The 114,444-nt window shown below is 38.2% G+C and overlaps 3 protein-coding genes and 2 long non-coding RNA genes across 9 annotated transcripts; 2 read left to right on the top strand and 3 right to left on the bottom strand.

The window, feature by feature from the left end:
* The first annotated feature begins 5,255 nt into the window (after positions 1–5,255).
* Positions 5,256–14,943, top strand: LOC124407494 (mitogen-activated protein kinase kinase kinase 4). Of its 3 annotated transcripts, none has more exons than XM_046883678.1 (18): positions 5,256–5,391; positions 7,182–7,320; positions 7,492–7,768; positions 7,928–8,116; positions 8,977–9,173; positions 9,261–9,674; positions 9,989–10,231; positions 10,301–10,525; positions 10,594–11,010; positions 11,557–11,664; positions 11,906–12,062; positions 12,203–12,656; positions 12,844–13,212; positions 13,323–13,510; positions 13,636–13,804; positions 13,922–14,044; positions 14,142–14,293; positions 14,537–14,943. In XM_046883678.1, the coding sequence occupies exons 2-18, from the start codon at positions 7,247–7,249 to the stop codon at positions 14,690–14,692; spliced, it is 3,912 nt and encodes a 1,303-aa protein (XP_046739634.1). In that variant the 5' UTR covers positions 5,256–5,391; positions 7,182–7,246; the 3' UTR covers positions 14,693–14,943. The 3 variants fall into 3 exon arrangements, with proteins under 3 accessions (XP_046739634.1, XP_046739633.1, XP_046739632.1); XM_046883677.1 differs by having other exon boundaries at positions 5,262–5,391; positions 7,182–7,316; XM_046883676.1 differs by lacking the exon at positions 5,256–5,391 and adding an exon at positions 5,538–5,799 and having other exon boundaries at positions 7,182–7,316.
* A 6,701-nt stretch (positions 14,944–21,644) lies between these two features.
* Positions 21,645–77,875, bottom strand: LOC124406446 (choline O-acetyltransferase). 2 transcript variants are annotated; one of them, XM_046881855.1, is made up of 12 exons: positions 77,665–77,875; positions 65,230–65,318; positions 54,766–54,954; positions 31,437–31,609; positions 28,911–29,091; positions 27,934–28,108; positions 26,154–26,392; positions 25,386–25,597; positions 25,179–25,301; positions 24,920–25,103; positions 23,593–23,793; positions 21,645–21,970 (listed from the first exon to the last, which is right to left on the bottom strand). In XM_046881855.1, exons 1-12 carry the CDS (start codon positions 77,771–77,773, stop codon positions 21,764–21,766), a joined length of 2,082 nt encoding a protein of 693 aa, XP_046737811.1. In that variant the 5' UTR covers positions 77,774–77,875; the 3' UTR covers positions 21,645–21,763. The 2 variants fall into 2 exon arrangements, with proteins under 2 accessions (XP_046737811.1, XP_046737810.1); XM_046881854.1 differs by having other exon boundaries at positions 24,899–25,103; positions 77,665–77,874.
* A 16,898-nt stretch (positions 77,876–94,773) lies between these two features.
* LOC124406448 lies at positions 94,774–96,063 on the top strand. Its single transcript, XR_006929237.1, has 2 exons — positions 94,774–94,959; positions 95,568–96,063. It is a non-coding gene; the product is annotated as an uncharacterized LOC124406448 (long non-coding RNA).
* On the bottom strand, positions 95,144–113,438 carry LOC124406449. The gene is made up of 3 exons (XR_006929238.1): positions 113,428–113,438; positions 112,272–112,277; positions 95,144–95,231 (listed from the first exon to the last, which is right to left on the bottom strand). It is a non-coding gene; the product is annotated as an uncharacterized LOC124406449 (long non-coding RNA).
* Positions 97,922–104,085, bottom strand: LOC124406447 (vesicular acetylcholine transporter). 2 transcript variants are annotated; one of them, XM_046881857.1, is made up of 3 exons: positions 103,959–104,085; positions 102,831–103,019; positions 97,922–100,262 (listed from the first exon to the last, which is right to left on the bottom strand). In XM_046881857.1, exon 3 carries the CDS (start codon positions 100,116–100,118, stop codon positions 98,295–98,297), a length of 1,824 nt encoding a protein of 607 aa, XP_046737813.1. In that variant the 5' UTR covers positions 100,119–100,262; positions 102,831–103,019; positions 103,959–104,085; the 3' UTR covers positions 97,922–98,294. The 2 variants fall into 2 exon arrangements, with proteins under 2 accessions (XP_046737813.1, XP_046737814.1); XM_046881858.1 differs by lacking the exon at positions 102,831–103,019 and having other exon boundaries at positions 103,959–104,048.
* Positions 113,439–114,444: the final 1,006 nt, after the last annotated feature.

Here is a 114,444-nt window from a genome sequence, read left to right as displayed (position 1 = left end):
TTAAAATCTCATATGAATATATTTCTAACGGCAATATAAACTTTATTCGCAAAAAAGTGTGCAACATTTGTATTGTTTTTATACTGCGTTAAAAAATTGCACGGTGTTCGTAAGTCTGAACTTCAAAACTTTTATGGTAAGCGATTCGGAGATTTTTCGTGTCAGATATTTGTTTTCTAACTTTTCAAACAAAATAAAAACAGAAAAATTCAACTAAAAATTTAAAAATCTTCAAATAATCTCTGCAGATTTCTATTCAACTTGAATGAAATTGGATATTCTTAACATAAACGACTGAAAATCCGATGAACCATTATTATTCAATGTGTAATATTATTAGTATTGTCTCTACTACCACTATTCCTATTAGTATTACCATTGCCACACCACAAAAAAAAAAAGAAAAAGAAAACCGAAAAAGATCACCAACACCACCACTGTTGCTACAAACAATAAGGCATAATTGAATAATTATAGATATTTTTGGAATATATTTAATATTACTATTTACAATTTCAGTAGCGTTATTATTATTATTAATATTATTATTATTACTATTACTATTATTATTATGAGGTAATATTAGAAAGATAATAAAGCAACGCATTTTATAGTTGTCTTTTTCTATTTGAAATGAGAAGCAAGATGGTATATTAGAAATAATTTATGCAAAACTATGTATAAAAATAAACGAAGCAAGTTAATATATATTTTTTTTTTTTTTTATCATCAACAATTGCTTCAGCTTTTATCCATGGCGCAAAATTTAATAGCAATATTAATGCAAGACATTCCACAAAAATTTGACGAAAATAGTCGTTCATGAAGTTCATCCGTCATTAAATCGGATTAATTATGGAAATTAAAATATATCATTTTACTGGAGACATAAATTTGCATTTTTTATAAAGCTTAAGTTAAATTTTCCACTCTTGCTTTTCTTAAAACTCACATGGAGTATGTAACCACAATTACTTTAATCGACTGCCTTTTAGTTCACGTAGGAATTCGAGTACGTCGATCTGAAGAGTAATCGAAATTTTATTCATTATTATGCCAAGCTCTCCAGTAAAATAATTCGATATTTACCAGTAGACTTGCTTGCTCATCACTATTTTAGTCAAATTTTCAGAATATTAAAAACTTGACAGAACACATGAAATTCCAAGTTCATTTAATAATCTTTTCAGTTTATCATTTGAAGAGATACGAGAACAAATAAAACACACAAAAATAGAATATAAACGAGAAAATCTTATATCATAAGGCGTAAATCAATTGGATTGTAAGGCAATTAGGTCTTGGCAATTGTGTATAAAGTAGATGATTATAAAGATAATAAGTTTCTATTTTTCTTTGCGATTAAATAAAAATTGAAGCAAACATAAAATCAATAAATTTCTGATGCATGTAACGCTTGCAATTGTCTTTTATGTAACACCAATGAAAAATTGGAACTAATTAGTTTAAAATTATCTTCTTTATACACATATCAAAATTGGACATTATTTTCGATGCACAGTGCCCGGGACCGATACGCACAGGGAAAACCGAAAAACCAGGGAACTTTGAGAATCCTGGATTCGAAAAAGCGTATCAATCCTGAAAGACCCAAATTAGTTCTGTCCGGAGTTTTAAATGTTTTCTCAATTTTGCGGTCTTAGCTAAATTTAGAAAACACAAACGTTTTACGTGTTATTGTATTTTAGTTGACTTCAACCATGTCCTTGCGCTGCTCTTACCCACACGGTCCTATGAACACCTTGCGAGCAAAAAAACAAAAAATTGAATGTTAACGTATTTCGGTGAAGAGAGGCCTTTGAGCCTCGCAATTTTTCATTTAGATAAAGTATAATGTATTTCTAAGTACGCTGTAATCACGAAATCATAATGAAAATTTACACAGCTATAGAAGTTGAATGAATGTTTCAAATTCAATATGCAAAAAAAAAAAACAAAAAAAAAACGAATATTTAGTGTAATAAGGTAGAATTTCTTATGCTCGTAAGCTAAATTATTCGAAAGGCTGATGAGAATTGTGAATACCATGTTTATGCAAACGCAAGCGAAGAACTATACCTTCTATATTGTTATTAATTTTTTAAACGCAGCCATAGGTCTCCCGATCCCCCTTAGCAATGATCTGCTTAATATAATCAAGGGCTCTGTAGAAACAATAATACATCTAGGTATATATTCAATAATTATTATCCCTTTACAGAAAAAGTTTGTCTTTGTTCTTACTGCATTGATTATGAATCAAGGTGCTCGAACTCTTGAGTTTTACAATTTTTACACTGAAAAAAAAAAACATGAAAAAGTAAAGAAAAAACAAAAAAACGAGAATTAACAATACGATAGTAATTCACGTGCAAGCATTGCACCGGCGTCCAGTATATAACTATTATAAATAACAGATACTTATCTATGGAAAAATACCTGTATAATCTTTGTTTACTGAGTTTGTTTGATTATTTTATTTTTTTATTTTTTTCCTTTTTTTTTCTACCAGACAATGGTTTCCAGCAGTATTAAAATATGGAAATGTGAAATTTTGTGTAAATCATTGAATATGATATACATATACATGGGTATTGTATATCGAAAGATAGAATTTGTTGGTGCAAGGATATATGGAAACTACTGTACTTGCTAAAAAAAAAAAAAAAAAAAAAAAAAAAATAGAGATTGTTTAAATAAAATTCGTATCTTACAGAAAAGAAGAAATTTTCGTTTCTGTTACGTGTTATTTCCTACACCTGTGCATGTAACATATTATCTCTGTTCTTTATAAGCTTCTACAATCATGTACCTCAACTTGCTCAATAGCCATCACCTGAGTGATTACACCGGTATTCAGAAAAAAAGTGGTCTGTATCAAAGACTAATTTCACCATGGCGTGATCTATCTCTATAAGTCTATGGATACTCCGAAACACATAAATATCCGTGAAAGAAATAGGTTATACGGATATTTCTAAAAGCTTTTGAATGAGAGAAATTCGCATTTAATTACACATCAATTTTCGACCGAAATGTAAAATAACTTTGTAACAATACTCAATTGTCTTCAGACATCTCAGGCACGACAAAAAATTTATTTTCAACAAACTTCCGGTTATTTTGAATCAGTAAAAACAGTTTTTAATTGCGTTCGAAATCGTCATCTGAAGTTACTTTGAATGATTCGAAATTATGGAAAATTATTAGGTGGAATTTTACAACATGATTCGTGATGTTATTATTGCTATATCTTGACTTGAAATTGTTAGTCATGCGGTAAATCGTAACTTACGGGATAAAAGAAATTTGTAGACTCATCTTTCCCTATAGAATCATTGCAAAAGCATAAATGATTTCTTTTTCATATCCCTGGTGAAAATGATTTCTACGATTTTCTATAATTTTTTGTAGATATTGGGACATTTAGTACAATTTTTTTGGACAGAATTGTATGTTTCTCAAGAAATTTTGTGTCTTTCAGTAAAAAAAAAAAATCGACAAGTCACTACAATTTTTAAAGAAAATCAACAATTCTTTATGAAAAATTATGCATAATTTTGTACGAAATAATACGAAATGTCCGAATATCTGTAAAAATTCGTAGTGGTAGAAATTTTACCAAGGATGTTTCGTTAGGTTTACGCTGTGAAATTAAACTTCGTGCACAATCGGTAAAATACATTTAAAACTGAATTATACGATTTTATTGTAAATAATTGGGGGGTACAAATCTCGTAAAATTGGATTAACAGTAAATCAAGCGGAAAGTTTGTGGAATCATGTGGCATCGTTTTCACACGTTGACCTTCCAGCAAACTGCCTGAACTCACATTTTGAACTGTACGATCCGCGAATGTTGTCAAGGCGCATGAGTCATTAATTTTATTAATTTACCCAAGACTCGTCAGAGTTTTCGCATGTCATTGATTACAAAATCTACAGCCTGTTTGAGGTTTTCCTTAAGATTTCCACCGAGTTTAGTTTAAAGGATTCGATGATTCAATAACTCCATTTTATGTATTGTTTTATTCATGTTTCTACTAATTACAAAGCTCTACAAAATAAAAACTTTTTTTTGTTGTCTTGATTTTTTTTGTGAACTCTGGTATTTGCAAACATAGAATTTACGAATGTAATTATGATTATTTTAGATTGGCTTGAGTTTTTATGTTATTTTAGAATCGTATTCAACATGACTCAATGTTTAAGGGCAAAAATCTCTTGATCGGTTAGAGTTACGAAAATTCTATCTTAGTACTTATTTATAGAATTGGAAATCTGTATTCAGTTTATAGGTCAAGCCGTTAAGGAGAAAAAAAAATCCAAAAATTTCTTTTACCTGTTATTTCAATGAAAAATGAAAAAAATAAATATAAAGAACTGAAATTTCGCTGAGATGTTCTATTTAAGATGCTCTACCGGAATTTCAATGCGTGATTGAAATTTTTTTTTTCCCTCACCGTTTTCATGGCCGAAATAACAAAGTATTATATTTTCTATATCTTGTTCACTTTTGTCTCAATAAAGTTCCTAAGTATAACTAAAGCTATTGATAGTATTTTTTGCGATAAACTTTAGACGTTAGAAAAAGAAATCAAATTATTCATTAAAAAATTGCTTTCCTAAGTGATATATGAAAATTTCGATAAAATAAAAAACTAGAACCAATTTCGAAAAACTGCATATATACTTCTACGAACGTCGACATTGAATCTTTCAAAGACGACCCAAATATCAAGGGCAACAAAACCACTGTTGACCAGTGTTATCTACTATTAAAGTATTTCATTCGATATTTCGTTAATTTGCCACTTTTATTTTCGGTGTAATCATCGCAGATGAAAGAATTACACATAATATGTATACACGATAAACCGTAACTCTTCTTTCAACAAACATCGTGAAATTCTTTGTTAAATTAAACTACTCTGCGGGGAAAACCACGCAATTCATATCCGACGAGCTCTTTTTTAAATGGAAATATAGAAATCCACCGTGCGCCATGCGTTCATCCAAGAAGAGAATCAACAGAATCTTGACTTCGCAGAAGCGACTCGGTTAATTGCCGCCACCAATCGTCGAAGTTGGAATTTTCACTGCCGAAGAGGATACTTATGTCAGTGTCGCAGTGTAATGTAATGTGTATTCGCTTCGCGTGCGAGAACGTATCGTAGTCGGGTTAAAACTCCATCGCGCCGAGGAGTAAGTGGGGAACAACAGCAATCGGACAGTCGGCATTCGGCATATCTATAGTTCAGACGGTGGTCGGGTTTGTTTTGCCTGCTTTGGACGTGGGAAAAAGATGTCACTTGAAGAGGAATTAATAATGTATTTCAATGGTACTATAACAGGCGCCGAGAGTTTCGACGGGGATGATTCTGACGACAGGTGGGTTGAGTTTCGTTCCTTCGGATAGCCGAGTAATAATATAATTACGCGATCGTTAGACCTTCGTTATAAATAGAACTGGAAGAATGTAGCAATTCACACGTCGAGAATTTTTCTGTTTACCTATCAGCAAACTCTTGCTTGCGCCTATAGTAAGTACGTCACGCTAGTTTCTCATCTACCTTCGGGTATCCGGCTAATGTCGCCTAACCTAACTGTACCGCTGCAGTTAATTCACCTCTCGAAGTATTTTTCAACGGGTAAACTGCGCGAGATATTCAAACTGCTGTACTTCACTTGTGTGCTTGTGTTTCACGGTACGCTTCGCAAGTGCGATTGTCTCTTGAAAAGTACGCCAAGTTCAAACAAACAGCTGAACTCTGGTCTAACAGAGGCGCAAGTCGGCGGGTAATGATAATGCCGTTTTATTTTTTACACGCTGATGATATGTGAATATCTATATTCTGTCATTAAATTTTCAAGATTAAAATTACAGAAATTGATTGTCTTGATTCGGTATTAAATGTTTTAATTTACGACTTTTAACCCTATAGATTGAAACAAGTTTTAGACACATGACTGGGAAATTGAATATTTTATTTTGCCAAAGTTGTAGCAAAGAATTCTTGTAATCTATTTCATTATATATTAATTAAAACATTAGTTAATGTTTCAACAGTCAAGTGTTACGTATAGAGTAATTGTTACAAAAAATTTACGTTATATAATTGGGTGTACCAAATCTTTATTTTCTAACGTTTCATTTGTATCTCAGAACTCTTGACTGTATAGTGTGAGATAAAATTTTGGCTACATTAAACCTTTAATTCAGTAGGATATGTATGAATTGAATATTTATTATATTTAATTTAAATAACCTTCATGAAACGATTAGTTTTTTCATTCTTAATGCACCTTTAAATTTTAAGGCAAAAAGATCATATGCCCATGATTAAAAAAATTATCTACCACTCTCTTAAATGCATGTCAAAAAACTGTGTACAGTAAAAAAGCTGTTAGTTAAGTCACTCGTAAACAATTCAACGAATATTTTGTGATTACTTTCAAAGAATTCACATGAAATGAAATGTCAACTTTTTCTACAAATCTCATCACAATTTATGGAATGCGTGTACATAACGCCATTACTTTCCTTCTGCATAACGACTGTAATTATTGATTTTTTTACTGTATTTATATTCCTGATCTTTTTTTAAATGAATTGAGGCGGACACAATTTGCGTAACTAACTTGACGACTATTTCCTAAATTTATTACAGTCTTTTATTTTATAGCATCGCAACGCACGCTAAACACCAGGAGTGAATCATTTACGTTACTCTTTTAGCGTTATCTTGGCTCGTTCATATCACACGGAGCTCTGATATATGAGTGATAAGGCAATGTATATCAGTTGAATGCATTATTAAGTCTATGTTGTCTCAATCGGCAGAGTGTTCAGTTTTTCTAATGAACTATTATCAGAAATATTGAATGTCGCTGCAGCCAATAACTGACCATAAAAAATTTTTCAAGATGAAATACACGTGTTTTAACTTCAAAGTGTAGAATTTTCTTCTTGTTATTACATAATACTAATAACTGATTAGTCACATGCGGTAGATCTGTGAAATAGCAGTATTATATTCAATGTGAAAGTTGGAACAGAATTGTGTTGCTTGTCGAACAGCATCAATTGATCTGTTGTTTTTAGTCAGAAAGCAATAAATTTTAACCAGAATTATTAAAAAATTGATCTACATGATGAAAAAAAGATTCTTTTTCTGCAGTAAAAAAAAGGACCTCAGCCCGGATGCTACATTTGAAAACACGCTTAACGACATGACTGATCTTTATGGACAAACACCTCCCAGAACACGCTTCAACAGACGGCAAAAGGAAAAGAAGCAGAAAGATAGTCAATCGTAAGTATAACATGTGTAATAAAGTAAGCTTAAAATATTAAGTACTATTTTATCATGTAAAGTAGTGACGCTGGTTTTATCTTTTCCAACAACTCTTTTTGGGTGATCTCCTCTTATCCCACTTTCTAACTAAATTGCTCATCCATACTCAATTATGTCTTTTTTTCTGTTGTAGAGAGCTCAAGTCTACTTCAAAGTCACCCCACATCCCACAACAAATAAGTAGACGTAACACATTCGACACTATGTTGTTTAATGAAATGTGTGATAAAGCTGACAAAGATAGGGATAAAGAAACCGAGGGCGAAGTAGTCAAAGAGGGAAATCGTAGAAACAAAAGAAATTTGAAGCTGTTACGAGGTTCAGAAAGAGATCTAAAATTGGATGTCTCAGCTGCTTTAAGTTACGGCGAAAAAGCAGAGAAACCACTAGTTAAAACACCTATTATTAGGGTATGATACTAAAAATGTTTAATGACCGTATTTTATCCATTGTTAGTTAGATTTCAAACAGATTCATATAAAACCACACTATCTTTATATCATTCGATTCATCGGTGTTTGCTATTGTTTCTGCTAGTAAATTTTTGTACAAGAACTTTTTATTTATAGATTGAAACTAGGAACCGATTTCGTAGTTTGCGTTCAAAACCAGTGGATGTTGAGGGAACAAAGAGTGAAACTGAGACGCTTGAATTAACTCTTAAAGAAAGAGATGCAATATCTGCTAGGACTCCAAAATCTCTGAGTTTGAAAGAAAGAGAAATTTTTCACGATACCTTCTCGTTTTTAATCAAACTGGTAAGTAGATTGCACTTCGTTTTCAATTATAAGTCATCAGTAAAATCTTGTTTCATTCTAAGTATATGCGAAGGATATGTATGGACTGATCCGCAAACCTTCGACCCGCTTTTTAAAGTCAAATTTTTTATTTGGCTGAAATTGAGATATTTTTTACTACACACCGAGATGTAAAAATCCTCCAATTTTCACGTCTCCAACCCTCACCGTTATTGGTGAAAACAAAAAACGTTGATTAATTTTATCACTTTTTCGAATTGTACTTTTATCTTCGAATTCTCAGCATTTCCTCTCATCGTAAAAAAAATATGACCTAATGCGTTTTTCATGCAAAAAAACTGATCCTTCTGAATATGAAATCCATTTTGAGCTAGATCCTCAGGAAGTGCACAAAAAACACTTTTTCATTTTGAGTCATGTATATGCAAAGGCTCCAAAAATAAATAGTTTTTATTTTATTGTTTCAAAAAGTAGATAATTTGAGGTACATTGTGAAATTTACAGAGCGAGATGAAAATAGGATTTTGAATAAATTTGTATAATTGATTTGAGATCTCAAATTTTTGTAACAATTTTTGAGGACAAAAGTCCAATTGGCATAAATAATGAACCTGATCAAGGTGTTTCTCAGTAACAGTCGAGGCTAGAGATCTTAAAATTCGACGGTTTTCATATCTCAGTAACTTTATGATGAAATCAATAAATCATATTCTCGAGATCGAGAGTGTTGACTTTCTCTTCCAACAAACAGTAATACTTTTTTATTGGGACTCTAACTATTTATAAACGCAGGAAATTTCATAGTTTTACTGCCTTACATTATAAACGCAACTCAATATCCAAGTATTTTTACTAAATAGGGCAGTAACGACAAAGAACGAAATTGTAGACGTCAAATGAGCCACGAGGAGACGTTGTGGCAAAATGAATTGAAAGACTTGATATGGCTTGAATTGCAAGCTCATCACGCAGACCGTAGTCCAACAGCACAAGATGAATACCTGTGCAGGCAGCGTGAAGCTGTCGGATCATTATTGACTGAAATTATGAAATACAGGTCATTGGAGTAATAATTGCTAACTACAATTCGTATTAGGACGTAAGATTTTTGGTTCTTTAAATGACGATGGTTTATTCTTGACAGATTTGATCCGACTAGTCATTCCGATACTGGATCATCGTCCATAATTTCAGGTGACAGCAGAATTAAAGATGCTGTAAATCCTGTTTTGACTGCAAATTCTGACATGAGTTTGTGCTCTGGTTGCTTGTCCATGTATTGTCGTGCCTGCACACGTGCTCAAGCCGAGGCGTTAAAGCAAGTAGAAAATCTTTTGGGAAGATTAGAAGCAGCTGAAGCTCTTTATCCGTCATCCCATGCATTGGCTGTTCAGTATCCTATGTACAAAAGTCAAGAATTTATGGGTAGAGTTAAGGCACTTTGCCTCTGGTACAATATGATGAAGCATCAAAGACTGAAATTGTTGATCCTAGGCAAACTTCTCACTCTTTTAAATACAAAAAAGAGACAGGAAGAATCTGTTGATTCAGGCACAAGGTAATTGATTTAGTTTATGCCAGTTGATGAAAAGTTTGTTGAACCTCATGGTTTAATTCGTTTAGAATTCTTATATGTGTACGTAAGAAATTCACTTGATGCTGCTCAAATGCTGTATGTAATTGAAAAGTTTCCGCAGGGTAAAGAATTATCACATTTTCTCATGTTCAATAATAGAAATTTATCGACTCAGATAAAAAGTTCTTAAAACCTAGTTTATGAGTGCAACAATTCTTTACTTTGTAGATTGTTGTAGATTGGAAAAACGGGATGGGAAGAAATATAGTGTTTCGACGTTAATATGTGGTTTACAGTTCGAGGTCATCAGATACAATAGACTCTGTAGATGCACGTCAAACTTTGGTTCGCTTTAATTTATCGCAAACGGAAGAGAGTACAAGTCCCAGCGACAGTAACAACAGCACGTCATCTATAGAAACGTCATCACTTCATCGTTTTTGGCCGTCCACCCCTGAATCAGGAACTTTTACACATACAGATGACGACAAAAACCATTTCGACTCCTATCTAATGGAATTAGACCGACATGCTTACAGGTAGGTGAAAGAGACGAACAAATGTCAAGAAACCTTTGTATGTAACACAAAAAATCACGTCTGTTTCAGAAAGTATATTGAAGATGTATTAAAAATTCGAGGCCTTCGAAAAAGTCTCCAGTTCTTAGAACGTCTACATACATCAGTCTTGCGCAAAGTCAGATTGACTTTGGAAAAATATGACGTCAAAGATATGGATAGCAGTGCTACTGAAGAATACGAAGGTGATACAGAACTAAAACGATATGGAGCTTGGAGTCCCGAATCAAAAGAGCTGAATCTCCCATCTTACAGGTATCCAATCACGTGAACTGATACTGTGACCACATAAACGTCTTTTATTATGGGGATTTGGATTTCAGGGCAGCATTTGTATTTCTTTCTCGTGTACCGCTGGATGTGATACATGAATTTCTGAGAATGAGACTAGAACAGAAGCCTGAGCAACCTAGTGCCCTATCCGTTCGGCAATTGATGCGAGAACTACGTGAAGGTTTAAAAATCGCATGCGTACATCGACAGAGATTCGAAGAGCACTCTCTGGCTGCTGTTGCTGCTGATAAAAATACTTGCAAAATACTTTTTTATGACGAAATCCAAGAATTCGACAAAAGTTTAAAGGCGGTATTTGAACTGTACTTAAATTACTTGCAACAATGGGTTGATATGGTGCAGCACGAAAGTTTTCAAAAGAATTTTATTGAAGAAGAATGGTCGTTCATCACATCTGTTGCTGGTAATATCTCTGATGGGGTCAATATAGCCAGCGTGAAATTTTGGTATGTTATCTTTTTTAAGTTGAAAGCATTTATCAATGCCATGCAAATATTCGTTTCAGTAAATTACTGCAATGAAATATTATATTAATATATCCACCGATAATCCAAATCTGATCTATAAACGTTTTTCTCTTTCATTCAACAGTTATTTAATCACTCAGCAACCAAAATAAAAAAGTTTTAGTTATAAAAATTGCATCTTATTATATAACTAAGATTCTGGCCAGAACATGAAATTCTTATTTTCAGACTGGCTTGAAAAAAGTATTCAAGTTTGATCTTTCATTAATTTTCTTGTACGTTAATTATGACTGTTTGTCGTATTTGGTCACATTATGCATAACTTGTCTGAAACACGTGTATTTTAAACGGGGAAATCCACTCTATTGGCGGGAGGGATTAGAGTTGAGAGAAAAATCTGAAAACATTAGTTAATTGCTTTTTAATTATTTGAAATTGATTTTGGGGGTAGGCCAGAAAAAATTCGTTAACAACCTAAATATTCAAAGTTTCACTCTATTCAATGTATCGTTATTTACATTTTAGTGAAATGGCATGTACCATGATAGAACAAGCGAAAGAATTCTTAATCAGTCGGCCAACCGAAATTTGGGAAGAAGCTACAGCAGAGGACGACGAAGACAATTGGTCGAAGTAAGAAAAAAACTCATTTGGCTATTGTAATTTTATAACACTATAGAAAATACAAGTATATTTTCTTTAGACCGTTTGATCGCTTTATTACATTTAAAGATTGGATATCCAAATCTCACAAATTTTATGGAAGAATATATCAATGGAAAAAGATAAGAAAGTAAAGACGTTTCTTTTTAAGCCTTACGAAGATCTTAATGCCTCAAGAAATATTATAATAATTTTTCATTCACTCGTACAGAAACCAAATCATGACTGTAGCTAGAGAAGTGCAGGGGATGTTTGTTATTGCTAAGGACAGAGTGATAAGAAATATTACATTCATCAAATGCTTGAGGCGGGATATCCAAAAATTTTCAAATAGCCCTGAAACTGCAGAGTCGATCGATAAGTTGAAAGTAAGTATACATATTCTTGAAGTATTTAGTATTTTGAGTAAGAACGTAATTCTAGGGGGCAGAATATAATATTATTAGTAATAAAAATTGCCAGGCACATACGACATTATAGCATCGATTAAAGAATTGTTTCCAAATAGATCGCAGTGATGGACCTGAGACACCAAATAACATCGACAATTGAACATTTCCAAATGGAAGTAAATGAAGCGGAAAAACCAAAATTAGAATCTGAACGTATGGCTTTGAGATCCAGAGTCAGGGAAGTCTTACATCAAGCCTATAAGATGGGATTTGAATACCATAAAGAACTTTGCAAGCTATTCTTACCCGAGGAAAGATCGGTGCTAGCTCGCGGCTTGGTTAGCTTTGCACTTTTATGGATGGACTTTGTTAGGTCTTGCTGCGACCGAGGTCGTGGCCTGAGACCGAGGTGGGCCAATCAAGGATTGGACTTTCTTATGACAGTCTGCGAACCATTAAACACAAAACATTTGACGGACCAAGAATTTGAGGAGCTGAAAACTCTAATGGACCGCTGTATCTCACACGTTATTGGAACTGCTACTCCCACTTCGCCTTCTGATGTCGAAAGTAAGATTAGACATGATTACTGTTAATTAAATCTATGCCTTGACAGTTTTATTTTTCGAGTATTATTTCAGTCCCTTGTAGTTCAAGACAGATTAAAATACATTTTTTTTTTGTGGCACAAATGTTTTTAAGTCATCGAGGTGTTCGTAAAGTTTTATCAATATGATTCAAACATTATTGAATATAGATTTGAGGAAACTGCCGCGTTCAAGAACAGTTTCTCCAGCTCGTCCGAAAAGTAGAACACCAAACAGCAGCAGCACGCAAAAATATCGAGAGAATCTAGAATTTCCAGACTCGGCAATAGTTTCACAAAAGAATACTTCGTTGAGTTTGACAGATGGAGTATCAGATGTAACATTAATAGTACCGGAACAGAAATTATTAGCCAGACATCAGCGGGTTGCTCTTGCTGTAAAAAGATTGGAACAAGAACTGGAAGAGGACTTGATAAAGAAACAAGTTATTGGTCACGTGACGGAGAGGCGGCCTGCTGATAGAGTTCATGTTAAATCGAGATGCGTTACCTTTACCTGGCAGCGTGGTATAAAAATTGGTGAGTAACAACTAATTGTTAAAATTAACGTTTTAAGTGATATTTTGATACCTAAATCTGAAATTTAGAAAATTTTTATCAAAGTATTTGCAGTAAAAACTTTCTTTCAGGTCAGGGTCGATTTGGCAAAGTTTACACTGTTGTAAATAATATAACTGGTGAGCTTCTTGCCATGAAAGAAATACAGCTCCAACCAGGCGATCGCAGGGCAATTAGAAGGGTCGCCGAAGAATTACAAATATTTGAAGGAATCCAGCATAAGCATTTGGTCCGCTACCACGGTATTGAAATTCATAGGGTACGTTGCGAGTCCGCCTTATGTAACCTGAGTAACTTTTGTTTGTTAATCAAGGATATTTAACATATATTTTAAGCGCAAATTTTTCACAACTTTAAATTTCAATCATCTTGTGAATCCAACAGGAGGAAATGCTAATTTTTATGGAATTTTGTGCCGAAGGCACGCTTGAAAGCTTGGTGGCTGGCAGTGGAAATGGACTGCCTGAACCACTGGTCAGAAAATATACCCATCAACTCTTATTGGCTGTTTCGGTACTACATGCGCATGGTGTTGTGCATAGAGATATCAAAAGTGAGTTCATGCATGCTAATAATCTTGGTATGAAATTCCGTTATAAAAAACATTGCGTCTTTCAGAAATGGCTTAAAGTCTTACCTCTCGCCCCTTAATGTTGCTTCTCAATTACAGCTGCAAACATATTTTTGACCGATGAAGAGAATTGCCTGAAACTAGGTGATTTCGGATCAGCAGTCAAAATAAAGGCACACACGACAATGCCCGGTGAACTACAGGGATTTGTTGGAACTCAAGGTACCTGTTCGTCAATAAGCTTCTACAATTTCAGCTTAGAATAAATCATTTTCTCGCCTGTTGCATCTCACGGAAATTAACTATTTCATTTTTTCAGCTTATATGGCTCCAGAAGTGTTCATGAAAACTGAATCTGAAGGACATGGACGAGCTGCTGATATCTGGTCGGTTGGCTGCTGTGTAGTAGAAATGTCCAGTGGGAAAAGGCCTTGGGCAGAATATGACTCAAATTACCAAATTATGTTCAAAGTAAGTCACGTCATTCAGTCATTTCAAACAAGATAAACCGTTTTCCAAAGACTCTCATAATCAGTTTGTTGGTTTCACTTGACACCTCATTTTTACTAAAAAATTGAACATCCATATAAACTATCCTAACAAATACTTTTACACCATAAGTCTGTTTTTGGAAAAATTTTTGATTAGTGCAAGGTTCGTGATAAATTTACATGAAGACTTTAACCACCATAAAAACCCTTTCTTTTTTTTCAGGTTGGGATGGGCGAAAGTCCAACACCGCCTAAACATCTGTCAGTGGAAGGTCATGAGTTTATCGCTAAATGCTTACAGCATGACTCAAAGCAGCGGCCAACCGCAGCTGAATTGCTCACAGATACGTTTGCTCGTTTAAGCGACGACGATAGGTGAATACAGAAAGAATCCACTGACTAAAGTGTTTGCCACGATAGGCTTCGTTAGTGTTTCTATTATTTTACCAGTGCTAAGTATTTTGAATCACTTCATTAGAACTCACTATCAGTCATCTTATTGACGATCCATCAAATGATCTATTAGCGAGGAAGGGTTCTACTTAGCATACAATCTTGTACTTATGATGTATCTTTATGTTCGTATGTGTTACATATACACTACTGATTATATATTTTTTAACTGTCCAATATCATTATGATTTCGTTGTGAAAGTACAAAGAATGAAATTGTCACATATATATATATATATATATATATATATATATATATATGTATAATGCGCTCAGGCATTTTTTAGCAAACTGTTTGGCTAAGGTGCTATGACAGGGAACTTGGTTTACTACTGTCATTCGCTGGGTAATGAATAAGATTATTTAAATTATGTTCGACATACACTTATAATTTGTTGAACGAAACTCAAGGTTTAGATGTTGTTTCAAAGCGCCTGATAGATAATAGAAATTGGCATAATAGTTTCATTTGAAATGATGTTGCTATCGTTTGAGGACTTGGTGTGTAGAGTATTAATTATAGAATATTTAGGTAAATAGAAAGCAATAACGGCAGGAAGTTGATATGTTATATCATCACATTATGTAGTATAATATAATATAATTTCAACAAAATTACAAGCTTCGAAAACAAATATGCAATAAGAAGAAGTTCTGTCTGATCAAATTAACAAAAGAACAAATTCCAAAAGAGCAAGAATTGAACGCGTCTTATTATTTGAATAACACATTCAGTTCTACATTACTGTTGTTTATTTGTGTCACTTATTTTAGAATTCGAATCTATGGATTTTCATTTTATTGTAAATCATCGTGTGTATTTATGATTCACATTTCATTTATCAGAAATTACTTTGTGGAAAAAATATCATTCACTCATCATACATGTTGTTCTTCGAATATTAGTTTTGAAAAATCTTCCGCATATTTTAGCCATAAAACAAGTTTTTTTAATTTCGAGATTTGTGATTAATTACTTCGTAAAATGAAGTGAAGCAGCTTATAAAATTGATTGATAAATAATGTTACAACATATGGAATGGATAGCTGCTAAATTTGATGATCTTGAATGATTAGAATGTGCAATACGAGTTAGATAATATCAGCGGTCAACGATTTAATCCGTTCAGACTGTTTTACGTAGCCAACTTACGTTCCTGTTATTCTAAGTTCAGATAACACTAAACAATGGACAGCTAAAAATTGGACATGATTGTACTTACATTATAGTTATTCCCGTTTTAGGCAATGTACATGTTACAGTAAATACGTAAAAACTTATATTTTAAATAATATTCTTGTTGAATATAAAAACAATTTTCATCAAGCGTCGTTTTCAATTCCTCCTTTCTCTAACTTTTCCACCTTTTCTCCGTGATGTAAACAATTATTTATCTCTACTCGCATTAAATATTGCAACAGACTTTATTCACATTTATAGGCATACATTCATGTATATGTAGATATCATATAGTTTACTTCTTAGAGGTATGATTTGTATACTTTCTGTACAAACAGGAAGTGGTTACGTGTGAGTTACATTTCAGTGAGAATACAGTACAGATACTCATCACAAGGTGAGGTTGCATTGGGTTCGCACAAAAGAATGACAAATCTTGCAAATCTCTTTTTCCAATTTCACAAATTCTGTTCAACGCAATATTTTTCGTACAATAGGGCAATGATCATTTAATATTACGTTTGAGTGTGATCTGAAAATATTTTGCATAGCTCCAATTATAACGAAAATATTGATACTCCCGTGTGTAAATGAAAAGTTTGCCATTTAGAAAAACTGTAAAAGCAAAAAACATAAAATAAAAATAATTAAATGGGGAACCCTGTATTTACTATGACCCTTAATCCTAGAACGGTAAAGTGGGGTGATAAAACACCCCACGCGAACGTAAATCCCCCGCCGCAAGAGAATAACGTACGTTTTCGTTTTTCGTTTACTGATTTGTCACGACTTTACTGGAAAAATTCGAATTTGGGATCGAATAGAATGAAAAGAAAAAGAAAAATATTTCTATAAAGTTGGTAAAAAAATGTAATTTAAAAAGCCTTTGAGTACGGTTAAAGAATAATAATAATAATAGTAAATAATAATAATAATGCGCATTTAGAGAATTGCAAGAGGAACAAAAATGCTCATTGAAACATTTCTCCTAGGGTTATAGTTTAAGGTGTACTGCGACCCAAAGTGTTAAAATTGCAATAAAACCCGTTAAATTGAGAAAAAAGTTTTTTTTTTTGGAAAAATACGTATCTCTAGAATCTAATAACGTGGAAAAAAATTACTTGGACATTTTTGTCTCGGAGCTATAGTTCGCACGTTACCGCTGAGTAAAAGTTTAAAAAACGTGCAGATGCAGAAGTCTTAATAAAGGGTCAAGCATGTACTGCATTCCAGTGAGTTGCGGATTTTCCACATGCAACAAATGCCACACTTGAAGTGTAGTTCAAAGTTCTTATTTTCAATTCACTTGAATATTAATTTCACACTTCCTTTCATCACAATAATAGACTAGTGTATACTCTAATTGATAATTGGTATAATCTAGGCATTAGAATTTTTCACTGATACAAAATGGCTTTTTGCCTGATATGTATGTGATATTCCTGGCCGCATCGAAGCGATTACAATAACAATTAGCGATATGTATTTGGTATTTATTTTAAAGATTATTCTCATGTACTTTGTCTATCGTTTTATCTGGCCTCATGATCTTAGCTATTATAGATATCTAGGTATATGGATTGGATATAGACCATTTTCGTAATACGTTACGGAATTTCAGTTACGATTGCAATGTAGCGCTGCAGCTTTTCAATTCACCTGATCCAACAGAATCCCAGTTAAAAAAAAAACTATATTCCACGTATCTGTAGGAAATACGCAATGAGTTTCAAGACTTCAGATACGTCGCAGAAGAACGTAAATCAGCGGCAGATGACTAATTTTATTATTGCGTTATAAAATTTGAGCGAATACTTTGTTCCAAATTTTGTGAATTTCTGTATATATATATAAAAAAAAAAAAAAAAACACCGAGCTTGATAAAAAAAAAAACTTTCCAAACATCATAATGATCTTGAGATAATTTTCTTCATCAAATTGATAAAATTAGTTATCATTGTAAAATTTTTTTAAAGTGTGGTGTGTTTTTTAACCGGGTGATCAAATACAGGTTCCGTACAAATATTTCTCACTAATAATAAATGTCAAATCAGTGCGGCCATGCAGGGTGAAACTAGTGCATGATCGCACATATTAGACCTTATCGCTTAGGCATATGATTCATTTTGAGTTGGGTCACGTGAATTGATACTCAAAACGTAACAGAATTTGTAAGAGACACACTAGACTTATACATATCTCGTACGACAACGACAGTATAGCTAAATCGGTGTTTCAAACACATAGCGCTGTGGAGAGTTTGTAATATATATTTATTCAACAATCGGAAATGTGTATTGAATTCATAACGCAATGTGTTAATTCATAACCGCCAAGCTGCAGTCTGGTTGTGAGAAGTAGGTGTTTAGAAAATGGGGTTCAATTATTAACGATAGAATGAATGCTTTTCATTTTCACGATCTTGATTCGGATTTATAGCATTTTTCACCGTGACTAGAAGCAACAAATTACTGCAGCCAGGTGAAATTTAGAATTCACAAAGATGAATGGCTTGTATAGACTGCTCATAAATTATGTACGTGTGTAAAAAGCTGGGTAATATTTGAACATCGATTATTTAACCGTCACGACAATACATATGATTTCTAGCCTTCATTACGATCTACACAATGTAATTTAATTACACGTTTTTACACTCTTCGTCTGAGACTTTAAGAGCTTTTGCATTATTATCCTACTAATATAATACCGCATACACCGTGTAATAGTGTATATTATATTATAATTCATATGCACAACTATTATATAGCCATGATATACAAGCAAATCGTTAATAGTTAGATTTTCTGAGGAACATTTGTCGTATATATATTTTTTTTCCTAGATAGATATATCTAATAAATATAACAGTCGAATAAATTAATATTTAAGAATAAATTCAAACATAACTATATCATTTTACGTTATAACGCGCAGTTTTGCTGTGCGATAACGGTATTCAACAAAATTTCACAGCAATCTTGATAGAATCACAATCTAATAAAAACTATTTAAATTATCTCGCTTCTGTCTGTCGCAAATCTTAACAGATACATAGATAACGTATATTACTTACATCTTTGGTAGCTGAGGGTAGATTCGTATTATTTAATCGCTCACTAAATCCCCTGTATACGATTAATTCTTTCAAACAAATCGAGACTTTGAATATATATAATACATTAAAATAGATAAAAACTGTAATTTTAACCCTCAAGCTGAAAGCAATTAAAATGTACAATGTAAGTATCGAATTGAAGATAAATAATACAATTTGCAAAATTTTAAATCTGCATTAAAAGAATGTTTTTTTTTTTCACCTACATAACAAATTAACAATATATGTAATATAATGTATAATTAAACTATACTATAACCATATAAACTATATATGCTTAAATAAATATTATACAATCGATAACATAATTAATAGGTAAACATTGTACAAAGTTTCTAAATACGACGTAATTCGTCCACAGTTTAAAACAAGCCTGTATAATATAATTTCCAATATTATGCAACCTATTCTAATTGAAAAATTCCGCAGCACCTATATACGTATACGAGACACGAATTTTCCGGCTAAATAATAACTTTTTATAATCGAACCGATTCGTCTTAATTGCAGTTGATATACAGGCTTGAGTAGTGAGTAAAAATTCGTATAATTTTATAAGGACAGTGATACTCGACATACGTTTACGCTTATACAGTGTGATAGACAGAGAATAGTGCTACCGTCGGAGATCGCGATCTCGGATAAGATTCGATCTGCCAACCTACCTAAGAATTGGACAAGAGTTTACTGTGCGGGCGCCAATCAAGTTAATTGGCTACACTTAACGCTGCTGCGATAGAGAAGATCTTTTGGAGCTCTTGAAATTACGACCAAACCATTAGCATGTGAACGAAATTTCTTTCTTGATTTGTATTTTTTTTTTTTTTCCATACCTGTTGTGACATTTCGATTCTAGGTAATTTTATTATGTCTACATGGAATATCATTGTTCGTTTCGATGGAATGACGTATCTTTTTTCTCGGAAGTTGCAATAGATCGTTGAATTTCGAGAGCTCGAAAGTTTTTTTGAAAGACTAGATAACAGCTAAAATAACAATCAATCTATATTGCCTGCTACACGCTGCGACTACTATATTAAGTTGCATCGCCCATAATGTAATGTATGTATATATTATATATATATATATATATATATATACATATATATGGGGCATTCCAAGTGAAATCGAGGAGTCATTTGCCTCATGTCATCTGACCCTTGCTGAATTTTTTAAAAGAATTTTCCCGCTACTCCTTCATGTGGCGCGACGACATTTTTGTGTAAAAAAAGAATAACCAAAAAACGCCATTTTTTAAATTCTCAATTTTTTCCATAGATTCTGGGTTGATTCACTTGGAATGTCCCATATAATAGATATTATATACATATATATATATAATATATATATATTATATCTGTATATTTACTATTATTTCTATATAATTATAAACATTTGTTCCAACAACAATCTTTACGTAAGAAATAAATAAATAATATATTATAGTTGCGTTAATACTTATTCAGTTCTATTAGGATTAAATACTTTCATTGATATGTGTCAGGTTACAATAATATTGGTCTAACAATAAGCTTGTTCTTGTTGTTCTGTTTTTTGTTTATCCATTCTTTGTATATATACACACCACTTTTTAGTTCGGTAGATATACGTATTGTCATATACCTACCCTCGAAATTTTACCAAATATACTCTGCTTTCGCCAATGATCGTGGAAGGAACTTCTGTTAATTAACGATCGACTTGATACGGCAGATCAGCTGATCAGATGTAACCGCGTTCCTCACACAATTATGCGATCAGTCAACCATGGACGTAGACCGTGCAACATTTACTTTTTGTTCCCTACAACTCGACGCGTGAATATAAATAGAATATCGTTGATTGGCTATAAATTACATTAATTGACGTTCCGTTATACATTAATTTTGCACGCACCTTTTAATCCAAGGATAAGGAGATACTCGTACTTACGTCGAGGAATGACGACGCGCGTTAATATTGAACTAAAATGAAAAAACTCAGCCAACCAAGAAAATTGGGCTTCATCGACTTTTATTGATGAAATTGCCACGAATACGAGGTCCAATTTCATAGCTGCATTATCAGGGTGGCCACACATGTGAAAAATCTGGAAAACCTGGAAATGTCTGGGAATTTAAAAGGGATCATGAAAAACTTGGAATTGTCAAAGGATTTTTAATTTGGTCATGAAAAAAACTCAAAATTTACCACTTTTCTATCATGGGAATTAGAAGTGATGTTTTGAGGTAATAAGTTTACATTCCTTCATCGAGAAAACAAATTTTCACAAAGTGATTTTTTTGTACGTCATATTTTTCCTCAATTCGAATTGAATTTTAACCAAATATTGAACTAGTAAGCTCAACGATTTAGGTTTTAGTAACTTACTAGAACTTGGAAAATGTCAAGGAAAACGAAGTATTATGTCCTAGAAAAACTAGAAATGTCATGTAATTTTTTTCCCAAAAATTTGTGGTCACCCTGATTATACATATCTGTATTCGTACTCCTTCTTGTATTCGAAATTTCATAATCTAAAAAATAAAGCTAAAACTTGAATTCAAATTATCCGTGTTTTCTTGTATACAGATAGTTCTTCAGGTTCGGTAATTATTTCCAACCGATCCGCAACCGCGTAACATACTCCGTGAGATGAATGAGCCTGGAAATCGTTGCATGAATTTTTTTGCTCGTGAAAATTATTGAAGTACCTCCAGTTACTTGGGGGAATCCTGCAACATGGCGGCTGTTGCTCGCAGGCTAGATTCAAGAGCCTTGGCGAATCGAGAGGTGCTTGTACTGCCGTCGCTGTGAAAAGCGGAGATATAAAATAATACGCCATTTTTCCGGAAGTTGTAGGCGCAGCCGTATCCCTCTGGAACTACCGGTCCATATCCGGCCATTACGTCATCCAGCGTGGTTATCTGAAAGCAAACAAGAGGGCGTTGAGTCGTAAGAAAGTCTGTTCGCAAAAGATTGTTGCGATGTTCGAAGCGCGAGTTTTCCGCCATATACGAATTACGAAATTTGGAAAAATATATGCTAGAGAGATCTCGTTTATATTTTATACAATTAGGTTTCATTTTACGCGCGTAATCATTCACTGGCTCTTGAATTTCGTCTGGCTTTCATCTCTGCCGGGTGAAATGACTTCCGCTCTTCCCCTCGGGAACTCACCGGAATTCCCCGGGAACCCGAGCGGTGGAACCCCCGGAACAATTGCATCCGGTTCTCTAACGCACCGGGAAACTGAAGCAATTGCCTTTGTTGCCAAATTGAAATGGATTGAGGGTGCAGTTTGACGGCAAGCTGATACTTAGCACGGCGCGATTGTCTCGGGCTTGATTACCTTCTCGCTGACTTTGATAATTGAGTGTGTAAAATAGTTACATATATGTGTATATATGTGCCAAAATATCAGAGAGTTTATTTTGAGTTTATATTTGAATAACTAAATTTTGATTCTAATCATCGAATAGTAACCAAAATCTTCATTTATTACTTAATTATGAAGTTTGCGTTTGTCTATTTACGTTCATAAATAAGTACTCAAGTTTTTGGTTTTCGGCTATAATATGGGTGCCTATTCAGAACAACAAGGAAAACGTTTTCACCGAGATGTGATGGACTTTGAACGAGGTTATCATGTGCAGTACAATGAGAGCATTATGAGAGATTACGTTTAGGTTTCGATACGAGAAAGTTTAAACAAACATAGAAGAAGTAAGAAGAATATTAATTTTTGTACTTTGTCTATCAATTTTTTTACATTTGTAGTTTATTATTAATAATATTATTTTTGAATAAAACTGATTTAAATGCGAAACTAAAGTTTGTTTAATTGTTATTTACAATAAATGTTTGAAAAAATAGGTAAATTTTCTTAAAACTAGAAAGATATTTCTTCTACAAAGGCAAACTTTACCTATTAAGACAATTTTTTCTCTCATTAGTTACGTGGGAGAAATCAAAATGTGACATTTAGAATCCAGACTGAAAATTCGTGTTGACCGGTATTATCACAAAAATTTATTTTTGGCAAAAAGTAAAAAGAAGCAAAGCCATAGCCGTCGCTCATTTTTCCGAAAACAAGAATCATCGGAGATTAATTTCTGATGCAAACAGAAAATATAAAATTTTGAGTCAACGCTTCTCAACTATCTCAAATTTTTTAGTGAATTCCTTTTGACATTCAAGAAAGTAAAAATACGATATTTGTTTAACAATGTGTAGAAGAATGTATATTTAGAATCAGATTTTCCAAAATCGACCCGCACATTAGTCATAAACTCCGAACAAGACATCTCAAATTTTGCCAATATAATCAACAGCCTTCTGTTTTGGGATAGATGCAAATTCATCATTATTTCATACAATTATTATTCAGGCAATTTCTATCAAATACACATGATGGGAGAGATACGAGGAAGACTTTTGAAGCCATTAAGTGTGATTGCGAAGCCAAGGAGCGTGAGAATGTATGACAGTGTCTGCAAGTTCTAAAATTTACTCAAAGTGTTTATGATTTATGGCGTCGAACACTCACTTGTGACGTGGACAGTGCAAAACGGTTGATTCTTCGGTAAGCCTCGTCTGTAAACAACTCCGGAATCGGATCACCGGCTTCTTTTGCTGACTCTCGGAGCCCCAGAAGATGGTTGTCAATTCCCTGACCGGAAACATTATCGTTCATTTCTTTGGTCTGGCGTTTCACAGCGAGTTCGAACAGCTGTCGTATTTTTTGGTCCTAAAATTAATTAAAATCAGCCAATTAATTCCGATCGATTGTACCTATATCTCGATCAAAAGCATCAGACGATGCATTTTGAGTCTTATCGTTAAGCGAAAATTTTACGAATTACTGCGTGTTTTGCATCATTAATTGCGATGAATCATTGAACCAAACGCTATCGAGGAGCGGTGTAACCGGATTCTTGATTGTTATTGTTAAGCTCGGGGTAGAATGAAGGCGGAAAAATATATAGACGGAGTATTAACGAGCCATGGTGCCTTGTTTTTGAAGGACATAGATAGGCAGAAAAGTAGTGTGCTGAAACAACAGAATGGTAATCAAGAAACAACAGATCCTTAAGGGATGGGCGCAGGGCGGTTAAGGCAGAAAATAAGAAAACAAGAAAATAAATGGGAAACCATCGTCTTCCGTCTCCCCTCGTATACCCGTCCACCTTGTTCACCCCAGTATTTACCAACGGCTAGGAAAAGATACATCGTCAAGCATTCTGTAAACATTTCTGTCATAATACCACAGAGTAATTGGTTGGTCTTTTCAGACTGCAGGATCTTGCCTACTTCGTTTAAAGATTCTTCAAATCTCAAGACGAGGACCATTTCTCAACCGTGAACCTTTTCCAACCATTTCGTCGACCTCCTCGGATGAATTTTTATTTTACACCTTATACTTCATTAATCAATCAGACGCTTCAAACAAACGACGTATTCTTTTCCGAAAAATCTTTGTCTTCTTTTTTGACTCCATGTGCAATCAATATCCGCTAAACACACCGGCATAAATAAATACGCAAGGAATTTTCTATTCTTATACGATCACGATTATATTTATATGGATACTTGGAGGGGGGTTAGGGAGCCAGAAACATTAACGGTGACGTTAACTCAACCATAAGATTCTTGGTTAATGATTGTATGAGTGACACCGAAGATGTGAAAATATTCACGCAATAACGATGAACAAAAATACAATTGATTTAAGTTAGTTATTCGCCCAAAAGTGGACCAAAAAACGAAGCTGAAGTTGGGAAAAAAGTGATTTTCATCATGCGGTAAGCTATCGTTGCCGTTTTTGTCACTGCCTCGCATGAACCAATAGTTACACTGTAAATGGTGAACTGTACTCTTTTGGCGCCTTCCTCTTGCTGCATGGCGGATAATGGCGGCTGGTCGCCAGGATCACCTTGACACATGGCTTTGGCCCAAGCTAGTGCTTCGACACTGGCCGATCGGATGCAATCGACCCTCCCCAAGGCAAATCGGCGAAGCCCAGCGCTCTCGTAAGTAGCCACCGAAGAACCATGCAGTCTAAAAATTGGTCCAATTGCATAATTGCTATTGAAATATTGGTCTGTTCAGTCACAGGACTCGGTGTTTACATACCTGAAGTAAGTAAGTTGCAAAACTAGCTGGATATAGACGTCCGGACTGACTTTGCAAGACTTTATGAAGTCCTTGTTGTACTCGGTAAAGTGAAAGACGCAGAGGTCAAGGTCTTCGACCATTCTGTTAGAAGCAAATCAAAGAGACCATGTGATTACACACGGGCAGGTAAATTCAGGATAACTATTTTCAAGAATTCGGACTTACGCGTCGAACGAAGTCATCGCATCTCTAATGTCGTTCAAACTTTGCTCGGACAGCCGCCATTCTAGCTTCTCCGGAGCCGGAAGATGACTGGGAATCGTGTTTTCATCTGACGGCGGCATCGCGGCTATCTGGCTCTCGATGTTTTCGATTATTCCAAATACAGCCGGTGCCTCAGCTGCCGAGTGTTCGTAATTCACTCCCCACGCTCCATCCTGACAATGTCAAATTGGGAAGATCGCTATTATAGTTTAGATGACATGTAACGCGTACACACAGTTTTGCGTTCATTGATTCGTTCAGATCGAAAATAACTCAATAATTAATTAGATTTCGAAATTATTTTGAAATTTTTTTTTGTTTTAGGTCTACTTGCGTTGCCTCGATCTGCAGAAGATCGCGACGAGTGGACTTCAACAAAACCGTACGGATTGGATTACGTGAGTATATTACACATCGAGCGATTCACATTTGGAGGAATTCATTAGTCTATACAGTCCCTAATTATTTTCAGGTTTCACCATGATTGAAAAATACAATTGCTGACGGCTATTTATGTATTACAGCAAAAAGTTCTGCGGTAACTCAGTATTCGTGTCTGCATGCATGGTACAGTTAAGCCCGAGGGCTTCTCTTTGTCTACTCATGTCTGCAGGCCAAATTGCAAGGGCTTGGCAAGTTTTTTTTTAAATATACGCGTCATTCGTGTCAAGGTAACCATTATATATATACTTGCCTGATAGGTTAAGCGGTAAAAAACTATCTACTCACCTTCCCCAAGAAGAATTGTAGCGTTTTGTCGTACCAACGATTGGCCCCCAGGTGTCTTGAGCCTCCGCCATGCAATGCGTGATGGAATAGGTTCGTTTCATCTCTGTCACCGATCCAGTGTCCGACCTCTCTTTTTTTACCAATTGAGTCATTGAACGTGGTGGGAAGCACGTCATCGTCGAGACAAATGATGCACAAGCAGCGCTCCAGCAGCTCCAGATTATGTCTGTTTGTATCGTCTGCGAAAATATTTCAATTTGAACTCAATTAATCATATAAGTTAAACAAAACAGTCTGTCTCAATTCCGAAACAGATTTGCTCGCTATGTTATTCCTGGATTTGATCGATTCGGATGATATTTTGTTGAAAAATTAAGTACCGGGTGAAAAAAAAGAAAGAATACGTGAAGATGTGGCAAATACGTAATTTTATCAATTTCCGTGACGTTTGGTAAGCAACGTTTTATGGTAGCTAATAACTATGTGTTTTACATCTTTCTGCGATTACATTTATAGGCAGGTCTCACAAATTGAAACCACTTGAAAATCATTAAATTCAAATACCGTTCGGTTGAGAAATAAATTAGTAGATATTATTAGCTGATAAATTAGTCGTGGTAAAAAAATTTCGACTTCAAAATTGCAATCTACCGAGTTTGGAGAAAGTATAATACAGCTAATGCCGTGTAAAAAGTAATATTAATCACACTTATATAACCATATACTACGTAAAGAAATTATAATAATTTTTGAAACTTTTCAAAATCAAATTAGAAATTATTATATATATGTACACACATATAGGTATACTAATTCCCGCACATGTATTCGAAAAGGGTCGTCAACGCTAACTTGTTATTGCATTAGTGATTCGATTTAACCAATGGTCTAGGATTTCGTTAGGGTAGCTTGGGTTAGGTCGGGTTATGGGTGAGGGAGTTAATGAAAGTTATTACGAATATCGGTAGGAAAGAGGACGGAAAGATAATTATGAGACACGATGCAAGCGGGGGTTGCAGAAGCCACGTACCGGGTGAACAGCCTCGCAACGATAAAATCTACCAAATCGCAAGTTATTCAATGTACAGAAAAGAAGAAAAAACATTCCAGACCGATGGAGAAAATGACCTCCTCTAGACAACGAGAATTGCTATCTCAAAATGCGATTGGGAAAGACGCTATCTTAAGTATGAATTTTGGTATTTGAAATTAAGTTGGCAACATATATTAATTCAAAAATTAGCATTTACCATCGAGAAAATTTGACTAGTCGAATTGAAGAATCATTTTAGTTCAGGCTAAACTGCATTTACGTTATAGGCACGGAAAAGAGAAGAATGCGAACATCTTTGAAAAACTATTGTGAGACCATTAATATTGATTGAATTAACTGAAAATGGATTCTTTGTCAAGAAAGTTGTATGCAAAATATTTTGTTACTTTGAGAAAAATTTGCCTTGATTTTTTTTGTGACTTTCATTCGACGAAAAAACAGGACAAATTCGATACTTCGAAGTCCAAATGGACCAGAAAAATGCTTCGGATCACCGTGACTTAGCAGTAAGAAATATCCTAGAAACATTGGAATGGACTCCAATTATCGTTGGTTCGCATCGTCAAGGTTGTACCATTTATCCAAATTTTTGAATTCACGTTGAGTGCAGTGCAGTCTTGCCAACCTAATTTTTGTAAAAGTGAATGGATACTCCAGCCAGCATATTTTCCAATCACATTTTGAGACAGCATGTTACGTCTCTGATACGTCAAAAGAGATACCAACTTTTGGCCAATTCCTCCCTTGCGGCTGCCCAAACGGGCCTTCTTGCTGCTGTCAATACTCCAACCGGTGGCGTTCTTGGGTCAGCGGGTATTTCCATTATTTTCAAAATTTGTTGGGTCAATTCTGCCTCCGTAAGACGACCTCTGTCCGAAGCCCTTACTGGAACGCTGTAAAACTACGAGGAAGAAGCGTGGTGGTTGAAATACATAACGTACTAAATTTTAATGGAATGTTTTAGAATTGGCTCTTCGTTTGAAAACAAAAAATTCAATTTTTCTGTACCGCATAAAAAAGAGAAACACAAAACAGTCAGGTTACATTATTTTTCTTGTCCCGCAAAGAATATAATTGCGGTTATATACAAGTTACATTAATTGATGACGTCATTTTGTTGTATTTTTCCATTCTCTTAATATATGCTTCAATTCTTTTCACACAGACTCTGCAATTGACTTTTGATCTGTATAAATAACGTAGGCCGAAATATTTCGAGACGATTCAAATTCGACAATATCATGAGTGTTGATTAAATACATCCGATACTTTTCGTGTTTTCGGTTTATTCACATCACAGGTGAATATATACGAAAAAAGTTCTTTCAATTATGATAAAACGCAATTATTTTCCTCTCCAGCCACTGTCCAACTTATTATAGGCGAAACTTTATAGAACAGAGAAGCCAAGGTGATGTTGAGTTTCTTCACTATGCGCTGGATCGTGGAGAGATACTAAAAAAAAATACGGCTATTTAATTAGCTCGCGACTTGACTTGACTTCAACGAAACTATAAGACCGAGAATAGCTGGCGCGCTTAAGGCTTCAAACTTGGCTCTGATAATCTCGTATTTCATATTCCGCCGGCATTATTTCCTCTTAGGTACCCAAAGTGCTCAATATGCATTTACTTGTATTGCATCGAGCAAGGAGTTTCCAATTTTCTGTTTGAATTAATTAAACTTATTATCGGGTAACCTACCTGATTGTGATTTACAACGATGACGTGGTTACCGGATGATGTTCTGTCCAGTATCAACTGCTCATCCAATTCTTTTCCTGGACGGCGATATTTGCTGAAGAGTTTGTAATGCTGCACCATGCACAACGGTTGTCCGGGTTTTCCATCGGTTGATCTCAGTCGCTCTACCGGCAATTCGTCCCTATTCGTCGTTTCAGAAAAGCACAACGATTCATCAACGATTCGCAAAACTTAGTGATAATAAAATTCATATCGAGTGAATGCATTGTGAATAGAAAGATACGAGACATTAAGGTGCTTATAAAGACACGTTGTACACCTCGAAAACGCGGGGATGCAAAACTCCTACACCGCTTAAGCGATCAGAGTGAAACTTGGGCAATTAATGCCTTATTTTGGCAAAAAGTGGAGCGTTTTTTTGCTTTTTCAAAATTTGGAAAAAATTTTAAAGATTGGTTACCACCCACAGAAATTGGCCGAATTTTCACAGTTGCACTGAATGGGTCGAACTATCTGGTATGATGTCACTCGGCAGTGTTAAAACACACATTTTGAGCCCAGTCCCATGAGGTTTGATGGTGAAATGACGAAATGGCAGCTGATCTGCTTTTTGATTATGAAGAACACCGAAATCTCATTTTAGCGACATTTGTTACCGACCTTTCATACATGCCGGTAATTCTTTACTGACATTACACGCATACATTACCGGCATGCGCGTAAGGTCGGTAAAAAATGTCACCAAAATGAGATTTCAGTGTTCTTCATAATCGAAAACCAGATCACCTGCCATTTCGTCATTTCACCATCAAATCTCATGGGTCTGAGCTCAAAATGTGTGTTTCATCAACGCTGAGTGGTATCATACAGGATAGTTCGATCCATTCAATGCAACTGTGAAAATTCGGCCAATTTCTGTGGGTGGTAACCAATCTGTAAATTTTTTTTCAAAATTTTGAAAAAGTAAAAAGACGCTCCACTTTTTGCCAAAATAAGGCATTACCTGTCCAAGTTTCACTCTGATCGCTTGAGCGGTATAGGAATTCTGCATCCCCGCGTTTTCGAGGTGTACAACATGTCTTTATAAGCACCTTAAAGTCATCGCAAAAATTGTAGATTTCTATTTCGTAAGTATCGATTTCTTGATATTTGTTATGTACGCCGCACAGTTTAAACAACTTGAATTTGCACAGATTACACAGTGATTCGCAAACATTCTTTATCCACTGAACATGTTTTATTAGCATTTCAGTGACTCGAAAAATTAGCCGTCATTGCACTCGTTTTAAAGGTTCTTCAATTCTGCTGTCGTAACTACACATAATTCTCATTACAGGGATTAATCTTGAATTACGATATCCGCTTGTATAATATTGAAATCAGACAGTCGAAGTTAACGACTGGCTTCAAACTGCAGATTGCGTTAGATAGATGCTCGATTTTTTCCATTTTCTTCGGTTGCCCCTCCGGCGTAAGCTCGTCTCGTGTTTCTCCGCGCCAGTAATCGAAATCTTCGCGAGACGAGGGTGACGAGTTTCCGAATCCCACCTCGTCGTTTTTCTCACCCCACATACCAGCCACCGCCAAAAGATTCGAGAGTCTGTTCGTGAACTTTCACCGAATGCTAACAAGTTTTATCTCTTCGACAAGTGTTTATGAACGGCTCGGAATTTAAACTAGAAGTTCAAATTAGATCACACAATCCTACATTAAAAAAAAAAAACGAATTTGAAATTGTTCAATTCTTCGCCTCATCTTGTACTGCGTTGAATCTATCAAAGCATTACGTGATTCCGGACAAAGCAATTAAGGAGGCTTCTCGCAATTCTCGAGACTTGCTATTGCAGTACTTCTGTTCGAATCGGTGAGAACATAATTGTGTAATCTATCTTTCTGGGCCAGTAACTTCCTCGTACGAAGAATCTCTCCAACGAAGAATGAGAGGACAACTGATAGATACGGTAGTTGTACCTATCCATGGGATAAAATATCCCAGCATCATGGACGCAGACTGTAAATGTGGCGAGCATAGGATGAAGGCGATTTACTGCAGGGTACAGAGTATACAGTAAAATTTTACATGATTCTCTACCCGAGACACACGATCAGAGATGTTCCTTTCTCTTACGGCGCAGTTTAAGTCGTAAATTCCTTTACCAATTAACATCGGGTCAATGTGAAAGATTTCTTTATATCAACTTTATAGTCAAGTTCAAGTCATTCCAGTCTCTATAATGATATATGACATATATGTTGTACATCGCGAGTATAAGTCGTATAACTCATAATCCGATTCTCTCTTTCAGGTGACCAAGAAACACGTGTCATAAATTTAATCAAACTTCATCTCCCAAAGTATACGTAAGCAGGTATAAATTTCATGCACTTGTTCCGATACACAATCATACACATGATGAACTGACGTGAGCTTGAATGACAAGAAACAGGTTTTGCACATCAGCCAATGGAACGCTGGATACTTTTTTCTGCGAGAGAATTTCATTCCTTTAAAATCTGTAAACTTACCTGTCCGCTAGTTCTTGATAGTCGAATAGTCCGTTTAAAAATCTGGCTAAAAAGCAGGCAGCTTCTCTTTGGTTTGAGAATTTCTTCGGCTGAAGAACCAGTCCAGGGTTACTGTTGATGGGCAGTGGCAGAGGAACGGAGAGGTACATATCTTTGAGCCAGAAATCTGTTGCCTGCAATAAAATTAATGGATGAAAAAAACGGTGCAGTTTTACTACTTTTTTATTCATGAATTCATATCCACGTGACAACCGTTATTTTATACGACTACTGAGTGACGAAATCGGTCACCGAATACCTGTCGTCGGCTTGTTCGTCAAACGATGCTGCGATTCATCCGTACACATGAAAATATTCACGGTGTATGATTTCTCCGATTTGTGATTTTACGCATTGCGTGCGCGTAATGTGAGGCGAGTAATTCTCACTTTCACGTGTATCTTTCACTCGAGTGTGTCTTTCACATCGTGTCTCGTACAGTGAACAGGAAGTACGAAGCTTACGATTAGGGAAGAAGCATCAGCTTCGATTTTTTGTAAAAATTGACCCTACGATAGTGGAATTCCATTCAATATTGCTTTTTTTTTACTTTAATGCCTCTTGATTCATATTCTCTCTACTATTCGCCAGTCTGCTTATAATATTCCAGAAAGTTTTAATGTCTTATAAAAATAAGGAGGCAAATAATGGAATACCGATGTTTATTTGGGCTCATTGGAAGTCAGCGTGCAGTATTCTGGTTATAATTGTTAGGGTTTAAACCCTTTCAAAAGCATAAGATCTACTATATATAGACATGATAAAACATTGTTTTAACAAAGCAACGGAAGTAATTTTATCAAAAACAATATTCTCGATTGATAAGATTATAAAGACTTCCTTCCAGAAGAGTTATAAACACTAATAGGTGACATCGAATCAAAATAGTCTTCGAATTTTGCATATAATACATATGAAAGTCAAAATTTTGTACAAATATGCAATGATTTTCTTCAAGATGTTGAAAAACCGAGTTTTCAGAAAATAATCGTGGCTCGAATTTTCCCAAAATTCACGCACATCAGTCAACTGAAATATTATGGAATTGTGTTTATTTCCAGTTCGAAGTGTACAAGAACCGCCGAATACTGCAGGGTATCACTCTTGGCAATCGATAGTTATTACGTCCCAGCATTTGGGTCACCGTAAAGTTCTATACATATGTCGAACGACGTTATAACTCTCGTTAAAGAAGTTAAAATACCTCCGCGAATTTCCGTAAGCTAAGATGATATAAGTTTAATATATGCACATAATTAATACAGATAATTATAAGGTTATGTAATTATTAATGTTCGACGAGAAGCTCAATCGTAAGGAAATAGCCATAATTATTTTCGCACTTCTTTTAATTAATTTACTAATTTTAAGGATTAACATTAATCCTTACAGCGATCCTTTGGCGGAGAAATCATTGACAAAAAAAGACAAATTCTGAATCCATGAAATTTCTCTGTCGTCAGAGTTACGAAATTCAAAAAAAAAAAAAAAAAAAGAAAAGAAAATACGCTTCTGCCCCTAAGAACACACGACTAGAGTGTCGAGCTCTTTAACATAATTATTTATCGTCATTGCGTTTGGGTAAGCAGTTACATTATGGGTCGTTATAAACCGATTACACTTTCTCTGAGTTCAATAAGCAGACTCCGCAAAATCGGACAATTGTTATTCGACCAAATCTTCGACGACGCGATGCATATTCCTTTGATACTTGAAACATCAATTCTACATGGCTGATAAATTCTTGTCCCTAATTTTTGCGCCGTAGGAACGGAGATGTACAATTTACATCTGCAAACTGTGAATACATCTTCACGTACTTCGACGCTTAAATTTGTCCATACTCGTCAAAATCCCCGCGCTCTCTTTCTCTGTCCAAAGAAGGTAAGTAAAATTTGAGAACGAGCTTGAATTAAGGGGGGACTTGAGACAGGGTAGGCAATCGCAAGTTATTCTGGACGGCCTTTGATCCCCTCAAATCTACCAGCCATACCGTAATTGAGTTATTTCAGGGTCTCAGTTTGACAGCTGGTTCAAGGAAAGTGGCCACGTTTTCTCAGATTAAAATAGTTAAGAATATTTCTCAGTTAAAGCAACGAGGATGAAGGATTCGAGTAAGGGGCTCTCGAACATCCGCGAATGCAGTTAGAAGTTAAGGATTAAAGTTTTCAGACTTGAAGCCAGCAGAATTCTCTACACCTGTTCAGAGGATTCCGCATTCAATCCACGCTGCACTGTGCGAATGTGTAGGTCACACGGGAATCTGTAAAGGATCCGCGCATCACGTTGGCTGCATTAATAATACTTTGATTACAGGGTCATTAAGGTTCTCATGCAGGGTATAAGGGGTCGTTGGACGCGAAATTGCAGGCATTTCTTCACTTCATTGCACAGACTCACGTTCTCGTCCCTCTTACTTAAGAATTGTACGAGTATATATATGCTGAAATTTAATCTATTACGCCGAATTTACACGACTCGTGATAAAAGGATATAATCAATTGCGAACTGAATCCAGCGTGAATTCTGATAAATCGAAGTCCAGTATTTCATTCTATATTGCTATTAGAATTTCTGTCAATTATATGTTGCGTGCTTCTATTCATCTATACCGCTGTGTTGAGAATTTTATAACGTTTCATCATGCATTGCCGTTGTAATTTTGTATTTACCGCTGCAGCTAAAACTGAGATATTCAAAGGTCGAACCATTTCACGATGTGTTTCTAAGAAGTATTTTGACATTTGTGTCAGATTCCATCAGTGAACGGAGAACCGGATGGCATTTCTGACCAGATTTTTGAGGACCTAAGTAAAAAACCTTAGATAAACCTAGAATCATTTATTCGCACGTATGATATTGTCCCTGAGTACTGAGCCTATTTTTTATGCAGTCAGGCAATGATCGTGTTTATGCCAACACACGCTTCGCTGCTTGTACCGAAAGAAGTTTAATTACGACACGTTCTATCGGTAATTTTTACATCCTTCACACTCAGGATGTTAATTAATTGTGAAATCGTGTCGTAATCAATAAATTAAATTTCACGGTGTTTCGGATGTCTCTCATAAAATTTGGATTTTTTCATTTTGCTTACGTTGTCTTGACGTAATAATTCGATCTCAGAAGATAGAAAATATTTCTAAAGAATTTATGAATTTGTTTACTACAATGCATTTACCCTTGGCAACCCTTAACAAGCTTAACAAGTTTTTGGACAAAATATGAGCGTTCTACGTAACGTGAAAGATCGCGTCAGTTGATTTTTCCCTTTTTTACATTTGATTAAATTTTGTAAGTATCGTGAATATAATTTTTTTTATTGCTGACATTATTCGCAATATCAGTTCACGCACAACAAAGAACAAGCTTGTAATATTGAGTCTCCAGTTGATGTTTGAAAAGTGTATCTGACGACTTCTTCATTATTAATTCAATATGAATTTTTAATTTAGGAGAATAAGATTCTCGGTTTATATATTGTTGTATTATGGATCGTGATTTTTAGGTTGAATATAAATGTCGGGAGAGAAATAATAATTGACGTGCCACAACGTGTTTCTTCACAAATTCGAAAAAAAAATGTGAAAGAAAGTGAAAAATCAAATGAACGCGATCTTCCACATAACGTAAAACGCTCATCTCTTGAGAGAATATCTCCTTTAACGTAAACAAACTTTTTAGGGGGTTCGACGGTGCAAAATCGTAATTCTTTTTTTTTTTAACACCCTAGTTTTTACGTTTCCTAATTTAATTGTCGGGTTAATCAGAGCGCAGCTTGTACGACATTCTTCGCGTAATCTTGCCCATCGCGATTTGCTAAATGACAACCTCTTGTTCACGTAAATCAAGGAAATAAAAAAAAGAAGGTGATTAAATTATAATGTCAACAAATTTCCGATGTAAAATATTTTCCGAGACATTCTTCATTACGATTTAAAATAAATATAAAATGAAATCGATGACTGTTACACTTTTTGAAATAACGAATTAAATATGTAGTTACGAAAATTGAAACAGTTCTACATCGAGCAGGATTATTCAGAGCGCAATTCGCGGTATGCAAGAGAAGAGATTAATGTTACAGTTAAGTGGGAGAAACGGGAGTCCTTGTCGAGGATCAGAGGGGATCCTTGGGAAAGGAATATGAAACGGAATCGGGAGGCAAGTTGTGGGTGGTTTGACAGAAACGCGTTGCAAATCGGGTCTTAACATTCGTGTACATAACAGATATGGCGGACATGCTGATCGTTTCGTGTGAAATACGAGAGTAGAATTTCCAATTGTGCTTACTCTACAGTCCTTAACTAATTTAATTTTTTTACCGTAACCAAAAAATACAGCTCTCGGTACAAAATGAAATTTAGTTTTGAAGCTCTAACCAGAAAGTCTAGGAATGTTATTATTCTTTTCAGTTATGGTAACCCATGTAATATTTTTATGTAATTTATAATAAATTGATACTCAGGCATTATTTAAAAGGAAAAATGTGGGGAACGGTACAAACAGAATCAACGTTGCAATAACTATAGAAAAAGTAGAACATATTGACAGTTATTATTAGATTAGGGGAGGGTGGGGTAAAGTGGCCCGCTTAAGAAAATATATAATGCCTAAGATCAGAATAAAATGTTTAGTTTTTATATGAACAATTGTATTAAATTATTATCTAGCTTTCTCAAAAAAAATTAATCATAAATTCAAGTTCAGAAAATTATTTGACTTTGACGAGTTGAGAGTGAAGCACAACTTCAAACGTTTCGCGTTATGAGGTCTGCAATTACTCGAGTAAGTGATTTCCGAATATTTTATATTTAATAAAAAGTTGAGTTGGTTAATTTTATCTCTTGTTATTTAAAAAATATCAGAGGGCCCAATATTTCAGATATCAAAAATTTTAAGGTTGCCACTTTGCCCCACCCTCCCCTATATCATATTTTCCTGTAACTTCAACAATATTTAAACCGTTATTGTAATAATACTCATTTAACTATATTTTTATGAGAACTTTAAGAAATTACATTTTTCTCGGTGTGTTTTTTTTTTTTTTTTTTAGCTTATTGCCTATCGATGCGAGTGCTTCCAGTCAACGTCGAGAGAGAAAGAAAAAGTTTGTATCACGTAAAGCGATCGCCGATCGTCCGCCTGTCGGAAAGTTTCATCCGAAGCCTGGCGCAGAGTAATTTTCGTTTTAACTGCCGCAAACGCGTCGTAACGACCCTGGTCATGAATGGTTTCTCTGCAAACTCGCGTAAAAATAGTACATGGCCTAGGTGCTAAGGAAAGTGTGTACAGACAGTCGCTCAGCACTGGCTTGAAATTTTTAGGGAACAGTTGCAACAAATACATGGATTTGAATTCACATTTCTTTGGAATTTATAAGACGCGTTTAATTGGTTTAAATAATAATATCATTAGATGGATGGCTGGATCATAAAGTTGGATCATAAAAAGAACTTTCTGTTCGATAAAAACAGCGAGTTTGGTGAAAGAAACGTTTTTTTTTTCAATTTAAATAAATGCGGTTTCTCGTGATTAAATAGGATATTGAATATTGTTCCGACCACTTTTTTGTTGAATCAAATGACATTTCTTCGAATAACAAAGAATATTTCATTCGTCATGTTTGATCGTTGCATTTGATAAATTGAAGAAATTCTTTCCAAATGGGTATAATAGAGTAAAACATAAAACGGCGAACACACGTCAAAAGAACTGAGTTTTATAGATATACTAGCAATCCCGACTACATGATGCTGTGGCTCTGCTGAAAATAATGGTCTGCGCAAAAACGTAAACACTGTGGAACACGTGTGAAGTGGAATCATTGAAACGTTTGAAATTGAAACACGGCCCGATCTATTTAATACTTACATAACCTAGATAAAAAGCGATGTTCAAGGGTGGTGCTAGATGCTTAATACAGATGTCAATCGATTGACTCACACCGCCATCTACTGAAAACTTATGGAACTTGTAAATGAATTACATCCCTTTGTCCAATAAAAACTCCTTTTTGCAATAAAAAATATCGAGGGTCACTTATCGGGATAAAAACTATGCTATCTCTCAAGTTGGACCAAACAATACACATTTACAAAATTTCATTGAAATCGGTCGAGCGGTTTCGGATATTAGCGTGGACAAACATCGACATATAAAGATGCGAAGGTAGAGATGAAGAGAATATACAACCCTCTTCAATAAGCATATATTTTTTAACGCCAGATGGCGTCGTGTGATATTTTGACTTCCTGCAGCTAAGTGTGATTGGCTGCAAAGCCAAGTACGAGGGGTAATCATTTATCGGTTACACGATTAAACGTCTCTCGGGACATGCGGGGCGTCGCGTCGGTGGAATCGCGTTTCTGAAAGACCGCAGAAGTCCGTGTACCGTATCGATCGGGTTGAGGTAATCGGATCGTTTGCCAGAATTTGGATTTCAAACGTGACAGTCAATGTCGACACTCGCGAGTGCGACTGGCTGTACGTTTCGACGATTTATTATCATTCTCTGGGACAGGATGACGCTAACGAAGGTAAATTTAAACACTGCCACAGCTTCTTTGTTCGCACACCAAAATCCTCCGCCATATTGGAACCGATAGGTTGTCCTCAGCAAAAAAATGTTGACACAATTTTCGGCCATAATAATGAGACCCGCGTTTCGGTGTTTCACGAAACAGGCATTAGTTAGCGAGAAAAAAATTTCAAATTTAGAACGCTTTTCAGTAAATATCGGAAACAAGTTTTGTATATTTTCTTCCTCACCAGCAGGTTTCCGTGCAGTGAAACACCGAAACACGAGTCTCTTTATATTGGCCCAAAAGTGTGTTAAGAACTTAATTCTGGTTGAAATCAGCTTGTCTTATTGCTTGGCCTCTCCTTTTAAGTTACTAGTTTTTTTATACGTTTTTGATTAATCTTTTCTACACGTCTCCTTGTTAGTCTGAAACTATTGCAGGATCGAAGATTCAGGGCCGGTTGTCGAACGTCACCTTTAAGGTTCTTTCTGTTGGTCGAAGTTTTGCCGTGCAGCCAGGAACGCGTCGTGAAATATTTAGCAGTCTGGTTTCACGCCCTTCCCTGTGCTCAAGGAAAGGTCAAAGTGTTCCTACGTAGGCTTTATTTAGACTGCTGGGGGTGCGTGGAACGCCGGTTTAAGGCCTTCGACGTAATGCTCCTGGCGCGATTTTATCTCGATTCTCAAATTTCTAATATTATTAATTAAAATCAGGTAGCTTGTAGTTATTTTACAAGAAACAACAACGTATCGATCACGTAGACACGTCTTTCTGAAACTCATCTTATTCTATTCATTTTGTTATAATCTTTGCTCTATATTCATGAATAATTACATATACCAAGTTTCATTTTATAGAGCAAGGAATCCTAGCAGGTAAAATTTAAAATGATTATCAATTTTTAATCTTATGAAATTGAGTTGTTTTGCCCAGAAACTATCGTTTGGTTATTGCTATCGAATTTTCAACAAGTGCTGATAATCGATACATTAAAACGGAATTTGGAGAGTCCGAACGTGAATTCACATATTATCATATTCTTGAATTAGTTTCACAATTCGAAGCTTTTCTGAAACCAACGTGAATGATTTCAATATTTACCTTATTTTGCGAAGTTAACTCATAAGTTTAAAAGTCTCTTGCCGCATGCGACTTGAATACGAAGAAGAATATGCAAATACAAATTTGTCAAATAAAAATGAACATCTGAAAACTTGGCACGTGTGGCTTAATTCAATCATAAGCCAACCTGATAATCACTTCGAGGTAAGATCATGGAAAGTAATTTTAATTCACCAGTTTTTATTTGGAGCAATAAACATTCCAGTGTAATTACTCGTGCAATCAACTTGCGGTCGTAAAAAAGAAGATAAGAACAAGAGAGACAAAAAAGCGTTACAGCAGAGCGACAAAGTTCAAAGAAGAAAAAAAAAATGGAGACATAATTTTGGAGCATTTCTTCGATCCTACAAGCCCAAGGGCCGTAAATATCCTAGGAAACATCAGAATAGGGGCAAAAACGTATAAATAACAGAAACTAAAAGGCTTGCAATACCCAATTTTCAAGATGGAAGAATCTATTTCATAGAATTTCAAAATGTAGAAACTAAAATTCTGACGGTTCAATATTTCGGCTGCCTGTATACGTACTCCGAATCTTCTACATGTCGACTTTCATTTCTCCAAAATTTTCGTATCGCAACACTTCCGATTTCTAATCCTTCTACATCTCCATCCCCACCCGGAGACATCAACCGCAGCCAAGTCAAAGCGAGTTGGCATCGAAACGGTAATAGAGCCGTGTCGAGTTACGGAGATTTCAACAGAGAACCTACAACACAATGCCGGATCGCGCCAGCGAGATCTTGCAGCTTGCCCTACAGTTTTGGCGCAAACTCCGGCGTATCGACCACGCGACCCCCGCTGCAGATCCCCGCGCCCCAAGGGCTTAACCGTTTCGCGTGTCGAATGCAGTATTTGACGTTGCTCCGATAGATCGAACCTCCGATTACCTGCGGGAAACGCACCTCCGTAACAACCGAATTTCCATTTCCCCCTGCGGCCTTCGTCAGGGGTTGTTCGGTTTGGAGTTGCTCAAATTTTCACTCATTAACCGGGCTTCCGCTGCACTCCGAATAATTTTGCACTATTCAGCCAGACCGTTTTGAAAAAGTTGAAAAAGTACTTCGGCTCGGATTTCTCAAAACGGAAAATCGAGTTATACATTTTGAGGGAATGGACGGAAATTTATAGTTCTCCGAGGAGGATCCCCTCAGGGCCGAAACGTCGATTTTTACTTTTTTTTCATTCGACCTCGACACCGAGAACCATACACACGTTTTGGCAGAAAGTATTCATTCATAAAAAAAAATTCATGTACGGTCAGTATATACCATATTGCATTGTAAAAAAAAAATTTTCACAATTTTCCATTCTGTGCGAGAATTGTTATGGTCAAAGTACCAAAACACGATGTATAGTTTGATTTCGCAGGTCCTGCATACAATTCGAAGACATAAAAAAACCTTAATTTGTGAATATAATTAACTGAAAAACTGTGTGAAATGTTAAATAAATCAGAAAGAAAAATTTCATTGCGTAATACCTCGAAGTATTAATTTAGGAAGCCCATTTCGAAGGTTAGTTTAAAAATATTACATTATGTATCCTCGGAGAAAACTATAATTTCATAAAACTTGCTTTCTATGTATGATAAAATTGTAACATCAACCTCACATTACGCAAATTAGCCAACAGCAGGTGATGGTGTCTTATTTATCTGGAGGACCAGAGCCCCATCAATTACGATGCTGATGGAATGTGCGGTAAGTCCATCAGTAAGTTTCACAGCTTGTTAAATTCTACTTATCATCTTTGGTGCTTTGAAATGAAAATAAATACACAAATCCTAAGTATCGATTGAATAAGAGCGTGCAATTTTTCTTAAGAGTTGTTTTAGAAGTCGAATGATAATTACTGCCTCTGAATTTTTCTTTACTATGTAACCTAATTCGCCGGTGCTAAGTTGGAGCGACGCTTATAATCCGAGAAAAAAGTGACACAGAGGCGTTCTAATCTGAACAAAAGTTGTCCTGAACGCGGACGGCTTAATTAACGCATTCGCTGGATAAATGGACGGAAACTGCCGGCCCTGCAACCACATCGCCGTAGGATGAAAATTAAAGGAGTGGCTTATCACGCGAAATTGGGGGTGTATTTTCTAGCAAAATTGAGTTTACGAGTACCGCAAATTTTTTTGCCCAAAATAACGAATACGGAAACCTCGAGTTTATACGTCGTTACTGACACCGTAAGTTAAACTTTGATCAGATTTAGGTCGTAGATACACGTGCTCGTGCATATAACACACATTAATGCAACGCTGGTACCTACGAAGCGCTTCTGGCGGTGCAGAATTGGATGTGCGGTTAGTTAGACCCGATGATGTGACCTGCGCACGAAATGAGGCATTTCCTGACTGATTTTACGCATCACTGACTCCTGAGATTTCAGGTCGCTCTGCAGTATCGTAGCAAGGGATGGAAAATAACGACTAGCTCCATTTCCGGTGCCTCGGTGCAGTCGCACACTAACAGGTAACAAGTCGTAACTGAAACTTGAGTCGAGTACACGATCGCTGTTAATTGGTTACAATTCGAGAGACGAACGTTCTCAGGTCGGTAAGTCACTTTGTAATTCGTCACTCACGTCTCTCAAGTCTGTAGTTTCATTTTTTTTCTCTTCTGTATTGTGCAAGTGGTTGGACACCTCAAACAGCTGTCATCTTCTCGCGAATGAGATTATTGGTACGATTACTTGACGTTTTTCTTGTCATGAGATGTCATAAACGGTAATAAATCACGTAGCTCAAAGTAATATATAAGTATAAATACTATATATATATGCAAATTATCCTAGGTTAAAGCTTAAAGTTAAAGATTAGAGGATGTAACTGCTTTTGAACAATAACGTTAACTGTGAAAAAATACAGTTTAAACACTATGATGCAGCACATGTTCGCTGGTCAATCTATCCGATTATTTATAGACGATTGAGTATTCTGAACGAGAGTTCTTCGTTATAGAGGGAGGGTTAAACAGACCAGGAAGTCGTCCTCAGATATACAAGATAATTCTCAGCGATTGCACAAGACAGTATTGTGCATGTTCTGCAGTTCATTGGACGGGCGTTTCCATTATCGTTATTCCCATTTATTCTTTTTATTATTCGTGTACTTGTCTCGCATGAAATCCTTTGGTTTCAAGCTACTTGAAGTGTGTAGGCATGTACGTAATGCATCTCCTTATTCAGAGTTTCTTATTGGACCAGATGTTGTGTAAATTTGAAAAGAACTATTACGCTTTTCGATATTGCAATGATGTGTAATTCAATGAAAGTTGCGAATAACCGTGTGTAAATTAAAACAGTTAATAACCGTAGCAGCTGCGTTTACTTTACATAAACCAAAAGTGCTAAGATTGAGTCGGGGATCGACGGTGTTAAACCCACTTCGTTATCTTAACATTTCATCAATTCGCTTTATCTTAGAGATTCTTGTCGAGTTTTCAATACCACCGAAATTCAGTGTCGGAATGATACTGAGGAGCTCCTAGCTTTGAAGTTGACACTTGTTAGAAAAGCGGGTGTCGTCAAGTCCATTTTGAATCCTGAATACCGGAAACTTTGTAATCCGACCTGCACCCTCGCCGATTGTTGAAGCGACGAGCAGAGGCTGAGGAATCGCAATTTATTTATCGTTTCAAACGCGGCCTCATATTTCACTCGATGCGTAAATTGAGTATTCTGGAGTGTCAGAATTGCTCGACAGAATTTTAGCAAGAATTACCTTCGTTACAGTTGCGAATATAACGTTTTTAAATCCATTCTACAAGACAGCGTGAAATGCGAGAAAGACGTGCAAGTATGACGAGAATCGCCTTAATCAACCAACAATAAGGTCATAGCCGCTGGGAACGATAAATTCTGAAATTATCTTTGAAATTTAAATTGCCCTCCAGAGAGTCTCAAGACAGGGAAAGACTGGAAGTCGGTCTTCTCTCGCCTCAGACTGAAATGACAGAAAAATGGCTGTGCCGGAGATATTTTATGTCTCTCGGAATTTGCATTCTTTAATGAAAAATGTGACAATTTCTCATGATATATCGAAAACCCTGTGACAGGTTTCAGCGATAGCGGTTTGAAGGGAATTGTTTTACTTGTCTCTTATTATTTTTATTTCCATATTCAGGGTGTAAAAATAACAACGATAATCACATTAACAAATCGCGTGTCAAGTGCATCAATTTACTGAAACATGACCCGGTTTCTAATCGCTCTAGGTTAATGAACACAACGCGTGACACTGTACAACAGTCACGAACACTATAGGCAGGTCCACTTGGATGGTTTTTTCCACCTGAATCCAGGTAAGCCTGTGTAACTGTCAAGTGACAGTGGAAATCGGGACAAAACGATCATACATAACTTGAATAAAACAGGCCTTTGCGTTCCAACATCGTTGCGGTGAATAAGTCGACAAGAAATTAACTCACAAAATTCTGGTGAAATATCGAGGATAAGAATCAATGGAAGGACAATCACGCAATGATCTATTTCGAAACGTGAGTACAAAGTACCTATCTGTCAAGTCCATAAGTATCCGTGTTGGGTTCTAATTCGATCTGCACTTTGAAAGGCGTTTTCAAAGAGGACAAGGTACACCTGCAATGGCGAGATAATTGCCTAGATGGACGATTAATAAAATGTCAGGAAGAGGCGCGGAACAATAATCGCACATTCCAATCGGCTGAACCTCTAAGACGGTCTCATGATAATTAACAATCCCTCGATCCATGGATGGGACAACCGCGTGACCCAAATCGGCGAGGCGTTTGGATGGAGGCAGGGTGTAGGTACCTGCTGGGTTGCCCATCTTCTCCTCACCGCCTCACCTGCCGTACGAACCAGCCTTGGAATCGTTAGCTCAGAGCCTGCGCACCAGGTGTCTCGACTTGGCTTCGTCCCACTGCCCTCCCGAACTTTGGCTTATTTCTAAAAACTTTTCCACCCTGCCTTTGTGGGTCGTTTTTTACCTACCACTCCGTCCTGCGCTGGGGAATTTTGTTGAACTCTCCGTAGCCTCAAGATTGTGGTGTACCCGGCGGCGGACGGCCTGCGACGACTCTGTTGAGGGCCACTCTTCATCGTTTGGGACTCGTGCTTCCTCTGAGCGAGGAATTATACACTTGAGGACTATTCGACGGTGTAATAAGAGAAAAAGATTCAGGTTTCTCGGAAAACAAATAGTCTGGATCACGTCTTTGTTGCGCAGAGGAAAGTTCATCGATACATCTTTTGTGGTTTAATTTATGATATTCATTTTAAAATACCGGTTATCAGAAAGGGTACAATTCAAATTATAGATAACTAGGATTTGATAGAGTGTTCACATTTAACTCTGAAAGAAAAATATACGTATGGTCTGAACTGACATCGACCGGGTAGGGGTGAGAGACTAGAATTGCCGATCGATAGAAGAATCAGTATATTGAATTTTCGTAGACGAAGAATTTTAAAATGCAGAATATCTAAGTGGAGAAAATTGAAAATATTCAGTCGAAATGCAGGAAGACAGAATAAAGAAAGGGCGAAAAATAGAACGGCAAAATCGATAATCTGTAGACGGTGCTATATTATCAAAAGGAATTCTGATGTTTCTAGAACAAAATTTCTAGACAAATTAATTATTTCGTCTGTCTACATTGGTGGTCTGAAGTAAGACTGGTTTTGAAATATTCATTTAACATGAGGCTCCGATATTTATATTTCATGTCCCGGAGCCTCATATATATATATATATATATATATACAATTCGATAATTTATAATATTAAAATCGATAAATTTTGTGTGAATTTCAATGAGTTCACCCCCAATATACCTGACCCTAAATTTTCTCCTATAGACTGCCAGCCATTTGTCTGGTTTCAGTGACGTAACGTGGCTCATCAAATTTCAGTTCACATCAAGTCCTAGTAATAGACAAGATAGCATTTACCTCTAGGTGATCGATTTCTGTCTAATAATAGCTCTGGTGCAGCTGATATTACAAGCTGCAAGATGGTGTCGCTTATGTTCAAGAAAACCGTCTTCTGTAAGAAGATGGGAACCTTTTACCCCCGGTGAAAACCATTCGGTGTAAAATTTTTTTTATTGTATATTCTATTCATCGAACACAAAAAACCATTTTAAATTTAAATATCCACATCTTTTCATGATTTTCAAATGCCGGGATCTACGTTATCAAAACACTGTATGAACTAGTGGAGCGGACAACACAACTTCAAAAATAGGTGCATATTCGGCACTACATTCTTTTCGCGTTCCACTTAAAAAAAAATGCCATTAAAGCCGCTAAAATTACCTATTTGTTGTGCTCTTGGCGATTGCTCACACGATTTGCAAAACGGCGTTTTTTTTCTTACAAAAATCACAAAGGGATGGCCACTTTATATTCAAATTTAAAACGGTTTTTAAAATTTGCAAAATACAACGCGTAAAATTAATTCGTATACCGAATAGTTCGAAAAAGCTTCTTATTCTTCTTTAAGCAGTTTTCCCGGGTAAGATCAGTAGAAAATGATAATTTTATTTTATTGTTTATTGTGACTAGACTAATGGACGACACATAGTGAACCAAAACGCATTTGAAAGCTGCGAGTCCTTACTCTGACACACGAAAAAGTTTTTTTGAACTATAGACCATAAAAAGTCTTAATTTATGTAGTTAAAAAAAAATTCTACTTCCAAAGCGGAAATCTGTATCTTTCGAATGCATTTTATTTCGTTCTATTCCCTCCTTTAGTCTAGCCAGAATGAAACAATGAAATAATCATTTTCTACTGCTCTTACGTGGGAAACCCCCTTAAACTCTAATAACCCAAGGTAGGCACGAGAGCACCTTTTTCATAAAACTGGCGTATCCGCGGTTGCACCCATTGATCCACTTGACCCGGGCACGAGGTTCGCACTTCTACCCGCCCTACACGGCACTCATCCGTTTCTCTTTTGTGTCTGAATTTGCTTACGTAGATACAGTTTTCGTCCCGTGTTTCGACGCCGATGTTGATTCAATTCAAAGGCTAATTCTGCTATTTTCATCCCTCCGAGGCCAGAGCTTTGGGCATAAAAGCGGGCAGAAATCAGGTTACCAATTTGCTACGATGCCGTGTTATTGGTTCGAGCACACCTGGTCTTCCTTTCGCGGTTTCTCTAGCTCCGTGACTGTTGCAGCCGTCGGATATGACGTAAGAAACGTTTATAGATTTATAATATTTTCGTTTATATCCTTAGGATGGATGAAATTTCAATGAAAGCTGATAATTATTCAACGGGATAAATGGGAATCCGTAAACTCTATTTTCAGCGCATCGTATGTTGGAGTTACGTAATTTTATTTGTTTTCGGTCATGTACTTCTGACATACGTTTACATAGGAACAGAGTGAACACCTTGTTACGAATATCTTTTCCAGCAGGAAATAGATTGTCTAATTTTAAATTATACGACATTATGTTGGTTATTTCTTTTGTACCGTCTAATTTTCTTCATATAATAAGCTAATTATTGCTTTACACCGACATTTTTTCTCATTCATAATTATCATCGTCACAGAAATAGCGTAGATTAAAATTATGTGTAACCTTGAAACTGGGAAGTGTGAAAACATTAACCTTCGACGTACGTATGAACATATGATAAAATTTGCACATCAGGTCACGATATTTTTTCTTTTTCGTTAAAACGTAAACAACGCGGTACAATACATTCAGAATTTACTCAGAGCCAGGACTAAATGGATTACGTAAGCATGAGAAAGAAAGCAGGAATATAATACAAATAAGCAGGAACAATTCCTCCGGCATCTTGCTGCGCTGCTCTTTTCCAACACCTTCAAACCGAGGGGTTTCTTGCTCGAGGGATCACGAGGAATATAAGAGGGTGCGGATAAAATTAAAGGTTAATCCTTCGGAGCGCGGAGAAGGTAACTTTTCCGTCCAAGACAGTCGAGCATGGTTTTAGTATATAATTTCCACTTTTCATGAAAGCAGAGCCTGAATTGAACGACAAGTACCGTAAATATTTGCTCCTCTAAGTGCGGCTAAGACGCCATGGACTGTTATATAGTGAGCGGACTATTCTGGTCTCGAACCATATTGCCTCTGGCTATTCATGATCCCGAAATACGATTTTATGTATTTCCACGTGTTTCCGATTCCCACAGAGATCTCAGATGTATAAATACAGGCTCGTCCTTTCGGTGTGTAGGAAATTTCAGTTCCCTCCACGCTGAACGGGCTCACTTTGAACCGTTGAGTAGCCAATTGCAATTAAAGCATCCGAAGGTAAACTTTGATCAAAGAGAGACATCTTCCCTCCAATTATGATAACCGATTAATCACACCCGAGTCCCTCTGTATCGGGGGTGCCATTGATCCGTTGCTGTTACTGCAGTGTCTTCGCCGAAATTAAATTCTCGGATAAGCACACCAGGTAGATTTTGACATTTGGAAGATGAGCATGAGCCGGAAGATTGAGATAGCGTAATGGACATGATATATTGTATGAGAAAACCTGAAACCTTCCTCGAATCCCGACGAGAGAGTCGCGTTTTAGTCGCAACTCGCCCCCCTCCCCCCGCCCCTTTTTCACGCTTATTTGCCTCCCCTGGGTGTAATTCGCTGGGTGTCTCAAAGCGAGCAGCGGATGCTGTACAGGCCATTCCACGTGAGTTTGGCTTGTAACAACGAAAACCACCGTGAGAGTGAAAATCCTTGTCTTCTGTCATCGTATACCATGAAGTTGGCTTGTAACGGGGTCCAAGAGTCAAGGATGAAACGCACCAGCGACTGTGCATGCATAGTGTCTCTTGTGCGTTCCCGACGTAATCTTAGTAATTTAAATGTTTGTCCCCAAGGGCGAGGTCGCAGGGGTAGAACGGCATATCGCGTAGCATAATCCCCTGTTGAAACAGACTTAAGCCTTCTGGATTGTCTGCTGGATTGGTCGCTGATACGCAAAACAACCGAAGGGTTGCAGTAAGCCTATCTATTCGAGTCGTTCGTCTGCAAGCCCCTGGTTATCGAATGCAATCTACCTACTCGGTTATACCGTGTCGTGAGATTATTCCTGATGGAAACCACAGCAGAGATGCAGATAATACGAGACAAGAATGTCAATGCATTTTTTGTATGCACAAATATATGCACACTGAATTCTCTACAGTTATTAGAAGTTCGGTTGACAGTGAATAACTATTTATGTGGCATGCCCGTTAACCGCCTGTTTTTTTGGCAAGGATAAAGATTTCAGGACGAGCTGAAGGCGAGCCGGAAGCGAGCCGGAAGCGATACTGAAATTATCCGAGCCAAAAAACGGTTTACGGGCATGCCACATACAATATTTTTTACGGTATGGGCATTGAAAAGCAAAACTAAGAGTGAGGTTATGTCGCGATCTGTTCGACGAAGCTACTTTATTCGGCAGTTTGGGATGCGCACTTCGAACTGCGCATCAAAACTGCGGAATAAAGACTTTATTCCGCAACTTTGTTCGCTGCCGTATAAAGCGACACTTTACGGAACGAAAAATGCCACAAAAAGTTGACTATTATATTACAGCTACTCTAGCTTCACTTTGTTTGGCCTTAAATCACAGTTGATATTTCAACATCTGTGTGTGTTACAAGTGTGTCCAACAGCGGCCATGTTGATTTTGTATCAACACAATATTTTCCCTCGATATTGTAAACCTGTGATTGTCGAATATTAGTAATTTCACACCATATAAAATCCGTTAACCCACATCGAAGATATTATCATTTTTATTTATTTTTAATGAACACCTTTTATGTATACACACACGCACACAAAATCCTTCAAACCTCTGCTTCCTTCCACGAAATTCATGTTGGCTAGTTCTGAAAAAATTTCCTTAAGAGAAGAAAGATCCCTGAACCTTGACAACTCGACAAACAATACGGCGGTAATTAAAAAAAATGTAACAATGATATGATCTTTACATAGAACAACTAAATATTTTAACTTCCTTTGTTTGAATTGGATATTTTTGATTTTCTTTCCAGGGAAAAATAATTTTCTTTCAGTATAGTGTAACTCGGCCAACGTCCATTTCGCTTTTCAACAGTTAGTGCTACTATATGTATTTGCGTTGATTAAGCGCCCTCTAGACTCTATAAGTATAAGGTACACTTGCACCGTCTGATTCTTAAATCAAAAATGAGAATATAAGCTGTGTTCGATTAGTTGAAAATGACTGTTACTTCTACTTGTAGAACCTATATTATGAACATCTCGCAGCACTCGCATAAAAAAAAAATTTTTAGTATATAAATTGAAGGAGACAGGATGGAAGAGGTGAGATATGATCTGGGATTAAAGGCATCGGTGCGTGACTTGACGTATTTTTTCATCCGACATTCCCCATCACATGTCACATTCTACTGTCACTTCGACGCTACGGTATATCCTCTCGGTTATCTTCAAGTTCATGATATTGTCACAAGACATCTCTGTAATGAAAGTTGGAAGTATAATATACGTGCAATTTATTTTGACATAAAAAATACACGGATCTCACGTGAATTATGCAGTGTGACCAGTATGTGCAAAAACACAGGCGTCAATGCCAGTCGGTCGTGTACGAATTAAAAGTTAAAGCAACGGCACAAAAGTAGGTTGAAAAATCTCCATCGACATTATTTGAGTCAAAACTCAATAATAGTAAACGCAAATGAAAGATCTTCCTATCAACATTCATTTGCAAAGCTCTGGTCAGCGAGCAAAATGGACCTAAAAATCACAGAATCATATCAAAAACGGTCAGAGTTTAAGAATATTTAACGTTCTACTAATAAAATTTTTTCAAATTGTTGATATTTTATTTTGTATTATTAGAATTTATTCAAATTATGTATTACAATAATAGTAATGTAGTTTCTCTCATATTCACTATCATTGATGGAGATTTTTTCTTTTCCTAACTTTTGCTTCGGACGCGCATTCCAAAGGTAGAATTGAATTGCTTTTAACCCCAGACTAGCTTCAGCCAGGAAATTGTTTCGAAAATTCGTAATAATTATCTGAGTTCTACTTTACGGTGTACCTAAATGTAATTTTTACTTTCAATTTGTGATCAATAATCTTTCTCGCGGTTAAGAGATCCACGTTTGCTACGCTCCAAGGTTAGCCCCATATGATCCTCTATTTCTGATCCGCATGAATTCTTTATCAGTGCGTGATTAATTTCTTCTCTGGGTCTTAAAGCTTCTTTTATTTCGGTGGCAATGTTTGCTCCTTCAGTCGCCACATTTTTCTAATCTGTGCCCTGTCGCATTTGGTATTTGGATCATTGCTTGCAAAATGCCACTGCCTAATACTCCATCAACTGATGAGATCCAAGAATTGATTAGATTTCGGTTACACGTTTTTTGTACAGCAAAATATAGCGTTCGCCATTAAAAAAACTACCCATATAAAAATATATGACTGAAAATTATAATTGTTGTACTCATAGGCTAAACAAAGAGAAAGACGAAGTTTATTATTATTTTGTTATCACTTCTCTTCTCTCTTTTTCTTTTTCTCTTGAGTTTCGGAGTTTTCTTTGCCGCCCTCCGGTTCTCTGAAAATTGCTTTGACTGCCTTTCGAAGCCAAGAGGGGTTCTATGCGTCGGGAATTCGCCTCGCAAGCAATTCGAGCCAGTCTAACGAAATAGCAGCGTTAAAAAGAGCTGCTTCGACAACAAAGCGGAAAGCTCTTGAAGAAAAGCCCGTGCAAAATAGGATAGAATAAAGCTCTTTTCACACATCGGACAAGGGTATCGATTCACTGCATGGGGAAGCTAAGCGTGTAGTTATGGCTTTCCACCTGGAAGAAAGTGGAGGAAATGAAAACAAAGAGAATAGACACGCCTTGTGGGTCAAGGTTTATAATCGATTAACGCCTTATGAGTTACCCATAGGCAACACGTGTTTCAAAGACCGCTGAATGTTGCTAGTTGAATTTTTAGTTTTCGGGCATTTATAAAAGGTGCAATCCTTGATATAAACTATTCTTGCCATCATTTTCTTTGGCCTGGAGTACCGATCAAAAATTGTTTAGCACGCGAATGGCAGACACGGCGTGAATTAAATCGCAAGTGTGTCAATTTCCGCCATTTTTATTTTGTGAATGTGATAAATTTAACCAAAAAACATATTCTGAACAACGTATTTAAAAAATCAATTTTTCTTATCTTTTTCGGACCAACTCAATCGTTTTCTCATTTTCACTGTACAAGATCGTGCGGTGGCGTTTAAAATTGTATTTCGAAATCAAAATTAGTGTCCGAGGTAAGCCTCAGTTATCACACATCCAAAGACACACCCAAGGAGCTCTTCTTGGTGAGATTGTACGTATGCATACATCTACGCATATTTACTTATACTATATACACAATACATTATTTGAGTAGAGACTGTACCCTAACGGAAATTTCGCCGCTGAACAAATAAAGGTTAGTCAATACTACGTAGGTACATCCATGGAGGTATACGTAACTGGTTAAGCAGGCTAGATTGACGGTTGAATAACGATGGAATCGTTCATAATCAGATTCAACCCAGATAAACGGATGTATTTTGGACCGTGAGTCCCGGTATCTGTAAAATTCCGTTCTTTCGGGTTCAGGTTCATCGTCAAAGGGCTGCGTTTTCATTAAAAAAGAAAAAAGCCACGTCGTGCTTTCGTGACACCTCCAATTCCGTCCCGCAGTCCTCGCAGGAGCGTCCTCGAAGGAGCAAAGAGAGTTAGAAGAGGGACAGGATGGAAGAGTCGTCGGGGGAACCGTCAGGAAAGTTTGGCAACGCGTTATGGAGTTACCCACGGCCCTATCGCTCCGGCAAATGAACTTGAGTCCAAGGAGTAAATTCCCAGAGGAATGGCTCTATTGGGTTTGTCGCTTGGGTCCTAGTCCTGGACCGATCCTCGGCTCCAACGAGGAGGACTCCAATTCGTTATTGGATCGCCTTGCGTTCCGGAATCACGTTAGGCCTTGGTTCATGGCGGTAGTAATGTTGGGTGCAGCGGACTCTGCAGGATCATCCCTTAGACCACTGACTAACCAGGAGAGGTCACGCGATAGGACACACCGATTTCCACAAAAAAAAAAAAACCGAAACGATAAATGCTCTGACTTCGTTGAAATAATTTAACGGAAAGTGCATCGAGCTATTTTTAAGTCCACTTTCTTCGACACGAGCTGTTGGGTTATTTTGAAAAAAAGTAAAGAAAGCTTTCAAGAATGACAACAATGCTTGCGCAACGCCTGCAGCTTCCCGCCTCTGGTAAGCTCTGTAAAGGTTTATTGGCTCACTCCCTCTGCTGTTTCACCACGGGGGTGTCCGTTGTCACGTATCCGCACCTATACTACATACCATAAGCGAGCGTGGATGTACGAGGAGGTACATAACTCTCTTTGAAGCGAGAGACAATAGAATCTAGTTGGATGGAGGCGGTGAGCTTATTAAGGGGGCTGTGTCAGGTGAACGTTCGCTTTTTATTCAATATTTACACGGTTATCCATGGATTTTGGCGAGCAATGAGCCATCCACTCATTAAAGCAGCTCTACTCTCACTCTTTTTTGTTTAATTTTAATTTCAAAACGGCATTCATTCTGTGTAATTTAATCAGTAATGAAGAAGAAAATGTAAATACTGAACATCGCTTTTACTTTTATATCCTCCCGAAAACTCGGAATCTAATTTAATTCAAGCTTCTGGTGTTATTTTTTAAACCAAAAATCGCGTGTTCAAATATTTTATTCCTAGTTCACCTAACCATCCAAGTAGCGGCAAAATGTTTTTATTTTTACTTTGTTTATTGTTTACTGTAAAAAGTTAAGGTAAATTAAGTGACTGTGTTGAGACGTTTAATATACTCTCTGCTGTTTAGGCGCTCTTTTTGTACAAGGCAGCTGATATACGCGCCGCTGGGTGGTAAGTTAATTTTGCGGTGCCCTGCGGCGCGGTGGGAAATTTCATTGAAACCTCTATTATTCATCTCTGATCTCATTCGTACTTTGTTCGAGGTTTCCTCTGCGTTTGAAACGCAATTAAAACTTGCGATAGAAATTTAAAATACGAAAACGTGAGATGAGCTAAAAATACTCACCCCAAACCCCCTGTTTTCCTGATTGCTTCGAGCGTTTTATACTTACTCAACGGATCGAAAAGAGATCACCCCAAATTTTCCAACGATCGATATTCGCGGGTTAAAGCCAGTTGATCAAAAGTACACAAAAACTTTTCGTTCGTTGCAACATTCGCTCAATACATACGTATCAACGTGCAAACTTGGGATTGATGTTGTCCGCGTTGTCGTCTCGATCTCGTGAAATCGAAATACTTTTTTGCCTCTTCGCTTCACGAGCAGACAGACTATTCGGCCCCCGCAATCCACTGAGCGGAGGCACAAAGGCAGGGCCAATCTTCGTAAAATATATTTCCCTCCCTCTTGACACTTCTTGAATCGCTTGCAATTTTATTCTCGGCTATTCCTCAGCCCTATACCGACAGATATTTTACGAGTATTGGCAAAAAAAAAAAAAAAAGAAAGAAAAAAAAAATACGGAAATACTCGGTGAGTACGAGAAGTTTCTTAAGTTAAAGGTAAAGTTCAGGACGTAACGAGCTGAATATAAAAGTGAGCCAGAATCACGGTGGTCATTTCACTCGGTCTCATTATTGTTAATGAAAGGTGAAATCCTTATGATTTTCTCGTCTCATATCGTACGTATTTTACTTCGGTATATAGAGGTTCTAGGCAACTGCTTTGTGGTTGACGTAAAATTTGAGGGATGTTTCCAGTTGACTTAGTCAGCCTCACCTCCAAAGCAAGCGAAATGTCCAATTAAACTCTGCTAATTTTGAGGAAATCGCGTTACTCCTGATTCGTGTTATCTCTGAAGCAAGAACTGCTTCCTACCATAGATCAAAGTTCAGACGGCGCCTATTTTCCAAGCTCGCTTTGTTCGTTGAATGGGAAATGCTCGGTGCACGCACTAAATCCATTTATTTATTTATTTATGTCTTCAACGGAGGTTTACGGGATGAGACGTACGGCGTATAGTGCCCTATGCATAGCATAGATCCCGAGGGAGCGAGGGGGTCCCGGAGTCAGCCATGGGGCAGGAGGCAAGAGGCAGGAGGACAAGGTGGATGAGGTTGGCGAGAGAATCTCTTGGGAACCGCTGAAACGAAAATGCTGTTGTGCCACTTAGTCATAGCTCGTATTTTTTTCTTTCATTCCGTTCCATCTCAATTCTTCCTGAATATTTAATCTTCTCCCTCCGAGGAGCGAGATACGTCACAAGCAGTGACGCTGACGATTCTACAATTATCACTGTCGACGTGCTTCGTAATTCTCATTCGTTTCCGTTTCAAAATCAAAATTACTGATACCAACATCTTTTAAATTCCAACAACAACACTCGTCACGAAAAAATAGCGCTGATGATCTATTATAAAGCTCAGGATCTACACTAGAAACGGTTGGAATCAAGAAATGCGATCTCTTAAGGAACCATTGAATATCATTCAATGTAACTTGAATGCAACGTTACGGGGATTCATTGATGAACGAGTTGTACGTATGGATTAAAGCCATCCGGCGATATGAAAGTGTCTATAACTTAGCTTGAAACTCACCCAATTTATCGTCTGCTCTCTACGATCCAACAGGCGTTGCTGAAGCTTGGGACCAGGCCCTGCCAAAAAACTTTTCACTATAGATTGGGTCTTCTCCCAACACTTCGGGGCGATCACTTCGACCTGGGCGAGGTATTTTTGCATAGTAGATTCGAGGTCCGGTACCGGGAGCTTTGGTAGATCTTCCTTCTGCAACAAGTTATATTACATGCATGGAATTACGGTTATATGCACATTTAGTTCGAGTATGGTCATAACGAGTGACGAGTCTATCCTGGTCCTTGAATTATTCAAGTCTTCCAGTTACTACGGTATCAGAGCAATTCTCTGAAGAAAGAATCGTTTCCGCCTTCAGCATCACAGAAATTTCCTATTCGAGCATGAACCGGATATTCAGACGAGACTTCAAAGGCTAGTGACGGTAAACCTGTTAACTTCCATAAGCCAACTACTGGCGAAATGGGAATCCTGTAGATAGTGAAAGTGCGGTAATTGGGCGCACTGAAATTCGCAGAACCGAGACTGTATGCATTTTTTGAAAGTTCAAAGTTTGGTTCAATTTACCTGAAGTTAGAACTTCAACAGAATTTTTAGAATCTGAAAGTCAAAACGATTTGGACAATGCTTCTACTTTTTGTACGTGTTTCAAATTCGGTTTTAAAAGAAATGGAATTTCGTGAAGGTTCTTTATAGCTCGGCCCTTAGTCGACTCTGTCAATTGTAAAATAAAGAATCAATTGAGAAACGAAGCGTGTCCGAGAGGGTTGGTACGCCTGGTTGATCAGGTCCCCCTCTGACAACCTAACAAGACCAACAGGGACGTCCTACAAGGGCGAAGTCACCAAGTGTTCGTCAATGTGTAACAGATCAGTTATTTTTTCGTTCTATTATTCCATCGATTCACTTTATTTAAAAAAAATTTTTTTTTATTACAACTTTAATTGCTAAGCTTATTATCCGCAGAGTGTTTTGTGATTTTGCGAAGAAAGCATGTTCATAATTTCTCTTTTATATTCATTTTCACTCCCAAGCTGAAACCGAATTGAGAATCCGATTACGCCCGATTCGAATTCAACTCACAATTCGAATCCGTGATCTCGATTTTTCCGCCATGAGTCAGCTCAAGGCATTGTGGATTTCATCCCGATTTCTTTCGGCATGGCCTATCGTTGTTGCACCCTGTAACGTGCAGGTATAGGTATACATACAGATATATACATACATCCGTAGTAACCTACCGGGTGTCCCTGTTCCCAAGAGGTTTCGAGCTCATTGCTATGCACCGCTCGAAACTTGCTAACGACCTCTCGCACGCCCAGCCTATATCCATTCCGTCAGTGGATTTGCATCCACACTACACTTGCACGCGTATATGTGAGTCTCTATCCACAACGTGTACGGGGGTTGCAATGGTTGAAGGACGAGCTCTACAGGAGATTTAGTCTTTTACGGTTGTAACGTTACTCCGAAAGATAGTTTTCGAGTTCACTGACGCACTTCCACATCTCCTTTTTGTACCACTTGCGAAACGGACCGCGTCTAGATACGAGAATGAGGAACATTAGAAGCGATTTCATTTTAATGTATATTTAACATGCATAATGCTATTTTCAGTGTTTTATTGTAAACATCTTTGGGAATACCACGAAAGGAACGACTTGCACTTCCTGTTTTAAAAAACCCATTTAATTATATTTGTTTTCTGTTTTCCGTGCCAAATACATTCATGAAAGCACGTCAACAAATTTTATGATGGAAATTGTGTCTATGTATGGCGCATAGGACAATAGAGAAAGATGAAATGTAATTAACTCTAATCAAAAGTAGGAGAAAAAAAGATTTCGTCTTCTAATTAGTCCGGCTTCGACGGAGCAGTCGTTTCGCATTTGGAATCACACAGTCGTCGGGGGCAATTACTTCGAATTCGGTAATTCCAATGGAATTGGCAGACGTCGAATTAATTATTATTGAATGAAGCAAACGAGGGCCTTTGATGAAAGCCACTGATGCATTCGGAATATGAATTCAAACAACATCTGTACGGGAACGTGAAACAAACTCGGTAAATAAACACCGAACGCGGCATTTCGACCCCCTAGTCGAGAAAAAGCGAGCTATTGGTCTGCGCTGGTGCCATGCAAGGAGGGGCCGTGAATGTTATCCTGCAGGGGTAGGCACTTGCCCGGCGGAACGGATAGGTCAGGGAAAACAACGGGGCTTATTTTTGTGCAATAGATGTCACCCCGGTGACGAGGCGAATGTAGACCACCGCAATAAGAGATAAGGCAAGCTTACAAACACCAGCATCGTTCTTATCAATGCAAAACAGTATACGGGGGTCGCAGCAATTAAGAGATAACAAGGTTTTCCCTCGGCACCCCTCCAATTAGTAACACTCCAAGCCGCCCACCCTCTCGATGGCGCTGCTGGCCTCGCCAGCGTTGCCAGCTTCAGCCCTCTATTCCCCATCTCCAAACGTGTCTTCACCAACCCCGTCTGCACACCCTTATAATGTTTGCATACCGCTGCGGTCTGAAGGGAGTCTGTGTCGAGCAAGGTGTCGGGCAATGGGATAAAGTGAACGAAAAATATGCGGATGGGAATGGAGGTAGATTTATCATCTCTGTCACTGTGGTATACACGGGAAATTTATATTTTACAATAGTCCTGGTGTATTCCTGTTTCTTTTTTGGATTGGTACACTATGAAAAAATGGTGGTGATAAAATTGTCTAAGATTGACTGGTTTGACTTATTCTTGTAAGATCTGTGATTCGACATCAGGTGGTGTTGGACTGATACTAAAAAGTAGTTTACAGAAGTACGCACCACATTTTTTTCACACTCTGCGCATTGAAGATTAATGCTGTTTTTTCTCTCCAGCAATTCGTGTTAACTTATATTTCATTGACAATGAGTCTAAAATTGGTGTCCATGAATCTTGGATAACAGTCACTATGAAGTTGCACCTTATTTCCCATGAGCTACTATACCAGATCATTACAAATGACCCCAAGCTGAACTAATTCACGTTACCACTCGTGTAAAAATCGAATTTTCAAATCGCGTTTTCCAACAAAGCGACATGCAAACCGGAAGGATGTTTCCTTGTACGCCAAGGATACAGGTATTGCCGTCAAATTTATGGAACTCATTCTCACAGAGCAAACTCCTGGGGCGAATGTCGTGGTACACCACGATTCTCTCGAAATACTCGAGTAGAGAGACGACAATCTTCTCGGGAGTCTGGGAAAGGTATTTTCTGGTAATTGCAAAAAGCGACGAGAACTTAATTTTCCAGAGTACAAAGTTCGCCGTAAAGCCGGAAGCAATTGCGGCTGCTAGGTGGAGTGATCAAACTACGTTTACTCTTGTAATACCTATAGAGATTTCCACCCTGTCTTCTACCTGTGTCATTTGACAAGTCACTCACTCTGCGTGATTATTTATCTTATCTTATTTTTTTTTTATCAAATTTAGTTTCACGAATGGAATTTCTCGTCCAGTTTGAAACAAAGGAAAGTTCTTCGAAACGCGGTGAACAAAAGTCCGTCTAGCGGGACGAGAAAACGAGAGTAAACTAAACAAACTGACTAGACGGCAAGAGACGCTAGCGGACAAACGAACTCGGTCGGGTGCATTAGTAACGTGCAACGGAGCGAAGCAATTATGGATGTGTTTGGGAACCCAGGAGCGTGCTAACTCTTTGTGCAAACATCGGGAGGCCGGGTGAGCGGGCGAGAATCGACGCTGGAGGGTGAGGAGGATCGAGGGAGGGTGCGCCTCCGCTTCTCCGCACCAGCCAAACGTAATTGGAGAGCCTAGGGGGTGCAGCAGGACTCGCGGCTGGGTTCACGGGTTCGCGAGGGCGCCGATCCATCCCGGGCGTACCACCTTCTCGTGTTCCTAATGAGTCGACCCAGAACTTGACCCGGCCGTGTGCCAATTTATTCAAGTCCGCGTACTCCAACTTTTCGACGTTAACTAACTCCTCTTTGTACCACCGGATCATTCGCTATCGATGGTGTAAAGCTTAGACGTGATTCCCGGACGTTGACGTTGGACTCGCGAGGCTCTTTTTTAATGTGTAAAAAAGCTACCCTCTTCGTGACGTCGAAACATTTGGAAGGAAAAAAAAACTCCTAGTTTAAATTTTGTTATCTAAACTTGCTGTTCGTAGAGAACTTAAGTCCTAAGATGAATGATTTCACAGATCTTTCCATTTGCAATCCAACGTTTTTTGTGCGGTGGAGTTGCTTTACTCGTTTTCAAATCGAGGTCGAGTCGACTGAGAGAAATCACTTTGTATCCTGAATCTTCCCCTTTAAACTCCTCAACCATGGGTTTGAGAGATTCTGCGGCGATACTTTAAGTTCAATAAACATGGGAGTACTAGAGTCCTGAAAATGTCTTTTCGTCGTGTCTAGTTTTCAAATAACACAGGAAACATCTGTGAGGAAGAAAATACATCAACATGTTCAATGACGATGATTCGTGACCACTTGAAATCGCATCTACTTCGTGTATAACATTTACAAAGTGAGAAATTAACATGAAATTTTATTTTTACAGAAGCAGCAGCTTTTGCAGAATATTTACAGTGTACGACAAAGATAGTATAGGTTTCGAAATAAAAGTTAATGGATAGAAATCGGATACGAAAACAAAGTGATTTCTTTCTGTTTCGGTATCGGATTACTAATGGTGTAAACCGAACCGGATGGTGCAATAGATACATTTGTATACTTATGCAAAGATAATGCTGCCGAAAAATATTCCCTTTTCGTATATTGTCTTACTTCCACTTTCATGGCTGGCAACTGAATTGTCCATCTGGTAACGCTCACTTCTCATGAATCTCTTGTTGTCAGAAATGAGCTCTGTCTGGTCGCGTGTACGCAAGTCTGAGCCTTCAAGAATTAAAGAGTAACACAACCGTAAAAAGCTAAAAATTTGTCAATTTTCTTTTTATTTTTGTATGGAAGGAAAAGTAATGAGATAATAAAAAATAATATTTAAGGAAGTTATTGGGCGTACGTTTAAGTATAATGCAAAAAATTATTGTCTACAAATAGTAAAAAATGGTGACACTGGAGTCATTCTCGCGAGACATGCGGCATGCAGTGTAACTGGTGGAAATTTGAATCTGAAAGAAAAAAAAAAAATCACGTAATCTACATATTAATTGCTACGTGAATATGTATGGGATTTTAGATAAGTTAATTTAAACATTATTTATTAACAAATAGGTGCCATTTTTTGATCGGAAATTTAACATTTTCATTCAAATAATCGCCAATTACACAAAAAACAATAATTATAAATTCCGTACGCACTTCTGTAGCTATTAATATGTAGATTAGATGATTTTTAAAATATTTTTTCAGATTCAAATTTGTACGAGTTACACTGCGTACCGCAGAATTCAGTATGACTTACGAAAATTGCTCCAATGTCACCATTATTGAATATTTGTTGGCAATAATTTTTTGTATTATACTTAAATACGTGCCTCATAAATTCCTTAAATATTATTATCTTATTACCCTTTCTTCCATCCATAAAAGAATCGTCAAAAAAGCTCTTTCCTTTTGTTTTTACATTAGTGTTACCCCCTAAAAATTAAAACGTGAATGAATCTACAGTAAGCTAAACGTTATAACATATTACCATTTCAAACTTACTAACATTTCCTGATTAGCGTTTATTTTCTCACCATTTCACCTGACAACACTTTACATAAACCTGCTCTCCATTTTATCACTGTAAAGGCAACTTAATGTTTTCCGAGTACTTATCAAACAATAGAGATTTCCTGCTTGGCAATAAGGGTTGATCTTGTGTAAATGCCATTACAAGATACCCACAATTCGATCGCAAATTATACCCTTTTGGTAAACAATTAACTGATAAATATAGAATGGATCTTCAAAGTTATCCTGATATCTTTGTATCGCCTCTTCCTGTCCTTACAAAATCGTATGAATACCTTCTCTCTGCCAAGAAGATAGGATCTTATGCACCTTCAAGAAGAATTATTCCACGTTCCTTGTGTGATTAGGTTTATGTACGAACGTAGTTTTCATCTAACTTGGTGCTTGAGGAATTGAGTAGTGTCGACAATAGTGCGAGTTCTTCCAATAAAATGATAGTGAAAAAGTTGCGTAATTGATAATTACGAATATTTAAGTGTACGAAAAAAGGAAATTCTATTCAATATTCTTACACTTGTATTTGACATTTGATGACGCGAAGTTTGCAAAAATGTTCGGAGACACTGAGAGCATTGCAGAGAGCAGTGAGTAATGAAGTTAGTCAGACGTATGTATGTTAATTTTGTATCATGTCAGATGTCAGATTAAATTCATTTCAGAAAGAGAAAAATGTATAACCGGCAAAAGGCCTGAATATGTATCAGTATGGATCCATGAAGTACACTCGGTATCCAAAGAAAATTTCTCGTGATCAATATCGGCCATTGCGTGACTTGCAACTCGAATTAACTACCCAACTTCTTGTACTTCCGTTTTATTCTCCAAGGATTCCTCACGCGGTTCACATGTGTACATTGTATGTGTGGATGTGGGAGTGTCGGACGCCTCCGTATTATGCTGGGGGAAATACGTGCGTGCGAAAGAAAAAGAGGTCGAGGGTCGGTACGAATTTAACCGACCATTAACAATCGGTTTCGATCTAGCTTCGAACCTCTCGTGCATGAATTCTGGATCCCAGACTTCTGACTCGCGAAGACAATCTTGAAAAATCTTACAGAAATTCTCTACTGACGATTTTCCAGGCCCAACGCCTCTGTGAATAAGCGAAAAATGTATTTTCAGCCATGAACTCCCGTTTACCCTGACTCAACCGGTAAGTCAACCGATACAGTGAATATACCGACTCCCCCATGCCTCTCTGTAATTGCACACGCGCTGCCTCAACGTAATACGTAATCCAAGGCTCTGCACGCGCTCATCGCCCCTCGGTAAATATCACTAAGAGACGAACCAACGGGTAACTTCAAAGAGCACCGCGTGCTTTTGCAAATGTATGAATACGTCGGTTGCCACAACCATTTGAACCCTGGTCCATTTAGTGATTAGGTTACAGTCTAAGGGAAAATCTCTACATCTCCAGGCCACGGTGTCTAATTTTCATGGAATTTAAATTTTTTTCTATGAAAAAATACCGTCTCCAACGATTAGGACGACTATAAGCACTACTGAAAATCTTCGCATTGGTATAAAGCATTACCAAGCGTTGATTAGCCATTAGACCTTCAACGATTATCAACCAGTCTAAATCAAAAGATTCGAAAAAATTTTGTCACACTTGACGTTATTCCGGTAAACGATTCAGAGTTACAATCAATTTTCAAGTAATCGAGCACGCAAGAAGGCAATTAATCAGCTGAGGGTTGTACCTTAGAAAAAGCATCAGTCATTACTCGGAATGGCTACAGAGAGCATACCGTATCAAATAACCGACCCGCTGTGTTGTGATAGCAAATCATGTATCATAATGAACCAAAGCGGCAGATGGCACGTGACTCACGCCGCGACCGACCCTTCGTTTCATAAATAAATTAGCCGCTATCAGAAGTCGAGATATTGCCTTATTTATGGTCGAATCATGACGCTGCTGCGCCATCCGACGAACGGGTTTATAAAACGATGCAACGCAGACCGAATACCCTTTTCTGAACCGCGGACTCGAGTGAGATTAGCCTGGATTAGATTAAGTTATCCCGATGGGTGTCTGAACAAGGGGGGATACCCTCGAGGCGTTCGGTTAGAACAAGTGAACGCGTTGCTCATCAAACCGTGCCTAATACTCAGAGAATACTTGGAAAAAATACTTTGTTTAATAACTCTTACAATTAGCTCGACTGTCATGTCTGCCAGTCTTACAATCAGATAAGCTTCGGCTCAAGTTGGTTTTGAGTTGCAGTTTCAGTTTATTGCTATGGAGGGGGGTGGGGGGGGATAGAGACACGGTAGGCAGTTGGCAATGTTGAAACCAGAGTTGTGCGGTAACTTTTTTGTACAGCTAGGCACGTTTTAATAATAACTTACTCTACCGGTAAGTAGGTACACACATAATTCCGGTTTTACGGTATTATGGTTAGTCGATTTTTGAAGTAGCAATATTGGTGCAAACGATTACCGAAATTTAATCAGTCAACATTACTTCTCAATATTGTAGTTGAAATCTTATCCTTTTTATTCTTTATTCATCCGTATTTACGTTTTACTTGTACTGCTCTCACTGTTTATAAAGTACCTGAACACCTATACATTAGGATGATTCAAAATAAAAAAAATTTAATTTGTTTTTCGCGGAAACAGGCTTAAAAGTTTCGTTTGGGTATAAAAGTGAGCCTGTGAAAATTTGAGCTTTTAATAATAATATTAAGATGCTCCGCATCGCACTTTTCTATTTCCCATGAGAATAACACGGGAAAAATGGTTTTTACCACTTCTGATTTTTATAACTAGCCAACAACGCGTCGTACAGAAAATTCACAGACACGTTTTTGTAGAGGATCGAACGCTCTACAAAAAAGGTCTCTTGTCATTTTTCGATAAATCTACTCTTTCGAAAGTTATTTAGGGTCACAAATTGACCACCTATAACTTTTAAAAGAGTACATTTATCGAAAAATGACCGCAGAACTTTTTTGTAGAGCGTTCAATTTTCTAAAAAAATGTATTCGTGAATTTTCTGCACAACGCGTCGTTAGCTGGTTATCAAAATCGGAAGGAGCAAAAACCATTTTTCCCGTGTTATTCTTATGAATAAAAATTGACCATTATAACTTTTGAAAGAGTAGATTTATCAAAAAATGACAGGAGACCTTTTTTCGTAGAACCTTCAATTTCCTATAAAAATATGCCTGTAAATTTTCTGCACGACGCTTCGTTAGTTATAAAAGTCAGAAGGAGCAAAAACCATCTTTCCCGTGTTATTCTAACGAAAAATAGAAAAGTGCGATGCGAAGCATCTTAATATTAATATTAACAGCTCAAATTTTTACAGGCTTACTTTTATACCTAAGTGAAACTTTTAAGCCTGTTTCCGCGAAAGAAAAATTCTATTTTTTTTACTTTGAATCACCCTCCTGTACATAGGCACATCTTAACTACTTATGTTTGTACCTAGATGCAAAATATGAAGTTTTAAAACTCTGACTAAGACCCAAGCCGACCCTGTCCATGCATTTGTTTTTTTTCAGCACGAATTTATAATAGCTAAATGGGTCTCCCCCTCGCAGAGTCCCCTGGGGCAGAACTGGCCCTGATGTACATGCAAATGCTCGAAGTTGGGGCTCTTGCCCTTGGGTATGAAGATATTTCGAAATGTCAGATGTAAGATAGTTTCGCTCGAGGGTTGAGTATGGAGACGACGTACATGCGGGGTGTCTCGGTCTATCTTTATCTCGTCGACATATTCCAGCAATCAAACGTTGCGGATAAACATTTTTCTTTATGGCCTCTCGTGCAAGAATTTAGACTCGTTTAAAGTTCAGTTATAAAGAAAAGAAATTCAACACTTTTCCGCTTATTTTATTATCGAAATATCGAAGACCAGCCTCTTGATTATTAAAAATTTTAATATTAGTTTATCTTGAATTATTAGTCAAATTATCATATCTTAAGAATATATAAGTTTGATAAATTCTCAATATTCGACTATATCTCGTAATCGAATCAACGAAAAGATATTGAATTCCATCTCACCAACCCTGCAGCACTCAGGAGTCACCAAGAAGCCCCGCATAAAATTTATTTCGACTCTAAATTATTCATATTCTTGAAAGTTATTTTCAGTCCGCCTCGACTTTTGCTTCTCATATAAATTCTAAGCGGGGAAACAGGTGAACAGTTTCTCTTGCAGCGGTTGAGAAAGCAGGGAAAAATAAAAGCAACAAAATTCCCCGCCGATATATCAAACTCGGGCGATATAAACCGTCTTCGTTCGAAACCGGAGTTAGTTCGCTTGAGCGTTGGCTTCAGCTTTGCCAACGCGAAACTTTGGAGCCCCCAAAGATCCGAAAGCCTCGCGAGTTTCGACGGAACCCTCTGACCCCTCAGACCTTCCTGAACTCCCGCTGAGCCTCACCCTACACACATGACTCGAATAACGTCGGGGTGCGAATTTCAGGGGGTTATAATGAAATTTCCTTCAAAGTATCGGCCAAGACGTATGTGCGTGTAGAAATGCGCTCAGTGTGCGTATGCGGTAACTGAAGATGTTGGCCATAGTGTGGCCGAAATTTAGAGGAATATGGGAAGGTTTTACAATGTTGTATTGGATTTCTTGTTTCCCTGACAACTCAGGGTCTCGTAGCCTGCACATTCTCCTGCGTTCCAAAGCCCACCCAGAGCATTTCGCGGATCGTTTTCATATGCTAAAATTTATTCAATCTTCTTTTCATAAATAATTATAATGCTGGAAAAATTCTTACCGCTGGGCATGGTGATGCGGTTCTTGAAAAGCTGCCAAGAGACACAAGAAGTCGACGCGGAGCCCCCAGCACTGAATCTCTCCATCCCTCTGCAACAAATGCGATACGTTTATCTTTAACCAATGGTTTTTATTCTTAACGATACGTCGATTGTACAGGAATTTAAATGATTGCGCATTTTGATGCACGCAACTACCGCATGCGTGAATCTTATTCCATTTCAAACGCGGGTTGCATCAATAGCTTGAGAAACGTAAATTACGTTGTACGGTCTGTGATAAAGTTACATGGATTTTGTGAAATATGTGTATTATCGGATACAAGATCGAAAAATATACTTCCTTTCTTGCAATTTTTGGAGACCAAAAACTTTCTGTTTCAGAATCAATTCTTCGGAGACTCTTCCTAGTAATTTCGGATCATTGGGAACCAAACAGAGCATCTAGAACGTCGGAGGATCCGTCAAATTACAAGTTTACAATTCGAGGTGTACAGAAGTCAATTTGGTAACAATAAAGTTGTAGACAGAAATAATTCTCTTCCAACAACAAGGAATTGTTTTGACACGAGGTGAACGACTAGGATTTGTAAGATATCGCAGTTCTTGTGGAATCCTTATGGTTTAAAATCAATGCAATCTTTTTGCCAAATGGCTCTTACTTTGAGGAACACCACAAATTTGTTTAAAAAAGACTAGTACGAGCCTTCATTCATTCAGATTACGCCATCCTTAAAGTAGTAAAATATTTCCTAAGTCAATAAAATATTTTTCTACGTCAATAAATATTCAATCCCGCTAACCAAAGTATTTCCTCCTTCAAGTGAAAAAAGACGCAACAGATCCAAGCAATCCTTCTCTCCAATGCGACAATATCCATAGAATCTCGAATATTACGCCGCCCGATGTCACATAATTGAGAGAAATTGACTGTTTCACTAAAAACAAATCCTTGCAGTGGATATTTATAGATAGACTGATTCTATAACTGTTTAAATTACACGTAACATCGAGTCAGTTATGCGTTACCAACTATACGACGATGTGATTATACCACAAATTATGAGGTAAATTTGCAGCTGTGTGATGGGGAAGATCACGATTGCCTTGGAGAAAAAAATGTTGGTTTTACATATCAAGAAAAAAGATTGCTTGATATGCCATGCGTGTGATGTCGTTGCACAAAAGAAACGTTAAGTGAGCGCAAATTGAATAACAGCGTTTTCAAGTTCGCAATTTCGAACATCCTAAATTTTAGATTCTCTGAGGTCACATTCACAGATTCGCAAAGTACTTAACATGCCTTGTCCAGATTCTTCATTATACTTCCCATGAAATTCTTCATCAACGTAATTACGCATTGATCGGCTGACATAAACGCTAAGAATCAAGAACGGGTGAATATCAACGCGACGATCGACTGCAATACAAATCAAAACTTCCGGGATCTCAATTTGTGCATTTTTGCAACGAACATTTCAAAAATAATTGTGAAAGTTCCAAATGCTTGTCGGTCCAAAATCATCCGCATCTAAAGCCGTTCCTACAGATCTCATCTGACATAGAATAAAATAAGGAATTCTGTTCCAAAATCAGCGTTTCGTTGATTGAAACCCATCGCCAGGGAAAGATCAATTTTTAAATAAACAATTTGAAATTCTGTCATTGAAAGTTTTGTTCTTACGCGATGTATATCTCAGATAGATTGTCTGCCGAACCGAAAAACCGCTGATCAATGAAAAGAGCTGATTATTCTAATAATTATTACGACCTTGCGGAGGCTACATGCCTAGGAAATACCTCGTGAATTAAATTGAATTACTCTATACTTTGGCTGTGGCAGTCATAACAGGGTTACAGAGAACAAGACATTCTCGTATAACGTTGTTATACTGGGGCGGTAAGTTGTGACGAGGTAAGCTGCCGACAAGCCCCTCCGACTCTCGGCCTCCATGGGCCATGGATTAAGCCAGACTTTGTTTCGTTTCTAACTCAAATCATGACTTACGACGCGGTTTCTTATTAAACGTCACGTTGATAGATCGTTTCGTTGTCTCAGCCGGTTTATACCGAAAAGTCAACGCAAGATCACAACGCAAGAAAACATTTCTCTTCAATTTCCCTTTTACACAGATTATCCCAGATTCACTGTTCGTTGTATCATTTCGGTTTTTCATCAGAACTGCGTCTGCGTTTACTTTGGAATGTAGACAAAATTTTGATTCAACAAACGACTATCAGTTTAGAGCTGATTTGCAATATTCTCAGAATTTGAAGATTTAAAATCTATGGCGGTCTTCTCGTTGAGAAAAAATTTCATATGTTGTTGTACTAGAACATTCTAATTGAATGGGTATCGTTACAATAACTGTTCAAATATTGTTCGATTTACAATGTGATTTGGGAGAATGCTACACTTTTCTGAATATTGCAACACTAAATCTGTTTATTTAACTTCTAATATTGTTTCAGATAAATACAAGGTCTTAACATAAATTTATTATATGAGTAACCGTAATAATAAAGAATAGTAACTCATACTGGTTTTTCTAGGTACAACGACAAAACGTATTTTCATAACTTGTACCAAGATCTGTATTTTCCCATTAAAATGAAAACGCACGAGGAATGTGTAGTCCGGAATCTGAAAAAAAATCCGAGAAAACTGACTTTTATGATTTCGGATGATTCCTCGCCATGATTGAAGATAAATTAAATTTCGCAGACGACGCACGTTGACGGAAAAAAGAGCATTTCCGAGCGTCAAATGATCTCTCTCCATGTGAAAAGGATATCCTTAAAATTTTCGCCACTGCCAATAACACACGATCCGCACCCCTCCGTGACGTTATTGCTTCACGGCGAGTACAGTGGGATACTAACCTTCGTTTTAATAAATCTCAATTACGAGAGTTAATGTTCTATCCCGGGTAATTAACCCCAGGAAGCGATGAAACATTTGCAGCGCTTTTAACTTATGAAAATGTAATGAACGAAGGTAATTAACTTTCGTGGCAATTGTGGAAGCGTGACTTATGCACGAGGATATACCGGAGCTGGACCACGTCGTTTCATCTCTATCCGTTACGGGTTTCCAGTTTTTCACGTGCCCAAGAGAGTTGCAAACGAGATATGAACGCTCTTTGGCTCACTGAACGATTTTTCTATACCTAAAACTTTTTCTAATCAGCTCTTGGGAGGTTGAGAAGGGGTTGTGAACTGATCGGCAATGCAAAAGGTGGATTATGACGTCATGTGAGAGCTAGAATCATGTGAAAGACATGCGTGGCACGTGTCAATGCAGAAGTTACGCGGGTAACATCTTTATATGTTTATAAAAAACTCGTGTCACGATTTTCCTTAACGCTAATCTCCGAAACCGCTCAAACGATTTTAATGAAACTTTCCAACTTGATCCAACTTGAGAGACAGGATAGTTTTCATCCCGATAAGTGGCCTTTGATATTTTTTATTGCAAATTTAAGGAGTTTTTATTGAACAAGTTCCATAAGTTTTTAATAGATGGCGGTGTGAGTCAATCTATTGAGTTCCATAAGTTGTTAAGGTGCTTATAAAGACGCGTTGTACACCTCAAAAACGCGGGGATGCAAAACTCCTATACCGCTTACGCGATCAGAGTGAAACTTGGGCAGCTAATGCCTTATTTTGGCAAAAAGTGGAGCGTCTTTTCACTTTTTCAAAATTTGGAAAAAAATTATGGATTTCGGTGTTCTTCATAATCGAAAACCAGATCAGCTGCCATTTCGTCATTTCACCATCGAATCTCATGGAACTTGGCTCAAACCGTGTGTTTCATCACCGCCAAGTGGCATCATACCGGATAGTTCGATCCATTTAGTGCAACTCTGAAAATTTGGGCAATTTCTGTGGGTGGTAGCCAAACTGTAAAATTTTTTTCCAAATTTTGAAAAAGTAAAGAGACGCACTACTTTTTGCCAAAATAAGGCATTAACAGCCCAAGTTTCACTCTGATTGCGTAAGCGGTATAGGAGTTTTGCATCCCCGCGTTTTCGAGGTGTACAACGCGTCCTTATAAGCACCTTAATAGATGGCAGTGTGAGCCAATCTATTGAGTTCCATAAGTTGTTAATAGATGGCGGTGTGAGCCAATCTATTGAGTACCACAAGTTGTTAATAGATGGCGGTGTGAGTCAATCTATTGACATCTGTATTAAGCCGGTAATCTCAGCCGAGATTAGTACGTATATTATATTTTCTAACGAACATTTGATAGCGGGTTCACGTTGACGGGATTCGAAATTGATAAAAATTCTACAAATCATCACTCTTGGCTGATTAAATCTCCCGCAACTTTAGTAAATTACTCACATATGCATGTATGTAACACGTGGAGATGTTGAGACTAGTCATTATGCGCGCGAGTGGAAATCATAAACCGGCCATCGGATAGCGGAAACTTTCGGTCAAATCCATAAACTGACTTCATTACGTAATTACATCATCGTGGTTTGATGAACCCCGTGTATATAACTCACACACGTGCCCCGCAATGTTATACTTACGCTGCGAAACTCGCCCCCTTTCTCGAAATCTACCCTCTTGTAGATCGAACACTCACTATATCCATGTATTCATACTCAATATTTATTTTTATGTGTATTGCTGAAAACCGAGTGTCGAATTGGCTGAGAAAAATGTTATTGTTGCTTCTCAGGATAGGGAATAAAATTCTAAGGAAAAAGAGTGAAAAATTGTTTTTATAGTGCATGCACGGTTTCCGCGTTTTTTTTCTTCTTTCTACCCATCAAGCGGGACTAAAGTGACCGTTTTCATACCGGGGGCAAAAGAAAAAAGAAAATCAAAAACATTCGCTACTCGAGTAGCGGGAGTTTTCGTTATTTGCAAGGAAATTATCAATAATTAAGATAAAATATGTTTATGTACTTATAAAGTGTCTGAAATTGTGAGCAAAAAAGAAAATCCATACATGCGTTACAAAAAATATGGTCTGCACCAAGGGCTAAACGGGCTTTTTAACCTCGTGTGGTTGCAGTACTCGCCTTCGGCTCGTACTGCAATCTCCACACTCGGTTTAAAGAGGCCCGCTTTACGCCCATGGGATACAATGTAGCATTTGTTCAAAGTTGCAAAATCATATCTTACGGATAACGAATTATTTCGTAATTATTTAAAATGGCAGAATCACATTTTTCAAAATATGAAAATTTATCACAAGCATTATAAAGCTGCGATTCAGAATCCTCAAAGCTTTGATTACGATTTCAATCAGAAGGTTGATAATCCTGAAAATAAGACTTCCAAACAACCGAGATCTTCGAGTCTCCTATCACGTCGAAGGAAAATAAAGAACTTCGCAAAAATTTTATAGGACTTGAATTTCAGTGAAATGATTTTCCCCCTTCCAGGAGGTCCCCTCCTTCACCCACGATGACTTTACCTGTAGATGATGTTACCTGGTGAGACCTGGTGCAAATAGGGTGTTTTAGTCCATCGATGGAAACATGTTTGAAAAATCTAGACGATTTCACTGAAACCCAAATCCCATAAGCTATAGCGGGGTTCTGTTATCAAAACAGATCAGATGTGATGAAATATCGAAAATGAAAATCACGACTTACTTTGTAGAATCCATTAAACTACACGAACGTCCCACTAGTTTTCATACTTCAATTATTTACTTACCTGTTCGAGGAAATTTTTGATTTTTCCCTCTTCAATTAGCCTTCTATCTTTCCGAAATTTATCTTATTCCGAATTTAACTTATCGAATACAGTTGAACTCCGATCCGTTATCGTTCTTTACTTTATTTTTTGTGATTCGTTTGAACCTTCGCTGTAAACTTTATTTCTGGCATTTAGTCTTCGTAAAATTGACCTTAAACTTTGGTCAATTGGGTTTTAGGTCTTTCAAAATTTCTTCCCCCATTCGCTGCTCAGATATTTACACGGAGTAAACTTATTGATTCTTCGCATATTCAAAACACTTCAAAGCGTTATATTTCCCGGATGAAAAACGGAGAGATACGTATGTTCGGTTTTTTTTTTTTTGAAGGAAGATCATGCTTGTCATTCTCGATGCGATCACAGACGACGTCGTTGGTGTTCGTCGATCGTTTTGCGCGAACGTAGCTTAGGCGGATCGGAGCCAATCTACGACACAATCGGAAAGATCGCTAGGAAGATTGAGCCGGACGCAGGGGGTGAGGAAAACTGCAAATAGAGACGAGAAGAAAAGAAATAGAAGTAGATTTGGGCGGTGTAGGGGTCCCGGGACAGACACTGATGGATGGAAGTTAATTCCCGGCCATAATGTCCTACATGGTAACCGTGGTAAGAGAGTCGTAAGAGAGAATCCCTGCCCTCCACGCGTAACCAATATCGTCCGGCATTGTTTGCTATAGTGACCAAATTACTTAAATTGACAGGGAAATTTATTACTTGTCAAGAAAATTGGATGACAGTTTCTTTTTCGTCTTTCTTTGAAACACCAATTGTGATCAACGACGGTGCTAAGTAAAGTGGAATTGAGCTGTGTACTAATTTTGTATTTCAGCACCAAGGTCTTTCGATTGGCAGCAACATTTCTTTTTTACTTTCATCTCAAAAACTCGTAATCCAATTTGGGAAGGTGAATACAAAATTCGATGTTTTCCTATTTAATTGACTGGTGGTAGAAGCGGAATTATTCTTTTTAAATGGGACTATACTCAGCCCCTTTTGGTAAAGAATTAAATTCCCTAGAAACGTGTTCATTAGGCTACATCCATACACAGCCGAAATGGTTCAAAAGTTGTAAGCTATGGCTCAAAAGTAAATCTTTACGTAAATTTCACATTTCAACATTTTTAATGGCTAAAATATTGACTTTACGGCAAGAAGTCACCGACACTTCCATAGACAATTGAATTCTCTATAAAATTCTTCAATGAAAATTAAAAGAAAATTACATTTACCCCATGCTATTAAATGGGGAAACTTGGAATTCCGAGGGCAAGCTTTTCAAATTGGATTCAAGAGACGTAATTCTTTCATGATGATCCGTTTTTGCTACGTTTAATAAACGTTCCAGGTGGATGTGAAAAAACCTCGTTTCCTAACGAAAGATCCTAATGAACACATAAATGTATTATGGAAAAGTCGACATGATTCATGGTTGGAAGAACGAATAAGACCGGCTTTCCTTTCTCAGAGCCAATCTGGAATAACATCGACACGACGAAAGAGAGATACGCTAAATATTTATATTGAAATCCTGAGCTTCGTAGTTTCGCGTAAATCGAAACACCTCCGGTTGCCGGGTGACATGAAATTGTATTTCCGAAAATCCGCGTCGATAAATCCGGCTGGGAGTCTCGTCGGCGCGTCAAATTAAACCGAAATAAATCATAAATATTAAACGAGGCTTTCAGCCGTTGGATTACGGGGGTTGTGGGGGCGTTGGTGGGGGTCGGCCGCCGGCGGAAGGGCGGAAATTATAAAGCCCTCTTCCTTCCTGGACCCTCGGGGCGGTGCATTTGAATGACAATGCAAAAGCGTTAGAGGGCCTCGGGCCTTCGGGGCACCAGTAAAAGGGACAATTGTTAAGACAACGTTGCTTCTCGTCTATCTCTTTCCATCCTCGTCACGCTGCTGCAGTTTAACAATGTGAACACGATTTATTTCTGAATGCTTATCATGCTGGCTAGTACTTAAAAAGTTACTTTTGTCTCTCAGCTTGGAACACGAGCGAAATAAACAACTTTGCAAAATGAAATTACTTTTTCGAGGGTTGAATGAAAGGTGTGAGAAACTTCTTGTAAGATGACATCGGTGATTGAATTTATTCCGAGGTTTAGACATGTATTGAGTACTTGCTAAATCAGTATATTTCGAAACTATAGAAATCTTTTTGAAAATACAGAAATAGACAATACTGTAATTGCAAGCAAAAGCTTAAAACTTAGATATCGATGCTGCACTTCAAATCGCTTCAAGATAATTAAAAATCTCGTCAACTCGTTCAATTTTAATTTAGAATAGCTGATCTCGTTTGGGATACTTTTTCCTACGGAGTTACGAAAATACTTTTTTACGGCATGGTTATTGAAAAGTCCACTTTTTGTGGCAGTTTTCGTTCCGTAAAGTGACGCTTCATACGGCAGTGAACAAAGTTGCGGAATAAAGTCTTTATTCCGCAGTTTTGATGCGCAGTTCGAAGTGCGCATCCCAAACTGCCGAATAAAGTAGCTTCGTCGAACAGATCGCGACATAACCTCACTCTTAGTTTTGCTTTTCAATGCCCATACCGTAAAAAATATTGTATGTGGCATGCCCGTAAACCGTTTTTTGACTCGAATAATTTCAGTACTCGCTTTCGGCTCGCTTCCGGCTCGCCTTCAGCTCGTCCTGAAATCTTTATCCTTGCCAAAAAAAAAAAAAAACAGGCGGTTTACGGGCATGCCACATAAATAGCTATTTTTTCCTCATCAAGTTGGCATTGTAAAATGTTTTATTTTTCAACAATTCACCGACGGTCATGATGTTTGAAAAAAAAAAAGAAATTTTGAGTTCACTCCTAAATAAGAAACGAAAATCTCTGTCACTAACCTTGTAGGAAATGGTCTTTTGAATAAAATAACCCATCGCAAAGTGAAATCGGACTTTCCACTCGCTAAACTGTCGATTTTTCAAAATAGCAGATCTTAACATTTAAATTTACTTGCTTCAAGGTATTCGCTTAGTAAAATCAAATACATAACTTCCGGGACAACGTTTTGTCGTGTTTCATTCAACCGAAAGTTCAAATATCACGTTACCTACATAATCTCAATTTCTCGCTCAATTTCAACGATATATCTCGTCAGTAGGTCCTCGTAAAAGTTTAGTAACAAACCGGACATGGAATTATTATTTAGTCCGCATGTACCCATCCGATAGCGGATCTTTTTATTATTGCTAATCATTATATTTATGTGGATGATTTTCCAATATTGGAAGTTCAATATTATACTCATTTTTATCTTGCAATGCATAATCACATGGTAGCGTAAATATATTAATTATCCTCATATCCAGCGTTTCGATTACCGAAATGGACTAACTCTAAGCACTTACCCACTCTAAATCCACTAAAAATTGTGCTAACTCCTAGACATCCAACATTCTTACTCCAACCCATATATGTATTTCTATTATCCCATCAGCTTCTTGAATAAACAAATATCAACAAATCCTTTATCACATATGATTTGCCTGTTTTGTCTCGTCGGTTTACTGCCTACGTTCATTTTCAATATTATTTTATTATTATTTTCAAATTCTAAAAACCTTGAAATCTGGTGTTTTTATGACTTTTAATTAAAGCTGCCGTAAAGCTACAGATGCAAGTGATTTTGTCAAGCTATTTGGTTCTCGCGTCAGAAAATCTACAAAATCTACAAAAAAAAACAAAAAAAACAAAAAGACACCTAACACCGAGTAATTTCGTGCTTGGTGAACCTCGTTTGTCGACCCGTGCAATGAATCACGGTGTAAGTTTCACGTGCAGCGTCACGTCGCGTCCATCCAGTAGCGACGTTAAAGTCGTGAAATGTTGCAGGTGAGGTGAAGTGAGAGCATAAGAAGGGTTAAAAGTCGCGTTCTAAATTCTGGCGGCTAACAGCCGGAGTATGATGATAAATATGTATGGGCCAGATGCCTTGCCTATCGTAGATACGTGGCTCATGCAATGCACGTGGGTTCACCAGCTAGCAGCTACATTCCCATTCTCATTTCGGCCGCGTGTCGATATATATATAAGTTATATTGAAAATTCCGAACGGCTCCTGACCTAAGTATCCGAAAACGCAAACTGCCTGTATTCTATGGTCGCGTTCTAGTCTACGACTACTTTCACTTGTTTGGCCTAAAGCTAGCTTTACTTTAGGTACAATCTGCACTGGGAACCGTGTGACAAAGTTCCCCAAATTCTCATTTAAGAATGAGTCTAGATTAGGGGTCATTCATTTATTACGTAAGGACGATTTTAGCCATTTTTAACCCCCCCCTGCCCCTATGTAAGAACACATAAGATTTCTTAGTCTCCCCCTCTCACTTCTTACGTAATATTTTACCTATAGATTTCATTTTTAAACTTCAAAGTGTGTAAATATGGTCACATTTAAGATTTAAAAAAATTATTATAAAATAAAATTTTTTACAATAACAATATACAAATGAAATTGTATATTAGAAATGAAAAAATAGATCTCATAGCTTGTGAAACGTCTGAATAGAATTTTTTTTTAGGTTTTCAAAACTGCCCTTTAATTTTCTGTGCGATTTTTGTTTTCTCAGACATTGCCCCCCCCCCCCCCCCCCCCAACCCCCCTAACCTCCTCCCCCCGAGATAAGGTCACGTATAGATTTTTCAAACCTCCCCTTCACCTTGAGACCCTTACGTAATTAATGAGTGGCCCCTTAGAAGATAAGTAAAAACCGGTTTTAAAGTATTTGGTAGTGAACGCGAATGGAATGATATCCCAGCTGGTAATTGTAGTGAAAATGAATTTGAGCAAATTCGACTAATACGAGTAATTGAGATGTATAAAAAAGCTGTTATAATTAGAATATTCAAAATGATCTAGCTCTGGCGTTCTCGATTCGATCGATCGACTCGAACAATATTTGAAAAACATCAGTTGGTGACTCTGAAGATAACCGCATTTCGTAAAAGTTCTTTCAGGTGACCTCTGAATATATCTTTAGTGGCCAAAGTAAACCCAAAAATGTTAATGTAATATTGCACACAGTACACGTCTAAGTATAAAACTTCTTTTCAAAATTTTGATATTCAGCTCGTGTTATTCGAATTCGCTCAGAATAATTTCTATCGCGCGGTATAAAGGATGTGATCTCATTTATGATCACCACCATCGGTTTTTTAATTCCTAGCTAGTGAAAGCTAGGTAGTGAAATGAAGGATTTTTAATTTCTAGCTTGTTTTTAAGGCCGTGTAATTTACGACCACAGGAACAAGCTTCGCTACAAGGGGTGGTATTGCCCTTTTATTTGCCCAGAGTCTTGGGCACGGTGCCTACAGCGAATTCCTCCTCGCCTTTGGGTATAGCTGGTGACTTAATCCACTTAGTGGAAACTGGCTGCAAACAAGATTAGCTTTATTTTCAATGGAGCTTAAGGCAACCCGGTTACCAAGACGAACGGGCACTCATCTGCATGAAAACTTAAATTTTATTTGCATCGATTTATTAAATATATAAACGAGACAAAGCTCGTCGGCTTGTGAAATGGCGATGAATATAAAAACTCACTGAGAAATTCTTAATGCACGGTCTTTAGAACGGCGCGTTATAAAACCATCAAATTTATTAAATAAAATAGACTGAAAATTCTTCGGCGGTGAATGAGATAAACGCCAGAAGCATTAAAAATATCGAAGATGGTCATTAAGTACAGGATTGGTTACATCAGCTGAAAATTTCAGACCTCAACAACATGAAGAAATAGATCCCACCTGTGCCACCGAAATATTGAATAGGAAAGCTAATAAAATCGAGATCTTGTACCGACTAGAACGAAATTTTTTTTAGACCCATTCATTATTTTTTTCAACTATGTTTTACCAAGTTGTGATGTCGATCATTTTTACAACCATGCTCTTTAACGCGGAGGAAAACAATTACCGCTTCTCTCAAAAGGACTCGTATGTCCACCTTGGTTGCCTGAACAGCGGGGTTATGGGTTCCCATTTTGAAGGAAAGGAGAACTTCGAACTCCTGTTTTTCGTGTGATAAAATTTATATCATCATCTTTTATTTGCTATCGTGTCATATATACCAAGTATGCTTCGTATATGTGATCATTAATGTATACCAGCACATTCCAATGTCTGAATACAGCTCGAAATTTTTCTATAAGATTGATGACCCGGACATCAAGAATTACGCAGCTGATGAACCGGATATCACAAACTGTGAAACAAATAATCTGGACGTCAAAAACTACAAAAACGATGATCTGGACGTCGTAAAATATCAAGACGATGAGAGATGTATTCGGACAAGGAAACAACACAATATAAGACACTATTTTTATACCCAAACCGTTTTTGCAAAGACTGTGCAGCCTGTATTCAGACGACAGAATGACTTTATTTGAACGTGCAATTTGTGTTGGAGAACAACGTTATGCGCATCATGCTAGGGTCACGCGACAGAAGGTAGAATAAATTCGGCTTCCATCACATTTTACAAAATATCGTTTTTTTGTCATCCAGTACTACCATGAATACATAAAGTAAAAACCACGCTGTCTGTGTATTTTTGAGTTCTGAGAATATTATCGGCGTCAGAAGTATAAAATTCGTATGAAACGGGAAACTCTCTTACATGTGATCACTTTAGCCGTGCAAATAGGAATAGTTAGAATATTACAAATAACAATTAAGAAATACTCACCATATTTTGTTAAATCAACTCTGTATGGTGTTATCCGCGGGACAGTTTTTTTCGAAAACGCGGCCTCCTCACACTCACAGTTGTTTTTTGGCAAACGAAGAGCAGCCATGATACCAAGAGACTATTTTTTTTTTTATAATTGCTCAAAATCAATTCGAGATGAAATATTCGTGGAACCATTCGATGGATATTGTGGTCCTCCAACGCGCACACTGTCGATCTTAACCGATTATATTTCGCCAAATGTTCGGTATCGAGTTTTTCACAACGTTGTCAGTGGCCAGTTCGCGAATTACACCACACGCGCACACATGATCATGATCTAACGAATGTTAATAAATTTGCTTTGCGACCTTCAACTGTACTCAAAGTCAACAGGGAAACGTGATCCGGATGGTTATAACACAGGTCAACAAATTTTTTTTTTTTTGAGTTTGTATTTAAATGACTAAGTTTTGATTTTATACATCGAACAATAACCAAAATTTTCATTTATTACTTACAAATTTTGATTTTGTCTTTCTGACGCTAATAAATAAGTCTTGAATTTTTTTGTCTATAGTATAAGCAGCAGGTAGCAGCAAGTTTAAACAGAACGGAAACTTTATCTAACAAAACTATTTTTTCACCTATTATTCACGTGAAAGAAATCAAAATTTGACATTTAGAATCCAGATTCAAAATTCCTGATGACCGGTGTAATATACCGTGCAAGATTTGAGTCGGTAAGTAAAACTTAATGACAGATATCGTGATCGATGTAAAATTGCTGCGAGGTAGGAGAAATGAAAATGATATTAAATAAGACCCGCACCAAAAGTTTTTCTTTCTACGCGTGTGACAGATGGCGCTTTTCACGAGGCCATGAGCCGCCTAGGTCGACTGTAATCTCTTTTATATTCACTAATTACTTGTTTGCAAGCTATTTTAACACTAGTAACTTTTTGCACGTCATTTTACCACCCTAGCACTTTTTTTTCACGCTTCACAGGCACCGTGAAACGGACTTTTTGTGCACTTTTTCCGAAAAATAGTATCTAATACTCGTGCAAATTGTTAATTCAGCGCACTTGGCCTCCTAGCTTTTGTCAAAAGTCCGCTTTTTTTAACTATATAGTATCACAAAGTACGAATATGCGATTCAGCTCGAACTGTCAATACCTCTGCACCCATTCCTCGATCTTTTTTTCAAACTCCACCAGCGTTTGTCCCTGTGGAAATACTCCTTACTCTGTAATTTTCGCTAAAAATATGTGAAGGTATGCCAAATCTGCAGACTCGGTTTTCTGTTTTGAGGGAAGTAATCCACATCTTTTCATCGAGCTGAATATTTTCTTGGTCCTTCTATTCTTCTCACAGCTTTTTACAACTGCACACTGATATCCTGAAGTTTTCGCAGCTTCTTTTACATACTTATGTGGGTACGTAAAATAGCGAGGAATTACCTTCTTACGAATTAAGGAATTATTACGAATTATTTCGAGGTATCGAAATTGCCTTTGAGGCGAATAACAGTAGCATTAATGACTTTAATTTTACCTTCAAATTATATGAAATAAAACACTTTCCCTTGTCTGTATGTAACCAAATTTCAATTCCAAGAAGTCAACGTTGTTTGTGCGGCGATGGAACATAATCGAGCTAAGTATGCCCGTGGGGTTCATGAAGTTCATGTTATGATACACGCAGCAGGTGCATTCTTCGAAAATTTATTTAAGGCACACAGAAGACATACATAAGACATATTGCTAGTGAGTAATGAATGAATTTCTGTTCTCCAAAATCAATCAAGTAATTTCACTCTGATATTTAGAGAAAAAATTCACGGAATTATATCTAATTAACGAGATAAAATCCCAATATCGAGTCGATGAATTTGAAGAAAACATATGATTACGGTTGTTTGAAAGAGATTGAGGAATCAGATCGTTGAAATAGCAAACTTTTTTCGTTTCCACGAAATTCTAACTGTTAACGAAGAAGTCAAATTTAACGAGACAAGTATTTTCTTACCTGTCTGAGTTAATTGCATTCAGTGAGTTTCTCACGTATTGATACGAATAACGTAAAAAATTGATATTCTTCAGAAAGCGCCTTGCGTCACACTTTTCATCATCGTGATTTGAAATAGTCGTATCAATCGTAATAATCGTATGTATCAATAGAAAAACAGAACCTGCAAGAACTACCTAGAAAGAAAAGTTAAAGAATTACTTCGGCATCACGACTCGATACAAAGAGTTTTATCGAAAAAGCGAAGAAGTTGAATGACGCTTGAAAATTGTATTAAGATCGTCTTTCAATTTAAAATTTCAACGAACTTGCAAAACTTCTCGCGGAACAAAAAAATTAATAATATACACTGATTAACATTTTAATTACAGAACCAGAAATAACCGAGAAGTGTCGCAAAACAGCTGCTTAGCTTTCAAGTCTCGGCTGAAGGCGGGAATTTCAGCACTGAGCACTGTGATTTGTGGTGTTTAGGTATCCCACGAAAATAAAGTAAATGAAAGTAATTATAATTCACATTAACGGGAGCCTCGACACTTTAACAAATATTATCGAACTTGCCGAGCCGACAGTATTCTGCCAAATAATGAACACGATGAATATTCATGCACTACACACTGCTCAATGATCACATTATCCCAACTGCAGCTCGTTTAAACAGTTCAAAGGTAAACGCAAATCGTACATAAGTGTTACTATATATACGAAAAGAAAAGCTTTTTTCAAATCATCCAATTCATGTCTTAAAGATGTGGATCATCGACGTAGGATCCATGAATTAGTGATGACGTACAATAATGAATGAAACGGGATGATGTTGAAGAGAATTGAGTTAACAATAAACGAGATACTTTATTGATACGGACCGTATCGCTAGAGGACGATACAAAAACTGATAGTTTACAGAGTCGAGAGGATACACATAGATAATGCTCACACACAGATTTTGCCACGTAGACAATACATGAGATACAGCTGATCCGTTGCGAGGCGCGACACGAGCAAGAGGCTGTATTTGAGGTAGAGACAGACAGGTAAACATTGCACGCGAATGTGAGTTCATGTATGAGGATGATTTTAAACAGGTAGTGAAATGAGATCGAAATGAGCGCGAGGATATACTTTCAAACGATTCGATACTTTGCCAAAACATCGCGTCTAAGACGAATCTAAATATGGAAAGGGATCCATCCTCTAAATGCCTAGGGAGTTGCGTTTTATTAGGCATAAAAGGGAGAGAAAAAGAGAGAGAGAGAGAGAGAGAGAAGAATGGAATGGCAGACGTGATCGCATGTAGACAAAAAAATACGGTGCCTTTCCTCGTTTCTCTTTTTGCTCGGGAAAACGACCCCCTAGTTCTCGCTGCGTATGTACTCACACAAGGATACAGTGCTGGCTGTATCCCTGCAGGCCACAGCCACGGCCACAATCCCATTCTTCTACTTCACCCCTCCTGCAGACCGTGGCTTAGATGGTTGGGGTGGCCAGTGTAACGATGCGTTGTCAGTTAATCAAGCCATTCCGTTCTCGGACCATGATCGAATTGCCTCGTCGAAAGTTCTTCAGTTTCTTCTTTTTCTCGTTCCCATCATTGCGGCTGGATTCGTTCATCAGTCTTTTCGTGGGACTGAAAACATTCCTTGGTGACTTCGACACATCGAGATGGTTTCAAGGGACGAAACGCAACGGAGACTGCGGTGGTTCGTCGGTAATCAAGGCACAGGATTCATCCTGATTTCGCGGCTCCGAAATGCCCGTCGTTAAGTCTTTAAGGATCAGGCGACACCGGAAGGGCTAAGAGCTCGTAAATGGTTTTATTAAGAGTTCGTGGCGGTCGAATCAAGCCATAAATCCTGCGGTTATCATCCGGCAGTTCTTTTCCCTTTTCGCCTAAAGGACAGGCGGCAATCCTGTCTCAATTTCAAGGCTGTGGTACGCGAAGAAAATGCATTGCTAAATTTGGTAGCCGAGTAACTGCAGGGCTAGTAATAATCCTGGGTGCGCCTTGGGGAGAAGAAACGCGAGGCCAATTCCCACGGCAACAATTTTCTTGGGCATCACGGTTACGGAAATAAGTTGGCAAAGTTTATCCCCATGCAGCGGCTACGTCACACCCTAAACGGAGTTGAAATATATTGTCCCAACTCAGCATATGGGGGACGTGCTAATGCGGTTTTATGTGCACACAGATACCCATAACGCAACATGGTACCCGCGAGAAGTGGTAATAACGCGGTGCGAGGGTTCCCAGAACTGGTCCCAGTGTCATCTCGCTACTTTATTCATAAGATGGGATAACTTTATAGTGCAAGACCTTAGCCGAATAGCTCCTCACCCCATGATGGGAGATGAAGATGATGGAGCATCAGAGCCTCGTTCGTTTTCACCGTCGTCGCGACATTTACGAATATCAGCATATGACATCACATATTCTGTGCTCGCCAGTTGTTTTCCCATCTGGATTTCAGATACTTTTAACAACAGTCCACTTTTCATGACCACGAGAGATTCTCCCGACTAGCAAGACGGCGAAACCGAGCTTTAGTTATCCTCACAAATTCCTCCGTTACTTGCAAATCGCTTTAACGCACGTGTCCGCACGGCATTGTGTACGATGACAAGCTGCAGGGGTGCAACACGCGTGTATCTGTCCATGTAAGCCGGTGGAAGGATGTCGTTTTGCTTGGACCATCAATCTGTATTACCGTTGTCAGCCGCGTATTAGCGACGGAAAATATTGCACCGGGGCTTGCGTATGGAATAAAAATGAAGGTGTGTGCTGAACGCCGTCTGCACCCCACTTGTCACCAGTGAAAAAGATAAAAATTTATTTGTATTTATATATATATATATACCTAAGTAGGTTTTCTCATTTCAGGCAACACAACATTTTGGACATCCATATAATCCGAGCGTTACGTCGCGAATAAACGTCTATTAGATGTAATCTTATCATCTAAATCATACATCCAATGCTTTGGTCATCTTAGAAATATTCGTCACGTATAATCTGAGAATATGGTCACAAATGGTAGAGGCGTGCTTTGATCAACCTGACCATTAATTATAAAACAACAAAGTGTATAACAAGTTTTCAAAACTTTTGGCTAAAACTTGTTAAAATTCGAATTTTCGTCACAAATCAATCAATGGAAGAAAATGGTCCATTCCATTCCTTACTTACTTCCATGCCGATGCAATGACTTGCCTAAAAGCTTCCTAACCTCACTGTTAATCGTTTTGAGCGCACACGTGTACCTTTTACGAGTTGAAAAAATATATCACGAGATTCATCGAGCCTGCGGGTCATCATTGTCTGCCTTGATCTTCGACGCCGATAAGGTCCAGCGGCTAATGGCTGCGGTGCACCGGAGGATTCCCTTAAGTGGTCGACGCCGTTATAGGCCAGACAATCGCCCGACTGAACGAACGGAGGTGCGGACGAACGGCACAGGAAATTTGTAACAAGCTCGCTTCCTTTTCGTGTTCCCAAGTGTTTCCGCACAGACTCTTGGGTCATCCCCTGGGAAGGGCGTCACAATGCTCGCCAGCCCACTTTACAAACGGCCCTTTGTCTGAGCAACCCGCTGAATCCCCCACCTCAACCCTCCTTCAACCCCCTTCAACCCCGAGGCACGGTTACATTCTTTTATCAAGGTTTAGACGGGGCTTGTCCTTTGCACCAGAGGCCAGCTCTCTTCTATTTTATACGGTTCTGCAATTGAGCTCGCCGACTTTGCGACTTACACATCCGTACCGGGGTTGCTAGGGAAATACGCGTTTGTTACATCAGACTCGAGTGCTGGGATTGGAGAACGTTGTTACGATCTGAGACAAGCGTAACACATTGACTATTTCTTACGTCTTCACGTGGTTGCGATCTTCCGAAGATACTTGATTAGGAGATCGTCCATATATCAAACAGGTGCGAAACGTAACTCGTTAACGAGGAAAATGTCGATTGGAGATTATACTGGCTCGTAGATGAGAATCTGTAAATTTGACTCAACTGTGAACAGAAGCTTATCATTTCTGATCAGTTCATTTCAATGTCGTTAGATCGAAGAGCTGATACTAAACTTCGTTGAATTGGATGCTCGTGAAAGTTATAAATAAGAAAATGCCATCGGTAGGTTAGCGAGATATCTTGAGTGGAGAATAAATCAGCCAAGGCGAATCTACCACTCATCGCTTTCATCTTCGGATCGTGTTCCAGGAGCCATCGTTGATGTGGTAATTTTTTTCCTCCCTTGCACGCTCTCGTTTTATTTCTTCCTCTCAGCCTCTCCACGTCTTCGTTCGTTCGTGTTCTTCTCGAACCCCTCAGACCTCGTGGTCTCGAAGCCCCGTTACACGTAGGTGGCTAATGCGAACACCACGCCGGTGTGTACGAGATAAAGCACGGTGGATACTCAGACTCCAAGGCAGAATCTCCGAGAAGAAGGGAGTCGCTTCATCTCCAGACCCGAGTCTGCATGGCGTGTTGCACGGTCAAGTAAGCCCTTCGTCTTTCGGGATTTTTCCTCAAGGGTCTAGTTTCTCTTCCCGGTAGAGAATTGAGAATCATTACGAAATGAGCCTCGCCAAGAGCCGTCATTCTATTTGTAAAAATCTGATCGAGGAGAGAGAAAATCGGTAGAAATGCTAAAGAAAAATGTGAAATCGTGAAACTGGGTTCATAGTTTTTTTACCTTCTGATCGGTAATCTCTCTTGAAAATTGTCGACTCAGAATCGCGTGTCAGCTTATTTAATTCACCTTATAACCTGAAGTATAGATCGTTAGTGGATTTCTCGGATGATTAATACATCGGCGTTGTATAAAAAATGCTATCCTCCAAGGAGCGGAGAAGAACCGAGTGCTAGCTTCGGTTCTTTGTGATTTTGGGGCGTTATGGGGAAGGTCCACAATGTCCTGCTTCTATCGCACGATTTATCAAATTCAAGCTTATCGCGACACGGAGGCGGACGAGCAAGAACGTGACAAATTGGCAGCAAGGGTGAACATCAGTGGCTGTTGAGACGGATACATCTGTTCTCTCCTTCGGCTTGTATAGCGTGCACAAATGCGTATAGATTGTATTGACGTGACGTGTGGCCTACACTGGATGCTCAACTCCATTTAAAATTACTGCTATTCACTCACTACCAATTGTTTATCGAACAACACTAAGCGCGATATTATTTTACGGATAATGTCAAGGTTCAGAAAAGAAAAATGCAAACGCGTAGGTAGTCATGGTTTCTCAAACAGTATTCATTTTGCCAATACCATTATTGAACTATTGAATTTCACCAACTTGTAATAATTCACCGAACCGAGAAATATAACAAAGGTATGATAATTGTCATTCAGTATTGAAATCATCTCAATTCCCTGTTCGATATTTGGGTTAACATATTCTCAATGCTTGTTCACAGAATTCTAAATTCATATGATAATTTCGGGCACATAACGGGTTAGCTTGATCATCGGCAAGTCGTGGCAGCTCTGTTCACGAATACAAAGTGCCACAGGGTATGTACAGTGCGAACATACATGGTGCGCACATAGTTAAACAGGTCGATCAGATCGCCGGTGGTGAAGTGAAGCAAAGTTGGCAGTAGCAACAAGCTGCACGTGTTACCAGCAGGCTTTTCCAGACGAACGAGCAGATACTAGACAGGCGTTAGGAAGAATTAAAAGGGATGAAGGGAATTAAATCTGCACCCTTGATTAAATTTCATCACCTTGACCCGCATGCTGGTAGAAACTTGAAGTATCGACCGAGAATCGAAGCTCAGCAAGTAGAAACAGTTTTTGAACACTTTGAGAATACGGTCTTCCGGTTTCATTTCTTGCGACATAGCCGAACCAATAAAAAATTTCAGCTATTATGGTTACAAGAAAATTTTAGTATAACGAGTGTCGGTACAATAACGGTTCAAGTATTTTTGGGTTACAAAAAGTTGTGGCACAAATACATATTCAGAATGATCATAGTCGTTAATCCCAGAACTTCTGGTTACAGCTGCTTTCGGAAATGTGAGCTTAACGAATACGCCGCAAAACACACCCTGCAGACTCATCCGACACTCGTTACTCGAATTGGAACACGCGACACGATCCAGCCACTAAAACAGCCGACGTTCTGCAGTCCTGTGCGTTATGTTCCATGAATGAAGCCCCGCAAGGCTCGCTTATTTCGAGGAAAATCCACAATTATCCGGAAACCCATCAGCGACCATTCATATCTTATTCACGCCCCCTGTTGGATTTCACCCCCCAGCCTTTTCTCCCCCCTCTACTCGCCATTCGCCTCGGCGCCCCTGTTTCTACCGCACCCTGCAACCACGCAGCACCCCTGCGTCGGAACAAGACCGAACCCTCCGGGCTGTGCTGACAAATCGAGATATAATAGACTGGAGTAGCTGTGTGGGCACGTAAGGAAGTAAATGATAAAGTCGTAACGGGATTTGTTGCAGGCGTGCGTTGGTGTTACTTTTATCAGGACGTCACGACCAAGTTGACCGATCTTTAGAAATTCTTGCTCCTCTGTTTTCAGAGAACAAGGAAAGTCGATGTTTCATTACCAAGGAAATGGCAGTTCAGTTTTCACTGGATTTATATATCCTCATGTCTATATATCACCTTCGATCTTTTTCAAATACATTTTTGAGTGTCTGTATGGTCAGTTTTATCCCAGCGATATCTCGAGAACGAATGAATGGACTTTTATGGTTATGACCTCGATCCAAGCAGCTCTTCTCAATTTGGAACGGATGAGATTTTGAATTCGATTTATTTGATCAAGATTTAATAACCAAACATTTCGCTTCACAATGTCTTCTGATCTCGAAATGTCAAGGTCAGCCAGATCATTTTGCAGTTCCTTCGATCCGCTCCATCAATGCGTTACGTTGCTATCGAGTTCACTCACCCTAGTTTACTTTCACTGCTCTATCTTTCGAATAGATCCTCGATCCAAAAATCATGTCTCTAGACGTTCTACGCTTTGTTTTAGTCATTGAAAAGAAATGGAGTTTCTTTGAGATAAAAATTGTTTACAAAATCCAATTTACTCATGAAAATTTGCGGTATTCTGATCACTTTGATCACCTAACGTAGATGCACCTCTATTTCCCGATTTTCTCTGAAAATTCTCGCTTTTTTTCCACGTGATCGCTTCAGGCCGACAATGCCAATCCTGTTGGCTGTTTCTCGGGGGATCTGGTAATTACAAAGAGCAACATTACCGGATTCGGAGGATCCCCGTGCCCGGAGGCAAGGCGCGTGAATAAATAAATACTTCGGGGGGGCCGTCACCATGCCAACGACCCCCAGCCTCTCCAACCTGACTGACAAGCCTGAAACCACGACCCCAAATCCAGGCTCGGTCACGACGCGTGTCTCGGTCACCCGCAGCTTTTTTCTGCTACACTGCTAAGCCTGGGAGATCGAGATGCGAGATACCAACGGGAAAATATTCGTAGAGGATTGAACAGGTGGACCATTTTTCTTACTCGGGAAAATTCATCTCGAATTAAGTTTTCGGATGACAATCAACCGTCGCTGATGCATCCTCGTCACTCTAATTGACGCGTCGATTCATTACTTATACGGCGTTAGAATAATTAAGATTCACCATGACGTAGTCGTACATCGATTATTCATCAGATCGTTATATTCGGAAGTGGGGGATTTTTTTTTTAATTCATAAAAAGTAGAAGATACTGAGTTTATGAAAAAGAGCTTAGATAAATTTACTCTGGATAGTTTTAGAAATGGTTAAAAGTCTAGTACAGTGGTTCTATTTAGATAATGGAAGACTTTTCTACAAGCCTACTGCAGCAGATTTTTTGTTCCTTTCTGGTGACAATTGAACAAAATCTTACCATTTCATTATTGGTCATAATAAATATCGGTGAATTGGAGTAAAATTTAATATTGAACTATGCAAATATCGTAAAATAGTGTTTCGATGAATTTATGGAAAATAATCTTCTAAATGAAATGAATCACCGTACAGGGAAATCGGACAAATCTATTGGATTTTTTCCGCCATTTTGAACAGATTTTAAACGAAGCATATAGATATCTCAGTTTTTGTCTATGAGTTCACTTTTTCCATTTTCATATTTTTTATGAATTCTGCATAGATCACGAATATAATAATTTGATAAATACTCAAATCACGACTACCTCGTGAGAAAATTGGTGAAAAGTAGTAATTTTTAGACAAATTTAGAATTCGTGACCTGAGAAGGATAATTTGAGGTAAAAGCTCGTCAGGGAAGGTCATTGATTAACAACTTGCAACTAACTAATTTTGCAAGTTGTTAATCAACGACCTTCCCCCACGAACTTCTTCCTCAAAATATAAATTTTCAGCGACCAACACTTTTTAAATTTTATTTTTAGACCACTTATCGAAAAATTACGTGTTACGTTCTACATAATACGGAAGTTTTCCCTTTGTCGGGTCAACACCCGTGTCGTATTCCTACAGCGTTTACTTATAGCATTCCCATTCACCCAAATTCCGATTTTTTTTTTTAACTTTTAACTGTTGAAATTATGTCGGTACTATTTCAAAGCGTTTTCGGAGAAATACAGCAGCGAAGTTTTTGTCAACATTATACTGAAACCACAGCTAAAATTCTCACCGTAAGAGTTTAGAGATTTAAACAAAATTTGTCATCTCAGCTTTTGTCAATTTTTCCAATATTCTTCTGCACTGGCAAATGGCAGAAATTACCTTTACATATCAATTTGAACAAGCGGTAATCAACTGGATAACCAAAATTGTTTTTTTATACCGGTGGGCGTAAACCTGAAAACAATATTTTCAACAAAATTATTTCAAACAATTGAGACAAAATATAAATATAAATTTTTTTTTGATCTTCCTAATAAAATTGTTTAACAAATATCTACTCAGTCTTTTCTTTTCTAATAAACGAAATTTTTTCAAATAATCTAATAAGTACGTGGTTGCCGTGTTGAAAAACAGTCACATCAGCCTCGCTTGATATCAAAAAAAAAATGCCAAAATCCATCCATGCGTCACAAAAAATATGTTTTAACCTCGTGTGGTTGCAGTACTCATCTTCGGCTCGTACTGCAACCTCTACACTTGGTTTAAAAATGCCCGTTTTACGCCCTTGGAGCACAATATACTATTTCCAACCTAAACATCTTCTCTCGCTCATAAAATCATTTTTCTGTCAGAGCGAACGTGAGCGGTGTCTCAACGTTTAACCCACGACAAGTCCCAGATGTAGTAATGTTCGTCATATGAGATAAAAAAAACCTTCAAATTTCGTAGCGAGTTTCAGGTTCGTGAAATGTGCGGCTCGTTAGGTATACAAGAGCCTCAAAAAGCTTAACCCCTTCACTGGTAAAGGATTTGAGAGCGAAGTGAATATTTCTGGTAGACAACTTTTTTCTACTATCAACTTGACATTTGGTACTCGGGAGTTTTTGGGGTCACTCATTACGAAACTGTACTCCAAATTTAGAAATTCAAGATGGCGGATCCAATATGGTGAACGAAAAATGCGGAAAGTCATTTGACGAGAGCGAACGTTGGTACTCGGGGATTTTGAGGTCACTGATTATGAAGCTGCACTCCAAATTTAGAAATTCAAGATGCCGGATCCAATATGGTGGACAAAAAGTTCGAGTTTGATCGAATCTGGTCAAAAAACTCTACCCAGGAGTTTTCGGGGTCGCTGATTGGATTCGCCATACCAAATTTTTAAAATCCAATTCCAGATTCATATTCAGCAACCCCGAAAACCCTTGGATAGAGTTTTTCGACCAGATTCGATCAAATTCGAACTTCAAGTACACCATATTGGATCCACTATCTTGAATTTCCGAATTTTTAGTGCAAATTCGTAATAAATGACCCCGAAAACCCTCGGGTACGGGGTTTTAGTGCTGAAATTATAAGAAATTTAGTATATAACGCATTTTTTCGACAGGGCAGGCTCACCAGTCAGGGGGTTAAAGGAAAGGGAAGAATTATTGCGTTCGAATTCACTCGAAATTTGACGATCCATTCGTTTTCCTTCATCCTCGCCTCAGCTGTGCCCCGGCAATTGGATCTCGTCGATGTCTCGACACGTTCCTTTCCTATCGCCTGCCCTCGAAGGCACTTCCCGTTTCCGACACCATCCATGTCCATTAATCGCGCTTGGTCAGCACTACGTCCTTCGAATCTTCACCCAGGGGGATTCGACGCAGGCTAATCCCGTTTCTCGTGAACCACAACCGTGGCTTGTTGAGGTAGGTTTGTGCCAGGCTTTACCAATCTGATTTCAAGCCCCGTTTGCCGGCGTATCTATACTGTGGTAATCCATTTGGGGGCTTATTTGGAAGAATCAAAAGGTTTCTCCTATAATGTTGAGAAGGTTATCAGCCAGACTTCACCACCTGAATCACATCGACGGTCTTATTTCTTAGCTTTTTACCACATCTAGATGAAAAATCTGGACAGATAAACCACAGATTGTACTTCTGGATATCGAGAGACTAAATGGAACTTTTGTAATCCAGATTTTTATGTATCATACATACGTTTATAATTACGAAATTTTATCGAGATCATGCAAAAGAATAAAAAGATTCGAGGAATTTCACCTTTTTCGGTTAAAAAAAACCAATTGATTATAGCTCGATAGATTAGGTAAAACTTAAAATAAAAAGAATATCATAAATTTTTGTAGATTGAATGTTTTTTCTGATCAGAGTAAAGTAAAAATTATTGACATTCCAAGAAAATGAGAAACTAGTAAATATTTAGCGTGATTATCGATGTCGATACTACATTTCAGTGGTCATTGTAACATTAAATGGGTTTATTTAGTTGACTATATTGTTTTCAATTAAATAAGGCCTTAAAACGAATTTATTGTTACACCAACAATAAATTATCGCAATATTTGAAAGAAATTAAGTATAATGACCACAACCAAAAATAATTGAAATGCACACCAGATTTTTGGGTCACGTTGGTACAAAATTCATTTTCATGTTTCACCCAGAATTATAGTTTTCGTTATGAATGGTGAAAAATGACAATATTTAACGACTGTATAGTAATCCGTGCAAAAATTTTCGGCGAAGTTGAAATTCCGAATTTGAAGAACTCCGAACGCGCCAGAATCCGAATTTTTGGTCGTGAAACTAAAAGTAACAAAATCAAACTTTGACGAAACATCAAAATTTTAAATGGTCCGAAGGTTCGAACTCGAGGTTCGAAGTTCCGGAAGTGCAAAATTCCGAATGGATAAAATGCCGAAATTGCGTCACTACGACGAGTCCGAGTTACCAATGTGCGAAAATGAGAAAATTTTTAAAACTGAAACATTGAAATCCTGAATGATCGAAGATTTTCAATTCCATAAATGTCTGGCTTGGTGAAATGTTACCACCTTCGTCTTTCTCTGTTTTGGATTTTCGATATTTTTATTTTCGGAACCCTGAGAATTCTGATTTTCGGTTCTTCCGATCTTTTACACCCACTCGTTGAGTAAACTACGTTATATGCGTATATTTTGATTTCTGGAATTTTACCCTGCCAAAACTTGATTTTTACGAGTTTTTCTCTATCGAATCTTTACTTTTCAGAACCTTTCTCTATCGTAGCAGGAATTTTCGGAATCTTGAATTTCGGAATTCGCAGCTTAGTTGTTTCTCAAAACTTTGATTTCTTCACTTCAAGTTTCGACAGCAAGTATTTCGGAATCAGGCGCTTTCGAAACTTCAACCACGCTCCAAATTTTCTCTCGATGCGTGATTTCCAATCACAAAAACGTGAGAAAATGGCCAACTGAAATTCCAAACGCCACAGTCATTCGCACAGGTTTATAGTCTCAGCGAAAAGAAGCGCGCTGAATTCCTCGTGTCAAGATACATCCGATGGAGAATTTCCGGTGTATCGAATCTGTGTCGTGAACCGAGTGCCCGATGCGTCGAGTGTGCGGTAAGTCCGTGCGAAAAGCTGGTAATCCGATTAGACGCCTCATTGGCCAACTACAACACCAGGCTTTGGGGTCTTCCGGCGAATAAACCGGCGGTTTCTCTCCCGTATTTTTTGACGAGCTTGCCTTCGTGGTTCGCGTCCATGCATGGATTTTGTCAATTTTTTTTGCTCATACGTTACACGATCCTGATTATAATTGTCTTGAAGTTGTATTTATTTATTTTTAACATAATTTTTCGCATTATTTTATGATCTATTTATAGATCACAATCGACGGTTTTCCAAACATCGTCACGGTCCGTCAAACGAGCCATGGTTTCGCTCCTCGAACATTCTTTCCCCCTCTTAGATAGCCCTCGAAGGGGACGCGAGGGAGGCACTTCGACTATACTAGTTCATTCCACCCTTCCAACCGCTCCCTAATATAAATATTATTACATTTTGATGGGGTTACGTTGACATTGGTCCCTGGGCCGGCTTTCCGAGCGAAGGGGTTCCCGTTCCTTTCAACTTTTTCATCAGACTGAAGCTCTTCGGTCACGTGGCGAAATAATACCTGGGACTTAACCTGCATGGGACTCGGTAATAGAAGTTGGATGTAACCTGGAGTAATCGGTTTTTTTAGAACGAATGTATATTCAACCTGTTGGAATTTGTGCCCCTGGTATTGAATAGATCTCGAATATAATGTTAGTCAAATGACATTTTCAGCACTGAACCAGTTCAGAGAACACGAAACTCGAAATTATTAGCAATTTTATCTGTGCAGCACATTGCAATCTCTTTTCACATGTTACTGTTAAGTGGTCTATCCAACTGACGAATAAAAAAAAGAGTTTTTCAAGAACTTTTTTAATAAGTTTTAACTGTAAATATTGATATAGGCTTTTTTAGGCTTAATAAATTTTTTATTGATTTTAATTACTTTTCATACCCAAAAATCGTAGGTGAAAACAAAGGTAAGTCTGCGGTGTTGATGCTTTCTCGGAGATGGTTAACCTGAAACCAAAAAATTGAACTGTTCCAGATTCAGCATGTTACTGGCCTTGGAATGAATGATAAGATTTATAATATTTGCAAAATTAACTAAACGAGGCCGACCTTTTTACCGTTTTTTACAAAAAAAAAAATGTAATTCAAATCAAAATTTCCAAAAACGTATTATTCATTCCAAGGCCGTCAACATGCTGAATCTGAAACCATTCGATTTTTTGGTTTCAGGTTAACCATCTCCGAGAAATCATCAATACTGCAGACCTACCTTTTCTTCAGACTGATTTTCAACTACGAATTTCGTGTATAAATAGTGATTAAAATCAATAAAAAAATTTTTTTTTATGTACTTCGAGAGTGTATTTATTGAGCCTAGCAAAGCTTATATCAATATTTACAATTAAAACTTACTAAAAGAATTCTTGGAAAAACCCTTTTTTTTGCTGGTCATTTGGGTAGACCCCGTTGGGAGGTTGTTTAGCCAAATATCTAAACTTTTTGTTAATTTTATGATAGGTCAATCGGACATTGAGTATTCATGAAGTTATTTTATTCTTTACTTAAAAATACCTACGAAGATAGAAAATAGTGGGATTATAAACGGAAGCTTAGATCGTGTATCAGTCCTTCATTTTAAATCGCTTAAAAATTGTTAAAACCTTGTTGATTCATTTAATTTCACTTTACAAATTCACTGAAACATTTTTTTCTGTCATGTTGACATTGTTAAGTATTTAATTTTAGATCTTTGTAACCACATTGGTGATCAATGAATATCAATATTGAATTTACTACTAAAGAAACAAGAATTCATTGTACAGTGAAAATGAACGAAACCACAGAAGTTTTATCGAATTTTAGGTGGTTTGAAATAAAACATCGATATATCTAAAACTTTTTTTACAATTGCAGTAACAGATCTTCCTCAAAAGTTTCGGTTTTTGGTCATCCGGACTCCTTAAAAAGAGATCACACCTTACTCGGTGAAGTCGGTGCACTCCAAATGAAACAACAATGCTAAAAATCCAATCACTCTTATCTTGTGAAGTGGTCACGTGTCTTTTAATATTCGAATGAAGTCCATGACTTGATTATGAACTGTTTGATTTCCTAAGCTTTGTCCAAGGGTTGTTCGATTTATATACAAGTCGTAGAAATGCGATTCCACCAAATCACAAATGCAGTTTTTTTTTCAACTACCTTCTAGGAAGCAAAATTCATTCTTCGTTATTTCAGCTGTCAATTTTATTCAAAAACTAAAAAACAGTTCTTCATCAGCGATTTTAGACAGCGATAAAATTCAAACTATTTTCACCAAAATTCATTTTTCCTCAGCCTCTGATAATGGAAACCCTTGAAGAATATTGAATTCCTGGTCTGATCAGTACTCTAATTTGAAAAATTTGTTTATAACAAAATCGAAAAACTTGAGGGCGTCGATTAGCCTAAATCAACCCTCAAAGCATGTCAGTATAAGCTTCATCAAACTATTTGGTGTCAATGAAAATGATTACAAGCATTGGAAGGTATCAGTGATACGGTTGATTGAATCTGTTCAAAGTAGTCTTCGATTTTGTCACAAAGTTAGTATTGCGTAGTTAGATCAGATTCCACAAGGCACGTAGAATTCTTTGCTACAAATTCACCGTTAGATCTTACGAAATAACTGTCGAAAGAGAAAACTAATATTGCTTCATCACGTACAATGGTACCTGTAATAATTAATGTAAAGTGTAAAATTAACGCACAAACTTCATTGTGTTTTAGGGCAAAGTATAGAGTTATAGTCACTTCCTGCGGCGTCACGGTCCCGATGTTACGTGTATAATCAATTCGGTAATCCCGAGTGAAATAGATTGAATATTCATAGTCTGTGGTGGCTCCGAAAAGCTTTACGCTACTAAGCGGCGTTCGGCTCGGAGCTGTTACATCAACTATCAGGTCACGGATTAGGACCGGTACCAAACGATTCGTAATGCGGATAGAGTTGAGAGTACCGGACGTTTTGAATGAAGGGACCGATTTAGAAGAGAAATTTGATATCAGTTTTGCAGGTAAGATCAGCGGTGATCCACAAAATACGATTCGTTGGATGAAGTTCAACATAATATTCTTCGGTAACAATGACGTTTTAATAACTGGTTCAACAACGTTACAGTGGCATATAATTAAATTACATACATCCTTACAGTTTATAATATTTTTCATATAACCTGAATCTGACGCGATTTTATCAATACTAATATATCATACTAATAAATAAATGTTAATATAATATATGTTTGAAATATTTGTGTATATATATATATATAATTTAAGGTGGTCCTTATTTAGGGGTCGTAAAAATTTTCATTGGGACGCATTCCAGATCTGCTTCAAATCATTGGAAAAAATTCTGTGTAAAGTTGTAAGCTCCTACGTCAACTGGAACACGTGCCTCTAAGCTCCGAAAGATTTAAATGTAAAATATATGTAGTTTTTAAAACCAGTGATTTCGTTTTGCATGACTTTGGTATAAATTAAGGGACTGATTTGAAACTTGGCAGAGTCGTTGCTTCTAATGATAGGAACAAGCCCTGAAAATTTTCAAACTTTATCATATTTTAAGTTTTGATATAAGCTTGACAGCATCACTTTTATTCAGCTTTTATACAAGGAAATAATAATTATAAAACTTTGAAATTTTCAGGGATTGTTCCTATCATTAGAAGCAACGACTCTGCCAAGTTTCAAATCGGTCCCTTATTTACACTTTAAACTTTCGGAGCTTACGATTAGAGGCACGTGTTCCAGTTGACGTAGAGGGTTAAAACTTTGAATAGATTTTTCTTTTAGTGAATTGGAAGAGATCTGGGGCGCGTCCCAATGAAAATTTTTCCGACTTCCAAATAAGGACCATCCTAATGTATGTACATATATACCTATAGCACGGAATGATATATGCTTCAAATTTTTAAGTACTTTCATCGATGACTTTCATTGCGTGATATGTCGAAATTATAGGTTTATTATCACTCTACGTAAATAATTTCATATCAATACACATATACATACACATACATTTATATTAAATAGATATAAATGTATGTGATATGATTTGCAATTAATATGTATATAATATACTTTTATAATACAGCAGGCAGATAATAGATCTTACAGGACGATGGAATTTAACGCTAATATTTACAAGAGATAAAAGAAGCTAACACTGTTAATATTTATGTATATATATATATATTATATATATCATGTATTTATAATATATATTATTTATATGTTAGACTGTAATTGGTATATCAAGTTATATTCAGTATTGTTGTATTATATTAATATCTATAGTTATACGTTACCATATCGAATATAATAATAATTACTCAGGGGGTCATTCAAATATTATTGGACATTTTTAGAGGAAAGAAAATCGCAAACAAAGAAAGGGAGTTTTCCGTGCCTATAACGCAGAGTGAAATAAAGAATTCCGTAAAGCCAGGTAATGCTTTTTTGCAGATTATAGCTACCGGCAAAAGTAACTGTATTCCAAAAATAGGAAGACTTTTAAATATTCTTAGAAGGTTTATCCCGTCAAACATAAGCTCATGACATCTAAATTAAGTTCTTCAAAGATTAAAGGTTGTACTATATTTTTCCGTTTACGAATTCAATTTTAGAAAAACCTGTATTCATTTTTGTACTTGCACGGTAGCTCGCGAATTTCGGAATAGTATGAAAATTGGTTGGGAAGGTGGAAAATTTGTCACGGAAGGGTGTATGAAAGTATCCGTGACCAATCATGAAATGCATAGGGTGGTTAGGCATCTGGAATAAGACAAAATAGAGGTATTCAATATTTGAATGGTCCCTACAGTACGCATATGGTATATGAGCTTACACATATATGTATAGTGTCCAGTTTAAAAAAATATCACATTTTAAAATAAAACTCAGAAATGGAAATCAATGATTACCGAATCAGGGAAATTTTATGGTTCTTCAATTCTCGAAGGACAGATACCACTGTTACTTTATAAACGAAAGGCAAATCATAATCGTCTACTTCATAAAATATATAGTAAAGAGAATATATCTTCTACAAAAAAGAATACATAACAACGAAAGAAATATGCAGCTTTTAAAATATTTACAAAACTCGAATGAATCGTGATCATCGGGGTTTATTGCACCAAAAGTATAAGCTTGGTTCGCCAGTATGTTGTACGCCTCACTTTGTAATCTGTGATTTTGGAATATATCTGGAAGTTCTAATCTCATTTGCCATCAGACAAATCATGTATATGACGTGTGTGAATTCCACATAAAATTGCACGTAACCCGATTAAATTTAAATCAATGCTAGAGCAAAAAGTATTCCCGTAAAAACGAAGACATATCTGTACGTCTTGTCACTGGACTTTAATCGTTAACTCACGTTATATACCGAATGCTTGTACGCACTACGTTTTATTATTCTAAATATATGATAGTAATTTAACCGAGGGTGACATCTCGATTTCAAAGCTTTGGCATAGGCGGTAAAGTTGAACTAGGAACTCGTGACCTTGTTCCGAAGAGTTTATGAAATCAAGATGTGACCCTCGATGTATTTATTTACCTATAACACTTTACAGACTAGGATTTCGGGCCCCTGATCTGGGACCCTGATATGTTATCTTGGTTCAGCAACTGAGACATTCAACGAAACGAAAATAAGATATAACTAACTAATACGGAACTCGCTCGACCAATGAAGTCTTGACGAGCATCCCTTGCTGACTGGGAAACTCGACCGTCCAACTTTGATCTTGCGAACGAGCCCTACTTAGTAACGTACATTTATATACATATCTATCAAACTTTACTTACTCACTCGCTCATTTGTTCAAATTCTTCTAAACTAAACAGTGCTTGATCCACGAGGGAATTGGTATGCTCCAAAATAATAGTCCTTCACCGTTCTCGGGACTAATGTACATCGCAATCATACGTCACACATACCTTTCATCCTAAACTTGCGCCCCGAATTGTGTCTCGGAACTCGATAGATTCATTTGTCAAGGCCGTCAATCCCTCCTCCAAATACCGGAACAATATTTCATTAGAAATTTCATTAGAAAACTTTACTTTCGTCACATTACTGCACCGTTCACTCCAAAAAGAAACTGAAATTCATTACGTACAATTCAACGAACGTATAGTTTTTAGTATAGTCGTTAGTTTACTCTACGCGAAGATTCTTCAATATTTAGCTTGAAATAATTTGAAAAGCACTCTGATGCAGAAAGTGAAGAAACTCATAAGAACCTGCCAAGGACAAATTATTGCCTCAAATCCCTGAAAATAAGCTAATAAACCATACGAGACCCAGTAAGTGCTAACAATGCAACTAACTTGATAAAAAATCATAACATTCATTTGGGAAGCATAAACAGCGTGAAGATATTTCCTCATCACACTCACTCTCCACAGGCACTCCGCAGTCCCGGAGAAGACATCTTGCTTCCGCACACCAGAAGAACAAGAACTCTTCACGGGTTTTCAAACCAGCATAATATCATACCTGTCCAATATCGTTCCGGCGTGGTCCGATTATTGCTCTCTGGTTCTTAATTCAGTACTTTTGAAACGTTTACTAAGGGAGTTCGAAATGCATGAAACGACTAGAACATCCCCTGTCTAAACGGATTGCTGTCCCCGGCAGATTTTTCGGGGTCAACAGACCGCCTGAAGGGATTCGCGTCCCCTTGGGGCTCGTGCTGAGGCTGCTTCTGCTGACCGTAGCTCGGTTGGTGTCCAAAGCTCTGTTCCGGCTGGCCGTAGTTTCGTTGCTGTCCGAATGCCTGCTGCGTTGGTTGTTGCGGAGCTTGCGCTGGTGCTGCGTATCCACTCTGACTTCCATAGCTCATTGGTTGCCGGCCATAGCCTTGCGGCTGCTGTTCGTAGCCTCTGCTCTGGTTGTATCCACTTCCGTCGTAGCCGTTTTGGGACTGATTATACTGATCAGTGGAGTAGTCTGACGCCTGATCAATGTTTGTCTCTGTTCTACCCTGGGTCAAGTGGTTTCCCACCTCGCCATTAACCGGTCTTTGCTCCTGAAGTACGTAGGTCTGATACTCTTTGTCGGGTGGATCCTGCATGAGGACATTCGCCTCGTCCTGGAAGGGCTTGAAGTCGTAGATGTGCCTCAGGTAGTAGAGAACCGGCGCGTACAACAGGTTGGAAAAGGCAATGCCGATGTTAAGCGCGGTGAACCCGATCGCTTCGACGACACCACCGGCTATTATAGGACCCACCGCGTACGCGACGCTGTAAGAAATGTCAGCGATGGCGTAAATGCTACCGTAAACCGAAACGTATCGCACGTCGACAAGATATCCAAGGGTTGGAAGAAGAGCCGTGTCAATCAGAGCGATTCCGAAGCAGATGCCGCAGATCGGTATCATCAGGACCTTGTAAGAGGTCGAAAATGGAATTATGAAGCAGCACAGCCCCTCTAGCGCCAGACCGCAGGCTGCCATCAGCCACTGGTACTGAGGGTACTGCTTGGCCATCTTGACGGTTATCACAACCCCGAATACGTGTGGGAAGAAGGCTGGTAGCCAGATCATCCCCATCTTCCACTTATCGTGGGTTATGTTGTCCTCCATCCACAGGGATATGGTTGGTTCAAGAAACGCCAGAGCGACGTTGGACATCATCAGAGCACCAGCGCAGACCGCTATGTAGGGATCGATGAACAGACGCCAGATCGGAATCGTCGGACTTCTGTCTCTGTTCCTGTCCTTCAGCTGTTCCTTTAGTGGTTTCATAACGAGAAGGAGCATGAAACCGTCGAGTAAGCTGACAAAGGCGAGTATGAGGAAGGGCATTTCCTTGCCGGCGAACTGGTAGAGCGCCCCACCGAAAGGAGGCGCTACCAAACATCCGAAGCTGATGAAAGCCAAGGCAATTCCGAGCGCCTTCGATCGCTCCGCTTCTTCGGTGAAACGATCCGCGATCATGGCGAGACCAGCTGTGTCCGCGAACGCGGATCCCACACCCTGGAGGCTCCTGGCGAAGAAGAGGACGCCGTAGCTTCGGCCACAGGCGAAAACGGCGGTGGACAGAAACATTATCGTCAGTCCAATCATCATGGGTATGTCGTAGCCGATCCTGTCGATCAGAGCGCCGGAGAAGGGGTTCACCATAAGCTGGACAATCGCCTTCGAGGCGAAGAGGATACCCGTTGCCGAGTCCTGGCCGTGATGAGAAGGTGGACCCGTCACTGTGCTGTTGGTCTCTGGCTCGTCGCCGAATGCTCCGACGTACTTAAGATAATCGGGGATAATTGGCACGATTACCATGTACAGCATGTTGTCCAAAAGCAGGGCTATCGAGACGATGACGAGGATCAATTTGCGCTGCGACTTCGGCTCCTGGAGTTTCGTCCAAACGACTTCCTTCAGCTCCCCGAACTCCATGTTGATTATCGGTATCGTAGTCATGGCTGCACAGGCCCAAGAGGCGCGAAGCGCCCGGGCCCACAGTGACTCGCTAACCCCAGGGGCCAGGTCAATAGGCGGTAACCTCGATGACCTCGAGCTTTTCGACGGAGGTGGCGGCGCGCATCAGGCCAGGTCGGGGGTTACCTACAACAAATAGCGCAACAACAAGTCCGTTAGCCCACAGCTAAAGAAATCATCGTTAGGAATTTCAAGGCTTTTGGGCGTTCTTTTCTTTTAATTTGTGGATTTTTAGGAGAGGAGCCCTGGCCCGGCCATCAGCGCAACCGACCTCGTCGCAACGACTTGTCGCCGTTTTTTCTTTTACTTTAACTTGATATGAAACAAACCGTCGCTCATGTTACTCAGCTCTCTCTCTTTCTCTCTCTCTCTCTCTTCACACTTTACTTCCGTAGCATAATTCGCATGCGCTTAAGGAAGCACTCGACGCGTGCACATGTTGACGGTACTGACTAAGGCTCCCCTCAAAGACTCCATGATATTTGAATTTTCTACACTTTTTGTCTTCTTTCTTTCTTTTAGAGATTAGCTTAACGTACATCCACAGATTTCATACTTTAACCTCGAATGCTTGGAAGTTGTCAGCCACTTGGAAAAGGAGCGAGACATGGTCGTGTACTCAGAATTTTTTCCCTCTTGTAATAATTTCGGACTATATCAGATTCTGGATGCGATTTACGAACTCATACTTGTATAGTAAACTAATCTCGACTTTGCGATCGCGTGACTTTTATGAACAGCTGATGAGGGTGCAGGCAGTGCTCGTTAACGAAACACGCGAATACGCGAACCCCAACTACGGTGTAAGAATAAGACGTTAGCCAAGTGAAAATATTTTGCAATATACAAAAATATGCATTTCTTTCATTTCAATAATTTGGTGAAATATCAACTTCCGTCATCGCTGGACGACCGTAAAAATCGAGAAAGTGACGCGCCCCGGCTTATTGCTCGACAAGAACGAGCGAATATCCTTAATTAACGTCAGCCATTAAAAGTTTTATTCCCTCGTCGCTGGATCCGAAGCACCACTGATTCACCGCGACGCTCGACCTCGTCGTTGTCGATCGAATATGTGTGTCTAAGAAGTGATTCTGACCCTGGACTATGTTTGCTAATTTGCCCACAAGTAGAGCGTATAAAGTAAAAGCTCGCTCGTAAATGCAGTTATACAATACAGGTATATGAGCTTATAAAACGATACGACGGTGCATCTATGTAAACGCTAAAACTCCTTCCCCTGTCAAATTAACTCGAAATTTCCTTCCAATGCTGGCAAGAAATCAGTGAAAGTGTAGGTAGATATTGGCTCGGATAACTGAACAAATTAGAGTGACGAATAACAGATCTGCAAGCTCTTCGAAGAGTTTCGATACTGCGTCAGGGTCCCTTTGACCTTTCAGCCATTCCTTCCATTCGACGCGTGAATGATGCAAGCACAAGGTTATAGATTACCTTCTGCTAGATAGGAGGTGGTCACTGTGCGATGGCTGACGAGATAACTGCACACCCTTTCATTGAAATTAGTCGCATCTACCGACTTGGGCGAACTGAGCCTTATACGTATGTGCGCGATATTGCATGTAGACCTACTTGCCAGTTAGACCTCTGGGGAAACGATACTGCAAGCCGGTCCCTGCTTAATTAATTGTACCTCGACGGCTCGTCGATGCTTTAATGTTTTAAAGTATTTACTTAGCGAATGAACGAGGGTTCCTGTTTGTTCCGGTGCTTTGCATCGCCAGGGTTGTGACAGGTTCTGTAGGGGATGAATGGCGGGCGGAGGGTGTCTAAATATCGGTTAGTTAGATCAGCCCTCGTTATATGACGAATTTCAACATTGTCGCGGTGACCGCTAACATTGCAATTTTCTATCGAAACCGAAGCCAAACGAATGCCGAATATGTAATCGCTCATCCGTAATTAAGGTACGAATAATCTGTGACGAAACTGAAACAAAGTTCCGAATTCGTCGGTGATGCGTAAAATTTATGTAGCTAAACCTTGAATAACGGTTGAGAAAATTAATTAGATCAAATTGTAGATCTGGTAACGTAACGCACACATGTTATGACCCATAAGATTTTGAACAAGCATATCGTAAGAAGATTCGAAGTCGAAATTAAACACACCGCTGAAAAAAATTATATCCGATTCAAAATATCACAGAACGAAATGAATTTGAAAGTATGTTGAAAATCAGTTCAAATTGCTCTGGCTCACTCTCTCACAGAGAGAACTCGCGCGGTAGAAAAAGTCGTTGTCACCAAAACTTTTTTGACACACTCGTGTGCCCGTAAACAAGAGAACCGTGTATCGGCGTTTTACAGAATATAAACAAATATTCGAAGCTTCTTTTCGATGTCTTCTGAAGGACTTTTTACTTTTCTGAAAGGCTTTTCAAATCGCGTTGGACATTTATCGAGAATTTTTTTTTTTTTTTTTTTCCTATTGCCTATCCGATGAAACGCCGTAATATGAGTGTTTTTATTTTAGCGTCATAAAATTGGGTTAAATCTTATTATTGGAATTGGTCTCTTCTATCGCGTGACCTTTCCTTCAAGTTACTACTTTGTAATCCGTAAATTAGGAGCTTTTTTGAAACCCTATACGAATAGCCGACGGATCTAATGATCGAAAATGAAGTTCGCACTACGAAGTAGTAGGTTTAGGTAAGGATAAAAGGCGACTCACCAGAATTATTGGCAAATTTCTGTCGCAGAGAGTTGGCGAGCCGCTGGGGGCCCGCTAACGGCAGATTTGCCAGCAGACCGCTCAGAGTGGGGCCCGTCACTTCCGGGCCTTCGTCCGAGCCGCTTCTCGTCTCCGTCGTTCTTGTCGTGCCCTGGCCCTCCACCTTTCAAGCCGCGACCTTTACCGCGCCTGCAATCAGGTGAAAAAATGTCAAGTTCCAACAAGTTCCGTCCAAGTTTTTTCTTTCCAGAATTATTATAGGTGGCAGAGTGAAAAGGAAGTTCAGCTTCCGCGGGGTGAAATTGAACCATGAATTCGCTTCATGCTTTACAAAGCTCCGAAGCTTTTGGAAAGCTATATAGGCAGGGTCAAGGACACGCTTAGCCGAAGAAATCGACACGTGATATCGTCGTCCCCTCGTCCGGCGGTCGCGGGTCAGATTTAGGTGTAACGCGTCGACGGAGGGTTGGGGATTCGGAAAATCGACATCGCGGAAAATTGTTTGACAGGTCGACCTAAGCCGCAAATATAACCGACAAGAATTTTGATGTCTGCCTAAGCGATTGATTCTGTTGATTTGCAGGATTCAATATCCAGACGTCTTTTATGTCTCGAAAACAGCAAATAATCCTTTACCTAAGAAGTTATAAAAGCTCGTTCCAGACATTAACGTAAGTACCGATTACTCCTCACTGTTACCAAATCGACGCTCATTGTTCGGAAAGTTTATTGTATGCGGCAACGGACCACCAAATTAGCCGTCGTAATTAATCGATCGAACATCTGCATTGAGGGGATGAATACATGAGACTTGAATATCGGTTATGCAAGCATCCACGTACCGACAATGTGTTCTACAAATTTCAGAATTACGAAATACTTCAAAGTCCTACCGGCTGTCTTTTAATTTTTCATAATTTTCAGGGCAAGATTATTTGAGAACGGAGAGGATTTACCTCAAGGTATCGCGAGAACTCACCACTATTGATTTATCAAGAAACGGTTCATCGATTTCCCGAACGGAAGAGCAAGATACAGAGAAAAAGAATAAACAAAAAAATTAATCACAAATCATACAACACGAATGAATTACTTGGAGTGAATATCGAAGATTGTGTATTTACTTACGTAGACCAAAAGCTCCCGGCAAAGAAAACACGCGGACACCGCGTATCGCGACGTGTCTCTCCCTCGGGGTAGCGTCAGGACGTCTGTCGTCGAAGGTGTCCCCGCCACCGGGTCACCCGCACCCCTCACACCCCCCCTTCGCCCTCGCGACCCCCGTCGAGAGCGCAGCCGCTGCCAGGAGCCGCCCGGGATTGGTTCGGAGTTCGTACGTCAGCCCCTCGATGCGAGGAAGGTGGCCAGGTACGAGGGTTGCCGGTCGATGATGCCCAGTATTTCTGTACCTAGGTCGATACCTCTCACCTGTGAAGTGGTGCGCGTGGGCGGCGGGAAGGGGTTCGGGGGCTCAGTGTTTTTCAGCCTGGGGGGTTTGAGTGCTTCGAGTTGACCCCGGCGATGCTTACGCGGTCGTAAGGCAGAGACGCCCGATTTCGAATCGCGCTTCAGGCAAGGTCGCCTTATTTCGAAGCCAGAGAAGAGATGATCGCGTTTCGTGCACCAGCCAAGTCTGTACAAAAGCTCGGCCGAAGGGCGACCGGAAACCCAGTCATCCAGTCCGTCCAACATCAACATCCATTCACTTGTCTCGGGAGCCAAGATGTCCCCTGCAGACTTAAAGAGCTTGCGCGGAGACGAGGCAGAGGTCATTCAAGGCGGCCATTGAAATTGCTGGGAGCTTGAACGAGCCCCGTTCATTCAGCGCGTTGAAACCACCTTGGTCTTTTCAGAAAACATGTCTCTTGTCTGCTCAGTTGCATGGTAGACCATAGAAGCGTTGTGGCGAACCTCACGCGATGACATTTCCCCTAAGGACGAGTCGGGCTGGATGATTGCTACTCCATTTTACATCGTCGGGAATTAAATCTGGTTATAAGTCTCGGATTGTGACTTATATTGTTACTTTATTCGGAAGAATAGCGTCTCAGGAGAATCCTTCAAGGTGTTATAGACATAGATTCATCCTACGTCGAGAAGATTACATGCAACGTTTTTCCAGATCCACGCCGTCATTGGCAATGTATTCAAACTCCTATGCGGGATTTTTTTTTTCTAATTTATCCTACACCGCCAATCTCTTCCACTATAAAATAAAACCGTAGTGAATTTCACTCGTAATCCGCTTTCAAGAATCGCAGAAGCGTGCAGTTAATTGATCCTCAAAGAGGAACTGAAACTAAAAATACCTCAGGCATTTTTTACATTATTGATGACGGTTAAAAATTTCACTCGCCATTCTACCCGTTGAGAAATCTACGTGTCGAATTTTTATCCTTTCATTTACTCCAGTAGAATCCTTCGGCAACCCCAAGCTCTGCCCTGCAATGTTGTTCAGTTCTTGACTTCCAGGCATTGAATTTTCCGCTGGTTTCTCCTTGCTCGGAGATTTCGCGCCGCTCTAAAACGTTTGGGTCTAACCGTGAATGGTTGGAACCCCGGTCTGTGTGTCGGTGAAGTTTCCTTGACGAGCTAAATGCTATAATTTGTCTCACGCTAGTGACAGCTGAGCGATAGGCGTGTCAACTTGGGACACCCTCTGACCCACCCCAAGAACAAATCGTTGAACAAAGTTTAGGGCTGATACTTCCGAGATCAACGATTAATTACGCTAATAATTACATCGGGTTTGCGGAACAAGTGATATCTGACTTCCGGTAATAGTACCCAACCATTTCATTACTTCATTTCCCATTTATACTTTCAAAATATTCGCTGACGGACGATGTGACGAGTTCTAGTTAGATGCGAATCTCACGTGATCTGTCTTCAGTAAATTAATTATCAAGCATCCCTCAAGTGCGCATTGTTCGAGCTCGTTGCTTTGGTACCTAATCAATTCTAAACGTTTATCACAAAGTGTAATCAATACCTTCAAGGCGGTATCTTGTCGGATGTGAATTTTCTGAAAGGAGTTTTTTCATGACACGATTTACCGATAATTCGTTTGAGCTCGATTCACATTCTTAACGGGCAAATCCTTGCATCTTAGACTGCGAGTAAAATCGAATGATCAAAACTTGGAAAGTTACGAGACTGCAATTTCTCTATTGTCTTCTGACGAATCAATCACGAACCGCAGACTGCTGTAAGGTCATAAACTCTGTGAAAAGCGGTTGATTCGATTCCTCGCGAGAACTGCTTTTACTTTAACTGTCTCACGGTAACGAAACGAACATCTAGGAGATCCTGACTACGGTATTATTCCAGTTAACGAGACAATTGAACGATTCAAATGTATGTACGTGCAGCGTGACTCGTATGTACCGAGTACAGTAATCATCGACATCTAAATCGTTGGAATCATTTGGCTGAGTGACTTTTACCGCTAACTAGGAAAGACTAATTCTCATAATAGTGCGATCTCAGCTTGTTAATTATCAGAAAAGTACGAGTTCGAGAATGCGTGACGAGCGTAGATTGCGATGATTTTATTGCTAAACTCGCGTTACGCATTCGCGAATAAGTATATAACAGTAATAACACGGCATCAGGCATTCTGTAATTGTTTCGCAATTTCTAGCGTAAGTATAAAGAGCCTCTGCACGTGTCTGCACACGGAGATTCTAATATCCGTGAGATGGCCTTCTTTCGTGAAGACAGTCGCGATATTAGATCTCAAAGTAAAGCGCAATTATACGAACTTGAAGATGCGCAGAAGTTAAGTGCACCAAATTTCACAAGAGCTTGTAGCTATTTAAGTATTAACCAAGCGTCTGGCTCAGCCATGTTAATGCCTTAGCTGTCACTCAAGGATTTGAAGGATCCGAAACGTGTCCGTGTCAAAAGTCGATGGTGTAGAAGTTGATAGAAGTCTGCGTATAAAACTTCCAGACTGAGAGAAAAATTCATTTGTTCAAGAGTAAGTACATTTTCTTGTTCTTCTTAATTTGCTTCATTGTTAATCACGCAATATAGAAAATAAATCCACCAGGATCAGGGCATTCGTAGTTTGATTAAATGTTTTTTGTCCACAAGTGAACAGCATATTAGCACTATTTAAATAATTGATGCTCTCAATTACTTGAATACTGCTGTGACGATATTTACTCGTGGTTACCGAAAAAAAAAATCTTTCAAACATCTAAAGCATTGATCTTAGTAAATTCACTAGATCCCAGCGCGTCTTATTCGAACTAAAGAAAATTACTTATCGAATAAAGTAAATTCGGAAGAACAAGTAAATTTTTCTCTCAGTGCAGTCGTTCCAACAGTTCTTCTTCCAAACACGCATACACTTTCTCTTCACACACAAGCCAAAGTCATTCTGAAGAATAATTAATTGATCGAGACACGAACTGCAGCGATGATGGGTAATTAATTGATCGAATGAAGGACTGCCCATTTCTGTGACAATATTGCCTCTGTAGCTCGAAGTTTGGCTGGACACGTGGCCGACTAGAGTCTTTCCTTTACTACTGCAGCCGAGCACTCTGATCAGCGTCGGATGACGTCAGACCGTCGAGTGCTGCGGTTGATTGACTGTATACATATATATACAGCTATACATATTGCGGAGAACTCACGTAAAATCGTTTAATTTTTTTTTTCTCTTTCATCTGGTAGCAGATTGGCATTATTAGGTGCTTTGAGCGGAATCGAGCCATTAGGAAGGTAAGAACCACTTTTACATCTTGGACTCGGATCTCATCAGGCTTGTTCTCCTTGGCGAAATCCGATTTACCGGTAAATATGAAGGAAGGGGGGAAAATCTCCAGATGTTCGCCTTGAGATAATCGCCTGGACCCTCCGGATGATCGTTCAGCGGACGTGTTCAACGCGGCTAGAGAACCACCACCAGAAGGAGAAACAACACCTGGCTGCTGCTCGCGGTGCGGATCAATAACGAGGAACGCGACGACGGCAGACGGAGAACGAGAATCCAGGTTTCTACCAGGCATTTCGATCCCTCGGAGCCATCTTTGTCTCTATTTATATGCCCGTAGGAGATTTGCAAAAATGTCGTAAACTACCGCGATTCCGTTTTGTACTATGCAGTATTCACTTCTTCGTATACCCGCCTTGTGCCCACAACGTGGGTAGTAAAAATGGCTCGGGTTAGGGCTGAGAACCGTCGTTAAACTTTGAAACATGGACGAGAAATGATGTCTCGCATACTGGCGTCCACGTATCTTTTTGTCTGAATTTTACTGATACGGCGGAATGCAAAACTACAAATTCCGGGAAAATGCTTGGCGTGGAAAATTTCGTTTTACTGACTGAAATATATTCCATGGAAGAGATCTCGCGGTAGTTCGACTTGGAAGTTAATTTTTCTAGGATTTTAGTCTGCACTTGATTGCGACTTTGCACGTTTTTCATGCGGAGAAGTTCGTTACATGAATATTCTTCATATCCCTTTCTACCCTGGCTGTTAATTTTCAATTCAAGTTCCTCAGTTTTATTCGTTTGACGAAGCGGAAAAAAAATTGAGGATCCGGTCATGTTTTGAACTCAAAATATCGATTCAGACAAAAAAATAGATCGATCTGTTTGTTATAAACAAAAAAATATTCCTAATATTACTTTTTTCGTCAAGCGATAGCTACGTGTGTGTAAATAAAAATATTCCCAGGTTTTTGTCGCAGAATTAATGGGAAGACCCAAAACTGGGAATCATCGCGCATCGAGGGGGATGGGAAGCGTATTTTTGGGAGGAAATGATTTTTAATTATTTCTTCTTAATAAATAAGAGATAAATAAATCCACGTTCCAAACTTCGTATTGATCCGTTGTATATACTTTTTTCACCAGGAAATTAGAAAAAAGCGATAAATTTAGCTAAAAAAAGGAAATCCCCCTAAGCTGGGTACTTATTTATCAGAATTCAGTTTCGCCAAATGCAGTAAACTTGGGTAAAACTGATTATATGTTCCGAATCGAAGTCCCGGAGTTAGATTGAATTGCCTGAAATATCTTGCGCGGTTTTCGTTGAAACACATCAGAAAAAAAAAAATTTCTTGGGCACTAAAACGCGAACTTTGAGGAGGCCGATAACACGTTGAATACCAAGTAGGTTAATTTCGTTGTTCGCGATCGAATTCCAGGCAAACAAGGGTTCGCTTGCTTGCCTGTACACCGGCGGCTCACTCACGCGCGCACAAGGTTCAATCTCTCACGAAACGTGGTTAAAAAAATCTTGTTTGTAGCCAAGACTTCCGATTTAGGTCCAACCCCCTGATTCTATTACCCGATAACTGCTGCAACTCGTGCAAACTTGCGAATAAATGCACGACTTCATACTTTAACCGGAGGATTTCTCCATGAATTCAGAAATACATACATACAGGGCAGGTTACTGAAACTTCAAATAATTATTATAATTTTTTTGACATCAACCATGTCGATGAAATTTCTAGACATCGGTTACAAATAACTAGAAACATTTAAGTAGGTTCGTTTTTTGATATTATCTGACTTATTTTGTATTGCAAAATCTTAAATGATCTAGAAAAATTCAATTTGAAAAGCAATTTTTATGTTTTGTATATAAATTTTTTTTGTTCATTTTAGCTTTCTTGTAGACAAGTGACATGATTTTGTAGTCAATCGTCAGGCTGAAAATCGAATACCAAATTGTGTTCTTAATACTACCAAGGTAGCAGTGAAATGATTTCGAATTTTTGTAGGAATGCCAATATTTGCCAATATTCGTTATTCAAACCAATGTCTCTAGGAACTTGCTCAGTACAATCAAACCTAACACCGAGAAAAATACTAGTTTCACGAAACCTCATTGATCGTTGAATTTTCAGGCGAATCGAAAAAGGTTGATGTTTTGCTGACGTTTCCCCTCGATTAGCATATTTTTCACCTTCGGTTGAATCGAATCCGTCACGTTACGTACCTTTTTTCTCGACCTCCAGCCATAATTTTTCATCTATCCCACTCCGCACATTGAGATTGCAAAACATTTTCATATATTCAACTGACGTTGACGTACGACTAGGATTCCATCTGGTGCAGACCTGCAGACTCGATCCTATTACGATAAATTGCTTTGTGTGTACCTGCGGTATCTCGCAGCGATGTAAACTAGTCTGCATGTTCGTCCGACGTTCCGTTCGACTTACCTATAAGTTGCTGGATCGATGGAGGTGTGTCCCAAGTTATATGGTGCTCAGAACCGCGGAGAAACATTCCGAATGTAGGGTATAAGGGTGACGTAATCGCATGTGAACTAGGCGACAGTCTATGTACGCGTACTTAGTCGAAGAAACCGCGAAACAAGACGACTTCTTACAATTAGATTTATATTATACGTACGTACATCCGTGACATTTAACTACCGAGTCGATTTTTCGCTCCGACATGTCGCAAAAAATCAAACCACACGCGATCTAATTCTATTCTGTTACACTCAGATCAGCTGTGAGAATTAACGAGATAAGATTCAGACTTTGCGATGCCTTATTCTTTGGCTAACGCGTTACTTGCTACAGCTTTGGCAAATGGGAAATTTGATATTTGACTTTTTGATATTTTAGTCTACATGCACATGATTTAACTTCTCTATTGGATATCAATAACAGGATTTGTTGATATCAGTGAAGAGCAGATTTTGGAGTAAATGAACAAAATCTGTCGACAATTTTCCATTTAATTTTCGACTCATTCTTTCCTGAAACGAGGGGTTTGAGAAGTTTTTAACCTCTATAAAAGCATAGATATATTAGAAAGACTGAGAAAAATTTTATATATGAAACATAATTGATAGAAAATTCTAATGAAATCGATAGTAGTACAATATAACAGTTTCAATATTGTCGGAATCACGCGAAAATGATGTACTATTTAGTGTGATTACAGTTGTTGATACTACCGAATGTGACATTTGCCACATTAACACCTTTTAGCAAGTTACTTTAATCAAAAAGAATAGTAACAAGTAGTAAGTATATTTTCTGGCAACAGCTACAAAGCTCATTTTCATATTGTACAAAGAGAGAACTGTATTCATTAGTTATAGAAAAAATGGAAATACAAGGACCGCATATTATAGTAACAGCAAGTAGAGTTTTTCTAGGTGCACATATATTTCTACCTTGTACAAGGCACGCTGTAGTCTAGCCTGTCAACGATAAGAATTCTCGCATGCACGGTCCGAAAGCAAACTCATTTCACGTCCGGCGGGGCGTCTGAAAAGGAGTTCCCTTCGACGTTAAAAATGAATTATTATCCCGCTGTACGTTGCGGGGTTCGACGGAACACGACGGCACCCAAAGCGCCCAATCCGTCCCCTCCTATAATATAATATTCCAGGCAATTACAGTGTTTGCGGATCAAACAGAGGAACTTGTTCCGCTACCCCTTGGCCCCGCTCTTCACGCCGCTTCTGGGCATGAAAGGAAAAGAATCGGGTAGTTGGGTTCTCAGAAGGTGGAATAAAACGCTGAAACGCATTCGCCTTCGGCCATCGTCAACGTCGCTTTTCACCCCACAACTGACGTAGACTTAGATTTCAAGTGTTTTTACGAGACCTCAGTAGTTCCAGGATCGATGCTGGAAAGGATACTTTTAACTTCTAAATTTACTGGATGATCATCGAGTCTCTCTCCTTATCTTTATACCTACTTACGTGCACGATTCATGCTGCATTAGCTTACCTTAGAGTTGATTACCGCTTGTAAAATCCTTCGACAAACAGGAAACGAGCAGACTTTATCAAGTTGTAACTGTTTTCGGACAACTTAATTGTTTCGTGAGAAAGAAGACTGTTTAATACCTGGAAGAGAGGGTCAAGTGTTTAAAAATAGTTTTCGCTCGTAACTGACGAACAGTAAAATGACAGGATTATCGTAATTAGGTTCAGGATGAATCTGTTTTCATCAGTTTTGAGGACTTTCAAATCTTCGTCAACCGAGATTTCAATATTTAATATCGAGAAAATATGAATACTATTTTCCAAATTTTACCAAAATTTCTGCTCCCAGAATAACTGTGTTCAAATAATTTTATTAGATTACATGTTTCTACCGTCCAAAAATCGTGTGACCGTAATAATTATGGCTTTCGTTGAACTTGCGATAATTCGATTGTCTAGTATGATAATTCGAACAACTTCTTAATTCTCTACTAATCAGAACTCACTTACCCTCGGTCCCATAAATTGGGTATTGAATTATTGATAGTCAATAGTCACAAAGACAAATACGTTGCAAAAAACTTACTCTTCACCAGCACATTAAAGCTTTGCAGGTGCCCAGGGACTCGACCTTTATTTGTCGTCGAGAAATTGTCCCCCTCATTGTCTTTCCCACGATCAACAACTGAGATACGCTAGGAACAGAATGTCACTAGTGAATTTGAGAGAAAAGATACATCCAACTTCCGTGAAGCATCGAGTTATGAGTATTCGGAATGGCCGCACGGTGCGTAGGATATGACAGAGCGTCACGCAGCTTGGCATTGCTCAATCCACGTCGAGTACAAGGTAGTACACGCAATTTTTTTCGTTAAATACACAAGACGAAACGCGACAGGCTAAGTAGTTGATAATAACGCAGGCGCAAAATAATCGAACTCAATTGGTCGGCGAGATCGTACGGTGGCAATATTTTGGTCCGTAAGGCAGGGGCACCAACTTACAAGTGACATCAGTTGTGTGTCGCCCTCTGATTTCGTTGAGACTCATGCATGTTGTACGTAGAACATTGAAAACTAAGAGACAAGTTTTTTTTTTTTTTTTATCTGCGGAAAAACTGTTTAGAGTGGTGAAAACGACCCCCAAAGATGGACACCAACGAGGTGATTTCGCGATGCGCTTGACGGATTTGAATGATACTAACGTTTTCCTATTCATTAAAAAAACATTGCAGTGTTGGCTGCATTCAAATCTTTGGGGGTCGTTTTCACCCCTTTAAACTGTGTTTCCGCAGATAAAAAATATTCTACAACATACATGAGTCTCAACGAAATCAGAAGGGGACACCAAACTGATGTTCCTTCTTAGTCGAAACGGGTTATGAGAAGTCAAACTCTCTCGCGTCAAAAAATTAAGTCTGGTAAATTAAAAGTACGTTGCTGCAAGACTACAACTTATAACAGTCATCGGTCAGTTAACAAAAAATGTTTGCCAAGCCTGCCCGAAATGCTATGACAAACTATTTGAAATCTACTAAACCCAAAAGAAATTCCGTATCACATACATAACCTCCATAATCTGGGTTCGACAGCTGGAGCTTAAGGTGGCCAAACCGGACGCTCAATCTGTAAAGTTTCACCATTTTCTCTCTGTATTCCAGCATCGACGTCAATCTGTGGGTGAAAAAACATACGAAGTCGGGTAAATCAGATTTTATCACCAGGTTTAACGAAGTAAGGGCGATTTTTCCGCTTCAAGATGCAAAAGCTAGCCCCTCAATCTTCACCAGTTGCCATGTTGAGTTCCTTGAATCTCGGAAATTTAACGAGCTCTTATTCACAATATATTATATGGTGCTTAGTGATCATGAAAGAGAGAACTTACAATATAAACTTATTATTATTCTTTGTAAAACGAATGGACATAATTAGTTTATAGAATAAAAGAACGAACAATTACTTTTTATACTCCTCGTTTGAGTATGAATATTCACACGAGTAGCAGCTCCTCGTTGGATTACCTCATCGGCGAAAGGATAGTCGACGAGATGCGTGCGGTTCTCGGAACTGCATCATGCTTAAGGATGAAACGATAGCGTATTTGCAGCCTTGCACTAGATATTTTTTCTTCCTGTACACATCATCCATGCATTTGTTTAGCGTCTGGTGGGATCTTACGGAACCGAGATATACGTTCTGTGCTAGCAATGCATGGAGGGAGCGATCTGATCCGTTTACTCTCTAGATCGGGAGAGTTTCCCAATCTCTGGTGCATAGTTGCGTTGCAGCGATCCACGGCGCATCCTCAGACTCCGGAGAAAGCTGAAACGATTCACTGAAAGTTATACTTATCTTATAAGGCATGAATGATAGATCGACGTAAAAATTAATCAAAAGCATCGATATGGTAAACCACGAATATAATTTCAACGAACTGTAATAATGTCCTTTTAAAAATTACCATATTGCGTGTTGCGTTCGCTTGAGATTAACTTCCAGGTACGATCTCGGCTTTCTTCATCACCCATCGGCATCTTCACACGTACACACACATCTTTGTAGTTAATTTAATCACCTAACATATTATGACTTCGTTACAGAAGCAAACGTTTATACGTATCGGCGAAATTATTCTTCCCATAAGATCCGTGGAGCATCTTCTCCGTTAAATTAAATTCTTTATTGTACGCCTCGCTTGTTGGGTGTAATTTTAGTACTCAAATTCATCTAATACTTCGTATATTCGTAATCGGTTTTCTCTTAAATTTAACATAAATTTAACATGATCATCCGAGATAAAGGTCTGTTTATTAAGATTTTTTAAAAACTGTAACAGTCTTTAGTCTCTTTCTTTATTAACCTAACTACCGCACTGCTGCACCAAATGATTAACGATCAGTTTTATTGTAAA

The sequence above is a fragment of the Diprion similis genome, chromosome 6 (genome assembly GCF_021155765.1).
Source record: "Diprion similis isolate iyDipSimi1 chromosome 6, iyDipSimi1.1, whole genome shotgun sequence".
In the NCBI taxonomy this organism is placed as follows: Eukaryota; Metazoa; Arthropoda; class Insecta; order Hymenoptera; family Diprionidae; genus Diprion; species Diprion similis.
The sequence above is the reverse complement of the archived record's forward strand: the minus strand, read 5'-3'. Positions and strand labels throughout refer to the sequence as shown.

Excerpts from the sequence above, each read along its gene's own strand:
- LOC124407494 (XM_046883676.1), top strand. The coding sequence starts at position 5,591 with ATGTCGCCTAACCTAACTGTACCGCTGCAGTTAATTCACCTCTCGAAG. Across the intron at positions 12,657-12,843 it reads TTCGCCTTCTGATGTCGAAA|ATTTGAGGAAACTGCCGCGT; the intron begins GTAAGATTAGAC and ends TATTGAATATAG. Across the intron at positions 13,805-13,921 it reads TGTGCATAGAGATATCAAAA|CTGCAAACATATTTTTGACC; the intron begins GTGAGTTCATGC and ends TCTCAATTACAG.
- LOC124406446 (XM_046881854.1), bottom strand. The coding sequence starts at position 77,773 with ATGGCTGCTCTTCGTTTGCCAAAAAACAACTGTGAGTGTGAGGAGGCC. Across the intron at positions 29,092-31,436 it reads TATCAAGAACTAGCGGACAG|GGACGAATTGCCGGTAGAGC; the intron begins GTAAGTTTACAG and ends AACGACGAATAG. Across the intron at positions 26,393-27,933 it reads AAGGGAGGAATTGGCCAAAA|ACGATACAAACAGACATAAT; the intron begins GTTGGTATCTCT and ends ATATTTTCGCAG.
- LOC124406447 (XM_046881857.1), bottom strand. The coding sequence starts at position 100,118 with ATGACTACGATACCGATAATCAACATGGAGTTCGGGGAGCTGAAGGAA.